Here is a 144,179-nt window from a genome sequence, read left to right on the forward strand (position 1 = left end):
GTTAAATGGACTGACAATCTATTTTTAGGGACTTACTTTCCTTAAACTGTAACGAAACACTCACTCTCAGCAATGTTACTGTGGATATCTTGTAAAGAATATTTTTATTTGAGCAGCCTCTAAAAAAGTAGAGTCCCTCCTCTAGCAACACAACACCGAGAAGTGAGAGCAATGCAGATAGCCCACTTTGCAAATTATGAAAGCAACTCATCATTCTACTTTCACAGGAGTGAGCGCAACTGTGATCAACCATCTACATTTTGACCTTGTCAACCACTTTGGAAAATACAAAGCTGGTACAGTAAGTTAGCATTGCCAGACCTTACACCTGTGTCATGGCTGGCTGGCCCCAGTTGTCGTTATTTTGTTGATAGACTTGCCAAGCCAACTACCGCATTTACTCGCATAATGACTGCACTTCCTTATAAAAAAAAGTGCAGCAAATTCAGGGGTGCAATCATTACGCGGGTTAAATTTCTCGCGAAAATAATTTTTCTGCGGGATTACAACAGGTCAACAAGCAGGCGGCTGCCGCTGTAACAGTGTGGGACACCAAAACAAATATGGTGGCCGGCGGAGCAAGCCGAACGCACCGAATGAGATTTTTGTTCTTCTTGCGAGTCTATTACGTGCATTGAAACAGTTTCTTCTCTATCAGTAATGAATAACATCGTTAATATCTGCAAGTTTGCGACAATAACATAGCCGTGTCCACTTTGAGGGCACAGAAACAGATGGGTGCGCGTAGCCGTCAGTGATATAGAAACACATGGCAGGCATGCTGCGGAAACTTCTACATTTGTCTTCACTATCCTAATACGGCATGTTTCCATTAAGGGTAGGCGAATATCTTACCTATATTACAAGCGTCGGCGTGTGAATAGGGTACACTTCTAATGTATTAGTGTAAACATGGCCTATATAGTTGCCGCTCGAGACTAGTTGCGGTTGCCTGCCCACAAGTGTAAACGAGAAGAATCGAAAGGCGCCTTTTTTGTTGTTGGTAAACCATAATGAAGCCTACAAATAATAAAGCCAAGGCAAGTTTGGTTGTAGCTTTTCTTTTTCATGGAAGTGTGGAAAGGGATGAAAGGAATGATATGGGGCACCTGCTTAAGGATGTTTGGTGTGTGCAGACCGCTTGGTATGTCTTCAAGAGTCGTTTGCATAGCATTTGACAGCATTCGACAGATGGTAAGCACGATCATCATTAGCTAGACAAAACAATCTAATTTTGACGACAAAATTCAGATGTGCGATCATTACGCGAGCGCGATCATTATGCGAGTAAATACGGTAACTCATCGAAAATAAAGGCAGCGCCACTTTTATACTCACGACTAACAAAGGCTTGTCTGCACATTCTAAATGAAAGAAATAACAGAAAAAGTGGACTGCACTTCAGTACTAATAAACATATTATGAACCATGTACACTAATGGAAAGTCACGTGATAGTTCTCCGATTCATGGTAAATAAGGAACAGCGCACTGAAAACGAAGGCAGACATAAACACATCACAAACTGGAAAATTAATTGAACAAATAGGTTAATACACACTTGAATTGGACATGTGCCTGCAAGGCAGTGAACAATTCGTGACGTGCATTCGTGGTTAGCTTACATGATACCAAACAATAATGAATTAACAAAAATCAAAACCAGCGTGCTGCTCTGCTATCAACGATTTGCTTGGTCTAAAAAGAAACTTTTTTTTCTTTTCACCAAAGGAAAAGGAAGAAGGTAGCCATTATGCCACACTTCCACCAGCTTTTGCAAAGGTTGAAAAAGGTGGGATCTTGGCATGGCCTAGATGTGGTCTTTTTTAGCAAAAAAAGAAAGTGGGTAGTGTCTGCGCAGTGGTAAGAAAACATGTGGAAATAGGTGCAACTGCAAAAGACGTCTGCCCTGTTAGGCGAACTGATATGTTTATGCCTTGCACCATTGCAATCATGTACAGCATCCCCCTCAGGTGTGGCCAAGTGTACGTGGGACAATTAGTGCAGTGTGTAAACGTGCCCATGAGGGAGCACCAAAATGGACTGAAAGGCACTGTTTGCTCCTCGCACTTGGCAATGCATTGCCGTGACTATGGGTGCACTGCAGAATTCACCATGACCTAGATTATTTTTCGCCACCCAGACCAATTGACATGTCAGATTTGTGAGGCTTATAGAATACAGAAAGTAGGACCAGAATGCATTAGCCAGCCTTCAATAGCACTCCAACAAAAAGCAAGTTCCGCTGTAGACCACGCAAATTGTTGATAGCCAAGCAGCAAACTGGCTTTTTGTTAATTAATTATTGTTTAGCGTCACCTAATCTAACCACAAATGCATGTCATGAATTGTTCAGTGCCTTGCAGGTGAATATGCAGTTCAAGTGTATATTAACTCGTTCATTCAATAAATATTCCAGTTGAAAGTGAAGTTGTGGTGTGTCTACGTTTCCTTTCATCTTCCGTTTTCAGTGCGCTGTTCCTCATTTATCATAGATGAATACTAACACGACCCGAGTTTTCCATCCTCTTCAGGGCTGTTATGAATATGTTCTTGCTGCATGACGAGTCAAAGGTCATTTTCCAAGACTTTTTGCAAAGGATGAAGAATATAAATACATGTTTAATGAGAAAAAGATGGCTCGTTTCACCCAGTAGGATAGTAAATATTTTCATAAGTGTGGTTTTCTCAATTCATGTTCTGAGCAGTTGTCTATCCTTTTAAGTAAAAGTGCGGGACTCTAAAACCCCAGAATTATACTGGCAAACCCCAGAGCGCGCTAAATAATTTATTACAATAGATTTTCTACAGCCAGGTTTGGCTCAGCTTTCTCCCCCATCACATCATGGCACAGACGGTAGCCACTTACGACATTGGAAGGTTTGACACTTGCTTTGACTTGCTTGTCAAAAGGATTAGACGTTTTGGCTTCTACACAGAAGCCAGAACATCTAACCCCTTCAACAACATTATTTTGGTCAACGTTACATTTACTGCAGGTCTAACATTATCAGGAAGAAGCATGGTGAAAAACAACAGGTGGCAACCAAGGTGAAAAAATATTTAGAACAATGTTGTGACCCCTTTGTGGGAGCCTTGTTCACTATGGTTGGCATTTGTTTTCCCCATGAATGTTCATATGCAATGGTTCGAGCTGTTTGCAAGTTGACTGACTTTCCCACCTAACCTTTGGCATTCAGGCATGGAAAATAAGCCCATAATAAATACTCATATATAATGTAGCATAAAAGCAGATAAAACAAGGTGCTGAAAAATGCAAGTAGCGGAATAAAAACTAACAGTGGCTGCAGTGTATGTGTGTTTACATCCCTAAAGTAATTGCTAGTGTTCTGGAAAATGCTTTGAATCACTGCATGAAACTACATAGTTGAGTTTGTTTCATGGACTTGTAGCAGAAGAAAAAAATGTGATGGTGCTGGTTAGTATGCAAGCAATGGGGCAATTCAACAGCCTGTACAGTAGACTCTGCAAATGCTGTTTTGATTACATATCCAATTGTAATGCAATTTTCAAACAATTTTTTTTTCAGAAAACTGCACATTAAAATGACTTCAATAGAGTTACCGCCCCTCTTTTTCTGTACCGTGTCCCACTTGTTTGTACTGATATTTATCATCACAATGGATCAACTAGTCCAACAAAAATAACTTATTCGCAAGTGTTCTGCAGCATTGCGTCCTTTTACAGAAAGCTGGCACAGTTTGCCCTTTGTGTCAGCAATGCTTTTTATCATCTCAACAACCTATTCTTGAGTCATAAATGTATCTCTACAGAGAGAGCAAGCCACTAAGGTAGCTTAGTGGCTAAGGAGTTGCTGAACTTAAGCTCACACATTTGACCCTGGCAGCCACTGGCACACTGCTATACTAGTATACGCTTACATTTAGATGGATGCTAAAGAATGTAGGCGCAGTCCAGATATGCGATTAGAAGCTATACAGCAGGGAAAAAGAATTATTTCTATAAAATCTTCAGTGTGTGCGACGCTCAATAGGTAGTTAACATAGAACCCACAGCATGGTTCATGAAACAGCACAGAACATCTACATGTTACATAGCCTTACAATTAAAAATAAATGGGCAGTACAAACCAAGGTGGCAGCCACAGCCTCGTCGCCTACCGCTGCCTCGGCTGCCTCCAGTTCCTCCAAGCTGTTGGCCGGCAGCCGAGGGAGACTTGCAGGCACCGTACGCTGGGCAGGTTGAGGCATGGTACGGGTCCTGTCGAGAGACTCAATTTCATGTAGCCTCTCGGACATGTCCCGTACCTCGTGCCTCAGCTGCTGCAGCTCATGATGCAGCTCTCTGTTTTGCTGCCGCACCTATAGCTGCACCCGCAGCACCCGCAGCATCACCGCTGAAACACAAGAAGATTTATTTCATAGCAGAAGGAATGCATTTGTCGCGCATTTGATTGGTTGTTCCAGAGCACTCTGGTAAATGTAAATGTACCAGGATTCGTACAGGTCTCAGCGACAAAAGTTCCCGGGTATTCAAAGACTTTCAAGGCCAAGCCAAAGCCTTTTAAGGTTGCAGAACAGCATCACATGTAACACTTTTTACTATAACACATCCAAAACACTTTAGGTAGCTTTATTGCACCATAAATACAAAAAGTTATATTCAAAATGTCCAGCCTTGATCACTCGCAAGTTCCTTACTTCTAGCTTCTAACGAGGAGTGATAAAAGCACCATAAACATGGGATGGGAGCCAACACCAAGTGCCGGTGTCTTGCTCTTGCCCAGTGTGGGGTTTTCTAGTTCTATGCTAGTCATACGAAACGAAATGCCCGAGCACTCGCGGCGGTTTCAGCTTTTCATGCTATTGTTTTTAACGTGGGAAGTTTGCCGGGCCCACATTGATTCACCATAAAAAGAGTCGCATAATCGATTTTAGATTGTATCACTCATGAAATTCAAAGGCTTGTCAAGGGCCTTGAAAACACATTTCAATTTCAAAGATTTCAAGCACCTGTGCAAATGCTAAACTGTAGGTGTGAATCTGTTTAAAGATGTCATGAAAATAAGTAGGACCAGTAAGGATAAGGCTTTGTTCTTGCTTTTCATGAGAACAGTGAAGTAGTTACTATTTTCCACAAGTTACATTATCAAAGTTCTGTGTGCTTGATCTACATTCAAAAATTCTATTGTTATAAACTGAAGGTATGAAAGAAGAAAATTTAGATATGAAGTAGTAAAGCAACAGAGCAAAGTACTGAGACAGCTGGTGAACTAAAGCACAAGTAAACATACTGACAAGATGCATACGCAAGACTAAGCGTGCAGGCGAAATGCGAAAACACCCGTGTGATTAGATTTAGGTGCACGTTAAAGAACCCCAGGTGGTCGAAATTTCCGGAGTCCTCCACTACGGCGTGCCTCATAATCAGAAAGTGGTTTTGGCACGTAAAACCCCAAATATTATTATTAAGACTAAGCGTGCAGCTGTATGCATCATAGTATGCCGAGTTAAACTGCTACGTGTTTAGATGTGCCAGGTTCTTGTTGCTTTTTTTATGCTAAAATTTCTTGCCTGTTGCATAAAGTAACGACATCTCAAAGGCCCTGAACCACCTTTTATTGTATTTAAAAAATGCGTTTGAAATTAAAACAAACTATTTCAGAAATATTTTCCCGTAAGAAGTACAATGCATTCAGCAGAAGCAATCAAAGATCGCCCTGATCCCCTCCCCGGGGCTCCTGGTCCTTCAATGCCTTTGCACTGCGAAAGCTACGGCAGAGCGGGGCATACCTACAACCCTCCACGTATTAAATGTCACCATGGTAGGCAGTTTAAATTTGAATTTGTGTGCTCGCGAAGATACCACTACTTCCGATTTTGGCACCTACAATGCACCAAAACTCTGAGGCTGTTCCTAAACTTACAGTGGAGTACAGTGTCGCATACCTTTGCTCTCCTAGTCTACCAGATAGCTACATGCAGCTTTGACACACAAAGCAACAAGCCACATTTTTTTTCACACTTATTATGGCAATGGTACAATTTCTGACAAGTGAACGAAACATTGTATTTATGTTCACTCATAAAGAGCTCCGGCCATGATCGTGGCACACCTCAAAGATATGCAACTTTGGAAGCAGACGACCTGTTCCAGTAGGATATTTGCGTTTAGGCAGGAATTTGTGAAATGTGCGGGCATTTGCGCCTTGTATATCTCGCTGCCTAGGCACTAAGGAGAAGTTTCTTTGCTTGTGTTGTATGCATCTGTCCCTGGGCGTGCCTGCATTGTCGAGTAGGGTCAAGTTTACGCCCGGATGCTGGTGCAGTGAAACAGGTGACGCAGTGGGTACCGATGCCCAATTTGAAGATCACTGTGCCGGACAAACTCTCTTGTACTTGCAGTGCTCATGCTGAGTCAGTCGTGCTAGATATCTCCCTCGCGCCAGCCTTCAATATAACATCACCGATTTTCCCAGGGGAGAAGTAGGGACCATGTAGTAGAGGCCGGGCCGCATATAATGTGGCCCGGCCTCATAAGATTTAGAAGGCACAATGCCTAATCCTCACAGCATGACATCAAAGCGTCGCCTGTGGTGTTTCAGGCAATAGCGTTCATCCGCAGTTGCAAAGGTGCCATGTGCTTATTTCACTCAAAGAGGATCAGTCAAAAATGCTGCTGAAATGTTACGGAGAGCAGCATATGAAAAGCCTGCAAGAGCAAAGATAGTGCTCCAGGAGAGCATGCCTAGCCTCTACTACAGCCCCTACTGCTCCCCAAGAAAAATCAGTGGTTTTTTGTTTTTGTTTTTTAGCATAGAGCACCGCAAGACGCCAAAAAGGTATAATCCAGCATGACTGACTTGGCACCAACGCTGAATCCGCGAGAAAAGTCTCTCTGATGTACCTGTAGACAGAGTGATCACCAAATAGGGCGCCCGTTCCCACTGCATACCTGCTTTACAATGCTGGCAGCCAGTGTCGGAGCTTAACCTCAACCCCACTCCACAATGCCGGCACACCTAGGGACAAATGCATACAAGGCGAGCATAGAAACTTCTCTGTAGTACCTAAGCAAAGTCACATATTCAAGGAGCAAAAGTCCCGAGATTTTCTCTCTTGCTCCTGCTCTTACTCGCAACTGCACACAAACGTCAGGTGCCTCAGGAAATGCCACACCCTGCTGTGGTTACCAGCGATTGTAAAGACACTGCCCGGAAACCACTCGGAGCACCTCAGCGAGCCACAATGAGCTCAGTCAGCAGGCTTATCGCAGTGACTGCGGTATCAATGTTCCATAGCAGATACAGCTACATGCAAGTGTATTGCTTTTGCTCTGGCTCACGACAGGACTGGAGTGTGCGCTTATGCTCAATTCTGGCCGTGCTAAGTGGTCTGGATCGGCTTTGAATTGCACCAACTTGTCCTACGGATATAGTAGCCACATCCAAATGCTGCATTTAGAGGCACTGTCAACAGTTTAATAAGTCTATCAATTCATCTATACAGGAGCAGCCAGGAGTGAGAGTGAGCTAGCAAGTGAACATGTGGTCTCACCTTAAGTCGAGTGTGGTTCAAGGCTAGTCAAATGTTCTCGAAATGAATCGAAATTAGCGAGACCTGACGGATACAATACCAATAAGCAGTGTGGCTAGACAATACTTGGGCTTCTTCTAGAAGTAATCACATTTTATAAAAATTCTAAATGCAGATTTTCCTTAACCACACCACAGGCTTAGTGAAAAACGTCTTCTGCAGATAGCACACGTTACTGTACCTCAGCCAAATTTTGCACTTGTGTGCAGCACGTACAGCTCAGAAGTGGAGTGCGGAGTCATCTTTTTCTCAAACCTTCTTTTCAATAGAGGCCTTCTCCTCAACCTCTTGGGGCGGCTGGCAACTACCCCTTGACGTGAGTGTGCACATTCCCAGACAGCGCTGCCATTGGCACATAGCCAACACCAATTAAAAAAATTGTGCACTTCTTCCTGGCTGTTACTGGGTATATTTATAGACAGAGTTTACTAAACAGGCTCAAATAAGTGAAATCTGCACTTCCAAGAGAAGCCAACTATCGTCGGCTGATGCTCAGCTCCACCCACCCACATAGAAATGAAATTTTCGCCACACTGCTTATCAGTGTTGTAGCAGTAGGGCCTAGCTAATTTCTATCAGTTTTGAACACTAAACTAGCCTCGAACCACACATACACAGGCCACACTTCGCATGGAATGGCAGTTAGCATCTACAGTGGACACACACCACTGCACACCTAGGCTGGGCTAACATTGCTTCCAGCCAGTCCTGGCTAGACACCTTGACAGATATCGCTTCGTAATGAACTTTTGCTAAAGCTTTGAAATGCACAGTTTGGATTTGTGTACTATCACTGCAGTGCAAGAGTGAATGTGCAATCCAATCCTGCCATGCATATAGCAAGTGAACTACACTTGCATGTGGTTGTGTCTGTTGCCTAGTGTACAAACTGAGAAAACTCTTCCTGCTAGCTACATGTAGCACCATGCAACTTTTTCTGTTCCCCATATGCAAACTGGCGCTCAGGGGTTTCGGGGACGGGACTACAATTCAAAAGGAAAGGACATTGCTGCTGGAGGGCTTAACTGAAGGACTTCCAAGAGGGCTTTCAGTAATAGGAAGAGAGGTGGAACCAAGGTATTGTGTCTAATGGGGAGTACTTTGAAGGTTAGCGAAATTATTTCTTTCAAACATACGTCATCATTTTTGCTTAAGCATCGAAGGGTTGGAAAACATCTGCCTGTAGAAACTTTGCACCATACCTATGGCACTTATTTAAGATAGCCATTGAACACATTGTGCTCTTTTTAAGATATGATGCAGGAGAGACATTTCTAATAACATCGCCATTTCAAAGCCTAAAGCTTTCTGCTGCAGAAAGATACAGATAACATTTGCTCAATAATATTTGAATTGACCCCCTCCTTCACCCCTCCCTCTCCCCTGATGGATCCACTTTCTGGGGGCAGCAACTTTTTATGGTTATTTTAATAAATGTTTTAACAACAACATTTGTGTCATACCTTTAGGTGCGAACAATGCATTGTCGGATAACAGCAACCTCGAAATTAATCAACTTTAATAGGCCATGTAAAGATGTAAGGAGACTCACACATCATCTCCTCAGGGCCTCCATTCCCAACTGGCTCCAGGGATGTGTCTGCGATGCTCTCATGAGCTGGTGCAGCTAGGGCTGAGGAGCAAAAATCCACAATTAGTGCCAGAATAACAGAGCAACAAACTGCTATTTTTATAGACCATTAAATAAACAAGAAGACCCCAGCCCATGATTCGCTGCAAGAAACCTTGTGGGCACACATTTGCTTGATTTCTATATTGCCTAAATATTGTACAATTACAGACATTCTGCTTAGTTCTGGCATAATGTGTGCATAGCGTAGCAGCCCTTGCATCCCTATTGTAGTAATGATTGTAACCAGCTTGAAATATACCAATAGAAGTGCTATTTCCATCCTTGTCTTGCATAAGCATCGCAGTGACCGAGTGCAGACAGGAAACGCCATGCACACACAGAAAAGAGGGCATACGCAGTGGTGTATTCGTGAAGTTCTTGATTTTATGTGTCCAAATTTTCTACGAAATGGAACATTGAGAACGCCAACTGCTCTTGAAATAGCATTGCACACAATATGGTGCGATATCAAAATAAAGTTGCTTGATAACTTCCGAGTTTCGTATAGCGATCTGGTGGAGTTACAAAAACGGGACTCAAGGTAGGCCATCATCAGCACAATGCACAATAAAGCCGAAAAGGCATACAAAGAAGTTTGTTTTTGGGGACGCTGTTTTTTAAATGCACTATTAAAATCACTTTTCAACCTTTCCTATGACAAAGTATGAGGGCTTAGCATACAATGGGCCATTTTATAGATTGTAGGAACTTCTTAAAATCTCTCTAAACTTCTTGCGAACATTTAAAGGTTGCCTTCCTGGAAGAGCTCTAGGCATTTGTAAGCACATAGCCCGTTTGATAGCTACATATAAAGGGGCCCTGGAGAACATTTTTCGAGATCTGAGAAACAAATTCTGCCGATGAGTGCAGCATCTTTCATGGAATACAACTCAATAATATTTTTAAAAGGCCTCGTATAAGCAAAGGAATTAGGAGCATGATATATACGTTCCTTATTACCCCTCAATTCAATGGTTCTTTCCAGCAGGGGCAGTGCCAGTAATAATGACAGGTCTATCACACCTCACCTTTACTTTTCCAAAGCAAACTTATGGATGGGCCTCAGAAAAAACATTCGAGTGATAAAAGGGTGGCGATGCATTAATAATTGTCGGTTTTGACTTCCTAATAATCTGTAATGAATCTGGCAGAGTGTGAACACAAGTAATTCATCAAAAAGAATTTCCCAATGACCATTCTCTATGGGCTGGTACCATATAATGTCAACTGGAAGCTGGCCACCACTTAAAAAACATGGAGAAGCCTTCTGGAAAGTTAACGGTACGGACTGCTTGTTAGCTCCATCTGCTACATGCAGAATGTTTGCTTGGTAAGATCAACAGGTGGTTCAGTGCTGCTTTAGAGCATTAAAATAGCAAGAGAGTTTCAGTGTCATCTGCTTTTATATTTGTCGCTCAGATAAGCCAAAACAAAGGCCGACTTGTGCATATTGGTCTGCACAGCAACACAGTGACAAGCTTTGCAGCCACAGGCAAAATGAAGGTGCTACTACAGCAGACATCCATTAAGTCAACTCCAGTGTATTAGATCCCAACCAAAGGTTGTGGCTGAAGCCCATACATTTCCATGGGACGAAATTCTTTTGTTATTCAGATCCTAAAATTCAACTTTGTCGGAGAATTCATACTTGGCTGGTCATCGCACATGTGTTAGACCCTAATGGTGACTGCATTGGTTTTAAGAACTCTAATAAAGAGACCAGAGTTGTTCAATGAAAGACATTGCATAGTTATTGTATAAAAAGCTTACAGGGAGGTGCAGGCAGCTCCAGTCGAGGCGATGCAGCTGCATCCTCGTCGTCATCCCCATGGCAAGCATCATTGCCTGAAGATTTATGCATGAACAATTATTTTTGAGGCACTATACAGGGTGTTTCACATAACTTCAGCCAAACTTTGAAAATATGCGGAACGAACCAAGGTAATGTTGCTTGCCATCGCTAGGAGCTGCTCAGATTATTTTACATTCTGCTTAAACACATAATTAGTCTTAATTAACTTTCCAGTATTATAACTAAATGAAAAGTGTCAAGGAGGAAATTGTAGAGCAACATGAGAAACTCCCGATACAGCTTTCTGTTGCTCAATACATGCTACATAAAAGTGTTTTCCCGAGAGTGAAACAAGCCTGCTAATACACGCAAAATTGCCACACGACTGGCTGCTCAAGGCACTTTGCGTGTATTCGCAGGCTTCTTTCATACTTGGAAAAACAATTTTATGTAGCACGTATTGAGCAACAGGAAGCCGTATCGGGAATTTTTCATTTTCTACAATGTTGTCATTGGCACTTTTCATCTATTTTGAGAAGATGATTAGTGAAGTTAGAGAGAATTTTAAAAAATATCTCAGTATCACCAAGCGACAGCAAAAAACTGCTTGGTTTGGTCCAGCTACATGGCATTTGCATATCTTTAGTTTGACTCAAGTTACGTGGAACACTCTGTATACTAAATTAACACTTCAGAACTTTTCAAGGCAAACGTAGTCGTGAAAGAAAAAGTGGGCTGCTTAAATAGGATGAAGCTCAAAAAAAAGGGGGAGAGAGAAAATCCCCCATACAGCTTCCTTGAAGAAAAAAAAAGTACTGCAGTAAAAGAAAGATCATTTTGGTTCATGTACTCAACAATATACCACCATTTTTTGGGACAGTTATAGAGCTACCCAGGAGGCAAGCACATGGCAACACAAGGTTAAATTAATCTGGAAGTTGCTGTACTGTATCCTGCTAACGTTTATTGCATGCACTTCGACTTGCCAGTTCTGCCTGATGCCTACATCTGCTAGCTTCCTGGTCAGCCGTCAGCAAAGCGACTGCTCTGTAAATGTAGCCCTGATCTAAATTTGCCTTCCCTTCTCCCATAAGCACAAACATTAAGAAAACAAAAAAGAAAAAAAAACAGAAGCACTTACCCGACTGCTCTGTTGTGTCAACACCAGACAGAGCTTCTGCTCTTTTCACTCGTCTCGTAGCCTTGTCATAAGTGCCTTTGAACAAAGAACAAATATTTCAATACAGATTATAACAGACACTAGAACAAGCAAGCTGCTAAGCTGTGCAGGCAACATTCTGCAACAGACAAATGTCATGAACAAGAAATTTGTGACCACTGAAAATGCCCACAGCAAACTGCAGACATTGTGCACAAGGTTGCACAGCTATGATGACATCAAAGTATCAGTGGCACAAATTAACATAACACAGGAACTGAAGAATGACACTAAAGGATTAGTTTGCCATTTTTTTTTTATTCTTTGCAAGTTTTCAGTTCCACAGTGCCCACAGCCAAAGTTATGATACATCAGACGGTCATGCCCCTGAGAATATCTTAATAAAGAAAGAGCCAGTTATTACAAGTCCCTTTCACAATGCAAAAATGCAGATTGCATTTGCTATAACTTAGAATGGAAACATCCAAATGGCAAAGAGGTGCAAGCCTCTAGGTGCACTGTTTATAAATTTAGATGTTAAGCAAGCTATTGAAATTTCTAAGCTAGTTTTACACCTGAAAGCTATTGGTCAAAAATGACAAGAGTGAATGGACTGCACAAAAATGCGCTGTTAATATTCAAGCCATTGCTAATTATAAGGCTACAGGCACTGCAAGCTAGACAGGAGAAAATTGTTCATAAGAAGACACCACAAAGGCTTGTTTAATTTTCTGGACATGCAACAACGGCGCTTGCTAACAATAATTACGACTTTATTTTATTTATTATGTATTTATAATTTACACGACTTCATCATACATAAACCTTAAAACAAATTTTAAGGGGGGCACGACAGAACTGTGTTCGTCCCAACCACCGTGGTCTTAAAGGGACACTAAAGAGAAAAATTATTTCGTCTGCATCAGTAAATTACTCATCAGCATACACAAAGAAAAGTAAGTGCATGTTCTTCAGAGTCCAGTTGAACTAAACTAGTATTCATAACGCCCAACATCCAAGTAGCAAAACTAAGTAATGACACAATGTTTTATTTGTTCTAATTGTCAAGATGTCAATTAGGTAAATGCCATCAGAACAGGCTGTTTCCAGCAAGGAACGCATTATGTGCTTATTCTTTCTAGCAATGAGCGCCCCCCCTCCCCCATAATATATGAAAAAGATAATGTGCATTCATTTGCACGGCCATGAAACTGTCTTGAGTAAGCAAGCTGTCAATTTCCTCCCTTCTGTTGCTTCCAAGCTCAGATATTTATTTATAACACAAATATTCTTTCCACAATGCACCAACAGCTCCCGAATATTATTAAATACCAATACAAAAGAAATCCACAACTCTAAGTGGTGAGCCTGCGACGAACAGTTTACTGTTCTGCTGAGACTATTGGATGGCACTGCAACCTTCTGAACCTGGGTGCGCAGACACATGGTATGAACTGGGGAGGAAGAGTTAACTTGTGACACAGGTGTGGATGGTAATGTAAATGATAAAAAAAGCACTGTGTGATATATTTTGCAACGACCAGCAAGAGACGGTAGAGTACAAACAGTATTGTTCGATATCATTTTAATAGTATGCGATGCACTTTCCTGAAATGAATCCCGTATTGATGCAGAACATTCAAGCTTTGATATAATTAATTAGTTATATAAGAGATGCTTCAATGAAGAACGATATGGAAAAACTGCGACGAACATATCCAAGCAAATAGTTTGTCATTTACAATGTATGCTATGTGCACATCCCAAGTTAGGTTAGCGGTGATATGTGCGCCAAGATGTTTATACGAAGATGTATGTTCCTGTAATGTTATTTAGAAGATAAACAGGCATTGTGTTAGTAGATCTAGACACGCACAAATTTGACTTAGTAATGTCTAATTCCAGTGTGTCAAAAATTGAGAACTGTGTCACCTATTACAAGATCATTTCAGTCTTATATTTAATCTCGCGTGTCCAAAGCAATACCAAAAAATACTAAAGCAAGCAAAAGGCACATTATGTTATGAATGTAGTCACTTACTGCACCTCGCCATCACAACGACGGGATAAGTCCCCCAATCTTGCTGTGGCGCAACTTGGTTCTTTACCATGCTCTTTACTTCTGACCCCTTGACACATTGGGGCCAGAAGCAAAGGTCTTCAAATTGTGCTAGCCATGATGTTGGCACAACTGCCAAGCAGTCGTTCTCTTCAGGGAATTTCACCACCCTATATGGTTTTGGCATCCTGCATAGACAAAGCAGTTGAGGAGGTGGCCAGAAGGTTGTACCGATTTCATTCACTCATAAAGCACTGCGCGAGTCAAAATTCAGGCCAAGAATGCTGCTGCAACAACACTCAGGCTAGAACTTTTCAGTAAGAATTCAATATCTAATGAGATGAGGAACTGAGGGGACCAATATTTTGTTACAACTATATGAAACCAGCAGACAATAAAGCAAAGAAATGGAAAGGAAGAAAGCGTAAAAGTAATTGTGAATTTTAATTTAAATGGAGAAATTATAAGGAAAAGGGAAATGAGTGTGGACAAGAAGGCAACTGGACAATGTTGGAAACAAACCCACCAGCTCCCACATACACTGCTGTAACATTTGTGCTGTGGCAATTATCCTCCCATCCACTTATTTTGGCACTTGCTCTTGTGTACAAAATCTGGCAATGGAGTTTTAGCCAGCACCGTTTCAGGTCATGGCAGCAGACGAAGCATATGCTGTTTTAACCACAGGAACCATTCAGTAAAAGAAACTTAGGAGCAGGCACCTGGTAATGCAGATGTGGTTTCGGCTGCCATCAGCAGCAAGTTGCCTTTTCATCAACATTAATTTCTCATAATACTTATTCATCTAAATTAAAACAAGAGCCATTTGTCTGTTGGATTCATTATGTTCTGCGAGGAAACAGACCATGTAGGTATCAGTCATGGGAGCAATATTTGTAAAGGAGGTGCTTCGTAATCCCTCACTGGTGAAATAGTGAATAGGCATATCCATATATCAACCCACGAGTCCCTAGAGAAATCCCCTGTACTGCAGACTCCTTACCCCGAGCGAGTCCTCAAAGCAGACATAACACATTCCCAACTTCATATACATTGAAGTTGATAATAAGTACCATCACAGCAGCAGAAAATTACTGGGCAACTATAGAATGCAAACCAGGCTTGCCTTAGGCTAGAAGATGGTGCAACACCTTATTATTCTGAACACAATAGGCAATTTGAATCGGAAGGCAGCTACACTAAAATGCTGTTCTCAGAACAAAATAAACTTGTTAACTGACCCATCTTTGCATTTCTTTTATGAAAAAAAGACAGAATGCACCATTGTCTGCCTAAGCAGATCGCTCTATTGAAGTGCGACTTTTTCAAGATCTGAAATGCTTTGTTATGCATGTTAACAAGCCATAGTATGACAGATAATCCTTGTCACTCTGACAGACAAGTGCAGCCAAGCTAGGTCTGGAACAGAATCCAATTTCTGAATGAGACTTTGGGAAAAAGTAAATTAAATTCAGAAGTCAGGCTCTAATTGCAGAACAATGGCCAGCACCTCATTTGAACACCCCACACACTTGATGCAGAAATCTATTGTGCTAATGACCTTTTGGTGGCGAGTTTTTGTTGTGCAGGAAAGCGAAGTAGCCAGTTTTGCAAAGTTTTCATGGTGTATTATCCACATTCCGCGAACTGGTCTTTCAAATGGATTTCCACTGTATGTTCCATACTTGTAATGAAATGTAACAGTGAATGCAATGAAAAGACATGTCTGGTTTGTAAAGGACGAAAATCACCTGTGTGGAAGCGCGACTGTCCCGAAGAAGAAATTGGTGTGCAAGTTGGGTACAGAACCACTTCTACTGATGCAAGCCACTTTATAAACTTGCTGCGAAGCGGGTTGACACTACTGCAAATTATCTCGCAATTTCTGCCTAAGGACGCTGGCAAGACATCAGCACCTTGTCTAGCGTGCCAATGTTCGCATACATTTGCCACCAGTATAAGGAGCCATTCTACATCTAGTCTCCGTGTCGAGTACGGGGCACGCTGCAATTTTGATTTTTTTTCTTCTATGCAGTGAATCTGTTTTAGAGGTTTTGCTAAAGGGTTCATTGGATTCCACAAGCCGTCCGCTATTTTGAAGCGCCGTTTGATTAACATAATCGATCCACGGCATAAGGCTGGAGGTTTCTGTGCATGCATGCGAAATCGGCCGTTTTATTAGGCACGTATCCTTTTGCACGACGTACATTCTCGTCTCCCATGAAGAATACAGCTAGCGGAAGCTGGTGAACATGTTTGCTCTAAGTTGTGAACAACACGTGGCTGAAGCGAAATGATACACTCCGACCTCATTTTGTGGCACTAAACCATACCACTCGTACGGGACGAACAAGGATCACTAAAGAAGACTTTTAGATAATTTTTCAGCTGCATGACTGTTCGCATAGAATTCACGTGGCTTTTTTTTTCTTAGCACCACCGCAGGAGCAGCGTCGGAATTCCTCGTGATACGACTCATTTATTCCCTGGCCGGCACGGTTGCGTGTGGACTCTGCTGCCCTAAAAGATGCCAGAGATGACATGTGGCCGGGTGACATTCGCAGATCCCTGACAGACCTCATGCAAGATCTGCTGTAGCTATTTTGCGCAAGTTGTGCATGAATTATACGCTTAGTGTCTTTCTGCGCTTCAAAAGAGCGCTCTACTCAATGCCATTCCGGAGTATAGCACATGTGCGCATGATCATAGCTCATCTCGATATCACATAGTACGCGACCGATCACCTGGCCACACGTGCGCTCGCTGCATTGGGCACGTGCCGTTAACTACGCACATACTCGCACACGACGTTGACCCGTAGATGAGAATGCATATAAGGTACAATCCCGACAAGAAAAACCTCGTACGAAAAAAAAAGAAAAAGAAATGCGTACTCACGTGCACGTTGGGAACAAGGAAGACTGTCTATGGCGATGGCGCGACGATGTATCCCGCAGCTCTGGACGATAGACGATAGCGGAGAGAAAACCGAGGAACCGACGTTCTTTTATAGCCCCGAAATTTCTTGACTTCACTATGCGCCACCTCTCGAATTGCCAGTGCAAAAGTACATTATTACTTCATGAATTACGGCTCGTCATACGCAATGAAAACAAGCGCACCGGGAAGTGTGTTCGAGTCGCGCGGGTCGCACCAGAATCAGAGAACGACAAAAACAAAAAGAAGTGTAATAATCATTGTTTTAATCCGATCCACAATCCAGCTTTCCGTGGCGGCTTCGCTACGGTTCGTATGTGATGTAGTTGAATCGAACGCACCTAAGGTACGTTCGATTCACCTGCACCAGTTCGCAAAGTGCTGCACCTCGCTATTCGTTACAAAAGGGAGCAGGAAAAGCGCAGAGCTGATTCACGATTATATTGCGCCCTCTCTACGCTCTCTATTGTCGGCGCCGGCTTCGTGCAGACCACAGCCTATTCTTACACCGTGGTGCAGACGTACAGGTGGTGGTATACAAACTTTATTTAGCAGACGTACAGGTGCGAAGCAGCGGCGCAGCAGACGACATAGCCCATATGCGCAAGCGCATTTAAAAGCCCGCATACGTGCATCTGCCGTGTCTACACAAGCGCGGGTGTATGAGCGCCTCAGAAGCTGATCATACCAGAAGTTCAGGATCTTTCAAACTTACGCACTCTGTACACATTAGTCGGACAGAACGCCTGCACCGCGTCTGCACCGCGTCTGCACCGCGTCTGCACCTTGTCATTCGTTGCGAGTGTCGCGCTGTGCCTGCACCGCAGAAATGGAGCTCCGAACTTCTCGCGAATCGATGTGAACTGGTTTTTAGTGGTGCGGGCGAATCAAACGAACCTTTAACACGAACAGACGAAGGTCCGTTCGATTCTATTTGGCTCATGTGCTAGCTGCTCGGCTGTTCCTTGCTGTGACTGACTGACTGCCCCACTGCGCTGCTGCTGTGCACGCCTTCGCCTCGCTGTCGTTTTGCGTTTTTTGGCACGGGTTGCAGCGTTGCGGCTTGGGCTTCTGACTCGTCTCTTTCGCACACCATGTCTTCCAAGTGAAGAAAATGTAGAGTCGTAAGAAAGGAATACGACAATATACTGAATGAACTAGGACTCGCGCGGCTTGTTGCTGGGCCTTCATCGGTTTCCCTGTCCAACGACAGAGCTGCAAGCACCACCTTTACGGACAGTGCTCGCGTAGCGCCACTTTCGCCTCCGAAGCTGGGAAGCAGCAGGCAATCGGGAAATTCAATTTCGACGGACGACGGGGGTGAGCCTCCACTCAAACTGTTGAAAGAGCAGTCGGAAGCGAAGCCTTAGTCAACAGCGTCTGCGGACAAGGTGCACATTTTGTTGAAGAATTCCAATCAGAAATTGTGGATATGTCTTCACGTGAGCACAGCGACTCTGATAGTAGCTCAAGTGACAATCAAATCTCAAGCAAATCTTGGGATGAGTCTGATGACTTTGTTGCTTCAGACAGCTGCACGGGGCCAGATGAGGGAACAGCGCTCACTTGTAGCGCAGCGCTGTCTCGTGTATCTCCTGAACAAATGACAGCAAGTGAAGAGTTTGCTGTCATTGCTTCCAAACATAATATGACTCATGCATGCATTAACGATGTCCTCGATTTCTGCCGTCGAAGAGGCTTCTCTGACCTTCCAAAGGATGCTAGGACAGCTTTGAGAACTGAGCGCAAAGCTCAGGTGGAGCAAAATGGGTCTTTTGTGCACTTTGGCCTTGCAGCCGGAATTCGTCAAGTGTTGCCGCCGGGGCAAGTAGTTCCAAGTGAACTGAAGCTACAGGGCAACATCGATGGAGTCCCTCTTTACAGAAGTAGCCAGCTTGCCTTTTGGCCCATTTTGTGCCGCATTACAAACGTGGAGGCATCACCACCATTTGTTGTAAGTGTGTATTGTGGTGCAGGGAAGCCACCATCTCTGCAGGATTATCTAGAGCCATTTGTGCGAGACGTCTCGGAGCTTGCGTCTGCAGGGTTAAGCATAGGAGATGTCCGAGTACAGGTGAGCATTGAAGCCATGGTGTGCGATGCTCCAGCAAGGAGCTACGTGAAATGTATTGTTGGCCACACTGGCTATTATGCGTGTGAGCGATGCAACCAAAAAGGGCGGCACATTGAAAACAGGGTCACATTTCCCAAACTGCACGCACCAACACGAACGAATGCATCATTTCGATCTCAAAAGAACAAGCGCCACCATTCTGGTTTTTCACCATTCCTATCGCTTGATGTTGACATGATTGCATTTTTCCCATCTGAATACATGCACCTCGTTTGCCTGGGAGTCATGCGACGACTCTTAAAGAATTGGGTATGCCAAGGCCACAGTAATAGATTAAGCAGACTGCATCGTTGCCAACTAAATGAAAGCCTGCGAGAGGCATCCAAAGCATTTCCAACATAATTCCAGCGAAAGCCAAGGGGTACAGAAGAACTTGATCGTTGGAAGGCAACAGAGTTTCGAACATTCCTCCTTTATGTGGTGCCTGTTGTCCTAAAGCCTCTTCTGCCTCCATCACACTACAAACATTTTCTAATGTTTCATGTAGCTATCAGAATTTTAGCATCACCTCAGTACTACTGTGAATACAATGATTTTGCCAAAGATGTGCTGAGGTACTTTGTTCAAGAGTTTAGTGAGCTATACGGAAGAAACCAGCTTGTGTACAATGTGCACTCACTAATTCATCTTGCTGACCAGTGCCGGGACCATGGCCCATTGGATCAGTTTAGTGCATTCCCTTTTGAAAGCTACCTTGGACGAATGAAGAAGTTGCTGCGATCCTCCAACAAGCCACTTTCACAGCTAAGTAGGAGAATCTCTGAACTGAGGCACTCGACCAAGAACCAAGTCGAGCAGAAACTGCAACATGTGAAGCCTGGAGACTGCTTCCTGATTGACAGTGCTCCTGTGGTTGTTCTGGAAATAATGGGAGACTACTTCAAGGGAGGGATTTTACCAAATGCCAGGGACTTTTTCAAACTTCCACTCAAGTCATCTCAGTTGAATATTTGGCGCTGCAACACCTTAAGTAATAGAACTAAGGTCTGGCCTCTTGATGACCTCCGGAATACTGCTCAGTGCCTGAGGCTTAACTACAAGCAAGGACATGTTGTTGTTCCTCTTTTGCACTTTCGCTGAAGCTGTCAGTGGTTGGTGGACTTATATTAACCCAAACTGCCATAGTCAGTCACCTGACTGCCATATTGCTATGCCTCCAATGGCCACAATGTCTGTTCTATATGAGGCCGACAGTTGGGCTAGTTGGAATTCAAAGACAAAGACATTTTCAAAGAAAAGTTATCCTTTTGTCTCTGCACCTTTATTCATTTTTCTTATGTGCTGGAACATGTCCTTGTTTGTTCTATTGTCATTGTCGCGAATCACCTATTCAAGCCATGTTCAAGCTTTCTGCATCAAGCATCATGTCATTAATACAGTCATTAGCACTATTGTCCAGAGTGCTTGAATGGCACCCTTTGACCTGCCCAGGTGGCATTTGGTGTTAAAACTGGATTCGAGGTAGCATACAGCTGTGTATGGATTGCTGCACTTATGTTACTTCCCTAATCTTTCTCCTCACAGGCCTTCGTGTCTTCCGCAGCTGCAATTTCCTGAAGGCACTGTATTGCCACTGAGCAAAAGTAGAGATAACACACGGCAAAACTTTCATCAGCACACGCCAGGATGTGTTATCTTGACTTTTATTCCATGGCACCTTCAGACACTACAGTTACCAAAGCCACAGTGGCCAGTAAAGTGAAAAAGATAAAGCCAGCAGTGATCAGTGCAGCAGTGCAAGACCCGGTCCAATGACAGAGCTGCAAGCTCCCCATTTGAGGACTGCACTTGCATTGCACCACTTTTGCCTCAGAAGCCGGGAAGCAGCATACGATCAGAAAGTCCATCATATCAGTGCAGCAGCGCGTTCTCAGATGTAAGGTATCTAGAGCCAGGTGTTATCGATAAATGTCGCCCAAGCAGGCTTAAGCATGCCGTTCAAGCACTTAAGCATGCTGATAACTGTACAACCCGGACAAATTGCATTTCAAGCCTTCAAGGTTCAGCCCCAGCTTTCATTTTTGCTGCTGATGTGTTTTCGCCACATCAGGCTCATACTGCCATGTCTCTTGAGAAGTCACCGCTCTCACTTGGGCACATCACCACCTCCACGACTTGGATTTTGATTGACACAGCAGAGCATCTGAGCCATCCAGTTCTGCAACACAGAATCCAGCTGAGCCTGCACCTAACTTGCTGAAACTGTACTTGTGCTTAGATACCTCCAGTTTCTACGTGTTAAGTGCACTTCACCTGTGACAAGCTGCAGCATGGAACACTAAACGGCCCTTTTCAGGGCCACCCAAACTATATGACTGGTGGAGATGTGGCAGCTCCTACTCTGCTCTCCCTGACCCTCTAGAAAATTAGCATGTAGTTATGTATGTCTGTGTGCGAATAGAATATCATTTGGAATCTTGGGAAGTGCTTCTGGAAAAAATATATATACAGAACAGTCTTTCTTTTCTAGAATAAACAGAAGGAAAGAGCGAGAGAATCAACAAACCATCTCTTTAGTAATCACAGAAAATACTGCTATGGAATGAAAGAAAATAAAAAAACATAACTAGGCATCGTGAAGTGAACACGAAACCAAATATTTCCAGATTTGTGTGATCATGGCAGTAACAGAGCAAAATGACAATGCAATGCCATTTGAGACTTCATCTGCGCAAGTGTTGAGCGTCTCTTAAATGCTGTAGCAGTCAGGTTAAGCTTTCTAGTGCTAGGCACCCTGTTCTTGCAATCTGATACTCTCAAAACCCTGGGATGAACTTCTGCAACCAGCATGTTTTAAATACAGCTGCCTTCTTTTAGAAAACAAACCACCATAAAATTCAGGAAGGTGCAAGCAAAGTAAGTGACAGAACAGAAGCTGGACTTACAAATGTTAGTTTATCTTCACAATGTCCAGCATATAATTTTTGATATGCCGAGTTTGATACCTCAAAATGCCAATTTAAGTGTGGGAAAGTTTATGTGAAATTCACTCTAGTGTCTTTGACACACCGAACCTAAGGTTTCATTGTGGGTAGCTAAGATAACCAATAATAATTAGTAAGTTGTAAATAGGGTGTATCTGCACTCACCTACACAAGATTGAAACATTATTCTAAATGTCTGCATTCTTTCTCAGTGAGTATAACTGATGGAATGCTTGCACATCTAGAGCGGTGTTTCTTAAGTATGTTTCCAAAAGCTCAATTTCAAGAGTTGTGCATGCTTTTCCTATTTGATACACACAATTAAAACTGGAGGTAGAGCCATATTCACAACAAATAAAGAATACAGGTAAGTGGTCACCTGTGTGCCCATGGGCAGCATAGAGTAATGTTCACGCATTCTATCATTGATGTGCTTACCAATCTGGGGGATGTGAACCATGCCACATGTCAAAGGGTCCTGCAAATTATTTTTGTGGCATGTGAATTCTGTGGCATATTTTGACATGCAGACACCCTTGAATTGGTTACCACATGGCTACAGAAGCCATCAAGCATGCTGTGTGCAGAAAACAGCAGATTCACATTATGCCCCTTCTCTACTTATGCGAAAATGCACAAACATGAGATGATTTGCTGTTTAGTCTCCGCTCTATCATGATCACCTTGTTACGTATATATTGCTGCCTATCTCACTTCTTTTACATTCACTGTGACACCACAGCAGTTGCACTACTGATGCTCATCAGCTTCCAGGCAACAAATTTCTTACTGACCGCTCAATTCATTTGAGTGAATGCAGCACTCTTTCCAAGCGTTAATAACAACATGCCAACACTATAAAAATGAACTGCAACAAGGCACAGCTACTGAGTTTACTAAAGCCTGCCTAGATTGCAACATGTGCAGTCCCCATCAGGCTTAGCCCAAGCAATCGAGCAGGTTATTGATTTTCAGCACCTCATCTACCTAATCCTCACACCTTAACTGCAGCAGTTCTAGCTGCTTCCACACATGCAAAAAGATGGCACCAACACAGTATATACATCTGCATCTATGCATGCAGCATCCACATCATCACTGGAGCTGCCTTTTGGTGTGCTGCTAGCATAATGGAAGCAAGACTTTATTCCACACTCAATTTTACGTTATCTTCAGCTGTGCCATGGAAGCTGAGACACTGCACCATTACTGTATCTGTGATTCCCTGTGACGTGTTCTTATATTTGTCATGCACGTGTTGTTTTCGACATGAGGCCAATTACGAATAAAGCTTATAAGTTTAACCACTGCCTCCCACCACATCAAAGGTACACTAAAAAGCAAAAATAAATCATCTTACACTCGTAAAGTATTCTTTCATACTTCTTTCATTCACTTGGCAGGAGCAGATTGACTTTTACTTAAGAATATAAGGGCCAAATGTTTTTTTCTTCTTTCTTTTAATGTCGTACTGGCATATCGATATGTATGAAAGATGTCAGTGTTCTCTCATATTCGGGATCTGCTAAGAGAGGGGAAGTACGAAAAGGTTTCTAAGGTTATTCTTTGGCTCCTCTAGAATGAAGTAATTTTTACCAGGTAAACCAGCATACCCATTTAGATCTTGTCAAAATTCAAAACGTCGCATTGAGCTGGTGCCGGAACTTTGCTGCAGCACCACCACTCATCGTTCACTTGTGTCTGACTTCTAAGCTGCCTCCTAACAGTGGCCGTTTTGCTATTGCAGTGCATAATTTACTAATACAGCATAAATTGGTAACCCTGCTAGCACATCTTTAACGTAAAATGTAACATTGCTGTTACAGTTGTGCCTAACTTGAGGTGACCACGTGGTTATGAAAACAGACACAAGAACCATGAGAATTTTTTTTTGCGGAATGCCATGGGATATAATGACGATTTGGTTTGAGTGAAAGCACTAGCCACTCAGGCTTGCACTATGTAAACATACTCTGCTTCTCAGGTCGCGTTATATAACCTATGGTATACTATATTAGCAGCAGTGCATAAAGACAGGCTTCCTTGTAGGAGCACGTAGAAACAATAAACAACATACAAATTTTGTGCACATGTGTCTTCTTGAAGCTTAGCACCATTTTATTTGCCCTATATAGAGGGACAGATTAGAGACATGCAAGTGTTTGTTTAGTATTCAGGAAACAGCATGCAAACAAAGAAGACTGATATAGAAGCAAGAGGAAGTGCTGATTTGCAACTGAGGTTTTGTAGATGCTTTGTGCAGTGAGATATACAACAAAAATGAAAACATAGCAGACTACAAACTTGAAAATAAAAAGTGCAGCTATCTATGCACTAAAGAACATCTTTATAATTCAGGGAAACGGAAGGATAACTGCTGTGTCTTCCATCGATTCGGGTGTTGTACATTTGTGTTATATTCTGCATGGTCAAGCTGCGTAGTGCTGTGATAGATGATTCTTTAAACAAGTATGTGGCTTCACTGTTGATAACCGACCACAATGTGGTTCTTTGTTGGCTTTTATGCTCCTGCAATGTTACATCAATGCAACTTCATGTTTCTGTTATATAGCCGAGGCCATACAAGAAATTTCACCTCCAGCTCTTCAAATGGCTGGAGCTGTTTCTAGCACCACTGCCCCTTTTTTTAATGAAGCATTACTTGTTTATAGCAGCGTAAAATTTGTAAGCTCATATTTGATTGCGTGACAGGATTATGACTTGGAACTTGCACTGGGCAACCACTTCATCTTGTAATATGGCATGTGCCTATGGGGCTGTAGTAACTCTCCATGTTCATTTCTTCCCCATACATATGCTCCCTGCCAGTTCGAGCTTTCCTGGAAAATCACCTTCTGGAACATGCATTTGCTAAAAGGAAGTTTCTCATCATCAGTGTGTTACCTGGAGAAAGCCTCATTGCATCAATAACTCAAACACGGAAAGAAGGGCCTAAGGACAGCTGGAAATGCTCATTTTTTAAACAATATAAACGTCACATGCCACCCATATGAAATAATTTAAAACAGCATGTTGGTGTAGTTCTCAAAGATGTTCCAAAAATGAAATCTCCTTGCGACAGTGCCAGCAGCACGCAGTTTCTAGAGAACACCTGCAAACTGGAGCATGTAAACAAGTTTTTTAAAAGCAAGAACATTCACTCCGGCATTACACTTTTATGAGGCTATACATAGGCAGGCTAAACTTAATTGCACGTCACTGAAAGGCTCAGGGAAGAACATTGTACATGCAAACAAACTGACAACACACCCAACGAAAGCTGACTATACATTGTGGGATGCGTACCTACACATCAAAGCTCAGTGACGCAACAAGAATGCATTGAAATGATAAATGTAAAAGCGTGCTATTGGCCGCTCTACTGAAGAAATAAGTGTTGCATGTGCCAAAGAGAGAGACTGCACATGTGTATGAATAAAAATGACATCTTCATTGTTTTGACAGAAAAGGAAATGGTATACAAAAATGAACAGATGGTGAGTTTGGAACTCATTTCATCTGTCCCTGTATCTTCTAATTATATGTCTGCATTAATAAGTGCCACTAGCAGCGTGCATTGCCATGAAGTGTTGTCAACTAACCAGGCTTGTGCATTGCTACTCTCGACCTGGTTCCAAAATACTGCAATCAGTTCAAAACTATACATTTAAATGTTTTTGCTTGCAACCACAGAGTGTATGTTACTTGCAAGCACCTAGTGCACTTCTTTCAAGCAAGTGCATCGTAGCAGTATTCTCACACATGATAAGTTGTATGCTTTAAACAGCTTAGAATGTATATATATATAGTAAGGACAGCTGAGGAATTGGTGTAGGAATGCAATGAAGTAGCACTGAAAAAGAACACAAAAGGAGAAACAGATAGTTGCACGTGACTATCAACTAAAGTTTATTAGAAAAGTTAGTGCTATTTCATCATGTTGCCACGCCAACTTTCCAGCTGTAATTAGTTATGCAGACTTTAATCCATTTGCAACGCTAAAGACGAACACAAAAAGCAGAAACAACAAACCTTTCCAATAAACTTAAATTCATATAAATGGACTATTAGAGTGCCTAGGTGCCTATATGGCATGATTTCAGAGAGATAAAAAAACACAGCACGCAAGTAAGGGTAGACATGAGACAAGTGATTTAAGGGTTTAGATATTTGGCTATGTATGTGTCAGATAGTGCAACATTTAACAAAAAGGCCTTCTAAGAGTTGCCATGGAACTGTATACATTGCCTTCCAGTGTGTACAACCCTGAAAGCACTTCTATTCTCTATTCACCAGATGCGGTATTCGCTGGAGAGGCTGAGGGTTTAACTCGATCCTACCAGTTGTGGTCGCAGTACTATGAATGTGGGCAAAATGCAAAATAATGCTTGTGTATAATGTGCTTTGGCTGCATGCTGTGGACTCCCAGGTGGCCAAAATGAACCCGAGTTCATTACATCATCTCCGACAGCTGTATACTTGTCGCTTAGGGACATCAAACCCCATGAATCAAGTTTTTCTACGCACAGTATTTGTTGGTCACTTGTAGGAGCTGTTATTGTGCACAATGTAATGAACGACTGTGGAACTTTTAATGATGAACTCAAGAGTTTGTGATGACACACAATGTCATCAAATGTCACCACAAATAACGAATGCTGTCTGTAGCTTTGACTGCAGTTAATTTTTGGTGAATGCATGGAGAAAAAAAATGAACACAATTAATGTAACGCAAATTGGGAACATATATGGTACACAGCCGCCTTTAATGAAATAATGCTATTGCAATTGTGTCGATCATGCACAACATCAAAAACCTCACTTTCTTAATGCTCCATGAGTTCCACATAACGTTAGTGCTAGTGCTAAATTCCTGTACAAGATAAACTAAAGTACTGTATGGCAAGATAAACTAAAAAAAAGAACGTTAGAATGGAGTGAGTACATTGCTTCAAATTAAGGGCGATCCAAGGCAACTTCACAGGGAGCAGAGGGGGAAGCTATAAAAGATGGGGGTGCCGCGGAAGTCCCCGAGACACGCCGACACGGAAGCGGATTTCGCCCAGTAACCGCAGATTTATCGGTAGGGAAGCGCATGAAATTGCAAACGTCAAGCACGCAATACTAAAGAGCGGATTCGAACACACTGAAGCTGAGATATGAACAAAGGTGCCCGCAACGTATGCACACAACCACGATCGCGTTAACGACGACAGGTGCTTTAAATAAGGTTTTTAATTTCATTCTTTTTTTATCTGGTTTTACAGAATTATTAACGTGTAAATGTCTGTGTAAGGTTTGATCAGATTTGAAGGACAAACTATCGCCATGCCCGTCGAGACCGATGACCGAGTCAAAGGCGTTTTTGCGCCGACGGCGCCGAGAAAGAAGGCAAGCTGTAGATTGCGCCCCAGGTCTTCGGCTGGGGCGCAGACTTCGACTTCGAAGCACGTATGCTAGCATAACCTGATAGCAAACATTACAAGATTGCAGTACTTTGCTTACTTCTGCCCAAGGTGACACGAAATAAATTAGCGAGTGCTAATATAGAAGCTTCAAGCACTGGGCAACCGCCCATAAATGGATCAGTTGACCACTTGTGAACACCATACTACGCAAATCTCTGATATGCTGCCAGAGCCCGTAATGCAAACGTATGTGTTCGCCGTAATTGGTTTTCACAATTCAGTAATTAATACACCATCGGTTATCACGTGCGTGTGGAGCACACTTAAGCGGAAGGCGTTAGAACCCCTACCCTGCTGTGAACAACCCCGTCTGTCGCGGAAGTGAGCCCGCCTCCCGTGGCAGATAAGCATATAAGTGAGCTGTTATTAAACCTCAACAAAAATGGTATTGCTTATATCCCGTGTCAAGCGAATTAACAAGCGTGGTGCCAGCTCTGTGGAAGAGGTCGCAGCTTGCAAACATATTTCTGGTTCCTGCGCAGTGTGCCTGTGATCATGAAGTGCGTTAGTTTTCAAAACATGTTGTTCAATTTCAGCAAGTCGTAGAGCACTAAAAACCGACAAGGCAAAAATTGGCTTATTACGGGCCAATGTCCTCCAATGAAAGCCAACTAGTAACCCATATTGGCAAATCCGTACGAAAGTTGGTCCAATAATTCCCACCTTGTCGAACGGCAGTGCCAATATTGTTTACTGACTGTGTAAAGTGGGCCAACGTTGGATCTCTATCAGAATGGCACAGCCAATATTGTTTACTGGCTGTGTAATGTGGGCCAACATTGGATCTCTATCAGACTGGCACAGCCAATATTGGCGCCACGCTGTTAGCCTTGGCCCGTCATTGGGCCAGGATTCAGAATGGCGCTGCCAATATTGGAACCACGCTGTTAATCTTAGGCCGTCATTGGGCCAGGAAGTGCCAATATGTTTCCAACGTTGGCCCAACCTGACGTGCCGCCTGGGAAACCTTTCAAGACCGCTTCTAGACCAGCTTTTTGATAACGTCCTACAAACGTTTAGAAATTGGTTACGAATAGTTTTGGCAAAGGGATCACTTGCGTCTTTCCCAATCCTATTTCTAGACCAGCTTTTCGAATACGTCTTGCAGACCTGTTCTAGATCGTCTCAAGAAAGTAATTAAGCCAGACATTAGCAGAGATATACGACGTTTTCCCGCCGAAGTTCTCTCATTCGTGTCTTCTTTAACCCGTTTTTATCGTCTTGGATAAACGCTACGAAAACGTTACGTATCTCTTTTGTGCTACCTGGGGCAGGGAAGCTGTTTATGAGCACATTCTCCAGAACAACTATTTTCTTGGTATATTAAAACAACAATTCTGGCATAATTTTATGTCAAATTTCATATACTTGTACACCTTTTCACTTTGAAAAGGTGACCTGCTATTTTGGCTGCAACACCTAGCGGTGCGCTGTGGTCACTTGGGTCATGATGTGATAAATATTTTCCAACTGTGAAGCTTTTCATGTAATAGATGGGTCACATTTTTTGACGCACAAGTACGAGACTTAATAGAATTACTTGACACATAGAGCATTTTTCGGTCTATAAGTCGCATCTTTGCATAAGTGACATTCCCTGCAAAATGACAGTTTTTCGAAAAATAAGATTGTATATGAGTTGCACCGAAAACACGGAACTTATATTTTTAAATTTCCTGGTCGCAAATGCAAGCAGCGAAGAAAGTCTCCCTAGCCTTCACAGCATTGCCTCCTAGATAAACACAGTACATGTCAGTGCCATTACAGCAATTTGTGTTCTGTGCTACCGGATTTTTCAAACATGCTTAAGTCCTTTATGGTACAAGAAATGCTTGGAAGCATAATTTGAAAAAAGGTAGGCGTGCAGACACAGACACAAGAGAAGAGAATGAGGCAACACAAATGCCAAATATCAACTGAAAGCACATTCTGGGGTGGAAAAGAAAGAGACAAAACTCATTTGTGCATGCTCCAGTACGCTAATGCCATCTGTCAATCAGGAACACATGCAGGCCTACACCAGAGATATTTTATGCTCTATTAATCACTGAATAATACAACGACCTGTCTGCCCTACGTAGAAACGGCCGCAGCTGAAAGGAACTTTATATTGGTGTGGTATTCTTGCTGCATTGTTGTGGTATCGGCACCGAGGACATACCGTGGTGCTGTCTACTGTCAGCACCCGATTATGTAGAAAGTAGGATCACGTGCAGAGCATCTGCTACGGTGTCGCCCACTGCTAGCCTTTGCAACACATGGGTGCAGAATAACGGCCTGTTGTGGAAAGTAGTTTAGCCGAGAGTCTGATTCAGTTGATTTGTATGCTGTATAAGCAAATCCTGTGGTTAATTTTCATATTTCTGTGCCTTTATTATACAGATTTGTTGTGAATTGGTGCTGCAAATACATTCTGCTGGTATTGACGATAGAGCTTCTCTAGAAGGCAAACACTCATTAAAAAAATAAGAAAAAAAAGGTGGCTGGCTCTAAAAAACAGTGACAAATTACGGTGTGGGAATAGATTCACACTTCATATCTGCATGAAAACGATGGCAACGCAAAATTATTGAAGGAAGTGAAACGAGCAATCCGTCCGCACCTATTTCAAGCAAAAAAAAACTTTCTTTTTATACCGTGCAGGAAGTAAACACGCCGCTGTCATTGCTACAGGTATACTTGCACGCGGTATCACAACATACTGAGTAACGGCGTTTAGCAAGGCTGACAGTTGGGCAAGTTGGTGAGTAATGATGATAATGTGTATGTGAAGCATCCAACAGTATAGTATAAAACAGAGAAAACAGCGACTGTCTTGCTCCTGATCGACAGGTGGCACTACCATACCCAAGTGTGCGTAGATAAGTTTTGTGTCTTTCTTTTTTGCCTCAGAGAGAACTTTCAGTTGATAATCTGCGTTTGTGCTTCATTCTCTTCCCTTGAGTCTGCTTTCAAATTATGAATCCATACCAACTAACTCAACTTACTGTCATTCTAAGCATGGTAGTATTAACAAAGTAGGTGGGGTGATGACTCACCATTGCTCATTGATTACATCATATGTTATGATTTGTACTATATTAAAACATTGCTACATTGTTGCCTTCTGTCTTTATGTGGGGTAGTGTGGCTTATCGGGGTGTTCAAACGCAGCTTTTATCCAATAATCTTTTGTTATGTATGTACACCAATGTATGTACCAATCAATTGAAAAATAAGTCAAGTAGCCCCTTTCAGACTTATATTGCTCGAAATCCTGTACTCGAAGCATGGACAAGGAAAAAACTATGTATGTGGTGTAGACATTGACTGCTGCTGTTTTACTAAGGTGGGCCTTACCTGCCCACAAAAAGGTTTAAGATTTTAATGCGAGGAAGATACCACCTCAACTGCTGACTCTTCTTTCTATACCCACAACTGAAAAACAGTCTTCTTATAGCTTTTACAAGAGAACGAGAGCCACAATGGCAGCTCAATAAACGTGTCACAGTAGCACATCACAAACATAACCATGCAGGATGAAGTGCAAGCATGAAGACATCTCACAGCAATGACATGCCCATAAAGTAAAAGGAGTGACACAGCAGAGGGATCAAAAAATTTATCACGCTGTCTTTGATCCCAAAGATCCTCCTTGTCATACAGCAGCGAAGAGTGCACCCCCCCTCTGTCCAGAGGAAGGGCCACATAACTGCTGCGCCTGCTCAAGGCAAAAGTGGTAGCAAAGGAAAGGAAGAGAAGGCAAAGGTTATTGACTGGTAAAGATATTGCATGTAACAAAAGATGGCTGCCAGATATTTTCTTCCTTTCTATATGATGTAAAGAGGTGGCATAAGTGATCTTAACCAGGGTGTCGAACCAAACCCGTACCCGAATTGGAAGTTCGGCCAGAACTCATCCTGAACCAATATTCTCAAATGTGCCTGAAGCTGACAGAAACCTCAGCAATATATATATATATATATATATATATATATATATATATATATATATATATATATATATATATATATATATTGGTTATGGGTTCAGAACAAAGCAGCTCGAAGTATAAATAAGAACACTAGTTAGAGTCTTCATGGAGAGAGTAGAGTTTTAGTTTAAAGTACGCAAGCGGCTTGCATGCGCAAAAACTAGGGGCCACGGTACGGCGCATGCGCAGTACCGTCGCCCCTAGTTTTTGCGTATGCAAGCCGCTTGCGTCCTCTAAACTAAAACTCTCCACCGATCCAAATGGAGGCTCATCTAAGTGATTCTGGTACATTGCTGCTGTTGGGTTGACAATGAGATTCCCGAAAAAAATATATACATGTGTGAAGGAGGTCAACTTATCTAAAATAATTACCCACCGTTGCGCCAGTGCTTCTTGCCCTTTATGCAGTGCCTGTCAATTCACTGTTTTGGTTTATACAAAGCAATTTATTGCTTTGCCAACCTTAACGTGTTTGTATTCCTTCAAAATGATGCGCAATACTGTAGCCTACAACTCAACAAGCACTGCACTACCCACTAGCTGAATCCAAGTATAGCTCATTATTAATCATAACTTTCAATGTGATTGTGCACCAGATGATGCCTTGCCCTGTCACATGTAGAATACATGTATGTAAATAAGTTTTGTTACCAAACATACTCTAGAAACTATTTGTTTTATTTGACTTCAATTCATATTTGACGGTTAATTATTTTCCTCTATTCGACCAGGCTCATATTTTGCTCTCTCCAAACACCAGAGTAAATTTCTAGTGTTTTACTCGCTCTCAGTATGATTAGCAATATAAAGAAATGCAGGAAAATGAGCACGGAGAATTGCGAGTAGATGCATCGAATTGGTGCACGTGCTTGCCGCACAATGCAGTCCTCAAAAGATGGACGGATTTATCAGCATGCCCATTGTAGCTATTTCCAATGAATTGCCCTTATATTTATATAACAACACCAATTGCCCTTTCCGGTCTGCCAACGGAACAATTTCTTCCACCTCCTGACAAAACTTCTGGTTGTCCCAACAGCTCGGCACAACATGATTGGAAATGAAAAAGAAATGTAATGAAACTTAAAAATACAAGTCCTGGGGAACTTACAAGTGCAGTCACTTGAGCAGTGTTGTCTGGAGTGTTTAAGGTTAGAATGTTTAAGTCAATAGCATTGTGTAATGTGTAGCAGATAAGTTTATTGTGCTGGACCGGTTCGGTGTTGCCAACTGGTTCACAAACCGTTCTAGACCTTTATCCAAGATGGAGTGAAAGAGAGCACTCTAAACCCGAACTGAACCCATACTTTTCCCGGTTCGACACCCTGACCTTGACATACATTTTGGTGCACAAAATATAAAATGATTATTTTACAGAGTACCTTGCGAGTTCTATGCAAAATGTCTTGGCAGTAATGCTGTTGACTTGATCAGATAATAGAAGTTGAAGGTTGCCTCATTTCAGTGAACACCTAACAAGCATGCTTACTTGTTTGGTGTAGAAACAACAATCAAGAACAACAAAATAGCAAAAACATGCACGAACACTGATGACAGTTGCTGTTGTTCCGATTTAAAAAAACCTGTTTCATCACTGAAGTACACGTTTACTCAATGTAACACTTTTTCAAGCTTGCCTGCTATAGCTTCCAGCATTACTGCACCATACTGCTCACAAATGAAATATATAAACATTAATATAATTACTTTTTGTCACCAACAAAGATATTACGATGCCGCCTACAATTCCTTCACTTGTATGCGAGCGGCAAGTTCAAGCGAAAACCTGGATATAACACATCATCATCATCAGCATGGTTACGCCCACTGCAGGGCAAAGGCCTCTCCTACACTTTTCCAACTACCCCGGCCATGTGCTAATTGTGGCCATGTTGTCCTTGCAAACTTCCTAATCTCATCCGCCCACCTAACTTTCTGCCGCCCCCTGCTACTGCTTCCCTTCCCTTGGAATCCAGTCCATAACCCTTAATGACCATCGGTTATCTTCCCTCCTTATTACATGCCCTGCCCATGCCCATTTCTTTTTCTTGATTTCAACTAAGATGTCAATAACTCGCGTTTGTCTTGCTTGCGCAAAGTGCCCGTTACCGGCGGGTTTAAGTGGTCTTCAAGTTTAGGTGTTTTGGCGCGCTTATCGAGTTGCAGGTTTGACAATTTTTTTCAAGTCAGTGCTCCACTTTTAGGCGACAGTGTATTTAAGTGCAAATTAATTTTATAGTCACATTTATTTTGGTTTTAGCTTCTTTTTAACTTACAGGTCTTGTTGCACGTTCGTATAACTGGCCGTAGAGAAGCGAACGAAATGGTTGGTTCGTATAGTGGTCTTTCAACAGCTTTTGTTCTCGATTGCCGCAAGGCGTTCATGCACCGTCTTGGCCGGCAACTGCATGCAAGAGGCCGAGATGAGGCATACGGTCGGTTTCTGAGGGAGCTCGCACGTCTCTTTTTGCCTATAGGCATTCTAGCAGGAAGCCAACGGCCCTTGTTCTGGTCGGGCTACGTGACCCTTTGAAGAAAAGGCCAACCTATTCGAATGCGCTAGATCGGAGTCATAAACAAGAAAAACTGCAACATGCGCTGCGAACGAGGAGTAGCGAGCGCCGTAGAGTCCCCTGTCCGCACCCATATGGGTGACAACACACAATAAAAAACAAAATAAATAAATACAATGACACGTGCAAACGATTTGTCTACTTCGCATAGAATCTTTGTCGAGACCAAGAGGGAGAGTGTGACACAGTCATAGACATCGCAAATTGGCAGCGCGTGTCGTCTGCTAGGAAAGTGCCGTATGTTAGGAAAACAAGTTGTGGGGCTCGCGCGACGGCCGCATTTGGTACGAAATTGCTGTCCTGTTCAACAGGCTTTGACACTGACATGTCGTGCTCACACACTCTCCTCCCAAGAGGATGCACCGCAACAACGCAATACAGCACCCCGTTTTACAGAAGACGAAAAGAGCCTGCTGACGGCACTCGTGAACGAATACAAGCATATTGTGGAATGCAAGGAAACTGATGTCGCGTCGTTGACCAGGAAGAACGAGACATGGAAAGAAATAGCAAAACAATATAATGCCAACCACGGGATTACGCGGCGCAATCACCTGCAACTGAAAAAATGCTGGAACAATCTGAAGCAAAAGCGGAAAGGAGGAAGCTCCGAAAGAAAAGCGAAAGCGCCACAAAACAGGTAAGCGCACATGTTCTGCCTGACTGGCTCATTTGGGCTACTTTTTATTATGCTCAGTGCATGTTTCGTATTCGGTAGATGAGTGCGTGACAGTTCGGCATGCTGAGCATAAATATGGTCGTGAGCGCTAATAACTAGTGATGGCATGTGCAACCATTAGAGATGGGAAAATACGCTCGCAATCAATCTTTCCACGACTGCGGGAAGCGCACCAGAATCGGGCGCAAGTGCTTCGCAATGAGCAGGGTCATCTTTCCAACTGCGCGGCACACTGTTGACTGAGGAATGCGGACCAGACTCACGGTGACTGTTTGAAACGTGCCAGCACCGTAAAAAATCAGCGTCATCAGCAACTGCAGCATGAGAGGCACACATGCTGTCCTCTGTTCTCCCCTCTTTCCCGAATAGGCAACATAGCGAGAAGTTGTCGCACAGCGTTCTTCGTGAATCTGCAGCGACCAAGGAATTGTTCGTCGTCGTACAGCTCCATCGGATTCCCTCGGTCACGTAGGGCCAGTCGCGGGATTTTCAGCAAGGGCTGCGCCTCTGAAAATGCTGCATCTATGACGTGGCAAGCAAACTCGAAAGCAACTAACCTCCGCGCGACGTCCGTTCGGGAGGCTGCCATGTTGGAACAACGCACGAAGTCAGGTTAAAGCTAGCCCAGGAGCTGACTTGAAACTTGGGGGGACTTCTACCCAGCCAAGTCGTTCGCAAGCTCGAGAACAATTTAAGATGCTCGGCGAAGCTGTCTTGAGACTGCCAGGAGTCAAGTTCGAGCCAAGTTAGATCTCTGCATCCGGGGGTAAGCTCCCAAACAGCAACTTAATGGGCAGCACAGTTACCGTGTCAAGTATGCCACCTAAATTGTACTTGCACAATCCAGGACTTTTTTTCGCATAGGAAGAATTTTTCGTCAACTTGGAAGCTCTCTTTCTAGCAGCTTCACACTACAAATGAACAGGAGACAATTTTCCGTCAGGGTAGTCGGCAAATGCATCAATCTCATGTATACAAAAAGAATAGCTTCGGAAAGTTGCTTTAAGAAATTTGGTAAATTTAAGTAGAAACATCCATAAGATCGTCACATTCGTTTGTAGTTGTACAGTAAAGTTGGATGAACAGTTCACTGACCTTAATTTTCATCACGTGAGAAGCAAATCAAAGTCTAATCAAACTAACGGCTGTTACCACACTGAAAGGTGGGCAGTACCACTAGTATTCCACAGCATGCTGCTGAAGGTGGCCTGTAGTGGTAATGCAGAGTGCAAATAGCTTACTGTATGTTTTAGATATTTCCTCATCATTCTCACCCATCATGCGCCTTTTTCTTCCCTCTTTCTTTCACTCCTCCCAACACAGAATAATGTACCTCAGGCCGAACTCTCTGCATTTCATATCATTAAACATCTCTCTCTCTCTCTCTTTCTCTCTCTCTCTCTCTATATATATATAATAGCACACCCTACTGAGCAATGCATTGATGAGCTGAAGTGAAGAAGTTGTAAGGGTTAGCCAGCTTACATTGTGTAGGTGCAGAGGTCGTGGTACAGCCACTCAACTACTCTGCGTCGATTTGCAAAGTAGCGGCCTGGCTGGTGCTTCTCAATACTTAACCTGATATCTACAGGCACAGACGGCAGGGTGTAAACTCTGCGTGCAGGTGGTTCTTGTGGTGCAGCTGGGAGGACCTCCACATCAATGACATCAACAATTCTGCAATGAATTTAGAATAATGATTCATACTGCACAATTTGCTCACAGAAACCTTATTAAGTTAGGTGCATGTCAAAAAATTTCATCATTTGACAAAATCAGCTGGGCATGCTGTTTATTTTTTCACCCCTAAAGGACTTTCTCTTGAAATCGACAATTGCTAAATACTGCACAAAACTTGCCGATACTGGCTCCCTTCTTTTATTTCCAACTTCGACTTGTCCTCAATGATAAAGTCATCGGTCACATCGACATGCAATCCAAAGTCGGCATCAAAAACCTGTCAAAAATGTTTGTGGCAAATGAGCAAACACTTCTACACAGCCTTGACCTCAGTTTAAGCGTTCGAAAAAAAAATGACAATTTATGAGGAAGCCATAGCTCGGGGCCCACTACAGTGGTCAGACACGTAAAATCTAGAAAAGGTTTTGAAATAACCCAAGGACCACTTTAAATGATATGTGCTCCATTTGGGAGAGAAAGCTGTAATCTAGTAACTGTAGGCAGTATAATTTTGTGCAAGGGTCTGGCGTTTCATAAAAAGAAACAAAAATTGGTAAAGGGAAGCAGCATGAGGTTTATAAATTTAACTCTGCATCAAATGGTTATCAAAGTTCTGCAGCCTGTGTTCACAGAGCATCCATAGCGGTCAAATTTTATGTATGAAGACACAGCATGGTGTGAATGTCAGAATGTTAACAAGGCTTTCGAAAAAAAGTCTCACTCGCTACTTAGGTTTATTTATGAGGAGTGCATATATTTTGCACGCCTTAAAATCATTATGTGCAGTTATTAACAGTATTGTACGACTGTTTACCATTGTCTGTTTAGGCCAGTAAACTTTATTAAGAACTAGTATGCAAACAAAGACACGTGGTGCATGCCAGGTAAGCAGGGCACATGAGGACATAGTAGAAACATGCCATATGCACTAAGGTCGTGCCTTTTGCATTCATGAAACATTTATTGCCCTTCATTACAACGAAGTTGAATTCATGGGCAGCATGTTGTCTTGATGTGCCTTGCCTATCTGGCATACAACACGTGTCATTCTTGTATATGTATGTAAATTCTTGTCAATGCGATAAAGCGTTCAGTTGAGCCAGTGCTCCTGTTGTCTGAATCCCTGTCAGTTACTTTCCTACCATATCAATACTTGTTGCTGGGCCAGTTGGTTCATCTTATTACGCAAAGTTAAGTCTAGACCACGGGAGGAAAAAGTTCAGGACAATAAACAGCGTCTACAACACTCTTTCCGCTGTAACCTATCTAACTCTTCTTTCTGCCGTCGGTTGAACCTTAGCTTTGCCTGACACTGCGTAATACATCAGTAATCACAACCGCACAGAATGTTTTTACTTTGAGCTTGCCGTAGGTAACTGAATGCAACCCTCACAATCTCCCGAGTTGAAGGCAAACAAGGGAACGTGACTGGAGACACCGCAAATATATATTGAAATTACACTTACCGTCAGTGTTGCGCTGCCGAAGTCTATACCGGCGAATACCCGCTCACGCCTCAGGTATTCGAGTAGCTGTGCGCGCTTCCAAGGGCCAACAAAAGGCACGACGACGTTCTTGTCGCCATACGTTACCAAACATTTGCAAGCCATGGCCTGACAAGCAAAGCACCTTCACAGCAAGAAGCAGATAAGATAGCCCGATAAGTGTTCTAAAGAATGCCAGCGTCGCTATCGAATAAGTTATTACTGTAGCGGGTCAAGCAAGGCTCGCGATATAGGTGTTGACAGACAGGAGATGGTCGAGCACGTGAAAACAGACCTATATGGCATCGGTAGCCAGTGAAGCGAAGATATTTCTCGCCGAGGTAGAGTAGTTGACAACACCTGTTGGGGCCGGCCCGTGTTGTATGAAGCATTATTTCCATTTTATTAATAGCAAATTATTACGCAAAATTTATCACCAGACTGCTAAATATTTTTCGGCGACCTTGCAATAACTGAAAGGAAATACGTAAATGCGGAACTACGTCTAGGCAGTGGTCGGAGAAAACACGTGAGGCAAAGTTAAAAAACCTGCTGTGTGCCTTTCTGTAAAGACAACGATGAATGTAAAGTATTGCCCTAAGTGCCCGTACTTCTCTTGTCAGCTGACAAAAGTAGTGAACCACATAGGCATAACCCACAGCGCCGAACCGAATTTTAGTGTGTTTTGTGGCATCAACGGCTGTGCGAGTACGTACACGAACTTTTCTTCTTACCGATCGCACTTGTATCGTCGTCACAGGAGGGTGCTCGAAGAAAACGGGAGTAACTTCCAACGTGTATTCCAAGTGCAGGAAAATGACGCAGCAGAATCTCAGCACGGGGAATCGCCTCCAAATCGGCAAGCTTCAGAGAGTGACTTTTGCCACATTGATGACGACGCGCCGTCAAGTGATTCATCAGACAAGCAAAAGCCACAAGTTCGGGGGTTTCATCAGTTTCTCCAGCAGGCGAAGTCAACTATCTGGAACTTTTTTTTAAAGTAACTGAGCAGCACAGTTTGCCTCATACTGCTGTGGAGATGCTGTTTACCGAGTTGGAGTTCATCTTTGAGCTGGTGCTCAAAGCTTATTCTGAAGAAATCACTCATGCTATGAAAGCACCACAGACAGCAGCTGACCTTGAGTGTCTGCTCCAGTGCTCCTTTGTGTCACAACTATTCAATTGTATTAAGAGCAGACGACAAAGGGAGAGGTATGCCAAAGAGAATTTCCCCTTCGTTGAGCCAGAGCAGCAACTGGTTGGCCAGAATGTCGTGTATCACTATGTGCTGCTACCAAGGCTGCTGAACGCTTCGTGCAAAGCGTCAGACATTGTGTCTCATTTGAGCACACCTGAGTTCATGGCTTCAGAACCTACTGTGTACAAAGACTTCAATGATGGCCTTATATACAGAGAACATTTCAAAAACATAATGCGAGAAGGGAGTGAATGCACCATACTGCTACTCCTCCACACAGATGAGGTTGAAGTTGCAAACCCTTTGGGACCAAAGCGAGGCATGCATAAGCTACTGGCTGTATACTGCAGCTTGCTAAACCTTCATGTGAAGTACAGATCACAGCTGCAGAACATTTATTTATTATTGCTGGTGCGCTACACCTATGTCAAGACTTATGGCCTGACAGCCATCTTGCAGCCTTTGCTAGATGACTTGAATAAATTGTATGAGCATGGCCTCAGCTTCGAGTACACAGGATCAAAAAAATGTGCTCAAGTGCTAGGTTTTGGCATCTGTGGCGACATATTGTATTTGAATCGCCTTGGCGGCTTCTCCTTCTGTTTCAGCCGTGGCCGAGTGTGCAGATTCTGTATGGTGTTTAAGAACCAGCTGGCAGATAAAACATCGGAAGACGTGCAAACTGCGCACTGCAGAAAGGCACAAGATGCATCTTTCAGCCATTGCTGTTAACGGCACTACCAACAAACGCCTCTATGCGGTAAATGATGTATCTCCACTTTTAGCACTTCCATACTTTGACGTAACCTGTCAGCTACCTAATGCATGACATCTTAGAAGTAGGAGCAGAGTGTGTGCTGCGTCATGTTCTGAGAGGACTTCTTTCTTCTGGCTTGCTCTCCAAGCAAGACTCGTCTGATCTGTCTGCATTTGAATATGGTCCTAATGACTTGAAAAACAAACCTGTGCCGTTCAACATGACTTTCATCACTGGCAGTGCTGGTTTAACAGGAACAGCTTCAAATAAGTGGTGCCTGCTCAGGTTCATTACATTGATCCTGGGAGGAAAGATACCAGAGAGCAATGAGGACTGGGAGCTGCTGTTGCAGTTCAGAGAAATCCTTGACGTTGTGTTTTAACCAGAAATCCCAGCTGAAAGCCTCGCATACTTGAGTGTGCTGGTGCAGGCATTCCTCACTGAATTTGTGAAGCGCTATGGCCGAGATTCAGTGATACCAAAGTTGCATTTTCTTGTGCACTACCCAAGATTTTTGCGTGAGGTGGGACCTCTTAAACATATGTCGTCGATGAGGTTTGAGGCAAAGCATCCACAGTTCAAGAAGCTGGCCGCAGCCGTAAAAAATTTTGGGAACGTTACTTTTACACTTGCTATGCGGCACCAGCTGAAGCAAAGCTACCAACTGCACAGCTATCAGTTGTATGAGGGTCTTTCGACAGTACAGAGCAAGCAAGTTGTGTGGGATGCCCTTCCAGAGTGTGCAAAAAAGGTTTTGCCAACAACTGCTCATCAAGTGCATCGTGCAACCCTTGATCATTGCCATTATAGATGTGGAAGCGTCCTTGTGAAACAAAATACAGGCCCAGAGTTTTACAGAATTGAGTTTCTCTTTGTTTCAAGAGGCAAGCTTTATGTACTAACAAGAATTATGGAAATTGAACATTTTGATCTCCATACATACTGCTTTTGCGTTAAATGTTCAGGGCAGTTGCAAATGATGGAAGCTGCAGGCCAGTTTCAGCCTTACCTGCTGGACTTGTGCCATGGCAGAAACATTGTCCCAAAATGGGAAATATGGTAACTTTATATGCATTTGAAGTCTGGAGAGAGAACAAGCTTTTGTGTGTAGTGTTTGTATTATCAAGTTTTTTCGTGATGTGTATGCTGCTGCGTTACTTTGCACATCTGTGACTGTAGGAACTTGCCAATTTGAAGTCGTGGGGGTTGTTTCTCATTGAGCAGGGCCAATTTACAGGTTTCATTCACATATTTAATTGATGGTATAACATCACTTGTCATTAGAAATAATTCGTTCAGTGAAGGGCATTGATTACCGTTTTCCTGCTGACGAAATGAAGTCTCAAGAGGCTCAGGTTCACACATTTCTACACATAATGCGACGACCAGCATGCAGCTACTTCAAGCTTATCAACTTGTTCAAATAGAACTCGAATTATTATGTTGTTAACAAGTCTGTGATGTTTGCATTATGACTACTTGCGACCTTTTTGATGAAACGAGTGAATGGTTTTTGACCGATTAGTGATGGGCCTGTTGGAAATTGTGGCACGCCTGAAAGAAGATGAAGGAAAGGGCCAAGCACATGGGCTTGAGCTAGCGAAGCTTAGACTGTAATGCATGGCATATCTGAACAGTGTCACGCTTGGCACCAATAAAGCCCGCAGACGGACCTTTTGCCACATGGTGTTTTAGTGCCTGTGGCGGCACTAGTAGCAAAGCCTTGCGATGCCTGCCGAGGAGGAAAAAGATCGGTCAGGCACGAGCTAGAGAATGCTTCAGACAACCAGGCTGAATGACACCATGCTGCTCTGCTGGCCAGCCGGTGCTGTTTATTCCTTCTACAAATAAATTCTGTGGTACACTGCCTCCACCAACCAGCCTCGTACAATTGGTGACTTCGAACATTGGAAAAAGCAACAGGCTCTGCAGTGCTGCCGCCGAACACTGCATACAGACGTGAACCAGTCAGCTGATGAATAATAGTGCTCAACGACGCTTTACAACTCTTGGCTTCTGCAGCTGCCGCCCTCACAGCCCTCTCCTGTGGTTCTTACAAGTCTAGGCCCAGCTATTCGTGAATATTCTGTATTCTCAGTTGTGACGGTACCGGCTTTGCAAGTAGGAGATTCCAGCAGATGTTATCGCGCCTTTCCATCTCCTGCTCCTTGATGGGAGCATATTCGATGGCCTAAAGGGCACCTTCTTCATACATTTCAGCTTACTGCTGCACAATAGAGACGATTAAGTCTCCTGCGGCATCGGCTGCCAGCTTTTTAACATCAGGTGCTGTCTTCAGTGAGGCTGCCACCAGGAGAGGGCGACTGAGGACAACGCACCTACTTTGCCTGCATATGCCACATTGGCCAGCAGACAGACAACCAGCATGTCGCCCTGCACTCATGGTTTTTTGCACCAGCTACCCAAAGCCATTCCACAACCACAGGCGTGCCGTCTTAACTTCCTGCAGAGTGCATGCCTCCTGTAACCCAAAACATACTTCTTCATAAGCCCTTGATGTGCAACACCAACTACTGGGTGAGCAATCATATGCAGGCACACCGGTCACAACGGCATCAATACCTGAGCTCGATCCCGTACCACCGCATCTACAAACGACAGCAAGAGGGCAGCAGTGACTGCCCGTCCTATGCCGCCTCCGTCCACACCCACGAGATATATCTATCTTGACGACCTTCGTTACGGCGACAACGCGCGCACCATAAGAAGGAAGTACTCGGCCACAGCAGTGACCGCGCTGTACCAAGACCAAACATTTGTTGGTCAGCAGGATCCACTGCAGTGCTTAACCACGCTGGCACTAGGCCCCAAAACACCGTATGCAGTCAGGTCAACTTGCTTCCTGCCACCACTGAGCATCGTGCAATGACGGTGCACTTAACATCTACCTGAGACAATGCTTCCAGTGCACAATTTTATCCTGGTAGGGTATGGCAGCCGCATTACTTCGCCCACGGCTGCGTCCCCAGTCTGGCACGTGGTCCCCGGACACGCCAGGACACCATGACCTATGGGATTGCGACATGCTTGCGTGCTTTCTTTGGTTACACACCACTTCTGCAACATCTGCCTCCTGCCCACACTTTATACGTCGATTCCCCACGCTGCTTCTGCACTGTGGAATTCTGAGCCTCGACCACTTGAGTACTCATTCCCCTCTTTTACATTAACACGGACTCTGCCTGGACTTCCCAACAAACATTATATAAACTGCCCCTCATGTAATGGTTTCTCTTTTAGCTCTCTGCACCTGTTTTACATATATGCTTTCATTATGCTGAGCGCTGGGGGGGAGCTTTTGTTGGGACACACGTAGCAAAGGCTTGTCACAGCCGCTGGTGGGGAATAAGATCAGCCAGATATGAGTTAGAGAATGCTTGAGACTACCAGGCCGAATGGCACCATGTTGCTCTGCTGGCCAGCCTCCGTGCCGAAACGCGGGAGGCAAAGTGTATAATACAAAGTTATGCGAAGCTCTTCAGATGGATGCGATGCTGCCACTGAAAAGCACAAAGCACTGGCTCAAGAAAGTAGAGTAGTGACAGCAGGAGCAACTTTATTGTGGTGTTCAGCGCGAAGCACACAAAATGCCAAGTGACACTGAAGTATTTGCTGTTCAGCTGTGCTGATTGGGAGACACCCTGACAATTTGCATTATTGGTAGGGTACCACAATGTATAGCTTGTCGTAGGGACGTTTTTCAAAGTGATGTGCACTTTTTTTATAGGACACTTCACAGCTGCCTGCTCACAGAACAGGCAAAGCTCTTGGCAAAACAGGTCAAGTGGAATCAGAAAATGAGAGTTAGTTAATTGGGTTTTAGTGGCACAAAAGTGACTAAGGTTATGCTGCGTGAGCCGCAAGGTGTTAGATAATGAATAGTAAAAGCTGCATTGTTCTAAGATTTATTTAAGACATCAGTTTCCTGTAAAATGTTTAGCACAATAGGCGTGTACAAGTGGGTCATCTCTTAGAATCAGAGTGGGGTGTAGAGGTATGTGCAGCTTGTATGATTTGTGCAGAGGTTCTTGTCTTTGTTTTGATACAAGGACACTTCATTAGAACATATATTACTGTTTACCTTTCCTAGCATTTGTCACATGTCGGTTCTTTCTTTCTAAGGGTTTGTGTGAGACGTGCCTGCCCTATTTAAAGTCGGCATAATAAAACCTCAATAAACCATTCTTGGTGATGGCGCATCTCCCATTCACCAAGTGCGGGTTCAATTAGATGAAACTTGTTACCTTTGCAGGAATCTAAATGGTGCTGCCATTTTGATGGCACCACCATACAAATTGTTCGGAGACTCATTCAGTGGTTTTATCATTTTAACTCCTCGGTATGCTGCTAAGCAGGCGCATTTATCTGCCTTTCTGTTGCCTGGTATCCCAAACTGGCTTGGGACTCGGCATAATTGGATGGATCTATACCTTGTTTGTTTAAAACAAGCTTGTTTAAAGTACCACCAAGTAGAAGTTCATACTCCGATTTTAGGTATACAACCTTTAATGCACTTAGTTAGTGTATTAGTGCAGGTGATTGCTTTTCTGTGTTGATTAGTGACGAATTTTGGTACAGCTTCCCATATGGCATAGACTTCAGCATTCAAAATGGAAAAAGACAGGCACTCTGACACTCATTATGCACTCTTTTGTCGCGAACCCGATGCCCACATGGTTTCTTGTTTTCGAGCCATCATGGTAAAATTCTGTATAGTTGTTACATTTCTCATGGAGAGGCTGGAATTCTTGTATTATGTTGCATTCATTATTTAGACAGAATTAGTGAAAGATCACAAGACTGTGTCATATAAGATCGTGGCGGCAGTCTTGGTGGTGTCTTTGTGACATTGGGTGTCTCGTCAGGCATATCGTATACACGACAGTATTTAAATCGTAAAAGAAGTGGTTTGATTGTGTGTGGTTTGCTTGAATAAATAATGAGCATGAGTTACACTGTAAATGTTGTAGCATATGTGTTAAGGTGATGACTTAATTCTTAAAACATATATGACACGGTTAACAGTACTCTTCAGTGACATAGAGGAGGTTCGCTGCAGTCATTGTGTAAAATCTGCGTCGGCAATGTTATCAAGTGCCATTTGACAGTCACAGTCCGAGATTGGGCACAGGATGAAGATGCCAAATGGGTAAGACTGCCATCCTGAACCATAAATGATACAACCATAGTCTAAAATGCAGCGTACCACACAACAGTAAATGAGCAGCGAACATAGGTGATAGGAAGCCCAGTGCTTATTTGATAATACTTTGAGAATGTTTTGCACTCTATCTGCCACGAGAGCTGGAAATTTTTGCTTTTTCTTGAACGTTACTCCAAGAAACTTGTGTTCTTGTTTTACCGGCATTGTGATTTCACTTAATTTCAGAGAAGGGCCCAAGCGTATTCCCCTTTTTGCATAACATACATAGCAGAAACCGTTTTATTTTTCGGGTGGAGAAGTGGGAACTTTTTGTCTGGCCATTGTGTAAATTTATTTATTGTGATTTGAAGCTGCCTCGCTCAGGTGGCTAAGTTTATGGCATTCTATGCTTTTTAAAAGACGAATAGCAAGAATGTGTGAAATGCTAAGCATTCAGCAACATTTAGCATGATTAGACGAGGCAAGGTTTTCGATCATTGTGATGCTGTCGGTTGTTGAAAGGCTGCTCAGAGAGGCACAGACAGGAAGGGCTGTATCCTCCATGGCAGCCAGCACAGAGTCCGCAAGGAAGACAAATATTGCTGTCATCTCGTATGTCCACCGCCTTTCATATAAACTAAAGAAAATAGGGCGGCGTGGAAAGTTGAAAGTAGTGTTTTCTGCTCTGAATGGTTAGCTTATGTGTAATTAGAAACACATATGGAAACAAGCACCAGAATAAGTATACTAAAGCAACACCTGTGTCACTTATTGAGTTCTGTTATTCTGTGGAATAAATTACATCTAACAAACCAGCAGTTGCATTAATAAGAGTGTCAGGGAACGCTCCAATTAAGTGAGCAAATTCTTGGTGGATGGTTTCCTTGCACTTAATTGTCACGACGTAGGATTGCATTCCCTGCTTTAAAGAAATAGACATCATTGTAAACAACCAGTCTGATCATTTAAAGCACTCAGATTGAGGTATTTGGCGATACATGAGTAAAGAAATCGTCTTTGTCATTCTCCATGAAAGAAATGGAATTCCTGAACATGTTTGAGGCGTTTATGAATGCCTGGTTTTGTTTGCAATATTTTATTGTCGGGGTACTTTTCGTTAGCATGGTTTGTAGACATGTGCTCATGATAATAATAGCCACGTATAAAGTGTTAATCAAGGGAAAATGAGGCATCCACCCGTGTTAGTTTGGTTTTTCATCAACTCCGAACTTTTCTTTCGAGGACCGCGTATGGGTTTCCTTTGTAGCACTTAGCTTGTTTGGGTGGATGTCTCATTTTCCCTTGATTAATTACTTCTCTCCACCTTGCGGGTTTTCCACAGAACTGTTGCATCATAAGTGTTGTTCTGTCCCAGAAATAAATATTGCTGTTGGAACTTAATGCTTCGTGTGTGTCCTGTTCCTTTCTTTTTGCTCCCTTGTATTGGGTGCACTAGAACGAAAAAAAAACCTGCAAATTTTCTCTCAGGCTAATGAGATCTTATGTTGAGAAGGCGTGCAATGGAGCTGAATGAAAAAAATAGGTAACTTAGTTTTCTTTACCATATTATTTCAATTTTTCCTTTCATGCCTTCTTGGAATACGTAACGTCTGCTCCGATATTCACAGCCAGATTTTTTAAATGTCCAACTATTACACACAAAGCAGTTATGAGGATGATGGGGCATGAAACAATGTACAGTTGTAGAACAGGGATTGTTACTGTGTAGCCAATATTCCAACAAGTGCACATGTCAAGACATTGCCTTTCAGCAAGTAGATTCTATCAAGTAGACTTCATAGAAATTTTCATGAATTGCGCAGTAGCTGTGCCTGGGACAGTCTTACCAAGGTATATGTATACAGTGGCATTTCCATTCCAAGTTTTACACAGTATAATGATACATGCGCTACAAATTTTAAATAGCTTAACAGACCTTATTTTGGTTGGCTGGTCATGAAAAGTTCTCTGCTGAATTTTTTTAGCAGATTCTAGGGAATTCGGGGAACAGGCAATTCATATGTCATCACATACCATGAAAAGCAAGAAAAAGTAATGCATGACATTTCACAAGGACGAACACAGGGCTTTCGTCCCCCACGCCCACCTTGGTGTGGGGGGAGTGCCCCATGCCTTTATATGCTCAGTTTCAAAGAAGTGCGACAAGATGCGTGGGGGGGGGGGGGGGAAGTAGTCAAGATATTAAATTATTAAGAAGTAGTGAAAAATCTAGAATGACCGCCCCTCCCTCTTCTCGCTGCGACATCACGACGAGACGGGTGCGAGAAATAAAATTTTATTTTGCAAACATCCAAAAGAAAAATCGGTGCAGCCAGTGAACCCACCGCTTGTGTGTGATGCTCAGTTACTATCACTGCCACTCGAGTTCGTCGCACCGCTTGAACCGGCGCTGTCGGTTTCCCACAGCAGGCCGTCTTCCGTTCCGTCGAAGTGGTTTGTGATCGAGCAAATGATTTGATCACAACGTCCACTTGGACCCGCTTCCAAGTATCCGAAATCCACTTTGCGATGGTTGATGGGGACGCTTTCTGCAGCTTTCGCCGCACAGCCGTACAGTCCGTTTGTACGGCGTACTCGCGCCGCGGACGACGTGCCACTTCGGGACTCGGACTATCCGACGGCTCCGGCTCGATGACAGAGTGAGCAAGCGCGCTTGGCAGCCTTGGCTACGCGCTCCTCATAAAAAATAGGGGTATGCTTAGATTCGCATGCAAACTTCTTTCCGAATTTTTTCGCGAAAATAGAGTGGGGTGCTTAGAATCGCGAAAATACGGTATATTAGGAGGGTGGGCTCTCCCCATCCCCACCGGCCACTCTACAATGGAACATTATTATGAATTCAAGCACACACGCAACAAACGAGGACGCAAGACAACAGAGGACACATACGTCGTAGTTTGCTGTGTGCGTGCTGCAATTTCACATTGAAATCCTGCTAACTCACTCAGCTTTCAGTACTTTTACAAGGGGCGCCGCAGTGGAGACCACCATAATAATTTTGACCACCCGGGGCTCTTTAACGTGACCCAATGCACACGGTGCGCAACCGTAAATACATCTCGTTGAATTAAACCTCCACATGGAATGTGCTGCAGCATCCGCGACCGGGAATCGAAGCCGCGACCTCGTGTTTAACAGCTGAAGGCTACAACCATTGAGCCAACAGTGGGTAATAATAACAAGCATATGCCAAAGCTCAAATAATATAATCGACAGCAGTGAAGCTGCCGCCTAAAGTGAGGGACTAACAGCAAGGCACAAAGAGACTAAACGTTTCCGTTCATCCCCCCATTAGTACTTCTGAAAGTGAGGACTAAACATTTGGTCCCTGAAATATGCACACGGCACCTATCACTGACAGTTACTCTCCTAAGAGACTAACCGCTCATCATGAGGACTAACTGCCGCAGTTGCTCCCGTTTTCGTCCTTTGCGGCTTAAAGTGTAAACCTTGAAGAAAAAATTCATGCTGCAATGGATATGCTACTTATGGTTGCACTAAAGGGTGACTTCAGCAATTATTTTTTTGCAAACTAGCAATATTTGCCCTTCATATTACTAATACATCAGCAAATTTTAAGATAAGTTACAAATTCCTTGCCTATGCTACCTTTGCTTCCTTTATTTATGTGGGGCCTGAGAGGGGGCAGGGGCCTGGCTGCCAGCATGCCGCAGTGCAGCCAGCAGCAGCTGAAGCAGGCACTCGTTGGTCTCGCTCGACCGACGCGCCACTTCGAGGCGCTGCGGCTGCACTTCACGCATTCCCGCCACCTCCTCCCCAAGGTGCCGCAGGCTCTCCATGTGGGCCTCGTGGTGCTGCCGCAGGCTCTGCAAGTGGGTCTCGTGGGGTTGTTAGCACAGATGTGTAATTAGTTTAATTACAGAACCTCAGTAACAAGGTCTTCGTGTGTTGCATTCATCCGCATTTGCATGCTATGGTCTTGTCATTGTATATTCAAGCACTGGAAATATCTTTCTGGCCCATCAAACTTGTGCCGTCGCATTCCATTAAGATGTGTTACATTGCTATAACTGCTTCCTTGAACTTAACGCCACTTTTTTTCTTTTTGCCACATAATTGCGTAGATATTTACACATGTTATATCACGCGAATGTGTACAAGATATCACAACAGGACTACACGTATACGTTATGCTTGTTCACTGATTAATCTATTTTTTAGAGAGGTCATATGCTCATCAATTTCATACGTAGAAAAATATACATCTGTGGCCTTACACACCTGCCGGTTTTGCTCCAGCAGTTGTTGGCGGAAGCGGGCGTCCTCTTGAGCTCTGGCTTCCGCCAACTGGCTCTGGCGAACGTATTCGGCAGTAGCCGTCACCACGGCACCATCGAGTTCCTGCTGTCTGGGCTGTCTACGGGGTGCCCGTGGCTCTCGAGGGGTAGGCTGCGGCACCTGGGGGTTAGGCTGCGGCACCTGCGGGGTAGGCTGCGGCACCTGCGGGGTTGGCTGTGGCACCTGGGTGGTAGGCTGAGGTACCTGGGGGGCAGGCTGCAGCACCTGGGGGTAGCCGGCAGCTCTTCACGCAAGGCAAAAGCAAAGACTGCTCATTCACTGTTATCCGACCTACACAGATTGATTGTCCTAACCAGTCACTTTGAAATGTCATTATAGCTGCATAGCTACAAAATGATACACAAAACAGGTAGTTAGAGCAAAAGATGCCACAGAAAGTTGCTGGTAGCAGTAACCTATAAGAAGCACAAGGAATCTCTATTACAACATCATGTCATTTGTAGTCTTGCATTTCTCCTCCATGAATAAAAGCTGGATGCTGGACACAAAGGTAATAACAGCACAGTGACGTACTTCATAGCAAGATCATACAGCAACTGCAAACAACAATACTACTACAAAAGCTAGGCCACTGCCTTACGTGTAAGGCCACTTGGCCCAGCAACAGCTGCAGGGCCCGACACCACGAAGGCAGTTGTCGTTGGTGGATGTCTGCGGGAACCGCTGGGCCCTGCAGCTTCCTCTAAACTTGTGTCCTGCAGTCAGAGTAGTGTTCAGACATTGCGAGCAGTGTGTGCAATGCGCATCATGTACACAAGTTGCTGCTCAGAGTACATAACCTATATTGTCACTTGCACAAAAAAAAGGGCTTAAAACATTTTGCAATACTGTGTTACAATGTAATGCTGAAAATTTGTGAGGCGACAGCAGGTCACACAAACAACACTTTTTTTTAAATCCAATGTACGCAACTCGCTATCGGCGAAGAACTGAGGGGGGGGGGGGAAACAAGGACCCCTCCTGTCCTCATAAGGACGTCGAGGACGGGGCCGTCGACGCCACCCACTTTGCCACCTCCAATAGCCCTGCAAACACGGCAACAACAACGACAACGTGAAACGACGTTACTGTCAGCATGATTAGAAGCTCACCTCTTCTCGCTCGCGGCCCTGGCCGCTTCTTTTTTCGCTTTATGGGCCATCTTGGCCCAATGGTTGCGCCAACGGCTGGTGGTCTTTACGGCTGGCCCCTGTGCGTGAAAGACCGCCGCCACCTCCTCCCGCAGTTCGTTTTTTCGAGCAGCAGTCATGCGTGGCGAGAACTCTGTAGAAGCTCTAGCAAGGTATGGGTGCTGCTCGGTGAACTGCACGAGAATAGCCGCCTGCTCTTTCGGGACCCGCGGCCCTTTTGCTGCCATTTTCTCTTTGTCAACTTGGGAATTTCAGCCGGCCCGCAGCACAGTAAGAAATTTAGAGGCAAACATTCTGTCTAAGCTAAGCGCCTGCATAAAGTGCTCACTACGACTTATTTCTGCCTTTTTATACCACTAATGTAAAAAAAGGTGAAGTCACTACTCACATTTAACGTTGTAGCAGCTTCTTTCTCGGAGCGTATCAGTGCAGGAAGTATTACCGATGCAACGATAACTTTGACGAAGCTATCGTTCTGTCATGGCGGTGCCCTATGGAAAATGCCTTGACAGTTCTCGATCCACTATGTTGCAAAGTTTGACCTCGGGGGCTACGGATAATTCTTCTTGGCCCTTCCTAAAGTAGAAATTATAAAACGTAAGACATGCAGCGAAAACCACACGACAATTCTAGCACTGCACGAGCAATAGTTACTCACCTCAATAATGTATCTGAAGGGGGGGGGGCGCAATTACGGACACGCAAGGGGCTGTCAGCTGTTCAGTAAACAGAGGCTGCCATTTTGCGTGCGCTCAACGGCATGGATTGGATGCACATCCGTCTACTATGTGGCTACGGCTTAAAAAATAGAGCACTTGCGTTTGCATTTCTTTGGACTGCGGCAGCTTTTGCCTTGTAAGGTAACAAAATGAATTTGCTTTACGCAGCATAGAAGTCCGCTTTTATTAAGTGACGTTTTACAAAACAAATTTGCTATACAGCCCCGTAAAAAGAGAAGAGAACACGAAAGAAACATCCAGCCAATGAAGGGAGCTTCTGATTGGGCGATCCAAGAAAAGTCGTGCCTACGTAACCACAATTTCCAAAATCGATGACGTCACGCGAAAACACATTGGCATGAAAAAAGGCATTTCTACAAAATCGCACCCCTGCTGTATAAAAGCCGACGCGCTTGACCCGCTGATCAGATTTTCGACGATCGCCGACCGTGTTCGCCGCTATCGTTGTGCTGTAAGTATAGCCTGTTTTTGTGGGCACAGGTTCGCCCAATAAAACTTAGTTTTGTCTTTCACAGTATTGCTACTGTGTTCTTCAACGTCACCACCACGTGACAATATATAGTCGGATACAACTTAAGTCTATAGTGAAGCCTCTCCCATGCCCTCATACTCATGAGCTACACCTTAATGCATTACTCTTTTGCGGGTTTACGCGTGTTTATGGTGAATGGTGGACGTTATTCATATTTGTACTAGTAAAGGTACCTCCCCTCCCATTTGCATAGAGAACTTACCTTAGGTTGCCCCCCCCCTTCCCCGAAAGAAAATATCCTCGGTACGTGCCTGTACAGGAGATAAAAGGGATACCATCAAGGAGCTACGATGTGGTATATAAAACTATAGCTTCTGATATGACGTTCACAAAAGGACCAAGAGGAGGTGTACACAAGTGACATCTTGATCGTTATTTAAGTTTTCCTGAAGCATGACGAGGCATGCTACCACGGGCCAGCTGGTCATGAAAACCACGACCCAGTTCTTGAGCTAATTAATTTGAAACCTCTCCGCGGAAATATTGAACCACACTTCGGGGCTTTCTCTTAAGCCTGTTTCCTATTTACGGCGAAATCAATCGCGTTTGAGTAATCGCGCCAATAGAAAGAGGGCCACACAAATAGAGGGAAATCGGCGAGCCATTAAAGCGCACAGAGGCGCGTCATACAGCTTACGTGCCCGTATCACGGATCGAGTGCCCTCCGAACATTTGTGTTCTACAGGAGGAGGTGCAGAATCGTCGTTAAGAGGGCGCGCAACCTTCTCTTTCTTTCTTTTTTTGCTCGCGTCTTTGTACGCGTGTAGGCGTTTTTAAACGAACCCGGTAGAGTGGATGGAAAAGCGAGCTTGCGAGACTGCGGGACCAGCCCACGGGTCGGCTTCGAGCGGGCCGGCCAAGTGCACCTGGCAGGGTAGGCAGGGCGTGACACGCCACCGCGAGATGCTTCCCAGCGCGCCGCCGCCGACGTCAGTGGCGCGCGGTCGGGGAGGGCGGTGCCTCGGCTGAAGAAGGCGGTCCGCTGCCGGGGAACGGCCCCGGTTTCGCGCGTCTACCGCGGGCCGCCGCCGCAGAAGCGGCGTAGGCCAGACGGCGTGGTGGTGGCCCCTGCAGTGCGAGCGAGCGAGTGAGCGAGGCCTCGCCAGTTTGGCAGTTTTGAGCCCAGCGTAAACCGGCGTCGTTGGCCATGCGAGGAATGGAGCCGTTGCCGTTGAGCCGCGCGCCCCCGCCGCCGCCCCCGAAGCACCACCGCGGGCTCGGCTTCTCGATCGAGGCGCTGATGAGTTCGCCCGCCGTGCCGGCGACGCCGGCGAGCCTGCTTTGCATGTGGCCCGCCGAGTGGATGATGCGCGCCGCCCTGCAACCGCCGCACGGATTCTTTCCCGCGGCCGCGCCCCGGTGCGAGCCCAGGAGCGAGCCGGCAACAGGTAAGGCGTTCGACTGTGCGTGGCGAACGAGTCGTGCGCTGCATAGAGCGTCGCCCGTAATGGACTGGCGCAAGCCGTGTGCGGAAAACGCGTGTTTTCGCGAGTGTCGTCCGCGATTGACCCTTGCCGGTGTGAACGCCTCTTTCTGACCGCTGCGTCATTATCGTTAGTGGCGGGACGCCCGAGCCCACTGCCAGTAAGGAAACGCTCTAACGCGTTCCTAGAAGCTTTTCGAATCCGGCTCCAGGTGCTTAAGGTGAAGAACTTATTTGTACATATGTTTTAAACCTGGTATGCTTGTTGATACCTGCTACGCTTGTTGGCAAGAGAGATGTATTTCAGGAGAAAAAAAAAGAAAACACGGATTTGCGCACCCTTCGATAGAGAAATGCAATCTCTTGTGCACTGTACGAAAAAAAAACAAGAGCGAGAGAGAGAGAGAGAGAGATAATGGATACTAAAAAGCGCCATCATAAGAAAGGATTTCACATTTACGTGTTTATCCAGTCTTCGCGAGGATCGGCTTGTATGCAACTCTTTATCTATTGCAGTTTCGAAATAACAAGACATATGAGAAATTTTCAATGTAAGCTGTTCTCCGCAGACTTCAGGTTTCGCCTAATTTAGTGCTTCCTTGCTGTCACACATGCAACCGAAACCACCTGGATAAAGGGCCACCTCTCCCATACGAACAATTCGCCGCAAGGCATATAAGAAATACAAGCGCGCCAATGTGCAAAGTGCAAGAATCACAGTATATTGTCTCTGACAGCTCGTCTCTCACCCTATAGCGGTAGTTCTTTGGTACATACGGTTTCATGAACTGACGTTTGTTCGGTATGTTCAATAGGTTACATGGTTCGACAAGTAAGCGAGATGATATCATGCAAGAACCATTCAAAAGTGACTTTAAAGCCGAATACCTTTGATACCGGTGCTCATTATTCGCATTATTATTATTATTATTATTATTATTATTATTATTATTATTATTATTATTGATGCCAGCTATTGCTGGAGTATCTGGATGGATTTTATATTTTTGGCATTGCTTGTGACATGCCAAAACATCGCATTCATGAGTCAGTTTGCACGGAATCACAGTTTGCTCACGAGAGCGAGGAGAAGCTGGTAAAGAAGAAAGGAAAGACAGGGAGAGTCAACGAAACGCACGTCCGGATTGCTGTCTTGTATACGGATGGGAGGGGGAAATAAGGGATGGAACAACATACAAAGGAGAAGGGGAGGGAGGTAGGTATAGTAGCAATGCGAACACGTGTGGTTCTTCATCACGCCTACGATTTGTCGCCGAATCCAGTCGATTTTATAAACCGTAGCCCGTGTCGCTTTCGTATATAAGCGTGCGAAGCATGGGGCCACAGTCCCTATGAGAATCTTTGTGGCTGAAAGCGGCGTATTATCTAGTCTTTTTAACTTAATAAATCACATCGCGCTCCATGTCATCACAATCATAAAAAACACAACGCGTGTTCGATTGTCTCTTTACAGTTACATGAGCAGTTTGGTCTGGAAAGGACTTCAATAACCAACAGTTTGGTCAAATATGTCGCTGTCCATTCGTGAAGGCAATGTACAGGCCCTCACATACAGTTCTTACGAGAAAGAATAAGAAAGTGCACTTATATCGCGCATGTGGAATTATATATTAAGCGAAACTTCAGAGACGCTTAAATTAAATGTCATACAACTACAATATTGTCCATTTTAGTCCTGTACAACGTGTGATCTCATGCTATGTTTATGCACAGCAGTTCGCATCAAAGGTTTAGCAAGTTTAGCCCCATACTTAAAGGAAACAGCGCGATATTTTCGGCATGTACTTCAATCTATATACATCGGTTACGCAGGGATGGAAAAGTGACGTTTTGAAAGGACTGATCGAGAGACCTCGTTTAGAGGAAATATTAAGCCTCGTAACGCATGATATGCGTACCGTCGTCCTTTCATTTCTTGATAATTTTCACAGTGGTGAGGCCTCTTTTAAGCCTTTAAGTTAATCTCGCTGGTGGACTCGCATGACATATACTGCCACCAAGTCGAATTCTCGGGCTCCAAGCTTTAAGCTGTCAGCTCCTATACATTTGAGGGTTGCTGCTCAGAGGCGTCTGAAGCGTGCCTGGTCGTGTGTGACGATGGTGGGGGTTGGGATGGGTCATTTCCACTGGATGCCGCAGCTACCATGTCCGACCGCTCGGGGGTGGGCTACCGCCCGCTCCAGCCATATCCGTAAATGTAATTCCTTCACCTGTGATTCGTGCTCATTCGGCGCGGCAGTTGCCACCCATAAAAAAGCAGTTCTTTCCTATTTGGACTGTGATGTGCAACACAAAAACACTTATTTACTTTATACGCATAAAGTTCTGCTACAGACACCTAACGCTATAATGGGTTTGGTTGTATCGTTCGAACTCTAGGAACAAAACCTCGTTGCTCCATTTATGATCCAGTGTAGTGAAATATAAAAAAAAATTATTTATTCCTCATGGTCATTTCGTCTCGCGTTACAAACCCCGTCGTGCATGTCTAGCCGGCTTCACAGTCACTTAACCTGTAATCCCCCATACTGGGTCGTACGCTGTCTTTCAATTCATCTGCATGCGCTTCCTCGTGTTATCCGCCTTCGGCACAACCCTCCCGGCGAAATGGCTTCACTTCCCGATCTAGTGGCTTTTCGGCTAGTGCAGCGGCAGCATATATCTCCCAAATATGTATAATAATTGCCGCTGATTTCTACTTCTGTTGTAGACGCGTCAGTTGTGTCATTTTTTTATCTATCTAATGTAATGATGGCTGCCTATTTCTTGTTTTTCAGTGTATTCATCGCTGATCTATGTTCTATAATTAGCAGACGTATATTTTAATGTGTTTATAAGTTGCTGTATTGCTTTCCTGCTTTAAAATCGCTCTGTGTAACCCCCTCCCCCCCCCCCTTACTCAGTGCTCCCTCCGCGGGGCCTCTAAGGTACTGTGAACAAACAAACAAATACATTGCATGGTATTATAAGCGAACATGCGGGCTCTCTTACAATATTCCAAACGAAGATAAGATTATCTCTGTGCAGTATGCAAGGTATATGGAACTCGCCGCGGTTCCTTAGTGGCTATGGTGCTGGGCTGCTAAGCACGAGATCCCGGGATCGAATCCCAGCCACGGCGACCGCATTTCCATGAGAGCGAAAATACCTGTGCACTTAGATTTAGCTGCACGTTAGAGAACCGCAGGTGGTCCAGATTTCCCCAGTCCCTCCCTACGGTGTGTCTCATAATCAGATGTGGTTCTGGCACGTAAAAACCCTTAATTTATCTTAATTTAATTTTTAGGGTGTGTGAATTATTTAGTAATAGGTAAGCTTAATTCTTTCGGGCTGTATATCAGGCTACATGCACACATATTGAATGAAATCTGTATTGAGGTTAAACTGAATAGTAGATTTAGATTAGCAACAGCGCAAGCTAGCTCACCCGTTACTGGCGTGCGACACGCAATTTCATTCAGTTTTGCGGCCAGAACATTTCAAGCACAGCCACCGCCGACACATTTCCGAACTGGCCTGTCGACATCATCCTCGATGCAAAACACTTCTAAGCTTTACAACGAAAGTGATAGATTATTTAACCCGGCGCATTCGCCAACGTGCTTAATTTATGGCTTTACTAACTACATATTTCAAAGAGATAAAAATTCAATAGTTTTTTTTCGTGCGTGACAAACAAGCAAACAATCCTGTGTTTTTTAACGAAGTATAACTTGCAAGCACTTGCACAGATGTAGTGGATTTGACGAGATAGAAGGCCCAATATACACGTGAGTATTATTTCTTAGTTCTTCATAAGAGACCGAACAATTATCAAGAGGTTAAGTATAACTTGCAGATGATATCTACGCTCCGTGGATGCGCTGACCAAGTGGTACACTTAAAGTACAATATGAAAGAAACAGTATAAAACAGAAAGAACCCTGTGTAAACGGCCACTCAAAGAGAGGTTCGCGTCAAAGCATGGCTAGTCTTCGTGCATCAGAGGCGTATAAGGACAAGAGATTGGCACGAAAGCATGCAAAAGTTATTCAATGTAACACACTCCTTCAGAAATGCTACTGCTAGTTTTTAGGCGCACACGAATACTCTGCAGGGGTATGCGAGTACTTTAATATATTAATACGAATCGAATAACCTTTGTTTCTTTAATAATTGCTTCTTTAATAGCGCGTTTCATTCGTTTTCTTTACTTTTCTTCTATATTTCTGTATAATAAAGTGAAGCTTTCGTTGCGAACTGTCTTGGAATTACCTGACTGTGCAAGGCTGCTGGCTGGGTGCTGCTGTACTACAGAAAAGCTCATATCTTGGGTCACTATGAGTAATGCGTATCCGAAAGTTTAGACCGTCGGGCTGCTGTGCTTAAAGGACAGGGTTCAGAAGTAACAGTGGGAACAACGTGCGTCACTGGGTGTAAGTAAAAGGAAGAAAATGAATTACGTGCCTGAGGCGAGGCTTGAATCTCGGTCCCCCAGCACACCAGTCCGATGGTCTAACCATGAGGCCGCAATCCCCCCCCCCTCCTTTTTTTCTCTCTCTCTATTACATAGAGGACCACAGATGAGAATAACAGAAGCATAAATTGAAAAACATTGCGTCGAACACAAAATATCTAAAAAAAAATCACGTGAGCATACGTGTGCGCTCAGCATCGCCATTCAATTTTGCGGTTGCTACTGAGCAGCATAGACATTACGTAAGGCTGCAGACACCCGGAAAAAAGGTTCCAGCAGATTTTGGGCTTTCAGCATGCATATACTACATCCTGCTTCGCCAGAGGCCACGCAAACCGATGGGGCGCAATCCTATCGTATGGGAGGCCGGCGAAATTTCTAAATGGCCAGCTGCAGATAACGAACTGTATAACCAATCACACGGATACACACGTCTGCCGTGCCCAACGCCAACTCGCTCTTTGAGATAATCGCAGCGCGTTGATGATTGCGATGATTATAATTTCCATACTATAGCACGTACCCCCAACGGAGGATTGGTCAAGAAGTGGGGGGTACATGTCGTGACAAATGCCAACTTGCCCTTCGCGACGATCGCCACGTCTTCTTGATGATGGCGATTTCGGAACTATATGGCACGGGCGCGCAACGAATGGTTGGCCAACAGGTGGGTGGTACATTTAAAATAAAGACGAAGAAATGAATAAATACGAGGCATTATAAGAGCTGACACATTGCGTAGCGTGGCTGCGCGAGAGCACATGTTCCCGCGCGAGATTACGCCAAAGGCGCAGGAATGAAATGGACCAGTTTGTAGCATTTCATTAACCACTTCACATAAGCTTCGCTTCAAATAGATTCCAAAATGTGCGTTGGATCTGCATATTCTTTTTTTCCTGTCGGTGACTTAACAGCATAGGTGGTAAGAATAATTCTAGTGCTTACGGCATTAAACATTAAAAGAGAAAGAAAAGAAAGATAGAAACAATGAAATTGGAGAGCAGAAGAACGCCCTCAAATTGACATTTATAATCCGTCTTTTGTTTTTGTTTTCTGAGCCAGTAGCGATGACCAGAAGTTTCAGACATGATGGGAGAAAAACCACTTTATGTTTGAGGCTCCTGAAACGGTATTTTGCAGTTGTTTACCACATCGTTCATGTTTTTTTTTTCCTGAAGCTCTGTGTAGATTTTAAGATCATGCGAATCAAGGGAAATATTCCGTACTGAACATCAGTATGGGGGGGGGGGGGGGTGCGTTATTAAAACAAAATCATCGCTACTCAATAAAATATTTGGAGCCAAAATGCTCCAAACAACCCCAGTCGATGGGGTCCGAAAACTTCATTATTTGATCCTCCTAATATTTACGTATTGAATGGTTTTCTGATCGGGAAAAGAAAGCTCTGTTGTGTAAGTTTCAGATGCGCTTATTTCGTCAAGCTTTTCAAGCGTGTTACAATGCCGCCGAAAAACTTGTTGACAGCGGAGTAATAAATGACACCTATATGAAGCGTGTAAGTCAGTGTAGCTATCACCACTGTTAAACTGCCTTCTTCGATCAAAGCACGAGAGGCAGCTCACGGGAGATACAGAAAAAAAATATACAGAGGCCAGCGCTTCCTGCTGCTATAAACTCATTTACTGCGACAGCAGTTACTAATAGGATACATTAACCGCGTGAGTGCCGGACGAGAACACCGAAAACGACAGGAACATCGCAGCTTATATTTTTTCTTTTTGCTTCTTGTTACCTTATACTCTTTTCCAGATCCACCTGAAGTGTAGCATAAAGACATATCAAATACAAGAATAAACGTAATCAAACACAACGGAACCATAAAATAAGCGCGACATGTTGACTTGATCGTTCCATGAAGGTGTAGCCCGTATATTATAGTCTATTTCCACAGGTTTCTGGGGAACTGTGCAACAGTTGAACAACATAAGTGATAAACACTGCCGAACAAGGAATGTCGCTGAAGCCGACGTTTCGACAGAGGGACTTTTCTTCGTCGAGGCAGCAACTGCCCTGACGGAGACATTTCCCCTTGTGGTAACGCTGGCTTCGGCGACATTGCTTGTTTTAGGGCGAACCACTTCAAGCCTCCATCTTTCTGTGGACCGCGCTTTCTTTAATGAGTGAACATGAGCAGTCTCAAAGTGGAAATAAGGGTATGCGTGTGAAATGTGGAAATACGGCCACGTGGTATATATATATATATATATATATATATATATATATATATATATATATATATATATATATATATATATATATATATATATATATGCACACACACACACACACACGTTGACTTTCTTATCTTTTTCGGGTGAGCGATTTTCGCTGACAGCTTTCACATGCGTTTGCGGCAGCGCGATATCCGTCGCAGCGATGCGCAAGGTTGCCTCCTGCTCACGAAGTATCCATGCCTGCATTGTTAAATAAAAACAACGTGGAAACAAGTCAAATATTCGAATTTTCATATTTTTATTCGGTAATAGAATAGGTACGCCATTTTTAACGTTTAAAAGCGTTGAGGCTTTACGATAGCTTGCAGATACGGTGAGTGAGGCGCTGCACAACACCGCAAGTATGAGCGTGCGGCATGGCGTGCGGTGTCGGTGGGGTGGTTCCACGGAGGAAGGAAACTCAGGAGAGGCCCTGACGTCACTCTTTGTGAAGCTCAAGTGAAGCCGGAAGTTGGCGTTGCTCATGGCATTGCTCCGCCTATTGGGCCAGCTCTCCTCTCTTGTTTACATTTCTCGCGAAACCACGCCGCGCTGCGCGCAACCGGGCTGCTCGGACGCGCGCGCTCCGCAGCAATACTAAACAACCGTTAGCACGTTAGCATGATTCCGCGAAAGAGGGCAAAATTTCCCGCGGATATTCCTTCGTCCGTTGCCATTGCCGTGGCTCGGTACATTGCGTACACCGTTGCATGCGCGTTAATTTCATGAACTTTAGTTCCTCCTGTCCCATCTGGCCACAGCAACATCCGCTAGAGCACGGTCCAGATAACGCAGCGCAACAAAACACGGAGACCAACACAAACCTGCCCGCACAGCGCCTTTGCCACGGTACGAAACCTGCGGAGCAACACGTGTGAGCGCACAGGCACAGAACAATAACAAAGCCGCCATTGTGGCCCGAAAGGCGTGGCCGCTACAGCAAAGAAATGAAAAAAAAAAACAGCAGAAAAAATGAGAACCTTCTACGTCATTTCCTCCACACTTTTCTCCTAGCGCGCGGAGGGGGTAGGGCCTCTCCTCAGTTTCCTTCCTCCATGGGTGGTTCCGTTTAGTACACTCTAGTTTCGCTGTTGCCATGGGAGCCGCAACTTTTTTCCCTGGATGAGTATTTGCTTTTGCAGAAGAACAAACTACTGTTGAGTGTGCATGTATATAAGCAGCTGGCGCAATTTGTAGCGAGGAAGAGGATGACGACGGCGGCGATGAAGTGAGTACGTGCCTTATATATGTTGAAGCGGCGTCCTTCTCCCGACCTTGATAGCGTGCAGCTTCTCCTTTCAAACGAATTGTGTAAGCGGAAGAAAAGAAAAATATTCATGCAGCTCCCAAGCCGCAAACGCTTGTGGGTACGCCCAAACATAGCTAGAACTGATGCGCGACATTGCTCCACAGCGCTACCAACCCGCGGTAAAACGCACATTGCCCCTCCCACATCGCGCCGATCGCTGCGACTGAGCGACGGCGCGACCAACTTGTTGGAATCCAGTCGCGGAGAGCCCACGATGTCGCGGCGGTCGCTGAGCGACGGAATTTGCGGTGTCGCTGACTGAAAATCGCTCCATGTGAAACAGCCTTAACAAGTGTTATCGCTCAGCGCGGGACGCGCCCGAATGTATCGGAAGTTTCTCGAATGTTATCGATGGTTCTGCTGTCACCATAGTTTGTGTAATCTCATTGCACGTGCGACGCGAATTCTGTAGAGGTATCTGGAAGACACGCGGGCAACACCGATTACTCTGGAAGCTTCGATGACTCGTGTATAAAAGCTGACTCGCTTGACCGGCAGATCAGATCTTCGACGATCGCCGACTGCGTACGCCGCTGTCGTTGTTCCTTAAGTGTAGCCTATTTTTGAGGGCGCAGGTTCGTCCAATAAAATAAAGGAGAGTTCCTTCGGAGACATGCCGTCAGCGGTGGCGACCATAGGTTGACGGGTGATACGTAGCAACTAGTCGTTAATTCACAAAATTGCTCCGATTACCTTTTAAGAGCTTAGTTTACGGGGGGGCTCACCGTAATTGGGAAATTGAAGCGAGCTCTCTGTACAAGCCAAATATAAACTTTTGAATATGGAGAAACATTGATTACCCGCAGAACAGTGGCACCACGAAATTTAGCTACATCGGAGCGCGGAAAACGGAAACGGGGGAGCTGCGACGAGCGCAATTACCGCGCGCTCCTCAAGGCAACGTTCTCGTGACGTCACCGATCCGATGGACAGCCAGCGCACTGCGACAGCGAAGGAGCACGGACGCGCATCGCATCGATAGGCTGGCATCGTTTCACTATAACAGCTCATAAAGTTTCGCGACCAGCAGCAAACACGCTTGCAACACGGTGGTGCACCGATGTGCACAAGCTCGCAGGTTCTCGTAATTCCACGTTTTTATGTAAAAAGAATTTTAACAATGAGATTTTCCGCAAAATGAGCAATTTATACGTGAGCCATGGCGCACGTTGCTCTTATTCGAAAATGTAAGAAGAGACGGCCGGCATACTGAATGCGCCTGACATTTATTGGAGCTAAGCGTTCTTTGCGAACTCTCCCGATGACCGTGACGGCTGGGTGCATCTCTCTTATAGCTGATTCTTCTTTAGCAATGCTGATTTCATTGTTATAATATAGACATTCCTGAGCCATGTTCGAACCCTAGCATCATTATTAATAAATGAGCACAATATTGATGCAGAACATATTTAATCGAACTACTTTAAGCGTACTAAAACGTGTACCAGAGGCTTGAGTAACTCTATTTATCTTTGTGCAGTGGCGGTTTTGTTGTCTTTCATTTTTTAATTTCAGCTACTTTTGACTTGTTTTCCATTGAACAGGCTGTACTCGTGATATGACCAAAATAATAAATAATTCTTTACTGATAACATTTGTTGTAGTTTTCTTTGAGCGGTTTTTTCGTTTCCGCGCCCATGTTTCTCTCATAAGTGTCGAAAACTGCCTTCTAAATGAAAAACGAAAGGAATGTGTTGTCTTTGGGACCATATCCTAGCAGAGCTAAGCTTACAGAGCTGCCCCGTGGCTTTTATCTCATTGATGTAATCAATGGGGCACTTGTCATGCAAGCAAGGCACTTGTCATTCCCGCCTATTGACCGAATATATGTGTCCAGCAACGTCGAAGACGGAAAGGCAGCATACAACGTCATCCCTGTTGCTTTTTCATATCATGGTTTTGTGAGAACCAAAATTTTGTGTACAAAGCAGCCAAATGTCCCATCACGTACCAGTAAGAAGTGGAAACTCGACGACAGCCTGCTACACGATGAAGGCATTATTCTGCCAAAATTTAGGCTAAAATCTAAGATGTCGCAAAGAACGAAACAGTCCCGGCTGTGAAATGGGAAAATGGATAGAAAATGGAAAAAATTGAAGTTACTGGTTTTACGCCATGGAAAAATGGAAGTTCCCCTTTGTCATCTGTTCCTTTCTCTACAGTGCACTTTATATTACACGCTACATTATGATATTTCCATACATGGCTTTTAAGTGATATCATTTGATCCGTGTTAAATATAAGTAAGCCATGTATATAGCAAGACGATTGTCGTCCTTTCACAACAGGAGTGACCTAATGATGTCATTGTAATGGAAGTGCTGCTTGTAAACAATACAAGCTCCGCAAACATAATTGGCAAGCAAAAACCACTTACTACCTCTGCTATATATAGTCGTATATGAATGAACCAGCGCCTTTGGCTAGTAAACGCGACTGCCTGTGCCGTTACTACCTGCGGTTACAAGGATCTTAGCAAACTTCGTGACAAGACGTCACTACACCTTCTAACTAATAAATTGGAAGACCTTGTTTTCAAAAACCGTGTTTACTGAAATTATGAAGGGAACAGAAATTTGCAGTTTACTTTAAATCATTTATTGAGTGCTCGGCCAGTAATTTCGCCTGTCGCATTCGCTAGCGCTGGTTTGAAGCCACCAGTGCATTGAAGTGCAGAGACTGTATTTTTCGCTGTGTAACTGTGCGCCTCTTTGTCCTGTTTCGGGTAACTCCCGAAGGAATTTAGTGCAGCAGGGTACTAACAGAAACCCACCCGTCAGTGCGCCAATGTGAGTCACCCCGCATTTAATTCAGCATTTAGTTTGCTTAAATTCAAGAGCATTCCATTTTTTCTATGCCCCGTTCCTAACTCCGCATTTAAAAAGCCTTATTGCGGGGTAAAATATCCAGAGTGTTTCATTCACATTTTCTGAAGATGATGCAGAATACAATTAAGCCGGAAATACGTAGCGGCTTCCTGTATTATTGATCAACATCATCGAGACCTTCCCAGCGATTCCCATTTACCACTGCATTTTCCTGTTACCCACACACCTGCAAGTTAACTAACTAATCAAGCTACCACCCAGATGTCCGGCGTCCACGACGTCATGCTTTCACTTCCCCTTGGCACCCGTTCTGTTGTATATCTATAGTACCCCACCGGTTGCCTCATCTATACAGTATCACCTGGATAAGTATACGCTCCTTCTTCTACTTAGCATATGTGTATATGCACTAGGCACTTGTTGTCTTCGTTATCATCTAATACACCAGCGCTGGTAGCGTTCGCCAACTGTGTCATTTTCTTTTCAAGGTTGAACGCAAGCTGCGCCGTTCAAGACTCTATAGAACGCTCCCGTTCGCAATTCTGTATTAATATATCCCCCGTCTAACATAGTGAGCAAGGCTTGAATTAGTGCAGAAGCGGCGCGTATACAGCCCCTGCAACGGCCTGTGTGGGGCGCACTCACTGTCCCACACCCTTCATTTCATTCTCGCGCACTTTGAGATAATTACTGTCCTTGTGCTCTTAGTGTTAGCCGCAGTTCAACAGAATGGCGAAGTGCGTCTGTCTATATGCTACCTTTTTCAACGGTCGATCGTCAAAGTCATCAGCCTCGAGAACAGCTTTGAAAGTATTGTGATCATTGAGTGCTATCAGTACTTCGCATACAACAGCCCGCTCAGTTGCGCAATATAACAGCTTGGGCGCAGCATCACGCCCAGCTGAAAGCGGGTCTCCAGCATGCAGACACAACAGGTCCGTGTAGCCCGAAGTAAATAAGCACGTATGCAAAGCAACGACACACCAGTGCCGTATATCATTGGAACAGACAGGAAAACTAGCATCACGAGAGTGCATGCCATGCCGGATATATATGCGCATCCAAACCGCGCCGATGGACAACACAGAAGTTGAGCGCGCCCTTCTCTCCGGACTGGTTGTTTCCACGGGGAGGACGGGGGGCTCCTGAAAAAAGCATCCCGGCGTTCACGTTTGAGCAGGATCGGGTTATTGTCTTCGGTTCGGCCGTCTGATCGCGCCGAGGCAATAATTGCGGATAATTGACGCGAAACCGCGGCGGTGGCAGCGCGCGTGGACAAGCTTCCGCTTCACGCGCGCGCGCGCGCTTGTGCATACACGTTTCAGTAAGTCGTGATTTCGCGGTCGTGCTCGCGGCCACGCCGCCTTTAATTGGGCGGAATAACTCTTGCCCCGGGGCCGACAAAACGCCGCTCTTTACGCAGCCTTTGTCGCGGTTGCTCACCGCACGCTTCCTGTAAGCACGGACGGTGTTACTTGGGGAGAGAGAGAGAGAGATAAGCCTGTAATGAGAGTTGCCGATATCAGTCATGCCAGGAACTTCGCTTGCTACTTCAAATATAGGAATGCCTAAGCACGGCGTTTATCGACGCACAAAGGGGGCTGACGGGATTTCCTCTCGTTGGTAAGCAGCCTTGCAGGGTGTTTCGATGCTTGCGCGACAAAGCGCCGGCAAATTGTGGAAACGTGGACGAACGTTTGATGTAGAACGAGGTTGAGTCGCGAGATTTGGCCGTTGCCATCGCAGCGGGGAGCCGAGAATATGGAATGAATACCGCGGCTGACGATCTTCTGTGGGACTACCGCTTGAATGAGCAATTCCAAAACGATAAGCAATGTAGGTTGATTCGAGTTCGCACCGGACCACAAGCGCATAACGCGTTCGCAGGCTCTGACCAGGCGGCACAGATCATTGCAAAACGATGATGTGACTCCATTCGACCGGCGGCCGCATCGTTAAGAAGCTTAATTGATTTCTTCTCCAAGTGTTATCATTCTTTTTAATCAAAATATGGTAATTACAACTAATATTAATTTTTTTGTGCTTTTGCTTTTCTCTTGCGCTTCTCGTTTATCTATGGTAGTTTCCATTTGCCTTAGTTTCTCACTACTGTTATTACTGTGCCAATTATTAACGATAGAAATCTGGTTCTCGGTTGTATTCGTTTCGTATTTGTTTCTTTGGAAAACGGCTGCCGTTCTCGTAATTATTGCATTCGTATTATGGTATTTCTTTTTGGTTATTTCTCGTCCCCCCCCCCTGCCCCTAATTCAATCCTTTTAAGGGGCCCTTAAAGGTAAAATAAATTATCATGATGATGGTGACGTTGTGCAATGGCAGCGAAGAGCAGGAAATTGAAGCGTGTGTTATCTTCTCTCCTGTTAACCGCTTCAAGTCTAGAACAATTTAAAAAGTTGCTGACGGCACAAATAGCCGTTACGTGAATGTAAACAGTATAGGCTGTCCCTTTTTTAAAGCACACAGACTAAAAATATCGCCTGTGGCAGATGGCGTAATTGTAGTACTAGACCTGGTTTACTCGAAGCGGCGGACGTTACTGAGGTAATAACAAAATTTCACTTATTATTTTTCTCTTTTAATTACCTTTTGGCTCATATTGCAATTTACGAATTGTAGCTGCTGAACTTACAAGGCGTATCCACTTGATTTGAATTTTAAGGATAGCTATGATTTGGATATACGCGGCGTGAAACACGCGGTAAAAGCTCACCACCGTTCCACTTACTTATTTAACAAACCACGGTTTTATGCTTTGAAGCACAAAAGTAACCAAAACGCCCATGCATTACATCGCGAACTTTAGAAATGAATATCTCGAATCTGGTGTCATCCTGAAAATTTCTTCCGAGTGATTACGCCTTGCGAACTCACCAGCCACAATTAGTTCGTTGCAATAGGTGCCCTAAATTCATTCATCAAAGAGGTAAGTAACGAGTTTTTTACTTAGTCAGTTATGCAATATGCATTTGGATTCCTCGTGCGGTTCCGCCTGATTGAGTAATCCAGCTCAATGACTAAAATTATGCCATCTGCCGCAGGCAATTTTTAAAAAAATTCGATATGGCCAAAAGAAATACACACTCGGTATAATAATTTCATTAGATAAATACTCTCGCGAAGTTAGCAAAACGAAATCAAAAGCAAGAATGGAGAAAAAGGAAACATAAATGAAACCTCCAACTCGTCCAACACGAGCTAACAAACGGCTTTGCTCATTGCAGATATAGAATGCATTGATCGCTCGCGAGGAGTGCCCCGCGCGTCACTGAGAGTTTCTGCTTGTTTGAGGCAAACTTTATCGAGAGTACATGCGACCATATATAGCTTCCTTGCCTAAGCACCCAGCGTATCTTTATGGTTATCATTCTTTACCCATTATAACTCGCAAACACGATACAAGCTTGCACAAGTGCACTTAGTGCCAGCAGCATGTGAATACAACGTTTCACGACACATTCGGCTCTTTATTCGAAAGCAACGGGCCGGTAGGTAACCTTATACTGGAGACAACGTAATGGCAACCTAAATACAGCATAACCTTATGCTGGAATAATATTTTATCTGCCATATCTTTACCATTGCTTAGAAATGTTGTGGATATGTATTCACCGCAACAAAACTGCATATGGTATGGTAGAAGACATTTGTAAATCCTGTTGTAAAAGTGGTTGACTGAAGTTTCAAGAACACGCGGTTGCGAACAGGGATGCATATAAGCTGCACGAGGACATTCACATGCATGCGCGGATTGAATTAAATTGAGTGCGCAATCGGTAAGTTCCATTTCCTGTGCATGACCAACTCCGATGGCGGCTTTCGTCCTTTAAATTAATTTGGTTGGGCATGGCATTGCGCGGCCTGTGAGTGAGGCTTCGATCTCGGGGCATTGGTCAAACAAATGCGTTTTGTGCTTTAAATAATTCAGAACAGGATGTGTACGTTCTACAACCTTTACTGCGATTATCCATGCTTGTTAGCACACTGAGATCTTAATGCCTACTGCCTTGGAAAACCCAATATAACACTCTTGTGCCGGTTGTCTTCCATTTCCAGCGGGAGCTAACTTTTCACTATGTATTTGTGCCAATAAGAAGAACTCTAAAAATAAAAACTACACGCATTTGATATGGCACGACAATCAACACCCTGTTCATTTTCTTGTACAAAAAGATATAGTGCCCTTAATGTCTTATTTGGCACCAGTTTGTATTATTGTGTCTGGTGCTTGGTTGCAAGTCATTTAAGATAAAATGTGGCCATACATCACACATCAACAGTGTCTGATTACTGCGAAAATTTGACAATAGATCAGTGAATAAATAACAAATATTATAGTATATGGAGGCTTCTCGTCTCCATATACTTGAGTGTTCGCGAAAGAGAAAGTGGACGGGTGGGGGAGGGGGAAGGGGGTGCAAGGTAGTTGACACCCTCACGAAAAAACATGTGCGCACCTATGCAGCCAATAGGTGTAAAGCCAGAGTGTCAGGATTATTTTAAAATTCATTTTCTTTTTCGCACATGGTCACCGGTTGGAACAACAGATCTCGTGCGTTATTACCGGGATCGGCTGATCCAGCGCGATGGATGTAAATCAATCGTTTAACACCTCTGCATTTTGCCGCCTCAAAAGTTCGTTCGAAAACATTCGATCATTTGATGTTCTTGTATACGGAGGAAGTTGTGCGCAGTGTTCCCACTATTCTTCCATAGTTCGCATCGGTTTCTGACGCGGACAAAGTGCTTGCACTTGAGGTGAAGGCGAGAAACACAGTTGCATCGACTGTGCTCTTACGGCAATGGTCTCCTCTCTCCCCCGTATACCGAGCGCGTAACATGCAAAATACTGTCTAATGTTCTCACTGAGGCTTTGTGCGATGATGGCGATGATGTCGAGGCATAGTCTAAAGCAGCCTGCAGGCCACTTCAGGGCCTCAATGACACTGCGTCTGCAGCACAATAGAAAGCTGAAGGCGTGGGGCACAATGACTCGTAATAAGGCCCGCTTCCCCGCAATGAAAGCTTCCCTTCAGACGCTGCAATGGCAATGAGCTGACGAGCACAGCAGGTGCCAATGACTCACTTTAAGCGCGCCTTACTTCACTCCAAGAACAAAAACAAGCTATCCAATAACCACAGGCAAGTAACAGCTAGCGGGCCACTCCATGTGCCAACCCAATCGTTTCACGCTCGATGGCCAAGACCGGAACCGTCAAAAAAGCCTCCTGACACGAAATCGTGTGCTGCACGATATATATAAATGAAGCCGTCACCGCTGGCATAAATAAGCAAAAGTCTTCCGACAATATTTAGAAGTTGACCGAAGTGTCGTAGGATATACCCGTCTGCGCGCGTGAGTTAGTTGCCCGTGTAGAGTGTAAACGCATGCATTCGTACGAAATGATGACATCCGAACGCGGCGAATGCCAACCTCGCTTATCGGCGAGACGAATGCGAAGATAGTGATGGACGCATGTAACGCAACGCGCTGCTTACTCACGCCTCCTTGCGTGACACGGCTCATTAGGCGCCGTTGCATCGAGTACACACGCCACTAATGGCGCTGTCGCGGAGAGCCGCTTTTGTGCTGGGGCAAAATGTCCGCTCGCGTATGTGGCCCGGCTACTTAAAATCTCTGGAAACCCATATGCTCCAGTATAGGTGTGCCTTCGCCCGAATGTGGAACTTTTGTCTCCGTGCTTACTTAATTAGGCTGTACACAGTAAACATATTAGTTATTATAATGGTGCACATTTTCCCGTTCTATTATGTAACCGGCCAGTCTTCATGCATATTCTGTACTTAGCGAGAAGCATTGGTAGCTCGATTTGCGCCCTGGATACTGGCGCAATCGCCGCTATACTGGCTGGCAGGCTAACACTGCCTGTATAGAAGTCGCCACAACCTACAACACAACCAGCACCAACAATTGACTCAACCACCATCAAAGTGTTTTGCGCTGATGACGACAGTGTGTGTTGGTGTGACGTCGTGCGCACTTGAATGTCTACCGATGTCACATATCTAGACTATAGTCCGGCCTCCAAATTATAATTTAAGGATATTATATCACGATGATCTGTACATCTAACACACCTGGAGCCCTCGCCGGACCGTGTGCGCAAGCGCAGATACAACGTGCCCGCGCTGAAAGCGTATCACGCTGTTCGACAGCATTTGTCGGCTATTGGCTTGTTGACAACTATACGCCGGGAGGTTGGCGAGAAGATTAAATGACCTAGATACAGCATACCACCAGCGTTAGTAAAGATAGCTCGTATCTCCTCGACTACGCGGCGAGTGTGCTCACAAGGTTGCCAGCTCTTGCCGGTATACCGCGACGTCTCTACTCGTGCTCTGACTGACCTATGCTTTAAGCGACGAAACCATATCCCCGTTCATGTAAATCAATACGTTTCTGCAATTTCCGACCACAATTTCGACAACATGCATAATTACGCTACCTCTTAAAATCGTAAATTTCTTTTGCCATAATATGGGAGAATCACGTGTATAAATAATTAAATAGGTAAATAAATTTATTTATTTATTTATTTATTTATTTATTTATTTATTTATTTATTTATTTATTTATTTATTTATTAGTATTACCCTCAGGGCAAGAGGCATTACAGAGGGGAGTGGAACATACGGAAAAAGACACTATGCAGGTTTTTCTTCTGCTAATACAATGTTAGCTAAAACGGTGAGATAATTGCGTGAAGCAACAAAAATTCAAGCAATTGACCGATAACAAATATGATTACATAGTTGGTTAGTTACATTGCAATACACTTGTGTTTAAAACATTACGAAACTGGGAATATTGAACAGTGGACGTGACTGCTCCAGGAACGTGGTACCAGTCCTGTGAGGTGCGGGGTACAAATGATTGATAACATGTTTGCGTTAAGCACGACATTATTCGCACCTTTTGTGCATGATCGAAACGAGGGGAAATGTATGATGGAGGAAAAATAAGGTCCTTGTGTAGGGCGGGACTGTAGTATATCTTGTGGAAGAGACATTGGCGGGAAAACTTGCGGCGGCAGGCGAGTGACGCAAGCTGTGGGGACTCGTTCGTTAAAGTGATACTGGCAGTACGACTGTAGTTTCCTAGAATGAAGCGGACAGAGTTATTTTGGACAAGCTTGAGGGCAGAGGTTAATATAGCAGTGCTGGGGTCCCAGATTGAAGAGGCATATTCGAGTTTACTTCGGACTAAAGATTTGTAAAGGAGGAGTTTTAAAGAAACAGGAGCGGATGAAAAATTACGCCGGAGGTAACCTAACGAGCGGTTTGCATTGCTAATTATTTTGCTAATATGAAGACACCAAGAAAGAGAGGAAGTTATGTGCACACGCAAGTAGCAATAGGATGTTACGGATTCGAGAGCGGAATTCTCGAGCAAGTAGGAAATGGGGCAAGAAGTTGTACGGGAGATGCGTAATACCTTACATTTTGTAGTGTTGAGTTCCATCAGCCAGACTTTACGCCAGTTAGATATACAGTTGATATCGTTTTGAAGGATCGTAACATCATTTTGGTCAATAATTTCTCGGAAGACTACGCAATCGTCGGCGAATAAGTGAATGTTAGAGGTCACGCATTGCGGCAAGTCATTAATATAAATGAGAAACAGGAGAGGGCCGAGCACTGAACCTTGGGGCACTCCAGAATGAACTGGCTTCAACAGGGAATTATAAGTGTTAGCAGACACGAATTGTGAGCGTCCGGTTAGAAAATATTCGATCCAGGAGATTAGTTTCCTATCAATGTTCAATTTGCTTAATTTAAAGAGAAGTAAACTGTGGCAAACTTTTTCAAAGGCTTTTGAGAAATCTAGGAAGACACAGTCAGCTATAGAACGACGATCAAGAATTGTATGTAGCTTGTGTGTAAAGGAAGCCAGCTGTGTTTCGCAGGAAAGAGATCGGCGGAAACCATGTTGAGCTTTCGAAAAGAACGAGTTGGCATCAAGGAAATTAACAATGTTTGTGTAAGGAACATGTTCGAGGATTTTGCACGGGGTACTAGTTAGTGAAATCGGGCGATAGTTTAGGGGTGAATTTTTACTTCCAGATTAATGGACTGGAACCACCTTGCCGACTTTCCAGTCGGATGGCAGTGTGGATTCATCAATTGATTGTTGGAATATTTTGGATAGCATAATACTAGAATATATTTTGGTACTTTTTTAAGAATTTCGCATTGATAAGGTCAATTCCTGGGCTTGAGGACACTTTCAATGATGCGATAATTTTTTCGATGCCAAGGGGTTGTATAATTACTGGATCCATTGTTAGAGAATCAAAACACTGCCCGTTGGGAAGTGTTATAGACGAGCCTATAACAAAATTACGGCCAAATTCATCATTTAATAAATATACATACAATGCGCCAATATTGGGCTACCATTTTCTCTGTTCCTAATTGCAAACTTTATCCATAGTAGCACAAATGAAGTGACAGAAAGAAACTTCTACAGCACACATCGAGCGATATCCTCGGCATGCCAACCTTGACCCCTATACCATAGAGTTTCCTATAAGAATTACTAGAGGGAACTCAGGCGCTGGTGTCTACGGGAGTTGCAATGGGAGCGGTTGTTCCAGCATGGGAATTATGGGAAGTACATGGATTTGCCTAAACTTCGTCCTTTTGGCTTCAAACGGCTTTATAACTTTATAAACTCGTCATTTTCAACAGTATATTGCGCAATAAACAACTAAATAAACATTAAAATTGACCCACCGCAGGATTCGAACACAGGGACTCTAGCACAGAAGCCTGATATCGAAACCATTAAGCCACGGACGCATGTACCGACAAGCGAATGAAACGCCCTTATGAATTTATCGCAGGCATGTCAGTGCCTTGAGACGCTTGGCGCGTTTCGATTTGGCCACCTGGACAAGCTCAATCGTTGCAATTATTAGCAATTGTACGCGTTCCTGGCGTCTTCTGCACTTCGAATATTATAGATTGCGCAGAAATATAGGATAATAAGATTTATATAGCTTACTATACGAAGCCACAAGGACGTTTGAATCCACAAGCACGAAGATCAGACAAATCCATGTACTTCTCATCATTCCCATGGTAGGACAACGACTGCAGCGCCAGAGTTCCCTCTAGTAATTTCTGTAGGAAACTCTACGCCCTATACAACCTCACCAGGCCCTCAACCGGGACCTTATCAGCGCCACCTTTGTCAAATGCCGATGTGGAAGAGCGCAGTGTCACCTTATCTTCCCCTAGGAGCCCGTGGTGATGAAAGTGCCAAGTTCAGTAGTATTTCGGGAAAGGTATTGCCGAATGAAAATGGCGGAAATGCATATGGCACACATCTCGAGCCACGTGCGGAAACTGATGGTCTTTTATACAGTATACCTGAATGCCTGGCAAGGCAAGGCAACTGCCGTCGAGCAACAACAGAGAACTCAATCGTCAGCTGAGAGCGGAAAATTTTCGCGTGCACGCTAAACTGGTTGAACGATGCGTGATTCAGTTAAAAGTAGATCGCTGGGAGACAGATTCATTTCACAATGTGGAAAAGTGAGATCATGATAAAGATTACGATGATGGGTGACAGAGCCAATCTATACCCACGCACTCACTGCACACACACAAACAAAGGACAAACCAGGGGAGAACCAATGAAACTACCAGAAAAACAAACGTCTGAACACCAGCTTCGTTTATTTCAGAACAGCAACAGTAACAAGAACATTTGCAACATTTCCAACAACTATAACATATGAACTATGACACAAGCAAAATGCACTATATCTTTGCGGCGTAACACCAAAGTTTAAGGGGTGGACGCTAGTGTGTATAACCCCAGATTAGCGCCGGAATATCAGCGCGAATTAGTAGCCGTGGCGCTGGACACATCGAGATGCAGAAGGGGCACGTGTCTAAGATGGAGCAGTTTCAGCGGGCAGATATATAGTTCCGTATGTGGGCCCTGTGATATTTTTTTTTCTTTAAGAGTACTTTCCTGCACTTATACCGTTGTTCTCGGCTTCATGCACTCTCGGCCGAGAGCAGAAAGCTCTCCGATTTCCGGGAATCAGATAACTCCATTCTTGGCGGCATATATACTCTCAAGAAAAATTACACCCTTTGGGTCGTATTTTGCCACATAACGATAATCGTCATCTGTCTTGCTTGCGTTTCCTTTCTTGAACACCCTGCGCTCGCTACTTTCCTGTTGAGAAGGCTCTGCCGTGCTGATAACGCGCATGGCGTTCGTGATTTGGAAGTACCGGGCTCGCAGCGTCAAAGAAAGGATATGGGGACAAGACAGATGACGATTATCGCTGTGTGGCAAATATACACCCCAAGAGGTGCAACTGTTCAGGACAATGTGTTGGCAGGCTAGTGGTGCGGATCCATAAATACTTCGTTTAGTGCAAAACAACGGACACAAGAAAAGGCGACAGGACAAGGCGCTACTCTCAACTGCAAGATACGATCGAAAGGCTGTAATTGTGCTTACGAGTGTATAGGTGAACCTCGTATGCAGCGCCGGCCAAAGAAAGTCGCTGGGTAGCCACGGGCATGCCAAATATCCGCCCGACGTCAAAAATAAAGTATCGCACGCTGATCTACATATCGCATTAAAAAAAAAAAAAGCTGACATCTGGCGAAAGTCTGTCTTTCATCATCACACGCGAGTGACGACGTTCCCACGACATGGGAACCGAGCGCTCTCAGTCGGGCCAGCTCCTCGCGATATCGGGAGGACCAATCGCCGAGTCAACTACTTACCTGCATTATCGCGGCGGCGACATCTTCATTACTACCCGCCGGACATGCGCTTGCGTCGTTGTTTTTTTTTTTTTTTTTCGCGCCATGCGACGTTAGGGAGCACCGCTCTGGTCGGGGCGGCGCGCTGGGCGCGTGACGCGAGGCGACCCATTGGCTGTCGCCGAGCTCGAGCCCACGCCCTCCGACGGCGACACAACGGACGCCGCCGCAGCGCTCGGCGACTCGTTCCGGCGTTGCGTGTCGCTTCGAGGCGGCCACAAGCACGCTCGGCTGCGCCGCGCGACCGTGGGACACGCCAGCCTAAGTTCCCTGTGCTCGCTAATGGACCCGGCCGCGCCAAGTGAAGCCGTGCTGGCTTGCTTCTTTTCCTTTTTTCTGTGCGGGAGGAGCGCCGTGCGTGCGCTCCTGCCTCCCTTCGAAGGCGCGCTGTAAAGTCGACAATCGCACGCCAGCCTTGAAGTGTGGGGGGCAGCTCACTCCGGAGCCGGGCGCGGGGCTGGAGGCCTGCCGGCCATTAGGGATGCTCTCAGCCGTGCGCCGCTGAGCTGAGGGCCGATGTTTTCGGGCTCGTTATACAGGGGTTGCCTCCTCTCTTTTTTTTTTATTACGCGCCCCGTGAAATGCTTCTCGTAAAGTAAATTATATCTAAGGGAAGGGTTTTTTCGCCCCTTCCTCCCATCCTCCTCTCGCCGCGCCTTTCCGCTTCTCCGTGTGCGGTGAACCAACGGGGCCTGGGTGACTGGCCACAAGAGTGGCGCGGCGCTTATCTCGCGCCGTGGCAGTGACCACGGCGCGAGGGTGGTCACGTGCTGCCGTACGGTAGCCAGCTCGTTCGTGCGCACGTACGCGATTCTTGGCGAGCAGCGGAAGTCCTGAATGCGCACGCCCGAGAAGGCCGGCATAAGTTGCCATTGAAGAGACCTTGCCCTTTTCGTCTCGGAATCTTCACCCCTACGAAGAGACTGAAATCACGCTTCCTGGCAACGCAGCTTCCGGTAGCCGGCTCCCTCGTTGTTGTTACACAAGGCGCGCGCGTAATGTGATAATGCAAATGGCACTGCGCCAAGGTTAACCAACTAACCAATGGACGTGGCGTAGGTAGGCAGGGTTAATTGGGGTCTAACTGGAGAGCCTAAATATAGAGATAAGAGACGTTGGTTTACGGCTACTCTACTTCACTTCTATATAAAAAATATAATAAATAATCTCTGTTAATAAATAAATATGAAAGTTGATCAGAAAAATGGCAATTCGCCACACGCTAGCACCAACACATGCAAAAAGTAAAAACAAAGCGTCCATCGACAACGAAGGCCAGTCACTGCGTAAAACTGTTCCTCATATTTCGAGCACATGGCCGTACTTATAAAACGAGCATTTCCCTTCAGTGAAACTTGTTCATTCAACTCCACTAAGTGGGCATACTCCAAGCATTCTCCAAACATGCGCGACAGGTTCAGCAATACGGTAGTACTTGTCATCTGAACACATAGATGCAAGTTACGTTGTACGATTATTTAGTATGTATACGTACGGCTAACGCGGTTCGTGACGGGCGTCATCGCCTGCGCATGCGCACATGCTCGGAGTGCGTGTATGTGGCAACATTCGCCTTCATTCGCGGGACAACATGGAGGTTTACATGCTTAATCCAGAAAGCTCCCCACTGGACAATGCATCGCAACTGAACGGTGTCGATGACGACGATAATGACCAATGCATGAGCAACCCAATTGAGACAGGTTAAAGGTACACGCCTTCAAGCCTCGAAAGCCAGTGAAATAAATAATACTTTCGGGAGGGTCAGTATATATATATATATATATATATATATATATATATATATATATATATATATATATAAACATTCAGCTTCGACAAAGTGGATTGTGATCGTGAAAGCGATGCATGTCGTATACCGGCCATGCACGTAGTCGAGGCTCATTACGCGAACCACTTCGCGCAGGCGAGACGTCTCCGGTGTCCAGCTGCCCGCCATCACCTCTGGCCTGGTGTCACACCGCGGGCGACTCGGCCGCAGCCTCGGACAGCGACGGCGACTGCGGCCCTCCGCACGAAGGCAGCCCGCGACCGCCGAGCCTCGTCGGCGGGGACGAAGCCCGCCTGCTCGGACGTCCCTTGTGCGCGGACAAGCGCAGTGGCCACGCGGCGCACCACCAGGCGCAACACGGCCAAAGCCAGTCCGCATCCCAGCACCACCACCAACACCAGCAGCAGCAACAACACCACCAGCAGCAGCAGTGCCGGCGTCGGCGCACGGCGTTCACGAGCGAGCAGCTGCTGGAGCTGGAGAAGGAGTTCCACTCCAAGAAGTACCTGTCCCTGACGGAGCGGTCGCAGATAGCGCACGCGCTGCAGCTCACCGAGGTGCAGGTGAAGATATGGTTCCAGAACCGCCGCGCCAAGTGGAAGCGCGTGAAGGCGGGCCTCACCGCCGGCCGCGGGCCTCAGCAGCACTCCGACGCACCGCGCATCGTGGTCCCCATTCCAGTGCACGTGAACAGGGTGGCGCTGCGAAACCAGCAACAGCAGCAACAGGCCGAGCCAAAGGGACCGGGGTGAGTGTGAGCGGTGTAGCGTTTATTCTACTACCTTGGAAGTGTGGCCATTGTGGCATTTATTCTACTCCGTTGTAAGTGTGAGCGTTGTAGCGTTATTCTGCTACTTTGGCAGTGTGAGCGCGGTGGCATTTATTCTACTCTCTTGGTAGTGTGAGCGGTGTAGCGTTTATTCTACTCCCCTGGCAGTATGAGCGGCGCAGCGCTTATTCTACTCCCTTGGCATGGTGCGCGACCGAGTTTATTTGCGTATTTCTCCATGCCGCGAGTTATACTCCTTGATTGTCAATAAGGTTTGTTTCGGTATCGACAGATGTACTATACATTGAGTGCGCCGAGAACAAGCGTGTCTTGCAAACCTATCTATATATTTGTCGTGTCGCCAAATTTCCGATTCTTATATCTTCAGACAACGATGAGGACAACGTTTATTGTCCAGCGTTGGAGAAAGCAATGCCTTGGAGAAAGGATAACAAGATTACGTCGCTAGTTGTATCCGATTGCTTTTAAAAAGGAAGGAATGTTACAATCGTATAGCGGTGCCAGTTGGGCTGGAAATTTTCTAAGCAAGTAAGTGTCTATTTGAAGATGTTTCGGCGACATGGAGAGTTCCTATGTGCAACACCTATGTTTTGCCAACGAGAGAAACAGAAACAAAGACAAGCCCGAGAGCTTCAACAGGAAAAGTCTTATTTGTTACCCTGTATAGGCAAAAAGAGAAAAGGGATTTAAAGAGACGGCGAGAATGATGGATAGCAAGGGTGACGTTATAGCACAAAATTCTGAGGTGGCACACGTCAGCCTATTACAGTTTATCAGTCCCGTGCACCACAGGAAGCAAACTGCCGCTAGTGGAGAGGGGGATGTTGTAATTGTAGCTTACCATGCACTTTGAAAGCACTATACCACCTATACATACATACGTCCGTTTTGACGGCTGTCTATATCTTATATCTTGAGCAGACAGTGTCCGGCTTGTCAGTGTCTCTAACGCTGTACACAGCACCTGACTCTACGAAATACAACTTGGGCAAATAACGCGTGTCGGCCCACCCAATTCAACACGTAAATGACTTGGTAAATGCAGCATCTCTCCATAGCCGGTACAACAGGTTTTAATCACATTTTGGTAGCCCTGGTGGTAGGCAGATCAAGTCAGAAGTAGGTGATTGTATACGCAATGGTTCGTGGGACTCGTTGAGTTTCACGAAGCCAACCGAAGTGCGCAGCTGCTGCGTCTGTTTTTGCGAGATACTGAAACAAATCTGCCGATTTTGTGCACAGAATGGCCGGGTTCATCAGCGCGATCGTGTCTATTACTGACAAGACATTGTGCCGGCTGCAACTGATAAACGGTTTAGTGTCCCTTTTCTGTTACTAGGTGGTGTAGCCATTTTATTAGTGACACAAGTTGGTCATAAGATCAGCAGCGCGTTGAACTTTGGATGCTTTGGAAGGCTTCATTCGAGCCACAAAAAAAAGAGAGAGAGAGAGAGAGAAAAAGATCCATCGATAAAACGGCTTTGGAAGAGCAAGTTTGAAAGTCACTTGAAGAGCGGAAAGCTCCGATACGTAGCAATTATCATACAGGATGTCTTGATCTGGATTTCAACAGACTTCGTGGCAATGACAACATGGTACCTTGCAGCGTCTGCCGAACAAGTAGATCTAACAGAACCGTCAGCGTAAACGTTGAGGCAGATGCTGTGCACCTCGCATAGAAGTGGTAGCGTTGCTTGTTTAAGCAATGCTCATGGCACTGGAACTGTCCTTTTGACGCCAGGAATAGGGCAGGTGTATACCTCACTATTCCGATTTGCAACTGTTGCACTATCTTGCCACTACTGAATCGTTACGGCTATGCAGGCAAAAAATGTCATTTTACCAGTGATATATAGGGAAGGCAACCTGATCGCAGAAGAGCATGACCGAAAAGAAATGTGTATAGATATGTGCGTATATAACTGTAAAAAAAAAGCGCACATTTGTATAAAAGACAATATGTAAACGTATGAAGTAGAAAATCGACTGTCCAAACTTGCGTCTTGAAGAAAAATAAACGAAAGTAATGGATAACCTTCTAATAAGTTCGATAATTTAATTCATATACAACTGAAAAGAGACCTAACATCGGCATACAGGTCAGCCAATTCGCTTGAAGAATGCTTCCATTTAAAATTGCAGCCACGAAGGAAATTGAAACACATGGAAAAGTAAAGGCCTGTATCAAGATAATGATTGCAGCGAAATACGTTACCATCATTTTTTTTTTTGCTCCGTGTTTTGCTATGATATAAACAGCATAAAGTATCGTCAGTGACACAGACAAAAACATGAAAGCGTGCCTGACAATGCCACAAATTGCTGCTCTGCACATTTAGCCTCTGTTTAGCCAACAGGTGGTTCAAGCCGAATCAAGGAGCGACGCAGTCGCACCTCCAGAACTGTACCGGTCTCTGCGATGGTTGCATCGTCTCCAGCACTAAGCCGTACACGACGTATACTTATAGGAGACTAAACGACGTCTTTGCGCCAATTTTACATAATCTCGCAGACGCTCGGAAATATTTCACGCCACGAAATTAGCGTTACGGATCACCTTGTTACGAAGACAAATGTGCGCAATAGAGGAACAAAAATATACAGAAATGCAGCAATCAATGCCTTGTGAACAGTGCAATTTGGCGTCCTTGGAAGCGCTTCCCTCGGCCCTCATTTACACGTCCAAGATCGCGTCCGAGGCGTCGACGTAATCGTTTGCTTATTAGCGGACGGGGCGAGGAAGCCAGCGGAAGTGGCGAGCACTAGGTGCGGAGTTCACCCACAGCAGTGTACGCTGTACCACGGCCCGACTGCCCAAAAGCGCGCGCCTAGTCCAGTCCGGCCGTGGCAGCTACGCTAGACAGCTCGCATTATATACACGCTACAGTAGAATCCGCCTCACCACGCGCATACAGGCGCTGCTTGTCCAACAGGTATACGCCACGCACCTAAGCACCTCTAGCAGCACGGATTCTTATTCCAGCACCGGACGTGTTCGCCCGCCGCGCCGATTAGCGAATATATGACCGCGGCATCGGGCGGCGTGTCGTCCTGTTCGGGGCCGTCCCCGAAACCGGCCGATGTACACCGGACCCGCTCTCGGGGCGGCATGCGAACGGCCCAAAGCGGTCTGGGTGGGTGAAGTGGGAAGGGGGGGTCGCAGTAAGGGGTGGGCGCCTTGTAATTTGGCCGCGCGGCCGAGAGGCATTTAACACTCGGCCCGACAGCGGCCGTTTCTCTTTCCGGACCGGCAGCGAGGCTGTCGGCGCCTGTTTGCTTTCGGGCCAACAACACGCCCGAACCATTACCGGCGCTCGTCGCCCCAGGCGCTGCTGTCGAAGGAAACGAGCTGGCTGAGAAGTGGCGGGCCACGCCGAGCGGCACCTCGTTGCCGGGCCATCACCCGGGACGTGATCCGAGCGGCCTTCTTCGTCGTCTCGCCTCCCCCCTCGTCTCGTTGCCTTCGCCTTCTCGCTTTGGCATCTATGCGGGCGCGCTCGCTCGCTTCGAAGGCACTTCGTCGAGGTGACTGAATATACTGGAGCGCCAGTCTGCGGTAATGGGCCCTCTCTTCACGCCTCCCTTCCGCGTGCGCTTTTTGGCTTTACGCTGTTTGTGCCTCGTCGTTACATTCCGGTGCATACCCGGGGAAAAAATGTTTACTCAGTATGTACATGCAGTGGTCTGTATTGTTAAACGAGCGGGCGAACGAAAGGAATTTCATTCGGTGCAGCTTCGCTTGCCCGCTGCGGCATGGAGTAAAAGAAGAGTGAAAGAAATGTTCAGTGCACCGTTTAGTGTGAGGTGGTGCGCAGGCATGGTACCGTTATGAAACTACGTAGGAACTAAGAGCGATTAATCTCTCTCTCTCACTTTTTTCTTTCGAGACGTGTCATGAGCATGGCGAACAATGTCACGGCGTGGAGCGACCGGGGACAGCTGTTACCCCGCTTAATTTTTGCACGGTCACGTCTTTGTCGGCTATCTTCGCCATACGTTAACATCAGTCTACACTTCTTCCCCTGGTGTTTTCTGCATTCAGCCGCGAGTCTCATGTCGATCTCACGTTGCACTCACAGCGAAGCGCACGACTGGACAACTAATGAGCTATCTAGCACGGGTGCTGGAGAACGGCAGCCTTCGTGGAAAGCGCACTGAGTGCAGCAGGAGTGAATGACCTGTTTTGTCAAAGCCAGTGGGCGATATCCATCTGGGTACAGTGCTACGTTCACTCCCACGCAAGGACATCCACCCACGATGCACCACCCACGATGCAGTGTGTTGAAGTGATGAAGCTAGCACCCGGCTTTAAATCCCTTCCACTGCTCCTACCACGCCCTCTATAGACGGAAATGAAAATCGTGCCACCGACATCAGCGCGTCCTGATCGCGATGACGCTAAACCACCACAGCCAGCGGCAACCTGTCAAGGGCACCATTAAATATAAGTGCATGGACCAATCTTGGAGGCCGCAGAAGCTTGATGTGGGGAAGATGGTGTAACATTCTTGAAGAGAAAACAGCGCTAAAGATATGCAGACTAAAAGAAGAACATGTACAACGGACAGGAGCGAACTTATAAAAAAAAAATTAAGTGAAGTTTAGTTGGAAGTTAGCGCCTATCTGTCCGTTGTACATGTTCTTATCTTAGTCCGCGTCTTTTTAGAACTGTTTTCTCTTCAAGCTGGAGACAGCGTAATATGCGACCGACCGGCGGCAACTTTCATTGCCTAAAGACGATGCTTAACAACATTCTGTAGCGATGTTATAGTCTATAAATCGGTAATCTTTCGTGTTTACGAATTCTTCCTATGGGTATCTGTTACGGAAACAGCCTGTTGTGTCTGCAGCGTTTCTTCGCGTTACGTGGAGACTCACGCTACGATACTGCGATGAATGTCTTCTATATTGGCTCTCACACTATCGTGGCAAGGAATTCGGCAAAGCGCCAAAACGAGATGAATCAGGCTAGGCCGAAAACGCGTATGAGAAATAAACATGCCGGCCGCGAAGAAGCCAATTTCACCCACTTTTGTCCCGTGACTCGTCGCCGCATGCATGGAACACAGCGCGGGATGCCCGCACAGCGCAAGCCACGACCGCGCGCGAGCGAGCGAGCGAGCTCGAAAAGACACGTGTAAGGCCATTGCGCTAACAACGCCCGCTCGACATTCTACACGAACGTTCCCAACACCGCGTCCGAGCGGCGCAACCGCGGCCGAGCTATTTATTTATTTACGCATTTTTTTTTCACAGGCATGCTGCGCGCGGGGCAAGCTACTCGTGCGGCGGCGGCGGCTACAGCCACCGCCGAGCCGACAGCGGCTAGGCCTAATCGGGCGGTCACGCGTGGACGCCTCCGGCTCGTTGCGAACACGCACAGCGGGTCATTTAGAAGCCGACAACGAGGTAGCGGGCCACCGCCTATCCGAAGGCGCGCGCGAAACGTTTTACTTTGCCGGCTGGGTGTGAGCGCGACGCGATTTCGCGCTCCGGCATTGCTCGCTCGCCGCGTACCCCGCTGGACGCGGCCTACGCGAGCGGCCCGCTGATGGCCCATTGTGTGCACGTCAGCAGCAGGCCGCAAAAAAGGCGGCGACGACGACACCTCGCTCGGAGCTTATATGCACCGTTCACGAGCGCCGCTTTCCCATGAACTCGGCTGCTCGCTGCTTGCACCTTGCGTATATAAACTGGCGACTTGCCGCTGCAGATGTTCGTCTCTCGCTGCCATTTCAGACCTGTGAGAACGAGGTGGTGGCGATGGCGTATTGATTTCGGCCGGCAACGCCAATGGCCACTTGTAAAAGCCTTTTGCCGAAGAGGCGCCGATCGGCGTAGCCGTTGACGCTGATGATGACTCATTCGCGGTGGGGCATAACGGAAGCAACGGCGCTGGTCGGCCGCCTTTATCGAGATCACACCGTTCCCACCGGTGCTTCTTTTATGGTTGACGAAGCCGGTGACCCCTAGGATGTGATGGATTTCGGGGCGGGCGTACGTAACTGCCGAAGCGGTTAAATGGCATTCGGCAGTTCGTCCAAGCATGTATAGGGGGGCGAATCCCACGACATGGCGAAGGGGCCTTATATGGAGTAAACAAGGAAGTATCACCGAACTTGCCACGACTATTTAGGCATGCGACTAAATACTGATGATTCCAGCTGCTTGTTCTTCGACGCAACTAAAGTCACATTGCTAACGGGTTATACAACTAGGAGTGCGTTTTCCTTGTTGCTGGCGGCCTACAGCCGCTATGGAATTCCAGAGCGACATACGTGCTCAGGATTTCTGCGTGCCTACATTCCTGTTATCACTGATTTAATGCAGAGCGGAACGCCTTCATGAAACCCAGAACGATTGTTTCTCCATGCATGGGTCCCGTTGTATTGGCCGCGAGATCTAGTGGAGTCGCCGCCTGGCGGACACCGGCTGAAGCGTGATAGTGTAGATGGCGCGTCGCGTCGTCTGCAAGCCGCTATTTATTTGCATGTGCGTGGGCGACGCACACTTCCGTTACATTCTGTTTCTTGTGTGGTTGTAGCGCCGTCGTAAATGGTCGTATGTGTTTTAATGCGACAACGTTAAGGGCCCCGTGCCGCAGAAAACACGGCTTAGGCGTCCCGCGTCACCGTCGTTTTGGCAAAAAGATTTTCGAACCACCCACACCCAGGCCCTCCGTGGGGTGCAAGGAAGGTACTGAATTAATTGAATTTATCGAACCAAAGTACGTAGAAAAATCGTAAAGTACGACTTATATACGCTACCTACAGACATGATAGCGTCGGGTTATATTTACGAGAAACGTAATTCTGTTACGCGAAAACTCAAAGAAACCCCCTTTTCCGGCGTTTGTACCATTCATAGACGGGCCACGGAGTCCGCAATTTCGCGCGAGTACTTTGGAGGCCACAGAGCGGCGAGCCCCGTTCCTTGTACTACCCCCAGCTGGCGCTCGCCTCCGCCGCATCGCCGCCCACGCAAGAGACCACGTTTCTATCGGAAAGCCCGCCTTTGTGCATAGCGTTCGTGGCTAGCGTTTCCCGGTAAACATTACGGTATCGCAAGAGGATCATGTGTAACAATGCAGTCGTTAGACACAAGACGTCGTAAAGCTTGGTGTTATTAGCTTGACAGGAGGGTGAAGCCATTATTCTCACAAAAAAGAAAAAGAAAACTCAATATGGTTGGCTCCTAAAATAATATAAAATTATTCGCGCCATTCTTATGAATGCGAGGGTACGTGAATAGTGCCGTCGCACAATTCTCATCCTTCGATGTAATCTTGCAAGATACCCTCGTGATAAAATGCTGTTCTTCCTGCTACCACGAAAAAGAAAAACGCTTGTAAAACCACACGGCGATCCTGCCACTGCGTCGTCACTCATAGTGCCGTGCCTTGTTTTACTGAAATTATTAACTATCTTTATTTGACAGACAATCCAAAAAGAAGTAAAAGGCACTTACGTATGCATTCAAGCGGTGAAGTAAGGTCACTAGCCGCTTTAACTTCACTGTACAGGAGTACGCGCACTTTTATAAGCAGCGCGAGAATAGTAGAAACTTGAGTTCCCCAACAGCGGCGCCAACAGAATAGGATGAACGGAAGCTCAATTGAATTGTGGGGTGTTACGTACCAAAAGCACGATCTGAATATGAGGCACGCCGTAGTGGGGGACTCCGGAAATTTGGACCACCTGGGGTTCTTTAACGTGCACCTAAATGTAAGTACACGGGTGTTTTCGCATTTTGCCCCCATCAAAATGCGGCCACCGTGGCCGATGAACGGAAGCTGAGCAGCAACGAAAAGCACGATGCATGTACCGGGACTGAAACTGCATTGTGCGCTCCTTTGGTATGTAGTAGGAATGTTCCGTAACAGTTCACTGCAGCCATCGCGCTTCATTACCAAACAAGTGGCCGTAATCGCTCTCAGCGAGGCGTCACCATGTGCGTTTCAATGCCTGTCGCCGACCACCCATCCACGCTAACGACCGTGCTGCCACCTATAGCCCGATCTCGCGGCGAATACGCGGCACCCGACGGCAGGCGGCGTTGCGAAAGCGCAGCGCTGATTCGCTGATATGTCTCGCTCAGTCGAGTGTCTGGCACTCCTCCCTCAAGGCATGCAACGCCGCGTGCAGATCATCTGGGCCCCTGGTCACTCGGGTCTGGCTGGAAACGAAGCCGCCCACGATGCCGCCCGAGCTCTCGCACACCGGGCGCATCATCCTTCTCCTGCGTCTTCCGATCCCGACCAGCCCTCTGTTCTGCATCGCGGTCACGCGCGGGACCGAATGGTCACGTTGAGAGAAATTCTCCTGCACTACCGCAGGGAGCGGTTACGCTACCCCCCAGCACACAAAACACTGAATAAGTCTCAATCTACCACTTGGCGACTCCTTCAGACACGAACCTTTCCGAACCCCGTGCTTTACAACCGCATATACCCCGATGCATACTCTCCACTCTGCAAAGCGTGCGAGGCCCGCGCTGACCTCGATCATATTATCTGGCAATGCCCCAAAGCCTCACCCACCAACACCTCCCACACTAACACACGTATAACTACGGCCGAGCAGTGGGAGACATTGCTGCTCAGCTTGGACCCAGAGGAGCAGCTCTGGGCCGTCCGGATGGCCGAAGACGCCGCCAGAAAGCAAGGACTGGCCGCCGTCTGAGGAAGGGGGGATTGGGGGTTAGTCTCCCGACCCCCGCCACCCCTGAACCCCATCAAGGACATAACAAAGTTTTATCTCTCTCTCTCTCTCTCTCGCACCATATGCGGCGCCAGCCATTACTAAGCACGAGCGTTTGGTTTCTTTACCATTCCATTAATGGACTGGGGCGTCGTTGTTTGCATCAATAAGTGGTGTTAATCACTGATTTTCACTTAATGCAACCAGCGCAGCCCTGGTAACAAGAGCCGCTGTAGCTTTTCTCCAAGCCACTGGGCTGGACGCACGCCTTTAGAGATACCACAACTCTGTGAATTTGTATATACGCATTTCTTCCTTATACCATCATCATTCATCAGCCCTTTCCCTCCCCGTCCCTTTTCCCCAGAGTAGAGTAGCAGGCCAGAGCAAGTTATAGCTCAGGCCGACCTCTCTGCCTTCCTGTAAATAAATTTCTCTCTCTCTCTCTCTCTTCACCTAAAATGATTGAACCTAATAGTAAGAATAGAAAAATAAAATAATGCAAATTTATAAACATATAGCTGGAGGTGACAAGCACTTGACACAATGCAGTCAAACGGTTTCATAACGACGCCCTCGGGGCCCCAAATAGCGTCGTTGTACAGGTCACTTCGTCTGCGCGCCGTACCGCTGCATGCCATTGTGTGCAGGCTGAGCCCGTCCAGCGAAATAAAACATTCATTGAACATTAATTTGAGAGACACGTAGTGAAAGAAGTCGACAATCTTCTTTTGCACAATTCACCCGACAGAAAGTGTGAGTTCGGCCATTATTATGGCATCAATGGATTAAGGTTGATTGTAGACACACCGAAAGAATGGTACCAGATCACAACCCTAGCGTAAACATAAAAATTAATAGCGGAAAACAACGACGTCACTTTGAGAGAAAGATTTGCCTTACCGGTGGGTCATCATCGATTCTCCCATGAAAAAAGAAAAGAACAGATGTGTGAACATTTGATGATGGTCCTAAAGGCTGCTTACGTTACGTGGTATGGTTTTCATTCCGCTATAGACAGGGATTTTCGTAGCTCGGCGACGGTCACAGCTGAGCGACTAGGTAGCGCCAAGTTGGTCGCGCCGTCACGTACAGTCGCATGCGAACGGCATGATTTTCGGTGGGGTGTCAACAAATGCCAGTGTATACACTGGTGGAATTTTCTACCGATGTTAACTTTTATGCGTTGTGTCGGCGTCTCCGTAGATGCACTCAAGGGGCAACTCTCTTACAAAGCCCAAAACATGCTACTTATTTTTTTTAATATAGCAAAAATGCCGATATTCCGCAAGTTTGCGTGCTGGTTAATTGTTTGTTAGGCTTGGGTCACACGCAGCAAACTTCACGCGGCAGATGGAGACGCGGCGGCACGATGACAATGTTCGCTTGCTGTTCGCTGCACAGGAAGCGAACAAAAGATCCAATTAAGATGGAAAATTGTGCCAATTAGTGAAGCTCCATGGTAGCTACCGCGCGACAGACGCGGACAAGAGGAAAAGAAGGGGATACAGTACGGCACTGTTGTGTCCGTATTGTGGCCCCTTCTTTTCCTCTTGTCCGCGTCTGTCACGCTAGCTGTATACCTATCCCTAAAGCGGCGGACTTCGACGGATGTTGGTCGCGTTGCTGCGAGCGTATATACAATGAACGAACTACCAAGTAGCCTGTTGCGGTATTATTTCATTTTGATAATAGACTGATAACATGTGTAACTTATATCTAACATGTATGAGCAAAACGAGAACAAGGCGAAAGCAGGAGCCAACGTTTCGACAAGTGGACTTGTCTTTTTCAAACATGTATATACGTTAATGATTTTTTCTATGTTACGCTCGGAAGATTTTTTCGTATCCGTAGGCGGTACAAACAGGCGCTGCCACAGCTATATGCTATAAAGGTTCGAGTTACTTGTGAGTGTTATGAAATTAGTATGTTTTCTGTACCCTAGAATAAAAAAATAGATCTGAAAAAAATTATGCAGATCCCACGCAGTGTGGGAATTGATGTAAGCGAAGCTTTCTGTGCTGGATGCTTTGACTGACGATAATTAGCGGTGATGTTGACGGCTTAGTTTCTTCAACGTTTAGGCTAATGCGAGAGTGGTGAGTTGATGTTAGACGTTACGTTGCGTACACCACTGCTGTTCGTCCCCGTAGTACACAGAACGTTTGCTTGAGGCGTTGTTGGGCCCCATATTTTATAACCTCTGAGAGAGTATAACCTCTCACATGGTACATCTCACTGTGGCAGGAGTATTAAACATGAATTGGAGTATGGGGCTGTACGTGCCAAAACCACACTCCGATTAGGGTGGTTGCTTGAGCTAGTTGGGGGGGGGGGGGGTAATCCATGATCAAATTCATGCGTGCCCCTCTTTGAAGATACTGAAGTTTTAGCGAGACACAGCTCACAGCTCACCCGGGAAATTGTGGACGCTGCTTTCTTCAGGAAACTTGGTAGTATTTGCGTTAGTGCTCCCTCTATCGCGCTGACCCCTGGTCAAGTCGCGTATCTCAACAGATAGAAATCGCAATGTTTTTTTTATTTTTAAAATTTTTCTGGTGACCATCCTCTTAGTTCAGTGACTTACTGTTAGAACACCCCATGTGACTGCCTTTCATTTTCTGCGCCTGCCTTTGTATATATACACACAACGTGGCAACGCAATTAAATATTGTTGGAAGTCAGCGCTGTGTATGTCGTCTTCGCAGTCCTTGTCCTTCGCGCTGTACGTTATTTATGATCACACTCGAATTATGAGGCACGCCGTTGTGGCGGACTCCGGATCAATTTGGCACCGTGATGTCCTTTAACATGTCCACAAAGCTAAGTGCACGTGCGTTTTCTATTCGCCCCCGTCTAAACACGGCTGCCGCGATTGGTATCAAATACACGACCTCTAGCAATGCCATAGCCGCAAAGCTGTCGCGGCGGGCACAGAAGTGTTAATTTGACGGTCGACCGCTCCCGTGGTGTCTCCTGGACCCTGCGGTGCGCTTTAATTAATGCGGCTCTGCTTCTGCGCGCCCTGCATAAGTGGCCCGCTTAAGATGTTTGCGTGGTGTTTATTTTTCAGAAATAGCAGCAACGTACTTACCGTACCTTGAACTTAAGCTTATCCTACGTCCCCGCAACCGCTGTCGTATTACCGCAGTCGTATTACTAGTAGTGGGCTTTCCTTAACTTCTCACGTCACCTCCCCCCTCTTTTGTATGAGAACTGCATCTTCTCCTCCCTCTCCTTATTCTCCCCTTCTCTTCTCCACAGTTCTAACTGCGTCCCCTCTGGCCTCGCACGTTGCTAGAAAGCGATGCGCTGCAATTTCTGCAATGCTTCTGAGAGGAGTAACGTATAATAACAGCTGTTAAGCGGCTAATGTGGCGACGGCCAGGGAGCTCCAGAGTGTATTGTGCACATTCGACGTGGTGGGTGAAAACGAGTTTCTCCCGTGGCCTTTCCTCTCTTACTCGCGCCTGTCATCTATAGACCGCTTTTTTATGGGCGCCACCATATTGCCACGCAGTGGCGCTATCTAGGGGCAGTCGGCATGCTGGCTTGGGCGTCTAACTCAAGACGGCGGCTTTCTGACGGAAGTTTTGACTCGTAAGGCACGTTCAATTGCATGCGCAATGCTTTTCTTGGGGATCTCTGTTTGCTACGATATTTCTCCGCTACCATTCTTGGCAAATCCTGCACAAGAACTTGGCTCTCTGATGAACGTTGAACCTGCGGCTGCCCCCTGTGACCACCTTCCTTTGAAAAAAAAAAAAAAACTGCGGGTGATCTCTGTGCTGGCCAAAGGCGTTGGCGTAGTAGACGCGTGATGTCACTGCACTTTACTTTCTGAATGCACCTACATTGTAGTACGAGCGTAATGCATACAGCGCTGGCACCAATCGTGGTCCTGTCGCCAGAGAAGACATCGCTGCACCTATTTTCATTGAGGATCCCGCCACCCCTGTCGGTTGCGTGGTCAACAGCTGTAGCAGACGATCGGCATTCTCAGGCTAAAGATGGGCCATTGGTTTGAAAAAAGAAAAAGAAACAAAAACTTTACGTTTATTGCATTTCCGTTTTTATTTATAAGGTTAGGAAGTTTATTAAGCGTACGTATGGTATTAAAAAATGGGTTTGTTAAAGCGACATTTCTCCAGCAGTCCCGATGACGTTGCGTGTGTAGCCAATCGGATCGCTCGCCCAACTGACATCACTTAACCACGCTATGTAGCTGGGGAAGGGCCCCATATCTCCCCCAATTTATCTCGCTTAATGTTTCTCCCTCTCCCTTACCCGTACAGGGCTGTGGAGGTGCCCTCGCACGGGGAGCAGTAACGGCGCTGCACATTTCTCCTTTTCCACTAAAATAACTAAGCACAATAACCAATAACACAACCAAATAAAACGGTTATCGTCCTCCTTCTCGAAAAAGAAAGAGAAAACGCGTTAACGCCGCAGTACGACCTCGCATAGTCACTCCGCACGTTTATAGATCTATAAACGTTGACGCCGCATGCATGGACCATGCGCTATATAGAACAAAGGTATCTGTAACTGAGCACCTACCAGTGCTTAGGATGCTTGGGCGGTTCGTAAACGGTCGCTTTGCTGGACAAGTATAGCTCACACTGTAAGGTATGTTGTTATTACTAACCAAAACTATTTTATTCGCGGGTGGAAACCTCATCTACCGAACCAAGTAGTCACGCAATGTAATCTGCAGCTAGCAGTTTGAACGTTTGTCAAATTATAACAGCACAGCTCCTATCGTACCATAACGGTACCCACGCGGTTACGATCATCGCGTATGTTTCATTGCTCCTTACATGCAGCTTAGAAATAGAGAATAATACTGCAATAAGGTCAAATTAGTGAATGGTACTTTCAGAGAGAAGAGAAGAGGAAAGAAGAGGAGAGCTACTTTCAGAAATTGATTGCAGGCTCAAACATGCGCGCATACATCGCACTGCGTGATCCGTCCGCCTCAATGCCAGCATAAAATCCGGCCATACCGAGTTAAACCACTTCAGTGCGTCTCACAGAACCGTTTTCCACGTAGAAAACGCCACGTCGTACTAAACAGACCGCACGAGCCCGAAAACAAACGCCAGAAACTACCGCCGACCGTATACCTGCCATGCGAAACGGAGCGCTTGCCCAAGCCAGCATGTCGACTGCCCATAGATGGCGCCACTGCGTAGCAATATGGTGGCGCCCGTGAAGAAACGGTCTCTATGCCCGGAACACTCTCTGAGCAGCACGAAGCCGCGTCTTCTCGCGTATCTCTCATTTATTACTTTCCCGCGCACTATAAACGTTCCTCCGCTTTTCACACATCGTACCTATGACAGACAGACAGACAGACAGACAGACAGACAGACAGACAGACAGACAGACAGATAGATAGATAGATAGATAGATAGATAGATAGATAGATAGATAGATAGATAGATAGATAGATAGATAGATAGATAGATAGATACCCCATTGTATAGAGATACGACGTTTTGTTGGTCGAAGGGTGTGTGTTTGACGGGTTCGGGGGGCAGGGGAGAGGAGAGCTGAGAGCGGATGCGAATTGCAAAAAAATAAAATTTGTGTCGTGCAGAATATCTTCGTGCACTAAGAGATTTGTTTGAAAGCCCCTCTCCACAAGTACGAACGGCTGGCCTGCCTCGCTGGGCGAGGCAGGCCAGCTTCTCTTGATTAACCACAACTTTTACGTACTATTCTCCTCGTGGCGGCTAACTCACAATGTCTCTGAAATATATGTGCTTTCTTTGTGCAGTTGCGGCTTAATTAAGGGCATCACACATTACTAATCCGCGTTCAATCATTTCTTTTTTAATTTGGGCAAAGCAGCGGCAAATGTGATTTGTCAAACTGTTACACTACTAGCGCGAACACGAGAGCCCGTGGCAGCGCTTCGCAAAGCGCTACCACAGGCGCCCCGTGAAGTCTTGGTAGACCACTCACCTTAGCAGACGACTTGCTGGGCTTCTCGTCAATAGCTTTGATTAAGCCTGCACCGCAAGTCTTCTTAAGGCGCCGGCGATGGGGCACTCTGCGGAGCCGTGCCTTCTGCTTCGTGTTCCCACTAGCAGTGGCCGCGCCTGTACTTCAAAAAAAGCTCAGGGCAGCGCCATTCCATGGCTGAAGTGGTTACAATGGTTGAACGGCACACTGCAGTAAATCTTGAACGAAAATTTTGTAACCAATTCACTGTCAGCGTCCATATGAAACGAAATTACGGAGGAGCACTGCTTAAGTGCAAATACTTCTTTAGACTATAAGGGTGGCGCGCTGCTCCACTTGATTTGCGCATGATTTATTTAGTGGATGAACAGTTAGAACGGAGTCGATGAACGTAGTCGACGAGCGAGCGCACGCGTTCTTGATCGCGCGATAGCATCACTAGACGGGTATGTAAAACGTCAAGGTAGTTGCGCAGTGCTTTTTTTTTGTACTGCTGAAGCTTAGCTTCGATGTACACTGAACACGATCTTGGATTGTAGCACCAAGGGACACGGACACAGACTAGAAGCAGATAGGACGAGCGTGTCCTGTGTCTGTGTCCCTTCGCGCTACAATCCAAGATCATGTTACCGTACCAACTCGCCCAACTTTCTATCCTTTTGCACTGAACACCTTTATAGTGCGTCTGGGAATATGTGCAGGGAGTCAAATAACCAAGCTGTTTACGGTGTCATGATTGAATAAACTCGAGTGGCAGGCCAAAAACAACGACAACCACACACACAAAAAAGAAGAAAGCTGCACAGACTGTCAAAAATACCTATTGTCCCGAGAGGACTTCCCATCTGTTTTCGTTCTACGGTCCCGCTGCATACAAATAACGATAATTCGCATCAGGCAGGCCAAAAGTATGGTGCATTTGACTTACAATTAATTGTATCTTACATTACTCTACAAATGACACAGGGATGACCGGCGAATTTCGCGACGGCGTCGCCGTTCCACCCTATTGCGTGCATGAAAAGGAGCGACGAAAAGTCGCAATCGCGGTGGTTTATTGGAACGCCCAAATTTATAGGGACAGGAAGAGCGTTCGCGCACGGAGCATCATTCGCTGGCGCACGAATTTCGCGAGCTGCTGTGCCTTCGAACACGCGCGGCGCACCTCAGAGGTGTTGCCCATCATCTCGGCTTTCGCGTAGGTGTGCGCGACGACCGACAGCCTCGCGTGCCTCGCATATAATGCGGGGCAAACAGCGCCCGATGCATGTATACGAGCGAGGCAGGCAGAACGCCAGCGGCGCACGCACGTCGGCGTCTTTCTCTCTCTCTCGCCCGCCGCACTTCTTCGCCCTTGCGTCTCCCCCCCCCCTGCCTCCTTTCCCAGGTGCGCGCCCACTCTTCGCCCCTTCCCAGCCCGGGGCGGCATGGGGGCCAACCCCAACGGTTGTCATTACAAAAAAATCTCTCCGGATCTGCACTTTGCGAGCGCCGAGCTCCCCGCGTGCATGCTGGCGGTCATTCAGCGTCGTGCGCCGGCGTGCGTGGCGCGATCGGCCCGCCTGATAAGACGGGGCAAAGCGGCGGCCGATCGTTTTTTCCATAGCGAGCGGCCAGGCGCTTTCCGCGGCGCGAGAGCGTGAACGTGCTCCTAAGTGTAGCGCCTCGTCGGGGCGGCGTGTCTCTCTTCAAAGGCCGCCTTTTGCACAACTTCCATCACCGCTCGGCCCCTATAGCTGATCGCCCTTCTCCTCCTTCCACTGCTGGTCCTCCTCGCTGCTGCCATGTAGACGTCTTTTGGCTGTTGCGAAGCTCGAAGACTCGCAGCTGCGGGATCGTCGGCGCCTTTCCGGTCGCCCCGCGCACCGCAAGGCAGCGCGATTACCGCAGAAAACATAAAGGCTGTTTCAATTTTCCATCCGCGTGCACAACGTGCCTTGCAAACGGGGCGAGGTATGCGTCTATGCGAAAAAGAAAATACTAGAGATGAGGTGGTATTCTGTATGTCTCACTTTCGGAGCTACCAAATTTTCAATGCGGCTTGATTAGCTCACATCCGGCGAAAAGGACGTGACGAAGGGAGTGGCCCGCCTGGACGCCCTAAGCGTCCAATTCGCAGCGCCGGCTTCTCGAATGCACTGAATGGGTTCACGCATAGTTCCACTGTGGTGTCACGCTGGTTGCTAAACGTCATGCAAAAGTGAACGTACCCGCGAAAAAAATTGGTGCAGCTTCGCACTAGTGGCGTGAGGACTGGGCAAACAGCGAAGCTGGCAGCCCCACCTAGGTATATTCTTGGTTCGCCTAAGTTTATGCGTGGTAGTGCTTGGAGGCTCGGCCAAGTTTTTTGCGTGGTGTCGCCATTAGCCTCCAAAGAGCAATGAACACTCGGTCATTAAAGTATGTGCAATGTGTTTTGTTTACATGTATCAGTCATTTCGTTCGTCGTAGTCGTCCGATGGCACAACTATATACGCCTCGTGCACCGCCTATAGAGGCGCCACTGATAGCCACTTAGCGGGTGCTTCCAACAGTTCGCGGGGGAGAAGTAGCAGACGACAACCCTTTGCAGCAAGGATGGTTGAAGTTCGCGGCTGCGATTTCTCCTTTGTTCGGGCGCCAGGCTGCTGCTTCTGCGGTGACAGCTGTAGGGAAGACGCTGACCTCTGTGGGAGTGGGTATGAACACGATGTTACCGGTGTTTGGGACAACATGGTCCACATACGTGCCAGGTGCGTCCCGCAGACAATCGCCATGAATCCCATTTACATGAATATGAACTGGCCGATAAATTTTGTTGACTAATGTGATGTCTCGACCGTGTTATTTTTAGTTCTATCCTTGCCGTAATGCTGCTTCTGTACCTCAATAATAAGCACCCGTCGTTAGCGCAGACTTTATCAAACAAATCCGCACGGTGCGATGTCTGCATATTCCGTTGTGATTTTTCTGCCGATGAATACATGTGACGTCGTCGAAAAAGTGCAGTTAAAGTGGCCTCAAGAAGAGTCATTGCGAATTTATTGATGGAAACGCGTACACTAGTCAACGAAGTCACGAAACGCACGGGTTAATAAGAACGCGTGTTAGCGCTGTACCACCGATGAAGTGCCCTTCCCGCTGCAGTTGTTGCAATTTTAAATTCCCCAAGGGAGCTGCTTGGAGACTTACAAAGCTAAATAAAGTCTGACTAACTTTTCAGTACTTTTTTAAAATGTTACTTGAAAGAGGTGCCACATGATATATTTAAACGCAGAGCAGCGCCAGTCAAAGTAGATGAGCGCTGGCGGCAAGGCCGGGTTTAGTCCTCTGCGGCGTAAGCATACTAAGAATTAACTCAATTAAGTACAAAATTCACATGCAAGAAGCGACTACGTTGTGAAACAAACAACATCGAGGTGTGATGACTTCCCAAACGTGACGCGAACTCTTCAGCAAAAAATGTGACAAAAATACCATATGCAGCAACTATTAGCAATTCTCGCCCTGGGCTACCTATTCTCTAAACACATTTTTAAAAAAAAAGCACAATATCTTAGATGCCCTCGGGCGAAAAGAATAAAGCTGTTAAAGAAGCACTTGCTTGTTATCATTCCGATAAGACACAGCGTGATTTATACCCTTTACAAACGAGGTAGGGTGAGAGCCTCGCAGCTCAAAAGAATCAACAAGAGTTATGCATGAAGCAACTAGCAACCGTTGAACATGTGTGAAGCCACGCATAAAATAGATGTAAAAACATGAAGTGCGCGACAGCTGGTGCGAGGATTTACCGCGCCACATGAAACCAACAATTTCAGTTCTTGCAAACTTCTGTAGCTTTAAGATACAACACAATGCGCTCGTGCAGTCGTGCTGCCTAGCTAGCCCAACGCGGTAAAGAAGCGGAAAGCAATATAAGCGGCAAACGGCATTCCGAATTTTAGCGAAATGCTTTTAAACCGCATGCTGCACAGCAGACGAACTTCGTCGCTTACGCGTCTGACTACGATCGAGTGAAAAAAAAAAAAACACCGAAGCGACAAAGGAAAGCATGAGAACAAATTTGCCGCCGAAGCGACGATCCATGGCTACCGTTGCTCTCGCTGATGAGGCTTTGCGGGGAATGATTAGAACTGCATCGCCGGCACATTTTCGCCGGTATTTGAGCCCCACACCGTGCAACAATTCTTCTTCGACATTCCTTGAAGCTTTGACCACCCCACGCATGCGAACGGTCTTGCCTATTTTGCACTGAAAACGTGAATACGACAGAGAAGCACTATCGACGACACAACAAACTACGGCGCGCGGCTGACTCCTCTCCCGTGTGTTCTGCGCAAGGCCGCCACCAGTGGCGCGTCAATCGGCGCGCACTACGCGAATAGGGCAAATCTTCGTCCAGCGCGTCTTCACCCCGGTAAACCTCGACCTCTTCTTCATCTGTTCCAGGTGAAACCTGTGCATTGCCATGGAGTACCTCGGTTGACTTGTGCTCCACTCTGTCTACAAACGTATCACACGAGTCTATCGCAAGCTCGCTTTCGTTTCGCAGCCGCTTCATCGGCGCGATATTCGGGATTGGACCGAAGTCGTCGCATCCGTTATCGAGTAGCGGCGCGGCGGGCTTTCGCGTCGCGCTTCTTATTCTTCTATCGCTCTCTCCGTCGGAGACCCGGCTGTTGGCGCGGCGGCGGAGCGGAGCTGCTTTTATACCCCCGTGCTGACGTCACGGCTTACGTCCTCATCTGCGCATGCGCGGCCACCGTACGGCGAAGCAAAGCTACAGTGAAACGATGCTTGCGCGCGCGTTGACGTCACCGCTCGGCGAGGTTTTCTGCGCACGTTCGCCGGCCCGACCACCAGCTTAAACAGCATTGCTGTTAAAAGATCGATTGAGAATATGGGCTCATTTCTTTTCTAGGATATTCAATTTCAGAGACCCACGCTGTTGACAGCGCAGTTGGTATAGACTGCGTGCTTTGAAACTGCAGTGGAGGTAACGCGGCAGGGGTGCAGTATAGACCTTTTCATCGGGCGAGGAGGATAGCGCGCGCGGAGAGCCTTTCCTGCTGTCTGGCTTGGGCGATCCGGCGCGGCGCTGCTTGAAAGTATTGCTATCGCATGCTGCGGAACGATTTCGAGATGTTTTAGATGGTACTTGGTGAAATTTACGCCATGTCCCTTCATATAAGACCGTCAGGGAAGCCTTTGGGTGCATTGGTAACTACAGTAGGCGGAAATATGTCTGTCTTGGGGGCGCAAAAATGTGACGCGCTTTATCAGCCGCGGTGTACGCACATTATCAGTCACGGTGTGCATGTGTTGTGAACTATTTTGCTTATATCGGTTCTAATTCAACAAAGAAACCCGGTGTATCTTTATTACCAGCATTAAATGATAAATCAGCTCACTGTCTGATCGCTTGGCGTAGGGAGTAAAACAAGAGCGCATGCTCGTGCACGGCCAAGCGGCAGGCGCTATCAAACATTTGTGATCACCGGCATCGTTGTGGCGCATTTCAAGTCTAGTAGGCTTGAAATTACTATATGTATGCGCTAGCCTTCCTGCATGAGGCCGATGGCGCTGCTCAACACAGCGATCACTGCGGTTGGTGAACCAGCACGATGCAAATGTAAGCTGTGCGCTTCGGCATTGCCTTTTTGGCCTGTATACTGCCATAATATATGAGAAGGATCGCATAAAAAGAATGCGATGGCTATTTTTGAGGACAAAATTTCCGTAATACGTGTGAGTGTGTCGTAGACAACGAAACGAACACAACCGAAAAAAAAATCGGTTATCATCCTCTTTCTCGAAAAAGCAAGAGAAAACGGCCTAACGCCGCAATACGACTTCGCATAGTCACGCCGCACAGCGTTTATAGATATATAACCGCTGATGCCGTATTCTTAGACTATGCGGTATATAGAACAAAGATATCTGTAATCCAGCACATATATACCACTGCTTAGCATGCTCACGCAGTTCGTAAACAGTTCCTTTGCTGGCGAAGCTTAATTCAAACTGTAAGGTATGCTGCTATTACTTGCCAAAACTATTTTATTAAGGGGTGGAAACCTTATCCATCGAACCAAGTAGTCATGCAATGTAACCTGCAGCGAACAGTTCGAACGTTTGTCAAAGTATAACATCACAGCTCCTATCGTAGCAGAACGGTACCCACGCCGCTACGATCGTCGCGTATGTTTCATGGCTCCTTAAACGCAGCTTAGAAATAGAGGATAATACTGCAATAATTGCACATTATATAGTGAATGGAACATTCAAAAATACACAATTGGTCTCCGAGGCTGATCGTAGGCTCAAATATGCGCGCGCACATCGCGCTGCGTGTTCCGTCCACTTCAACGCCAGCAGAAACTCCGGCCATGACACCTTAACCACTTCAGCACGTCTCACAGAACCGTTTACCACGTAGAAGACGCACGTCGTACTAAACAGACCGCACGACCGCGAAAACAAACGCCAGAACCTACCGCCGAGCGTATACGTGCCATGCAAAAGACTGCTTTCACCCAAGCCAGTATGGCGCTGCTCATAGGCGGCGCCACTGCGCTCACAATATGGCGGCGCCTACGAAAAAACGGTCTATACATTGGCATGAAGATTTTGTCAGTCTTCTTGCACTTGGTGGGATGAAAGTGTATCTGAGAGCCTCGTTGCAGCGAGTATACAGTAAGATTTCTGGGTCACTCATTAAACATAAAATTATTCGCACGTGTTGGGACAAATGTGACACATGTGTCACCGACTCGAGTGCTGGGCCTTTAAGTTACTGCACGTAGGTTGAATCTCCTACATCGGTGATCGACAGCTTAGCTATAGAGTTGCAAGCAGATGCCTGTCTACCTGTAAACTTCAAAACTCGTAAAAATTCCATGATCACGGTATACGGGGGCAATAGTACGCACTATATATATTTTTTAAAGTTCGCGCTGCGCGCAGGTGTCTCGTGGCAGGCATGCGCAACGTATTAACAACGTATTAACAACGCTTGGTACACAAGCAGCAGCAAGCTTTACGTAGCACGAACTGAGAAGACACTGCGTCTTTTTTTAGCTCTGTTGCTGTTGCCGATTTCCCCTCCTTCAGGAACGTGTGCGAATAATGTTACTCGAAGGAAGCACCTCGCGCTGGTGTCCTTTCACCGCCAAGAGATTAATAGCGGCATATATGGTTGGACACCGACGAGGGAAACTTTTTTGGGAGCACAATTTATTTGTCGTAAAACTTGAAACAGTCGAATAATCGCAGAACGAGGTTCAACTTGGAAACCTTACGGAAAATTCGGGAGAGTTGGTAGGCACACAAATAGAGCCTGTGATCTCTTTAAAACAGCAGCACTAGACACGCACAGGGCGAAGAAACAAGAAGTACATTTATGAGGCACTGTGTCCGTGTACTTTCTCTCTATAGCGCTGCCGTTTTCAAGGTGCAGTCTCAACAAGCCTGCCAATGAACTTTGCTCAAGCGTCCATAACACGTGTAGTGGGATTTTCCGTCAAGCACTCGGTTTCAAAGCTAAAGCGTTTTGCCGTACCGTTTCACGACACACGCGCACACACACACACACACACACACACACACACACACACACACACACACACACACACACACACACACACACACACACACACACACACACACACACACACACACACACACACACACACACACACACACACACACACACACGCACACACGCACACACACGCACGCACGCACGCACGCACACACACACACACACACACACGCACACACACACGCACGCACGCACGCGCACGCACACACACACGCTCGCACACACGCACACACACACACACATCTTTCATCCACACGAAAGCGCTAGTGCACACGCACGAACACTTCTAATACGTATACTTTATAAAAACAGTATTGCAATTAGCAAAAAATTGTCATTTATTTTTTTTTCAGTTTCGACCGTCTCCGATATACCATTTATTATGCTTAATTATGTAAGGAAAATGTGAAGTTCTTCGTACGTATACTTCGCGTGATATCCAGGCTTTTATTGTGAAAAATTACCTGACTCAGCTATGCTAAAGGGCGCAAGAACCCAGTCAAGTTTCTCTACATCGGCTGTTTTTCCACGCCTCAGTAAGGGAGGGGGCACGCATGGAACGTCCCCCCCTCACGGCTTTCTCTCCCTCCTCCTCCTTGATCGACGACTGCCCCATCCCCGGTCAACGCACTTGTCTTAGAAGACGCTCCTGATGGCTAAAGCAGCTGCCAAAGCTTGATCCGACCACCAGGAGAAATCAATGGAAACTTCAAAACGCAGTCTCGCAAGCTCACATCCAGCCGATATTACGCCCCCCCCCCCCCCCACCCACCGTCATCTTCAGATATCGCCAGCTAGCGCAGTCCTTAGTACGTGGTATCGCGCGTTCTAGAGAAGTGTGTTGGCCTCTGTACGTGCATGCACTTGCATATATAGTGCATGTGCGCATATTACGTGCACATAGCACGTGCACATACTACGTGCATGTACTGCAGCAAGAAATGCGGATACTTTCTCTCGCGCATGCACCGGTTGGCTGAGTGAACGGCATAAACACGTCGCCGCACGCCGCGAGAAATTGATTCATCCTCCGCACCGGCAGGGCTTTCTCTCGGGCTCGCTAGTTGTCTGCGAACGCGCGGACTCTTGATGGAACACCCACCCCCAGGAACGAGGAACAAACTCCGTGAAAGCACAGCCTTCCACCACAAACGTGATTCTCTTCATCAGTGCTGCTCACGAACGCGCGAGTTGCCATTGTGTGCGACAAGCCTTTGATCCTTTTGTGCTGTTCTGTGGACGAGTGCTCCTATTTGGTCCCATCCGAGACAATAGATCCTAAACGAGAAAGGAAGAGAGAGAGCTACCAGGCGAAGCAACGACGGAGAATCCTTTTCCGGGCCTGCATTACGGCCCGGGGATCGTAATTTGCGAAAGTGCTAAGTGGGCTGGTGCACGAGGCATAGAAATGCGGCGGCGAGGAACTGCGGCCCCCAGTCGCTGTAATACATAAATTTCATGCCCGCGGAGGCGCAGCACGAAGTTGCGTTTTTTTTTTTTTTTTTTTTTTTTCAGGCCTAGCTGCCACTCGGCTACGGCCGTGAAAACACCGCTCTGGTTATTACGCTTCGCGGCAAATGCCTCCGCTCCGGTGGTCTCGGAAGATGCGTCAGCCAGACGTGGCGGCGAAACCTTGGTCTCTCCCTTGTATGTATACATAAAATGCTGCGCGCGGCAGCGAGGGGGGGGGGGGGGGTGCGTTGGGCGGGGCTGCCACTGGGCCTTGAGTAATGAACGTTTGCGTCGGCTGCGATGCGTGCTTTCGTGATGAGAGACCCTAACGAGGCGGCGAAAGTGACACCCAGAAGGCATGAGATTCGCCCGCCAGTGATGAACGTAAATAATTTGATGAGACAATGTACTTATATATGTATTCGAAGTAGCCGAGAAGATGCCCGCCCCCCTGCCCCTCTCCCTAACGAAGGCATCGAATAAAGGAGAGGAGTTTTCATTACAACAATCTTGCTTGCATGTTGAATGCACGCACGGTCATGAATTACGTAAGATTGCGTACGATATAGTTGAAAACAGTCACACAAAACAACCCAAAGCACAGAAACGTGCCACAATTATTCATATATACGTGAGAAACAAAACACAGTAAACCGTCATAAAGTGTACACGTGTTGTTTACTATATATTTAACAACAGAAAAATATTGAAATTGCGGCTTCTCTCTCAAAAGAATAAACAAGGAAGCTTGACTTCATGCCTCGATGACTGACCCATAACTAAAAGCTTAGTAGTCTCGTCCAAGCAGTCGTTGATGATATCTTCTTGTGGCTTGGGGTGTTCCTTTGGTTAAAAATAAAAAAGGGCTTGAACTCAACCTGTAGTAAATGCTTTGCATGTACTACGTGTACTAATACTTGCACGTACTACGTGCAGGCTCAGTAACAAAGCGATGAGAGGAGCCCACAATTAGTGCACTTCCTGCAGGCTATGTGGAACGCGCGTTTCTATAGTTGGTTGTCTATCTGGCTCTATCAAGTTGATGGATCGTACCGTAGCACTCGTTTGATTATTGGGCATGCTTAGGAATGGTTCGCTTTCTTTCTTCTGTAATTGACGCATGCTTGCTCCTTCCATGCCACCTCCCTCCTCCAATTTTCAACAACGATAATTTTACCGTCCCCTTTATGTTCGTTATACGCAAAAAGGTAGAAAATTAACGGAGTCCTTACCGAGCGCTTAATCACAGCATCTATAGACATTCAGCCTGCCCCAACGTTCTCGCGCGAGAGCTTTTCGGAGCATGTGCTTTTCGCGGAGCTTCGTAACCGTCGGGGTTTGGCCAGTATGACGGACCGAGTAACTCGGCTGTTCGAAAGCACGTGCTTTGCGCATCCGGCGCTGTTGTATCGGCGGTGAGAGGCCGACCACTACAAGAACGGGCGAAGGAGCCAAAGAGAGTTAGTTATTCGCTTTAAGAGAAATGCTGCGGGGGAGAGCAATGTACTTTGTCGCGTCATGTAGCTATAGCGCCTGGTCTCAACACCGCGGTCGGTAAAGAGCACGGGCCCATGACACTTGCGACCTCGCCGCGATAGCTCGGCCACCCCGCGTAGGAAATGATGGGACTGAAAGAGTTTGAACTATATAGCATATTCACGAAAAACCCACACCAATGTGCCGCGTGGCCATATGGCACATCCTCGCCTAATGACTACTGATTGAGGGCAGCAGGGACACTTAGGAGGCCTTTCGGTCGGTTTTGCGTAGGGCTATGCCGCAGAAAATTTACTTCGAAGTGGTCTTTAAAATGACAGCCCTAATTTCTATTGATTTAGTAAGGTCACAACAGCGCAAATTAGGGCCAGAATGTCCAGCTGTCTGCGTTTCTGGGTAATGCTGGAATAATAATTATGCGTGCGGAAATCTCCTTCTTGGGTGGCGTTGACCGTCGTGCTATTTTGTGGGATTGAAAATCAATTGGTGAAAAAATATAAAGCGATTTTCGTGCGCATAGCCAGCGTCATGTGTTGGCGCGATGCAGATCAATAACTGCCACATAAATCCGATTGCATCGAACGTTAACCTGTTTGAATTAGCGGAAGTGCAACGAAAAAAATGTATGTCGTCATGCGTTTTTCTCGCTAGCTGAACGACAGTAGCCACACGTCCGCCATGTGATTTTTCATGGTATAGTTAGTAAATGAAAAAAAAAAATGAAATTATGAGGTCTTACGTGCCAAAACCACTTTATGATTATGAGGCACGCCGTAGTGGAGGACTCTGGAAATTTCGACCACCTGGGGTTCTTTAACGTGCACCTAAATCTAAGTACACGGGTGTCTTCGCATTTAGTTCCCATCGAGCCAGTAAATGCGCTCAGGAATAAATTTAAACGTGCTCGCAGACATCTGGGGAATCTTAATGGCGATGTATGTTGTGGGCTCACTGCCCCAGTCGTTCTGATACCCGCCGCTGGCGTCTGTCGTAGGAAGCCCAAAGGGCTAGCAAGTTTGGAGAGAAAAAAAAAGTTTGCAGTGTTCTGAGCGGATATGAACTCCGCTCCCTACCGAGCAGCAGTTTCGTATTACGACAGAACGATACACAGATGTAATTGCGGCGGTCGATCGCATATCTGTGAAAGTGGGGTCTCGTGTACTAACACCAACCGTGGTGCGCTGCGTCGTGCAATTATTCATATTTTTCGCGGTATGCTACTCCAGTAATGAACAAATAAATGGCACGCAGAAGAAAAGAACACGTCAAGTTGCGTCACAATTTGAGAAAGCACGCGCATTTCTGCTGTATATCCTACCGTCTCAGTGCGATGCAATATTATCGGGACTTCGTGCGACCCACCCTTATAGCGCTGTTAAAAAAAAAAACAAAGCTGGAAAGAAACATTATCCGCTCTTATATGACAAGCGACTGCGAACAACGATTTTCACTGCATGTCAGGTTCAGGTGATGTAGGCCTCAGTGCTTTTAATAATTTTCACATTCGTTCGAACGCTCTTCATACCTCGACTGATATGACTTTGATTTACTCTACAACGGAAGCCGTATGTAATGTAAACGCTAATCTTGAACAAGGATGCTGCGAATAAGCAGTATTTTTGTCTCGAATTCACGAACTGACTAGCATGTTAAGTAGCCGCTCGTGTCTACCGGGGGCTTCATGCAAGGCGCAGACAACTGAACACTCCATTGAGTAGCAAGCAAAGATCTGGGGCATGGATGCTCTAGCAGCGGCGATGTGTGAATGCTGATTTTCATTGCTTTTCTAGCCGATAAAATGAAGTATTTCTGTTTGACGCTAGCCAACTGTACTAAAACCAGAAAGCAGCCTACGGAGATTAAAAAAAAAAAAAGGTTTGAGAGCATGTGAATACGTATTTGGTAATAGCCACTGCACAATACCACTTTTGGCTTGAACTGTGTCATTTTGACATAGTGTATACGATGGAAAGAGGGAGGTGTAAACGAATATGTCCGAATCCGCGGTATACTAAAAAAAAAGCAGTGGTGCAGGCTGTGTGCACTGTGACGTCTGACACTCGGCTGTCATGGCAGCGCGTATACACGGTCAAAATTGTTGTTGAGTGCTTTGCGCGATTACCCGGGCACGCTAAAGTTACATCAGAGCGCGGTTGAAAAATTGAAAAACACGCGAATCTCGTTGCAATTCTTCAGGAACTTCGCGAGCTTTCCGATATTAAACAGTGCCTCTAACCATTTTCTCGCATCACTGTTTCTCTCTCCATATGTGTATACCTGCGCCGTCAGGTCGTATACTCGCGTCGTATGGAGCCGTCGCTGCGGTAGCACTGGCGCTGCACCGAGAAAAAGAAAATAGCGCTGTTTTCCAGACTGCGGAGGATACAGTCCGCCTAAGCAACGCGACCCCCATGCGCCCGTTAGAGCCTCCGTTGAACCGCTGGCAGGGCGCGCCTTTGTCGCCCCTGTGATATGCTCCCGACGTCGGGGGGCGACGACAACAGTGCGGCCTTTGTAGAGTTTCGCGTAGAGCTGAACTTTATCCCTGTGGGGATATTTACGGCGCCATAGCAGAGGTTGCAGTCAGGCGAGGGTCGACGGGTTTGTCAGCACGTTTGTTTTGAGGAGAAGATAGTGCTCTAGATGATTCCGCGGTCGCAAGCAACCTCGCTCCACCACGTGTGCCGTGCCTCGCGGGAAGAAAAAAATTTAACCGCCGACGAATTAGGGTAGTGCAAGCGACGGCGAGCCGAAGCCGCTCGCCGCTGCTATATACGGCGAAGACAATGGACCGCTGAGCTGATGCAAATGAGGGGGACGCAAGCGCCAGCTCCGTCCAGTGGAAACGGACCATCCACTGTGCCTTGAGGTTGAATACGTCACACATTTACGTCTCTCTCTCGTTAGTTCCCCCGTCATAAGAATCCCACATCGCGTATCGCTGCAGCAGGCCAGACGACTTTTTGTCATCGCCCCGTTTCGAATGGCATGCCGATGAACAACGACATGCATCGAAGTGCGCGGGAGAAGGGCCTTCTGCATACGCACATCATATGCATCGCACGTGTCGGCGTTGGCAGTACGGCGTGCCGATGCATTGCTTCGAGTGCATGTCGCATTAACGTCGACAGTCATTCTGAGATTAGTTCTGTCCAGTATCTTTTTTTAAAGAATATATTACTGTCTTTGTATAGTAAAAGCAGCGGATGAATTCTATACTGGCCTGTACATTACCCAGAGGACTCAGGATAACTCCATTTGAAAGAATAATGAACAGGATACAGAAACTCCTCCTATAACTAGCGAGGATGTCAGAAGGGCCTTGCAAGACATGAAACTGCGAAGAGCGGCAGGAGAAGATGAAATAACAGTCGATTTAATCAAAGATGGACGGGACATAGTGCTTAGAAAACTGGCGACTCTATATACGAAGTGTCTATCGACTGCAAGGGTCCTAGAAAACTGGAAGAATGCAAACATTATACTAATCCACAAAAAGGGACACGTTAAAGAATTCAAAAATTATATGTCCATTAGCTTACTCCAATTATTATATATAATATTCACCAAGATAATCTCCAATAGAATAAGGACAACACTGGACTTTAGTCAAGCAAGGGAACAGGTTGCTTTCAGGAAGGGATACTCTACAATGGATCACATCCATGTCATCAATCAGGTAATCGAGAAATGCACAGAGTACAATCAGTCACCATATATGGTTTTCATTGCTTACGAAAAGGCATTTGACTCAGTAGAGATACGCGCAGTCATAGAAGCATTACGTAATCAAGGAGTACAGACCGCTTGCGTAAATATCCTGGAAAATACCTACAGAGATTTAACGGCTACCATAATTCTCCACACGGAAAGTAGGAAGATGCCTATAAGGAAATGGGTCAGACAAGGAGACAAAATCTCTCCAATGCTATTCACTGCGTGCTTGAAAGAAATATTCAAGCTATTAAACTGGGAAGGCTTAGGAGTAAGGATCGACGGCGAATACGTCAGCAGCCTTCGGTTTACCGATGACACTGTTCTATTCAGGAACACTGCAGACGAGTTACAACAAATGATCGAGGACCTCAACAGTAAGAGTGTAAGAGTGGGGTTGAAGATTAATATGCAAAAGACAAAGATAATGATGAAAACCGGGCAAAGGAACAAGAGTTCAGGATCGTCAGTCAGCCTCTAGAGTCTGCGAAGGAGTGCGTTTACCTAGGTCAATTAATCACAGGGAACCCTGATCATGAGAAGGAAATTCATAGAAGAATAAAAATGGGTTCGATCGCATGGGGCAGACATTGTCAGCTTCTGACTGGAAGCTTACTATTATCATAGAAAAAAAAGTGTATAATCAATGCATTTTACCGGTGCAGACATATGGGGCAGGGACTTGGAGACTGACAAAGAAGCTTGAGAACAAGTTCTGAGAACAAGAGCGATGGAACGAAGAGTGCTAGGCATAACCTTGAGAGACAGAAAGACAGCGATTTGGATTAGAGAGCAAACGGCTATAGCCGATATTCTAATTGACATTAAGAGAAAAAGAATGGCGCTGTGCAGGTCATATAATGCGTAGGTTAGATAACCGTTGGACCCTTAGGGTTACAGAATGTGTAAAAAGAGAAGGGAAGCGCAGTAGAGGAAGGCAGACGAGTAGGTGGTGCGATGAAGTGAGAAAATTCGCGGGTGCAAGTTGGAATCGGTTGACGCAGGACAGGGGTAATTGGAGATTGAAGGGAGAGGCCTTCGTCCTGCAGTGGATATAAAATAGGATTATGATGATGATGATAATGATGATGTGCCCTACTGTATGTATGATATAAGCCGATCAGACATGACACCGTTGTCTCTTGTGAATTGGAGCAAGCGGTTTGCAATTCACCTTGCAGCCAGGCGTGAAGCAATGCATTCTAAGTGGCGGCTTGACTGTTATAGTTTGTCATCGAGCAGTCGTGACCGCGACACTTTAGAGAGGGAGTTTAATGTCCATCGTGCTTAGGCGATCGTTCTTCCCGGTGTTTTGACGCTACGAAGTCTTTGCACAATTTGCTTGGAATTAATAGTTACTTTTACTGAAGCATGAGCTGCAGTGCTAATTACGTTCCACCGGCAGCATAGCAATTCACGAATACGCATTTTATTACGACCATTCGGAAACAATAATTTGCTGCGCGTTTTCTGGCGGTACATCCTTTTCGTAATAACAGTGCAAGGAAGACTCCCGCCGCATATTTGACTAAAACTGTGCGCAAACACTGCCACAGGAGAACTTCCTACTTGCTCGGGGCATCATTTTAGTTGCTTCCGTTATTGCTTTGCTCGTTGGCTTGCTCGAGCACATCACGGTCATCGTGTCGCCCTAAATTACTCGGGCGTAATTACGTCAGCGCAGTGTCAACGCTGTCAGTCACAAAAAAAGAAAGAAGAAAAGAAAAATGCGACGGCTAACGACAGGATGCAACTGCGCGGCCATCCACTGCGCCTCTTTCGCGGAATACGGGAGCCCGCCACCCGTAATGCCCTGTTTGTCGCCCCCTATAGTCGGAGGTTGCGCCGACTCGCGAGACAAAAGAAAGCAAAGCCCAGCGCGCGTTCTTCAGGCAGCATTTCCCCGACATTCGTTCTGAAGGACAGGTGCACATCGTGAGAGACGGGGCGACCCTGGGAGGTGGGGGGCATCCCATTCTTCCGTAGTGCCGTAAAATGCAGACCTACTTTTCTGTTGTTCGCTCAATAAACGGGATGACAACAAAGAAGACGAGATGTAGAGTAGGAACAAGCGGGAGCGGTCACGGGGATGTGCGGACTACTATAGAGGGCAAAGCAGGAAACGAAGTGTTGGCATATGTAACTGCTGGTTACTCCGAACTCCGCACCTCCTCCTCGAACCTCTGCAATGCTTCGCGGCGTAATGGCGACGTATGCGCGCTCCTTGTTGTTCGAAGCAGCCGGCAGCCGATGCCGCCGCTAATCAGCTGGCGTGCCGGACAAATCGGACCCACCGCGCCCGCCCCGAGGGAAGAGGCAGTGCCCGGCACTCGGCACCTTGTTATCTCTCCTCTAATGTGCGTCGCTAGTCGCCGCGCGGAGAGAGTCAAGTTACACCTCTGCCCCGGCGAGGTGAAGTGGGAACGGAAGCCGCGGAAGCAGCGCCCCCCCTCCTCGGCGCGGCTACCGGGCGCAGCGCCGCGGAGGGATTCCTCGACGCGTTCTGGCGGCGGCGGCGGCGGGCTGGACGAGTCGGCCGGCGCGTCGATTCCGCCCCGAAGCACCGAAAAGTGGACTCCCCCCTCCTCTTTGCGAGCCGTGGGGGTGACCATCTGTCGGCAGGTCGTTATACGGTGTCTGTAATTGCTGGGTTGAACGGCCAACGGGGCGCCGCGGGCGACAACTCAAGGACCCCTGGCTACCGCCGCCAGCAGCGGTCCATCTTACGCCTTGGTCAAAGGAAGGGGAGGAGGGTGGCCTGGAGCAGGCCCGTAATCGCGCCCTGAGCGCCGTCCAATTGAGCCTCTCGCTCGCTAATAAAGCTTTTGCCACCTCGGGCGAGAAGTAGACGACTTGGTTGGAAAGAAGACAAACCGAAAAGATGGGGGGGCGGAGGGGGGGAGGCAACAAGAGGTGGCGCCGCGGTTGCTACTAGGACAAGCTTACAAGGTGGCAGCAGGCGTGAGTTTGGCTTCTAGCACCTGCTGCGAACTCGACTGTGAACGCAAGCCACTCAGATATGGGCATAGTATACGTGGAGCTGCATGCTGCATACCAAGGGCGTTGTTGGAAGGACCGTGGTTGGAAAGGTGTCAGAGTGTGTCTGCCATGAGGATGACTGAGGCTCCTGGGAGATGAGGAAGATCCGTCCGAAAGTGAGGAAAACTGATGGCCTTTTGTCTTCAACTTAAAAGAAGGTGTTGGCCAGGAAAGTGCTCCTGGACGCCTTATAAAGAATCAAAGTGGGCGGAAAATTACCTTGCACGACTACACGGTCTAGAAAAAGGGCCTTGGCTGGAAGTGCGGGCCTTTTAGGGTGCGTAGTGAAGCCGTCAAAAAAATTGTGCATCCTAGCCACCACTTGCAACAGCACCACCAGTGTAATAAATGGCCATACAGCTGGGCTGGCTGACGGATCTTGGCCCTCAATGCCACTCTATTGTTCATTTAGCTCCAGTCAAATCTTGCATCATGTGTCTAAACGTAAATTGCTGTTGAACCTGTCGCATATTGAAACCTTTCCTCCAGCTACTTTTAACGTTCATAACCTCAAGTTCTTTGGTGTAAGGTGTCGAGATATTGCAGCAATGTGAAGCAGACCAGTTCGCGTGTACTGAGAGTGAGGGACTTGCTAATCGTGGCTATTGCATGCATAACAATTGTGGAACAAGAGATTGTTCTCTTTGGCTAAAGCCCATCCATGCTCTGAATAAGAATCAAAGTTTTGAGTACAAGTATCTGCAGATTTTGATGCGAGAAAGCTCTTTTAGTACAGTGTCCTCCCTTGTACAGTTACTCGCATTCTTACTATACCAAGCTGGAAATATAATTTCGCCACTTTTGGGTGGGGATTATTCTGCAAAGTACTTGGAATAGCTGTTTGGCTGATTCGTATTAATAAAAAAGTTACGAAAAAGAATTCTTTACTACACGCATCATGCCATCGGAGGGACGAGCTTCTGCACAGACACTGAACGGTGTTGCTGTTTCTTGGTAACAGAGACGGACGAGCAAGGTGCGCAACATATCAGGCGTTTTAGTGAACAATATGTGCTTAAAGAGGCAAAATGTGCAGTGAAATTTGAATGACAAGCAAGCAGTGATTTGCGCCAACTGCTAAAGCTATTGAAGCAAATATGCATGTCATAGCATTAGTAGTCTGTAGCCTATCAAGCACACTTCGCGGTGCAACATTGTGTTCCGTCAGAAGGGAGAAATACTCTCGCGGGGCACCCAACTCTTCTCTCTTCAGGGTGACAAGACAAGCCGCATCTCTTATTGCGGGTCGCCTACTCAGCGAGGAAGAGCTCCGAAGGGGAACACGCGCGTGTGAGCTCAGTGGGCGGTGTCGGGATCGAGCTCGTCTCGCGTATCCAGCGCCGGCTTGGGGAAGCGTCGGGGACGTCGTCCAGGCGCGACGCGTAGCGCGAGAGACACGCGGGCGTCATCCGGCGCCGAAGGCTCAATTACGGCGCCGATCCGAAATGGGAGGACTCAAGGGGTGCGCCGGCGCATGCAAATGGTGAGAGCGCGCGTGCGTCTGACCAGACACCACGTGCAGGCGCCGCTGCCGGCCCGTCAGGAAAACGAAAAACAAGATCGGTAGAGAAGAAGAGAAGGGGTATTTTTTCTTCTTCTTATACAAGCTATAGTATAAGCGTCTGACACTGGCTTGCGCAGATCGTGCCCGGCATTGCGTTCGCCGAAGCGCTGCTGGATTTCAATTGGAGCAGTGGTAGAAGAGTTGGTGCGAACGGACCTGCCCCTGCCGAAGTTCGCATCCGTCGAGCACGCATGCATACTAGCGCTGAGCTTCGGCCCCTGTTTCGGTTCCTTCGTTCCCGTTGACTGATTCAGGAGACTACGATCGGAAACCGCTGTATGCGTTCTTTTTTTTTTTTTTTTTTTTGCGGGAGAGCCGTGACTTCAACACGTCAGCAACGAAATTTACATGTCCCTAGAAAACAGATTGTGTGCGCGCCTGGTGGAAAGCAGATTACGCACGAAGGGTACGGCTTTCTTTTTGCGGCTGGAGACCTGCTCTTGATTGCTTTCGAATTTCGAAGCTCGAGGGGCTGAAGGACACTTGCGAAGGTCAGAGGTATTCAATACACAGCAATGAAACAGCAGCTAAAGCGTGTCGTGACGTTTACTGGTGCAGACTATAGTCTGATAAATAATTCAGTCAAGGCGAGTACTATGCCAATGTTTCTGGTTTCTGTGGGTCGTGTTGGTGGTGCCGGAGCTCTGGAAGTTTATCTTGCGCAAGGAGTTCCCGTGTGCACAATTTTGTCACGTCCTGCATACTTGCAAATGGTCGCTAAACAAGACCAACGTTTCTCATAAACACCGGAGAGAGACTAGCTCAGTCAGCGTAATGTTACACATGGAGGAACAATGCTAAGGAAACTATCACACACAAGTGTTATCGTTTCCTCTTTTTGTGGGTCGTGTGTAACGTTATGCTGGTCGAACCATGCAGTCGATATGAACTGGCACAGAAAAATACTGTGTAACAGGAAGCTTCGCATAAATATATTCCCAAAGTAGGTGGTATGCACAAAATTTTGCTCACAGTTTCTATGTTCTGTTAGCCGATTGGGTTACATGCTTGCCTACTTCTGGGGGAAATTTCAAAAACTTCTGCGAAAGGTACGGTCGCGTGAAACACCGATCAACTTGAATAGGAGACGTGGCAGAGGTCACTGTCGCGACCGTCCTTCGCTTGCCAGTGGGATAGTTATGCCATCAGGGTTCCAAGGGGCACGATTTTAGTTCATCCATAATAAACCAGCTGATAATGAACCGAGCGAAATCATAAGGACATCGGCTGAACTTTTCTCTTTTGAATTAACTGCCGATGATGGAAAACTTGCTGTACATTTCCTATTCTCAATAAAGATACAATTGTATTTTCTTTTGCACTTTTCTTGAAATGTATTTTGTTGCGCTCTCAAACTTTCAACTAAGGCCCACTGATTTGCAAGCATCGTACTCAGATAATAAAAAGAATTAGTGCTGCGTGCATTTCATTTGCAATAATTGGTTGTTGTGGTTTCTTGAAAACCTTTCGCTACTGACTGCACACGTGCATACGGCGTCACATACGCAATATTGTACAATAATTGCATTTCTTAATGAGAGAAATCGCCTATTATGAACATCTTGCATTCTTGCATTGTGCCGATGCCTTGCGCACGGCATTTCCCGTTTACGGATGATTTACGTCAAATTTATTAACGGTGTCTGTTATTTTTTTTCTTCCACATGCAGGGCGCTGGCTGCCCCCGTCGCTGGACTCGCGGCCGGCTTGACACCGACGAGGTTACCTGGGCGTCTCGCACCGTCTCAAGGCACAGCGTTCAGTGCTCCAGAACCAGTATGAACAGTATGAACAGCGTGTGCTGGAAGTAAAGAGAATCATCGTCCCTGCCTGAAACCCCATCGACAAGCGGCTTCAATATTCCAGTGAGGGCGGCGCAAAGCATGCTGCGGCAACTCACGCAACGGCGTCGAAACTTCTTTTCAGTGGTTGTCCCAGAGGTGCACACTTATACGTACGCGCGCGTCTAGCAGTGTGTGCCAGCAAAGTTGAACTGGCCTCTCACCCAAGCACCCTTGCAAGTGAACACCGCTTTACAAGTGCTACATCAGCACACGAAAGCTTTTATCAAGAAGAGCAGTGCTGTATGGGAGGATCAGTGATACTGGAATACAGGCACGGCTAAACGCTGTTGGATTTGAGACTCCTGTGCAACCGGACTTTCATGTCCACCGCGTCACTGTTGCCGCGGAAAAACAGTGCAGTTGAACACCGATGGATAAAGAAGCCACCGTGGAGACAGGCCCTGGAAACGCTACCTACGATGCAAGGAAAACATGATGCGTGAACTGGAGAATCTGTGACGTGTGGACGGATACGCGTGGAATGAATGACGGCGTCAGTGAAGTGATAACTTGTGTGGAACTTTCCTGAACTTGTGATCTTTGAGTAGTGTGCTGTGTACGTAACTGTGTGCGCACACAGGCGCTTGAGTCGATGCGACTGTGCAGCAACCGGACTGATTGTGGCAGAGCATCCTATACGAACCGCTTAATGTAAGCAACTGTGCTGCGCTTGCGTTCTGTGTACACTATACGAGAGAGAATATATTAAAGAAACTATCACCAAATGCACTTGAAACTTGCAGTGTCTTAGAACGATATTTTTGACAACACATACGGATGTCTGAAATGTATCCAGAACTGCCAAGCCCTATAGCACTGTATTATTTATGTTGAACGCTTTGGCTGCCACTTCAATCAATTACGTATACTGCCTTTACTGAGTACTTCTATTAGACGACTATATTCAACGAAAATTTCTTATTGAGACGCATACACTGGTTAGTGCGCGTGAATAAGCACACTGGCGTTGTGTCCATAATTGAAAGCCTCAAGTAGTTATTATGAACTGGAAGGAGATTTTATTTCGGGCTTTTAGGCAAGTAAAAATGCAAATATACAATTGCTTGAACTTAGTTGTCTTAGATGTCTCGAACTCATTTGTCATACATTGTATAAAGAATAACGTCGAGAAAAAAAGAATTCTGTGAATGGGCTTACCAAGAACGAATTTTGGCAAGCTATGGCGTCGTAAAAAAAACGTTCAGGTTAATCGCAGAATTTCATTTCATTGTCTTCCGGTTCCTGTTTCACATGCCAACCTAAAGGCGCCATGCAGAACAAGAAATATTTGTAGTAAAACACTATCAAAATCATATGAAAAGTGCACCAGTATCACGTCGATATAGTGCGAAATTCATGTAGGAGGGAAAATTTGAAGATCGTGTAAGTAGTTCCGTGGCAATGCAGCGAATGACTGAGTGAGTGAGGTAAGGAGAAATGGAGTGTATGGGTCAGTGAGCATTAACTCGCTATCATTCTTGGATTTCTTCCATTTCAATTTTCTTCGTTTTGTGTTTTACCGGGTGACTAACCGACGAGGGTGAATCGGAAAGACTTTGCCTCTATTTTTCTTAGCAAAATTACAGCTGTACATGCGAAGTCAACATATTCATTCCCAGTGGTAGGCCTTTCTCGGACCGTCCCGTTGAAGATGGCGGTTGTGCTTCACACGTCCATGGCGTGCGGGCAACGAAGTGCGATTCGTTTTCTATGGGACGAACGCCCATCGCAAGGGACGAACCCCCATCGAAATTCACAGGGTAATGCAGCCCATGTAGGGAGATAGGTGTCTCGCTTTGAGAAGTGTGAGATGGTGGTGTTGTGAGTTCACAAAAGGGTGTGAAAACTTGCATGACAATTAGCGTTCGGGGAGGCCGCGTGCTGCTCTGACTGACGACACCAGCTTCTCAAATTTAGTGCTACGATGGGACAAATGTGTGAACCGGTGTGGGGAACTATGTGAAAAAAAAAGTCTAAGGTACGTAAAATAGTACGTTATGTATGTAGTTACCTGTATGTACCTTACTTTCGCTCATAAAACGTAGGCGCAAAATATTTACGATTCGCCCTCGCAATGGGAAGCAAAATGAAACTATATATATATATCACCAGTGTCGAACTTTACTTGTATGGCGTGACAAAACAGTGCACGTCATTCATCTCGCAGTTGGTTTGAAATAAGTGTTCTGTGATAGAGCAATGCGCTAGATTTTGTTGAATTAAGGATTGACGGACGCGATGATGCCAATACAGTTAGCAAGCAGTGCCATGAAAGTAAAGATCACCCTCTGCAGTGTTTGAATTTCGTATTACAATGAAAATAAGAAAAGTCTTGGTCACCACAGAGTGGTGACGGCTACTCCTTGACCTTCGCGGACACTCACAAAAGAAAAGGAAGCTGAATACAAGAAAAGTCCAGCAAGATCAAAATTTCATTTTGGGGTCTTACGCCCAAAACGACCTGATTATGTAGCACGCTGCAGCGGAGCATGTCGGACTAATGTTAAGAACCTGGGGTGATTTAACGTGCACCCAGCCGCGGTGCACGTCTGTTTTTGAATACCACGCCTATCGAAACACAGCCGTGGGGGCTGGAATCACACGCGGGAGTTTAAAATAAGAAGAAATAAAACCTCACACAGATGGGCGTAACGTGCACAAGATAAATGGCAGGAACTGCTTTCATTCATCACGACGTAAAAACATCACGCACGAGGTCATTTTCACGCGATACAGCTCGATGATATCAGCAGAGGATGTGGACTGAAATGTGCATGTCCACAGAGCTTAAAATGGCACAATGAGTTCTTTAAAGACAATACAAAATGAATTTGTTGCAACCAGTTTAGAACATTCGCGTTAAATTGTCGCACTCGTAAAAGAAGACTAACCAGTAGACGACCCGGTATTTTCTTAACGGATGCTGCCATTTTCGCCTGTCATTCGCCTAGCATGATGTGGATGTTTAGACGGCAATAGGATAAAGAAAACTCGGACCGATGACGTGGCGCAGCACCATGTGTTCCATCATCTTCTTCTTTTTCTTTGCCTACACTTGTCTTGCTTGTGTCCCAGACAGTGGCACATACCCACTATGGGGGATTGGCCAAGAAGCAAGTGGTTTTTCCTATGCTTAGACTGGCTGGCGACGTTTATTTACCTTCGTCTTTTTTTACATTTCGCCTCGCCAAAGGATCAGTTGGTATCTCGAGGTGATGCAGAAATTGAACGGGCCCTTTAGGCACTTTGCCGGCTTGCATTTATATGCAGAAAGCCGCCACCAATCCATCGTGGCGGAGACCTACTTGCATAATTCGAGCTATTTGCCAAATACTTGGGTTATTTCCGAGGACTTGGAGTGAGTGAGTGAGTGAAAAAACTTTGTTGTGAATGCCTGCAGAATGGTTAGCCTTCCCCTGTTAGGGAGGCGTTACCGTGACGCGGCCATGACGTCTTCGCGGCGTGTGGCGCCTCTACTTCGGCCGCGGCCGCACTATTCCCTTTGGTCGACCGCGCCTGCCCCTCTTTTGGGGTGGCAGCCTCCCTCCGGTTTCGCTCGGTCGTTGCCTTTCGAGGGCCGCCGAGATCTGCTGGACGGCCTGGGTTTGGACATCTTGGTCATAGCACCTCGTTGCGGACTCGAACCGCGGCGGGATCGTTGTCATCCTTGCAGCTTCGTGCGGATTCTTAGCACAGTCCCAAAGGATGTGAGCTGCAGTGGCTCTTTCCTTTCGGCAGACACAACACAGATCACTTTCATAAACACTTGGACACACGTGCCTCATCAGCACCGGGGTGAATAACGACCCCGTTTGAAGTTGTCGATATAAAACCGCCTCCTTACGGGTCAAGCCCGGATGAGGTGGCGGTATAGTCCTTCGCTCTAGTCGGTACCATTTCACAATTTCGTTGTAGGAAGTCATGTTGTCCTTGGTTTCCCACCACCACGACGGGTCGGCCGTAGTAGCCGCGGCGCGGTTGGTTAGTTCTCGCGCCGCCGCGTTCGCCGTCTCGTTGTGGTTTGCGTTGCCGCGATCCGACACATCGCTGCCCATGTGGGCCGGAAACCACTTTATCACGACACACCGACTTTCACCCGCGAGATCGACAACACGCAACACATGCGCGGCTTCACCACACACCCTTGCTCTGGCGTATGGCAATGCGCTCATACGCAAGGCGTACAAGGCTGCATTCGGACTTCTCGACTGCACAAGTACCGACAAGTTCCTGACCCTGGAGGAAATCGCTGAGGCGCGGAGGACCGCTCAGCACGCGCGGCTATCGGAAACAAGAACGGGCAGACAAGTGCTGCGTGACCTAGGCCTGGGGCCAAAGGAAAGGGGACCCGAAAATACAGAAGTGCCTGTACCGGACGCAATTAGTAGACGGCTACGGGTATGTCCGGTGCCAAGAAACATGAACCCTGAGTTCCACAAAGAGCGGCGGGCGGCGAGGGCCAAGGCGCTCATCGATGTCCATGCCAAAGACAGGGGTGCCGTGTTTGTGGACGCGGCAGAGTATCCACATGACAGAAAGGTATTCGCCGCTGCAGTCGTCGGGGCATCGACCGGTGCAACGAGAACAGCAGCGAGTGTGCGGACTCGAGGGGCGCATCAAGCCGAGGAGGTGGCCATTGCCCTGGCCATCGCCGACCCCGAGTGCACGACTGTGCTCTGTGATTCTAGGACGGCAGTGAAAAATTACGCCAGGGCAAGGCCTTGGAGTAAAACAATGTCCTGCAGTTTCATACATTGGTCAGACTTTCGTGTGTAGTGACGCCGGAATCTCAATTCCCGAACATGTTCCCTTTTTCGTTGTTCCCATTGTTATCGCAGACGATTATTCAACCTCTGATGGCGCTCAAATTTCTGAATAAGAAATCTGGCGAGCATGGAATCCGAACCAGAAAGCAGGACGGCCGTTTTTATGGGTGTGTTTTCTGCTTGTGTATATGTATTGCTGAAAGCAAGGGATATGATCACAGCCTTCACACGAGAGTCCGCGACTCTTCACCTGTCTTTTCCTATCCTTTGAATGCTGATGCATCATGAGACCTTGGTCCCTCTGAGCTGAGCGACTTCAGTGCACAACTCTGTCAAGGTGATTTTAATTTCCTTCGGTCTTGCAGCAACCTACGAAATTCCCGGAGACAATACCCTGTGGAATGACAGATCGGCAATTAAAGTGAACGGTGAGCGAATACCAAGGTGGTGGTTTATACTGGAATCTGTTCTTCATATTGTACGCTTAGTCTCCGTTCTGACCGAAGCTAGAAATTTCATGATTAACTTTGAAGAACATTACAAGTAGTCGTGTTTGGTATTGCACTCCAGGCCTAATAGGATGGCTGATGCACTGCTGTCAAATATTTCTGACGTTCCTCGTTTTCTTCAAAAGCTTTCTGTAGTTTGCCTTTGTGTATCCTGCCCTTCCGAAGGTTCAGTCCAGCGTCAAGCATAATCAACCTTGTCCTGTACTATACATCCAATCTTTCATCAAAACGTTCGGCTTCTATAAGCAAGACGGCCACAAACAGACTCCTCTGTAAAATTTCCGGCAAGCGGAAATGCTTAAGAGTTTATATATTGTGGATATTATGTCCATGACAGTAAAAGGGCTTGATCTGGATTCAAATGGAACGTGTCTCATTCGCCATTGCGCCCTGTTGTTGATTTCCCCGCAGGGGAATCAACAACAGGGCGCTGCTGTCTGCTGCCTTGTCTGCTGTCCTCTTTCAACCACGGACCAAATGTGCAATTAGACGCAGACATCCGACTACTACACCATTACGCAATCGACAAGGGACACAACATCATCTACAAGTGGATACCGGGTCACTACGGAATTTCGGGAAATGACAGTGCGAATGACACTGTCCGGTCGGCCCATGATGGTGCCCAGATTATACCCATACCGCTGTCAAGAACAGATGCAGCCACAAGTCTTCGCTCCCTCGCACGCAAGCTTACGCTAACTCTGTGGAATACAAGTGAATTCACGAGCACACGTCTTCACAGATTCTATCCAAGTTTGCAACACCGTCTTCCACCAGGGTTGCCACGAGCGGAAGCAACACTTCTGAGCCGCCTATGGCTCGGCGTGGCATTCACGAACTCCTATTCCTTCCGCATCGGAATGGCCGACAGCCTTGCTTGCGACACCTGCGGCTGCGAAGAGACGATCGCGCACCTCCTCTGTGACTGTCCACGTTACTATGTGGAAAGAAAAGTGCTTGTAACCACACTCGAAAAACTGGACAATCGCCCCTTCGCAGAAGAGAAGGTTCTAGGACACTGGTCCAGACGGGTTTCGGCACTCAAGGCCTTGAGGGATTTGCTCAAGTTCTTAAGGACATGTGAATTGTGCAACCGTTTGACTATTGCTGCGCGTAACATCGCGTTACTGTGTGCATTTTTCTTGTTTTTTCTCTCTTCCTTCTCCTTTTATTCCCTTTACCCCTTTCCCCAGCACAGGGTAGCGAGCTGGCATTTACACTGGCTAACCTCCCTGCCTTTCCTTCCCTTTTGTCTCTCCCTCCCCACAGGGTACATTCTCCAACCACAAAACCAGAATAGATCGCGACATGGTTCGTGTGGACTTCTATCGACAAGAACGCTTTCTCGACGTCTGCATTCATGGGATTGAATACCATCAAAAATGGATAAAAACTTCGAAGTAGATCTGGATACAGGTTCGTTCCTTTTTCCAAACAGTTGTTGAGGGAGAAATATCTTTTCGCATGCGATAACACGTCGAACACAACTCACAGCTTCATTGTCTGAGAGGCCTCTCGTGTATAAAACTTCGCGATGCGACATGTAATATACCCGTTTATGTCACTTTGGCCACAATTTCAACATGTTCCAACTACATTTAGCACCCTATCGTGATGTCCTATTTCTCAAGCAGACCATCCTACTGCGAAATTCACTCAGCAGTCATCTGGCGACAATTGCAAACACAAACATTCCCCAGTCCGGTGCGATTGCAGCACGTTTTCCCCGCGCAATACCAGACTGCTCTTTGCAAATTATGTCAGGAAACTAGAGCGACGCTGTCACACATGTTGTGGGAGTGTCGGGTTACATCAGCTACAATGGCAGTAGCTCCGGAGGCTCTTGCGTCGAAGTGGGCCGCCGCTCTGCGCAGCTCCAACCTCAAGACACAAGAATGGGCTGTCCAGCAAGCCCGAGAGGCGGCGACGAGGCAAGGCCTCGAAGTCCCCTCATGGGAGACCTGAGCCCGGGTCATCAAATTTGCCGGATTCAGAATAAAGTTGTTTCCATCCAACTATTTAAAGGTGGTTGACCGCTGTATTACGGTTTTCGCCTATATAAGATGCTTGCAGTCATCTTTTCACGGCAGTACACCAGCGTACGTTCCGCCACGCTCTTCGACCGTTTCCTTGAACTGTATAAAGTACTTATCCGAGAATAGTTATCGAGTCCGATACCCATGTGACTCTACTGTGCAGATAGAGCGGAGAATTTTGGCTGTGTCCCTTCTCTTTAGGAACCGCTTTTCTTTAGCAACCTTTTTTTTCATACACCTCAAAATCTTCAAAAGTAACGTGATTCTTCGCTTGCAACTGTGCTTCAATTGCCAATGTCTGTTGTCCTCCACCAGCATAGCTATGTCGTGGCAGATATCAGACATGGCGATAATTTCTATGCTGAAAACAGCTTTGCTTTATCGATCCCGAAGTTGTACTTCTACTATAATGTACTTTTCTGCTACTGAATTACAAGTGCAAAGCTAATTAGTGCTTGTAGCGTCTCTCCAACGATATTCAGGTTGAGCACCGGGGCCACGTATTCTTAGAGAGACGTCATCTGCTTACCTCTATCGCAACACCGTGAACGTTACTTGCTTTTGGTGCTGCTAAAGATCGGTGTGCAGAATTTCTTGATATACAGCGCCTGGTCCTCGTTCCGTTGGTTCATGGACGATGCATTTCCGCAGGAAGAAAGCGCGCTAGAAGAAACGCATACCCTGGTGCTTCCTGGCGGCCTTGTCATCGTAGCTCAATGTAGGCGGAGTCACACATATTTAACGCATGTCTTCCACGGCAAAATGAGCTTGACCTTGTAGTCTTTCGTTCGATGGCCTCTTGACGTGCAGCGGGAGCATCGGTTGTCTTTTGCCGGCTGCGCTTTCTTGCGTTGAAGCTACGCGGGCCATGTTGATTGCGACAGAAAAAAAAGATAGATTCCGACCTCACGGCAGATGTGGTGTGCAAAACGGGTGATGTGAAGGTATCCCTACTTCGTCTGTCCATACGTTTACCTATAGGGAGGGTCGTTGAGCTGGTGTTACGCATTGCTTTCTGCTTTCCAGTTCCACAATAAACTGTAGGAGATCATTTAATTCGGCGTCTAACGAACGCGCTGATGACACTGACTGAGACGCTTGTGCAGAAGGCCGGTCAGAATACCATGTCCTCAATGTGCTGCTTCCTTTCTTTCCACGTGAAAATAATGACACGTGGCACACGTGGTACACGTGTACACGCGTGGTACACGTGGTTTTACCACGTGGTAAAGTAGAGGCTGATGAAAGATATCGATGTGCATAGCTAACAACGTTAAAGTTGGCACATTCGGTCCACTCAGACAGCGGATGTTGAGCTGCGCGGCGTGGTACAATCGTTGCAAATCAGGTATCTGGTTGACCAACTTCACGTTTGCAAGAAGTCGCAATGTCATGAATAGAGGCTGAATAATCGTTGTTTGATCGCCGAATGTTTCATTCATCAGCGTGATGGCGTATACATAGCACGGTTCAGATACTGAAATATTAGCGATTGCTGCTGCCTCATGACCAGTCGTAAAGATCTTGAGCTGGTGAAATTTGGTAGAAGGCATCACATCATTGTTGAGGTGACTGGTATGTTCAGATTATTCCTACAAGCGCGTCTACGGATCCAGGCCTCCCTTGAACGTTGACTTACGTAGTTGTGCCAATGTGGGTCCTGCAAATCATGCTGGAGTCTCATTTCAGGTGGGCGATATGGCTATGCCCTCAGCGCTTGACGTTTGCGGTCGAATGTTGTGTGCTTTTCTTAGTTAGGCGATTCTGCAACGAAGCTTGCAAACAAGCTAGTTGCTTGATCCCTATATGCCCCTGCTGCTGTATACTCGTCTTCGAAGGAAGGAAGGAAAAAGTGGAGAAGGAAGGCAGGGAGGTTAACCAGTGTAGCGTAACCGGTTTGCTACCCTACACATGGGAGCGGGATGGGGGGATGAAAGATGGGAGGAGGAGAGAGAGAGAGCACATAACACAGCAAACACATCGTCAGCTACAGTCCGTCACTCGTCTTCGAGCCGTTCCATCGGAATATACCCCTCAAACTAGATGTTAATCTACGAAAGCTTATCCCTGCTAGCGGAGAAACGATCTTGTACACCTAACAGTTTCGCGATGTTGACATTAGGAGAATCAAGCAATGATCAGGATTCCTGAATGATCTCAGTGTTTCGCGCCCGCTCACGTAGATTGCTTGCCTTTACCAGGTTAGCAGTCGAAGCTGGCTAATGTTCGTTCTTGCACCCGCGCCGATCTTCAGATCCGCGATCAGTTGATTCCTCGCCACCAGCGACATGAAGTGAGGGTAGAGTCTGGTAATGCGTGCGTGAAAGAAGGACAGGTTCGCAAGCGGGTTTTCTGCACCAAAATATATATGCTTAGACGGTAGCGGCTAAATGAAAAAATGAACTTAGAAGTCATGGAGTAGTATTGGCTGCGATTGCTTTGCCCCTGCTTAGGGTGCATAACTACTGTAGGGGATTGACCAAGGTTCGGATGGAATTAGAAGACGGCGATTTGTAAGCCAAGAACACAGCTAAAATAACTAGGTAAGAAAGAAAGCAATAGAAAATAACTTAACCAATTGGAAATTTACCTTAAATTTTCTTTTAGACAGTGACCTCTTCATCGATTGAGCACGCATCATTGTGACATTGCCCAAGGGAGCAGGCTCCGAGACAAAGAATTTCAGGAAGCTGGTCTGCTCCAATTTCTCTCAATGTTGTTCCGAAAAGTGTTTTCTTGCATTTATGATCGGCTGCACAATTAAAAATGGTTAGTTGTCCCATCTTCTCTACAATATGAGTATAGCAGGGAGGACGCCAGACTAGACCAGTGTTCATAAATGCTTACGGGCCTGTAGTTACATCGACTTCTTCTATTTCATTGCCTACACCGGCTGCACACATTTATTAACTACATATTGTTGTGATAAATGAAATAGGTACATATTGCACACCCGCATACAATATACACATGCAAACCAGAGAAAAAAGCGTGGTAGCTGGCCGAGGTCAGTACACCAGAGCATCCCAGAAGCTCCGTAATGGGAGCACAAGTACTGGAATGGCGCGCTGTATACCGAGGTTGTCGCCTTCGTTGTGCGTCAAGTACTACCGCCACTTAACTTCTCCAAAGCAGAGCTATGATCCATTCGGAAGGGCGCTCGACTCGGCTGCGGAAGGTGCCTGGTTCAATCGCCTACGCCACAAACCTACAGGTTTATAAGACGGAGACACGCAGCCCCTCGGCCAGACGAAGCGTCCGCATTTAAAGGGATACGTGGCTTGAGAGAGACATTACTGCAGAACGCTCTCCTTGTTGTGCAAGAAAGGCTGTTTATCTGTCCCATACCGGAAAATTCTCATAAAGTGGACGTGCTTCTCGTATTGCTGAGCACCAGGCTGGTAGCGCGCTAGTACCTATATTTACTGATAGGCACATGTTAAACTCCTGCGGTGGCGAAGAGGTAGAATATCCGCCTCGCGTGCAAGAGGAGCGTGGTTCGAATCCCGGTGCCGCGCAATCTTTCACCGGAAAAAAATCTGCTGGTTGGTAAAATTGCACAAACAGGCTTGGAGCGCGGCCTGATCCCGATGACGAGAACCGGTAGCGCACTCTCTCACCAGAGCAGGATTGGCCACTCTCGTGCAGTACTTGACCACCACCTCCTATATGAATACAACAATCAAACCCCGACCCTCAGTCCCCAGCAGCCGCGAAGCAACTGACCACGGCGGCGGTCAGACCTGTGACGCAGCAGAGGGTGCTAAGAATCCTTGGTTCCGAACCGGCCGCCATTGGAATCTGAACCTGGAAACGTTTAACGTTAGGACGTTACCTAGTGAGGCGAGTCTAGCAGTGTTATTGGAGGAATTAGAGGGTAGTAAATGATACATAATAGGGCTCAGTGAGGTTAGGAGGACAAAAGAAGCATATACAGTGCTAAAAAGCGGGCATGTCCTGTGCTACCGGGGCTTAGCGGAGAGGCGAGAACTAGGAGTCGGATTCCTGATTAATAAGAATATAGCTGGTAATATACAGGAACTATATAGCATTAAGGAGATGGTGGCTGGTCTTGTTGTGAAACTTAGTAAGAGGTACAATTTGAAGGTCGTACAGGTCTACGCCCCTACATCCAGTCATGATGACCAAGGAGTCGGAAGCTTCTATGCAGACGTGGAATCGGCGATGGGTAAAGTCAAAACAAAATACACTATACTGATGGGCGACTTCGATGCCAGGATAGGCAAGAAGCAGGCTGGAGAGAAGTCAGTGGGGGAATATGGCATAGGCTCTAGAAATAGCAGGGGAGAGTTATTGGTAGAGTTTGCTGAACAGAATAATATGCGGATCATGAATACCTTCTTCCGCAAGCGGGATAGCCGAAAGTGGACGTGGAGGAGCGCGAATGGCGAGACTTGAAATGAAATAGACTTCATACTCTGCGCTAACACTGGCATCATACAAGATGCGGACGTGCTCGGCAAGGTGCGCTGCAGTGACCACAGGATGGTAAGAACTCGAATTAGCCTCTACTTGAAGATGGAACGGAAGAATCTGGTACATAAGAAGCCAATCAATTAGTTAGTGGTAAGAGGGAAATTAGTGGAATTCCGGCTCAATCTACAGAACAGGTATTCGGCTCTAGCTCAGGAAGTGGACCTTAGTGTTTAAGCAATGAACGGCAATCTTATGGGCATCGTTAAAGAGTGTGCAATAGAAGTCGGTGGTAACTCCATTAGACAGGATACCAGTAAACTATCGCAGGAGACGAAAGATCTGATCAAGAAACGCCAATGTATTAAAGCCTCTAACCCTACAGCTAGAATAGAACTGGCAGAACTTTCGAAGTTAATCAACAAGCATAAGACAGCTCACATAAGGAACTATAATATGGATAGAATTGAACTTGCTCTCAGGAACGGAGGAAGCCTAAAAGCAGTGATGAAGAAACTAGGAATAGGCAAGAATAAGATGTATGCGTTAAGAGACAAAGCCGGCAATATCATTACTAATATGGATGAGATCGTTCAAGTGGCTGAGGAGGTCTATAGAGATTTATACACTACCAGTGGCACCTACGACGATAATGGCAGAGAGAATAGTCTAGAGGAATTTGAAATCCCACAAGTAACGTCGGAAGAAGTAAAGAAAGCCTCGGGAGCTATGCAAAGAAAGAAGGTAGCTGGGAAGGATCAGGTAACAGCAGATTTGTTGAAGGATGGTGGGCAGATTGTTGTAAAAAAACTGGCCACCCTCTATACGCAATGCCTCAAGACTTCGAGCGTACCGCAATCTCGGAAAAACGCTAACATAATCCTAATCCATAAGAAAGGGGTGTATCCATATGTGTATCCATATTCAGATACACATCAAGCATCATATCCCACCAAAACATTTACAGTAGGGAAGACGAAGATTTTTTTTTTTTGCTTTTTCAGACAATCTAATAATTATTTCCTGTTGCAAAAGTATGAGCTAAAAAAAAGAAAGACATTTAGGGCCCTGAAGGATGAATCCTTGCATTTTAGAAGGTTACTCTGGTTGAAACCCCTTGACAGAAGCGGTCAGTGTGCTTCAGTGGCACTGCAGCTATTTTTAAGTGAATAGTTTTTAACTGACTGATCACAGCACCTGCTCGAATGCTGTGGAGTGAAGGTATGTTTCCCAAGCAACCCCTTTTTGTAGGAATTGTCGAGGAGTGTCACTAAAGCGATATGCTGTCTTTAGTCAAAGGGAAGCACTGTGGTCCACAATGCAGAATCGAGGAAAAGCTTAAAGTCGGGGCCTCTTCATATTTATTAGCCTGGATTTACACACGGAATAATGTCGGAACGAAATTTTATATAAGCATGAAAGCCCATTTCATGCAGATAATGCAAGAGTGACTAATAAAATGCATTGTTCATAAGCCGTCATTCATGGTTTTCAGGTTTGTCAGTTCCCAACATCGCACTCCTAAAAACACTTTCACGGACTGTTTTTGTGCCAGCGCGCTTCCAGAGCAGATGGCAGGTGTCCGTTGTTTTTTAATATGCGAGTATGGCCACCTCTCTGCAGCCACACGCCTAAGTGCAATACTTATGCATGTGCCCCAGCAGTGCAGAAATTAAATGTCTATGAGCAGAAAGTGAGCAAACAGAAAATGTCAAAAGCATTACATGGTTTACACCTCCACTCCCTACCGTGCACCAAAAGATAAAAACAGTAGCGCCTCGTTCATACATTTCGTTCTGATGACAACGCGCACGCAGCACTCAGCGGCTATCACAGAGTATCTGGTGGTTATCACTTTGCCCTCCCCGTGCTCCCTTCTCCTTACCCTGTGATCTGGGGGCGTAAAAACAATGCCCTAAGACAATAAAGCTGGCTTTTTCTTTGTTGGCATCAGGAGTGTTGAAGTCTGGTCCCTTCACATTTTAGAAAAACACGCAAGAAAAAAAATGCAACTGGGAAAACGTACGATCCGAAGTGACTCAACTGTAGTTGACATCTACACAAGGCAAAGCATTACGGAAATCGTTGCAGCATGAGACTCCAACACACACCGAGCTAGTGGAGCTCAAGCAGCTGAAGGCGCACGTTGTCGTTTTTGCAGATTCAACAAGCTTACATTTGCACTTCTCAAACATAGCCTGGGTCAGCAGCTTCTTCAGATGGAGTATTTTGGTAGGAGGTTTTGACATGCCCAGTTGTTGAGAATCATTGGGTCATAAGACGCCACTGCTCATCAAGCTAGGAGGGCCTGAGTGCCCAGAGATACATAGTGTCATTTTAAGACAGCGAAAAGAAACCGAAATAAAATCAAGCTGGTAAGCAACGCAGAAATATGATGCCACAGTGCCGCTAGACCTAAACACGGCGCTCACTTAGCGCTGCTTTCAGTGAGAACGGCGACACATTTATTGTACAGTGCACTTCCCATGCCACACGTGCTGTGAAATCGATAGGTGAAGATGCCTATTACAATAGGGTTGGCAGCGTGCGAGTACCCGCAAGAAAATCTGCTGATACCGGAACAGGAATGGGAGTGCGTGGTGGCAGTTTTCACGTCATACGGGCGGTTGGGCGAGAACTGTGGGGAAGCAATGATGGCAGGTGCCCACTGCACTCGATTGCGAATGCCTCATGCCTTTTCTTCTTCACATGGGATCTAGTGGCCGGAAAATATATCACACCATTACGTTGTCATGACGGTTGTCATGACGCCAAAGACTTGAAAAATTATAGACCAATCAGCTTACTGTCCGTTGCCTACAAAGTATTTACTAAGGTAATTGCAAATCGAATCAGGAACACCTTAGACTTCCGTCAACCGAAGGACCAGGCAGGATTCCGTAAAGGCTACTCAACAATAGACCATATTCACACTATCAATCAGGTGAGAGAGAAATGGGCGGAATATAACCAACCCTCATATATAGCTTTCATTGATTACGAAAAAGCGTTTGATTCAGTCGAAACCTCAGCAGTCATGCAGGCATTACGGAATCAGGGTGTAGACGAGCCATGTGTAAAGATACTGGAAGATATCTATGACGGCTCCACAGCCACCGTAGTCCGCCATAAAAAAGCAACAAAATCCCAATAAAGAAAGGCGTCAGGCAGGGAGATACCATCTCTCCAATGCTATTCACAGCGTGTTTACAGGAGGTATTCAGAGACCTGGAGTGGGAAGAATTGGGGTTAAGAGTTAATGGAGAATACCTTAGTAACTTGCGATTGGCTGATGATATTGCCTTGCTTAGTACCTAATGGGACCAACTGCAATGCGTGCTCACTGACCTGGAGAGGCAAAGTAGAAGGGTTGATCTAAAAATTAATCTGCAGAAAACTAAAGTAATACTTAACAGTCTCGGGAAGAGAGCAGCAGTTTACGGTAGGTAGCGAGGCAGTGGAAGTGGTAAAGGAATACATCTACTTGGGGCAGGGAGTGACTGCGGATCCCGATCATGAGACTGAAATAATCAGAAGAATAAGAATGGGCTGGGGTGCGTTTGGCAGGCATTCTCAGATTATGAACAGCAGGTTGCCATTATCCCTCAAGAGAAAAGTATATAACAGCTGCGTCTTACCAGTACTCACGTACGGGGCAGAAACCTGGAGGCTTACGAAAGGGGTTCTGCTTCAAGTGAGGACGACGCAACGAGCTATGGAAAGAAGAATGATGGGTGTAACGTTAAGGGATAAGAAAAGAGCAGATTGGGTGAGGCAACAAACGCGGGTAAACGACATCTTAGTTGAAATCAAGAAAAAGAAATGGGCATGGGCCGGACATGTAATGAGGAGGGAAGATAACCGATAGTCATTAAGGGTTACGGACTGGATTCCAAGGGAAGGGAAGCGTAGCAGGGGGCGGCAGAAAGTTGGGTGGGCGGAGGAGATTAAGAAGTTTGCAGGGACTACATGGCCACAATTAGTATATGACCGGGGTAGTTGGAGAAGTATGGGAGAGGCCTATGCCCTGCAGTGGGCGTAACCAGGCTGATGATGATAATGAAATGTTAAAAGAATGCCTGCCGGTTCTATGCCAGCGATTTTCCGAAAGGTGGGTGTCCTTCCCAAGCGTTTAAATCCCCGTGAAATGGCTAAATATCAACCCAAGGAGCGCGCTTGCAGCTACTTAGCGTTAGGTACATACGACGCCTGTGCTAAGGAACGTCTACCATGCCACAGCGGATATCCTACCCAAGGCACATGGTTGGACATAGTGAAGCCACAGCATCTGAGCTCCAACGTATGTTTGTAATCAGAGGTACAGACACGCACACAGATTTCAGATGCGATTTCTTCTTTTGATAGTAGATCGCTAGGTAGGAGGACATAACTACACATTAGTGATAGGTGACGGCCTAAATGTACCCGACCGTAAGCCACGGTAGGGCCTCAATCCATGGTCATCTGTGATATACAGGATGGTGAGGCTCCGAGCAAATTTGCCTCGAGCGCTCAGGTCCTTCAAAGGCGGGCATCTTGCCAGGAGCATGATCGTACCTGTTTTGCCGCTAGGTACACGGCAGCCTTGTGTGACATTTACGCTGCCAGCCAGTTAAAGCCGTTTTTTGTCCGACAGGAATCAAGAGCCCACAGACCTAGAAGCAAACGTGCGGAAGGTCCACCAGAGCAACTATATGCTCCATTCGGGTTGAGAACCCCCCTCTTACAGCCGAGCACTAGTCCAAGGGACAGCTCTACCCATTAGAAGAGCGGGTGGCTTTCTGGTTGCACCGGGTTTTGAACGGAGTACCTGACGCACGCGAGCTACATGCTGTATGAAGAGGCCACCGCTGTGTTTCCACAGAGTCTTTATATATGTACTGGAGAAGAACGAGCAGCAGGCACTGCTTCGAGAAAGACGACGACAACGAGTAGTTGCGAGCCTTGTGCCTGTTTTGCCGAAGCTCGGTGTCCTCTATCGGCGGTGCTCTGCTATCTGAGCGTTTCATCAATTGAACTATAACGCCTCTTGAAATTTGGTGGACGTGCTGGGCCCTTCCCAAACCTGGAACTCCGCAGCCGGACGCTCCCTACCGTTTCTGCCGTGCCTCAGAACGCCGCGTAGCCGATTCCTCCCCTGGCATCGTCTGTCGTCTGCTCCTGTGCCCTACGCCAAAGAGATCCTCCGGTCTTCAGCGGCAACGACGACCATGACGTGGAGGATTGGCTCTCGTCATACCATCGCGTGAGTGCGCATAACAAATGGGATGACAAAGCTAAACTGACTAACGTCATCTTCTATCTTTCTTGAGGCGCTAATCTCTGGTTCCAGAATCATGAATCCAACCTTTCCACCTGGACAGCACTTCCCCATTGTTTCAAAGAAGTCTTCGGTCGCCCCGCTGTGAGCAAGCTTCGCGTAGAACAACGCTTACGTGGTCGCGCTCCGCAAAAGGGTGAAAACTTCACCAGCTACATTGAGGACGTAGTTGACCTTTGCCGGCGCATTAATCCCGCCATGCCCGACTCTAAAAAGATCAAGAATGTCATGAAGGGCATAGAGGATAAACTGCCTATCAAGTGTTTCGAATGAAGCGAAAAATAATATGCATTAAAATACTTCGCACCATGGACGCAATTGAGAGTGTCATCATTGTGTGGCAAGAGCAGAAGTTCTTCGTCGTTGGTGGTCTCATGCAGATGCAAATCATCCACGCAGTAGAGCTGGCGTTGCTCCTTGCAATTATGTCCGCAGGGGACCCCAGGCTGGGATATGGTTAAATGACTCAGTGAGAAAGTGCCTAATCCACTGCTGTTTAGAAAGGTTTTTCACTAATTTGAGGACACACGCTATAGTCGCCTGCACTGTCGTCAAAAAGTTCTAGCCTACGGGTCGATATTTCAAGCAAAAACGCCACTGGCAGGGGGGGGGGGGGGAGGACAATTTGAGCACGATGTATAACTAGTCAACGTGGTGAGCAAGAATATAGGGAGTGACCACGCATGCTCGCGAAGGCGGCAAAGGCAGAGGCTGAGGAAGGTGAAGAGCCCAAAGAACGACTATGTATTGTTACTAGTCAAAGTCCATTAGTAGCACTGCTGAGAACAGGACCACGAGCCTAAGGCATGCCTTTCGATACATCATTCGTAATTTTAGGAGGTAAACGCAGGTAAGTTGGTTGCGACAGTGAGGACATTGACGAAGAGCAATATAATCGGTCAGGATGACGTACGTTAGAAGAGAGATTAAACGATTGCCATTATACACAAGTGGAGAAAACGAAAGAAAACACATGTATTCTGCCCAATCTGCCCGGTACATTTTTTGGAGACGAAGCACTACTAGGTAAATCAAGCTGAACAAGACCGCTAAAACAGTTCATAAGAGCTGAGTGGACTGGCAAAAATCAAGACCCACAATGTTGAGGAAGAGAGCAAAGAACAGGTACTGAAGTCAGCGATACTGATACAGGCAACCCGCAGTTATAATTCGCCTGATTTCCATCAGGGACCCGACACAACACAGGGCCTAACCAGGATGAAGATGTTTCGTAAGCGATCATCAAAAATGTTCGCTCATAGCAGAGGTATGCGCACAATTATCAATTAGAGTAACCTTAGGAACAGCATCCATGCTCACGTAAATTCCCATCTGTGGTAAGCAAAGTAGAGGAATCGCAATGCGTTTTTTTTGTGCAGCATCCCCCTTCGCATCTGCACCCGTCAATTTTCAGTGTAGCGCCAAATGGGGGCTGGAGAGCAAATGATATTGCCAGTGAGACAAAGGACGGGATAGCGAAGGCTAAATACTTCGCATCTTAATATGGCAAGGCCTCTGTACAATTGTAGCGGCGTTCCGGTGGCGGGCGAGTATATCGGGTGTGTAACGACAGAGTGGGAATGCGGATCGAAAGTAGGGTGGGGGGGGGGCGAGGAGGGGCGTGCTGCTGCTGACCATCACGCCGTCAGTTGAAACAAATCGGCTCGTCCAGTGAGTGTTCGCCATACAGTTGGGTGGCAAAGGAGCCGAAAGCACTGCCATCTCCGCGGATGAGAAATCCAATTAAATCCGCGAATGTCAGATAGCTTGACGGAGAAATTGGAGTGAATATCAAGGTTGCCATGCTATTCGCGGAAGATGCACCGAATGAGACAAAACATCAATTGACCATCGTCAGAAGGATATCCTCTGGGTGCCAATCAGCATAGCGGCTTCGATATCTTAGCGAAACGCGCGCGAGACTCTCAGGCGGTGGTGGCTGATGCACGGAATGAAGGTCCTCGCATGACAGTGTGCAGCGACGCATTTGGCATACATGCGGGCTTTAGTCATCAAAACTAAAGTTCATCATGCGATGGCCTTTTGTTTCCGGGAGGAGCCGGAATTTCTTACTGATACTGAAACTTCTGATACAAGAAAAGGTTTAAGGCATCGTGCGCTACGGACGGAATTCCCAATATCCTTCTTGCATTTGCTAGTCCAGATTGCGGCAAAAGGTGAGAACGCCACCCTGATATTCTGATTAGATAGACGTATATACTGTACACAAGGCCCATATTTTTTCCACATAGCTTATTCACGGTGAAGAGGCTTTCTGAGTAGCTAGCGCAGCTTTTGTTTAGATTGCTTACAGCTTATGAGCTCTTTCCTGGTATCAAACCAGGCTGGTAATGTGCTATTGAAGCAGAAAATTACGTTGGCTAACATGAGAATTGGAGCTCACCTGCTATCCGTGTTCAATCGCTTATACCTCTGGAGACAACTGTCGCATCAAAGTCGTCAGACCGAAAACGCTCAAGGGTCGCGGGGCTGATGGAAGATGATTGTAAGGATTCTGGTGACTAAAATTTAGCACTGGGCTTCCATATCGGATAGCCCTCTACTTCAGCACCTTCGTTTTCTTAATTTAGCCTAAAGGTTCAGCCACCCTATTTCGGGCTCAATGGGATTACAACGTCTTGCGGCTATACGTTTGTTGCTGTAAATTTTGTAGCGCGTTATGCCGCCGCGTTTGGAGCCACTTCTTATAAGAGTGATAGATCCATCTCTAAAGCTGCAACTGCCTTAACGAATTTCCTGTTCCAATGCAATATTTTTACGCCACCTCAGGATCGCGGTGGCATTCGCGAAAGCTTACTCGTTCCGCATTGGAATGGCTGACTCACCTACATGCGACACCTGCGGGACCGAAGAACCTATACTGAACACGTTCTGTGGTTTTCCTTCTCCTTATGATGACCAGTGCTAAAGCATCTTGACTCAAGGCTGCTTTCAGAAGCCAAGATCCTTGGACCACTGCCGTGCGAGTCTCTGGCGCAAGAAGCAACGAGGGCGCCGCTACAGTACTTCAAGTCGAGAGGTCTCTGCGACCGTTTATGAACTTAGTGTGCACCTTCTAGTGTGCGCGCAGATTGGGGCTGTCTCTGTCAATTCGCTTCTTTCTCACTTTTCACACCTTCATCTCTTTCCCCCTGTGTAGCCTAACAAACCAGACGCGCATCTGGTTAAGCTCACTGGCCCTTCTGGCTTCTCCCTCTCCCCCTTTTTCAACAAGATACGGGCAGTACATATACTGGCAGAAAGTTCAGACTCTCAGAATTTAAATACTTCTCCCCTATTTATCAATGGAGGGTAATTTCCTCTATGACATCTTGCAAAGTATTTCCTCTGAAGCGTTTATACTGGTGGCGTGTGAGAATTCAGGTCGCTTTTGCATATTGGACAATCTATTTCGCCGTTATTCCACTTGCAAATTCTGGGCCTCGTCTCGCACGGACTGCCTATATTATATCGCGTACATGCCGTGTAGAACTTGGCGTTTCACAATGAGCGTACTTCATACCATGTTAAAGAGTTCAATAGACAACACGCAAGAACGTACTGCAACTATTTCACCGTGTTTATTGTACTTCAGTGAACACGGTGAACTCGCCTCTTACTCCAACCCTGTAGCTCAAGTTGTCTACCTCCTTGGGACGTCAGGTAGTTGCTCCTGGTCGAGATTCCGTCGTGGTAGTTCCATTGCTGTCCTTCCAACCTGGTGAACTTATTCTTAATGCCGTTATCGGGATGCCATCCACCCTGACCCAACCACCCAAGCTTTCTAATAGCTTCGGCCGGTAGGTATCGGCGTTTGGTCGTGAGGCAGTCGTGGTAGTTGCATCGCCGTCATTCCAGCTTCGTTATCTGACTATCCTCATGCTGGTCGTCCTCACGCGTTCTGCTCCGCCCCAGTGGTACAAATAACTTGTGTCACTAGGCATGTGTTCGGGCTTGGGATGCCGTCATTGTCACAGCATCGTCGTCATACCAGCTTTGTCTTCCGACTCTCGTGAGGCCGTCGTCATCGCGCCATCATCGTCACGCAATCGTTGGCATGTCGTCATCGTCACGCTGTCAATCACTTCACTAGCATCATTCCATCGACGTCGTGCCGTCGTCGTCATACCACTTTCGCCGTTCCATGTACGCCAATTTTTCTTCGTCATTGTATTGCAATCATACTGTAGTCATTCAATCGTAATTAAGGCGCCCATGTGATGTCCTCATCGTCAGTCGTGATTGTGCGTCCATTGCCAAACCGTCGTCGTGATGCCGTCTTCGTTATACTATCATCGTCATTCCAGCTACGTCATCTTACTTTCGTATTTGCGTCGTCGTCAAGCCATCATCGTCAGACAGTTTTTGTGATACAGTCACCGTTACGCCATTCCCTCTATTCACTTGTCATCCCGTTGACATCATGCCGTTGACCTGCCATCGTCGTCACGGAGTCGTCGTCACACAGCCGCCGTCATGTAGTTGTATTCCTGTCACCATGTTCACGCTGTGGTTTCACATTCGGCATCACGTACGCATCGTCGTCGCATGCCGTCATGCCGTCGTCGTCATGGCACCCTTGTTGATCCATCGATGGCAATTCTTTGTTCTTCTTTCTATCGTAATCACGCTGTCATCACTCAGTCGTGATTATGATGCCACTTTCATGCCATCGTCGTCATTGCGTCGTCGTCACACAGGCTCTGTAATGCATCCGTTGTAATATATGCTGTCGTCTCCATGCTGTCGTGGTCATGCGATCGCTGTCATTCTCGCTCCTTAATAGGATTGTCGTTATACCGTCGTGGTCATACCATTGTCATTTCATTGTCCTCATGTCGGCGTGGTCATTATACCATCGCCATAATTTAAGAATCGACATGTCATTGTCATCATGCCGTCGTCGTTATACGCCTTTGTCGTTCCATCGCTGACATTCCATTTTCCTCATTCCATCGCCACTGCGACAGCGTCATGCATTCGACGTCACGTCTTCATAGTCATGCATGGGCCACCTAGAAAGCGAGTGCCATAACAAGTGGGGCGCTTTCGGAGTAGATGTGTGGCATTTACGCTAATCAACGAAGGACTCACAATTTCCACTACCTGCATTAAACAGTCACTTTAGCGAAATACTGCACGCTGGCGAGACATTCATTAAATTACTTGACATTCTCATTCGAACGGGATGTTACTTGGTATTACTTGATTTCTCCCACCAATGATCATGGGTAGCGGCGTAAGGAGTGTCTTCATTTAACTCCATCTTAGTTAAGTGTGCCTCAATGAACTTTGCCTTATTAAACACCAACGGTCATGGGTCCAAGTGTCTTAATTAACTTTGCCTTAATTCACTCCAAAGTCTGAGGGTTCGCCTTTCACCAAAGGTCGTTGGTTCAAGTGCCCTAATTAACTTTGCCTTAAGTAACCCCAAAGGTCGAGAGTTGGAGCCCCACCAATGGTCATGGGTTGGTGGCATTGAATTTTGGTGACATAAATCCGGACGGTCAATTTTTCGATAGCGCAGGACAATGGATTTTGCGACCCATGATCCCCTTAAGGTTTTAGCCTTAATAAAACGCTGGACTTCAGGTATACGCTCTGTCGCTACATTGCTCGATTGCTATTCGCATTACCGTCACCAGTCATAGCGAGATGAATTTTGCTACAACATTTACTCACGAATGCTCGATGCAAGGACAATTTTCATCCCAGTACGGATTTAGTTCTGAGTGGTTCGGTATACAACTCTGTGGGCTTAGCGCGGAAATCTCGAGAGGCTGGAGTAACATCCCACAGGTGACCGTGTCAGCTCGTTCATTCCCCGGCAGTCCTCCGCAACCAGCTTAGGTGATCTCTACCACATGTTGTGCAGAGGCGTTGTTGAGAGAAGCGCTAGTGCCAGTCAGCATCAGTGCTGTTGCCCCTCTTTGCCCCGATTAATTTACTCTTTTTTTGAAGCATAATGAATTATACTTCCAACAATGTATTGTGGTCGACGATCGCGGAGTCTGCAGACTTCGTTTGATAACGTGTACGTTTTCGGTTTATATCTGTAGTACTCACAGGCTTAGCTATTCAATGACGCGATCAGAACGACAAGGTGACACAATCTGCGAAGCTTGTTCAGAGACTGTTCCGGCTGTCCGGCGGGGCCAGCGCCGTTCTTTCAGCTGCTTCCGGAAAGGAAGGAGGCGTGTCCGCAACGCCCCCCTTCAATCAGACTTCTCGTCGCAGGCAGTTCCGCGCCAGCCCCCAAGCGTCGTTCCGCGCTCTTGCGCCATGAGATCAATGAAAGCGACGCTTCACAGAGGCAACTCTGGTCGGACGTGTTGCTCTCTCTCAGCAGCGCCAGGAAACTCTGATGCACTTGCACGCGTTGTACGGCGCAAGTGCTACGTGTTTATGGCGTTGGTCTTCACGAAAACTTTTATGGGTGATCTACAGACATTTAAAAATATTTTTTTAATGCGGAGTTTAACATCCGGAATCTGCACAGTGGCTTATGAGGGACCCGGCACTATAACCATCGAGAATACTTTTGACCGCTTCCATGGGATCAAAAGTCGCCGAGTCAGTTCGCAGCTGGGATGAAGACGGCGTGTCTTCAACAGGGCGATTTCGTAATTGAAGTCACCTAATCGTCGCAATACCCGGTAGGGGCCAGGTATAGCCTTACAGCAGTTTTTCGCACAGGCCGACGTGGCGACAAGGAATCCACAGAAGAACGAGATTACTGGGAGAGATCTGAATGTTCCGGTAGAGACTTGTAACGCCTGAGTTGCTGTAACTCGATCACAGGCAATCTGACGAGCCATACGAGCCCAACAAACCGCGTCATGGGCGTATTCCGCGGTATGTAGCGACACCGAATGCGGCAATGTGTCAAAAGGTAGAGGGAGATGGCGGCCAGACAAGAGGTAGAAAAGCAAGAAACTTGTGGTATCATGCCCTGACAAATTCTACGAAAATCCCACGTAGGGCAAAGTGCTGTCCCAATCGCGATAGCCTGCTGAATTGTACATAGACAACATCTCTGTGAGGGTGCGATTTAGTAGGTCAGTTAGTACGTTCGTTTGTGGGTGATATGCGGTGGCGGGCTTGAGTTCGATGGAGCAGGAACGAATTATGTCTTCGACAAATTGGACAGGAAGTAGCGGCCGCGATCTGTCAGGAGCTGCCTTGGCGCGCCATGGTGAAGAATCACGTCTCGAGGTAAAAAGTCTGCTATCTCTGTAGCACTGCTAGTAGGCAAGGCACGTGTAATAACATAGCGCGTAGCATAGTCTGTCGCAACGGCTATCGATTTGTTCCCTTTTATGGATGTAGGGAAGGAGCCAAGAACGGCCACGCGGACAAGGAAGAAAGGCTCTGTGGGAACATCCACTGTATGAAGGTGGACAGCAGGTTGCCAACATGGCCTCTTTCGACGCTGGCAGAGGTCGCAAGCTGCCAGCGTCAAAAACCAAGCCACCAGCGTCCCCTTTAAGAGCGCAACGCGATAGCATTCAAAGACCCCTGATGGCTTGTGCACTCTATGTAACCGTAACGTTTACCGGGAAACGCTGGCGGCGAACGCTAAGCACGAAGGTAATCTTTCTGGTAGAAACGCGGGCGTGGTACGCCTATGCAGGAGGACGAAGAGGAAAAACTTTATTGATTATTCATAGGGAAGAGGGGAATAAGGAAAAAGGTATGGTGGGAGGGATGCGGCTGGATGGGTCCCTACTCCAGGACACTAGTGGTCCTGGCTACTCTCACTAGTGGTCCTGGCTAGGTCCCTTTGGGCCCCCAGCCCCGGCTGGGTGAAGAGGATCTCCCACGGCTCCCTATTGTCGGTAAGCATCTCAGGCGAGTTTGTTTCTTGTGGTCTTTTTGTGCGTTTGCACGTCACATGTGGTAGTGGCGGCTATGCACCGCACCATGGTGCCGGATTTTCCACGACACGGGGTCCTGCCCTTCACGCTATCGCTTTAATACACCGTCAACTTCTTCATCGATTATACTGCGTCTTGTCGGTAGGGTGATAGGATTTGGCAGAGACGTCGACAATGCAGCGTCATCTCCGGAAGCGGCATCTTTTAAGTTCTCCGAAGGTATGTTCCCAGGTCGAAATGACGGCGACAGGACTGTGGTGACCCGGACGATGGGCGGGGAACTTGCAGCGAACGGTACTGGTGACTGCTTGGCGAGGGTGAGCGACGGCGCCACGCGTTCTTGCCGTTGGTGGCGTGCAGGTTCGGCTCGGCATGCGACTAGACATAGCGAAAACCGCCGCCTGGACGTGGGCTGTTCGAGAACGGCATCGCGGTAGTATCGGGCGACGTGACCAAAGCGGCGACAACTAAAGCATTAGATCGGTCATCCGGTGTTCACCACTCTGACATGTTGCGAGAACCTCGACATATCCATTGACCTTGAGTGCACGAGCGAATGACGTTTGGTTGGCCGGGAACTGACCATGGTGCGAACTGACTGAACACCGATATTGGTGACTTCTTGGCGCAGGATAGCATGAAAAAATGGGAACTATAGGAGCGCATGTATTGTTAGAAGGAGGGCATAGGACGGCGGTGCACATGGCTTTAAGCTCACGGCGCACAATTTTCGTCAGCTGCTCTGAAGGCTGTTGCTGCCGCGAAGAAGAGTCCTGCCGCTCTTCACAAGACGACGCTGCAGCCGTGTTGGGAAGCCGTGCAAATGACCGCTAGATACCACGGCTTATTTTCACCTGCTCGAAACGCTTGTACTCCGTGATAGAATCTTTAACCGAATTACAGTTCTAACAAATGGGTCCATTTGTTAGAACTCCATCTGTTAGAACGTCATCGGCGGTAACGTTTAAGACATGCCCGACTTTGTCAGACTCCGGCATTTCAGCGTGGGCCTTGCGGCAGAGAGCCAGCACGTCTTGGGCGAAGTAGCTTTCGGTGGACGTATGAACACGTGATGCCAACTCTTTCCTGGCGACGGCCTTCCTAGCCAGTAGTTTTCCGAAAAGATCTCACAGCTTCTGCTTACAGGTCTCTCAGTCATGGAGTTCTTCTTCGTGGTTTTGAAACCACACTCGCTCCGTTCCCGCCAACTAAAAAATATGTTCGTCATCATCACTGTGGGATCCCATTTGTTGCGGCTGCTCACGCGCTCACACATCCCCAGCCAGTCGTCGACATCGGCGCCATAGTTGCTGCAGAAAGTTGCTGGATCATGCGGGTGCGTGAGTACGGCAGTCGACGCAAGCGTTACCGAACTAGGCACCGTCTCCTGCGACGTCAGTGAGGAACCAAAGTGGCGGCCACTGCGAAGCTCCGTCCCGAGTTGTTACCGCGCACTTCCACCAAATGTTACGAAGAGGAAACCAGTGCATAAATGTATGCAGAACTACTGACACGGGGAAAAGTTACTGGTAAATTCGCAGGCTGGTACAAAGGTCACAGCTCGAGTAGGCAGTCCACTAACACTTTCTCTTCGTCTATCCCTTGAGTGCAAGGTCCTGTCCTAATGCACCGTAACAGTATTTTTGGTTCCTGATATCACGGCATTAACCATAGGACGTATGTAAATGTCAATGTCATTGAGAAGTACACCCAACTTTTCTCCAACTGCTTTGACTGCAGATGTCTCACACCAAAAAATCGGATATCCTTTGATTCCTAAATTATTTCATCTTTGATAATGTTCAAGCTCATCCACACGTTCATACAGCCCTTGACTTCCCTTATTCAGCACCTGGTTATGTTCCATCGCTAACTTTAGGTCGTGCCTCCGTTCATTTAATTCCATTTGGACCTCTGCAACTTAGTCACATGTATCAGAACAAAATTTCCCACTTTGTTTCAACTTGCGCGCATGAGCACGCATTTACATGCCGAAGTATTTGAGCTGCTTCGTCAATTCTTTTGCATTGTCACCCATTTAAAGAAGCAATAATCAACATAGAAATATAGAATGAGTGCGTGGCGGTGTTCGGCAACAGTGTACAAAGCAATAACGTTCGTAATAAACAACGCTTACGTGCTATTTACAAGAATGTGGTTTAGCTGTGTTCTCTCCGTTGTTGCGTTTCGCCTGCGACACGTGGTTTTGCCGGCGCGACTGCGGCGGGGCGGCAGACATTTTGGCCCGATCGTCGTCGCCGCAACACTCATCGCCAGGTGTTTCCAGGCGCGTCTGCGGCGATGCGACCGCCTAGGGATCCTCCTCGCATTCCAGTCATTGTGCCCGAAACAGGCGATGCCAAAGCAGGGATCTCATTCCAGTTATTGGGCCCGAAACAGGCGATGCCAAAGCAGGGATCTCGTTCCAGTCATTGTGCCCGAAACAGGCGATGCCAAAGCAGGGATCTCATTCCAGTTATTGGGCCCGAAACAGGCGATGCCAAAGCAGGGATCTCGTTCCAGTCATTATGCCCGAAACAGGCGATGCCAAAGCAGGGACCATCTTCTCGTTACAGTCATTGTGTCCGACCGGCAGCGCCACGACAGGGTGCTACGAGATCGTGCGCAGCGCCACGACATGGTGCTACGGCATCGCTACGACAGTGTGCGTCACCATTAGCCCATTGTACATTCACGTGCTCGTCTTTTGAGGGGTTCCTTCTTGCCCTCAACTGCGAGAGTATAAAAACAGCTGCCCCCGGACGCCAGAGGAGGGCTCCGATTTCTTCCGTTGAGTGAAGTGCTCTCCCGTCTCTCTACTTCGGTCAAACCTGACCGCCAACTCTTTGCGATGTTAAAATAAACAAGTTGTTTCGTTGTTACCTGTCGACTCATGCTTTGCCGGGACCTTCGGATGCTTGCAGTTGTACCCCAGGCCGCCAGGCCAACGCTACCCTTGGGGCTTGCGACCCAGGTACAACCACGGGCGTCAGCGCCGAGTTCCCAACAGATCGTACCAGCAGTCGGATCCAAACATCTGGTTGCCAGCGGTGAGATCGCCTCCGACTTCAAACAACTGTCTGCCAGCGGTGAGATCGCGACAACGGAGGCCAGCAGCGAAGAGATGCAGTTGACGGTATGCTGAGCAGCTCAACGACGATCCGGGAGCAGTGCAACGAGCCCTGTGTGACGACTGGTTGCCTGCAGCGGAACGACTGCGCGGAATTCCTGCCTGCGAGGTTTGGTGAGTGCGGGACTTTCTTCTTCTGAGCTTTGCCAGGCTTTTTGTTAGTGTCAGAAACAGAGCTGGTAATTGTGGTTGTCGTTGCTGCCGGGTTAGTTTGCGGCAAGACAATAGTAAGCAGTAGAGAAAGCAGCATTCAGAGCAGCCATGGATTTGAAGTCGTTGCGCAAACCGAAATTGTTGGAGCTTGCAAGAGAGTTGGGTCTGGATGTCTCAGACAAACTAAGAAAACCAGAACTGCTAAAGGCTATTCTTGAGTTAGAGGCTGAGGACGACGAGCTGTCGGAATGCCTTGAGACTATTGACGAGAGGTCAAAAAAACAGGAGCGCGAACTTAAAGAACAGAAAGAGAAAGAAGAGCGTCAACACGCTTTGGAAATGAAGCGTCTCGAGGTAGAGATGGAACGCGCTCGTAATGGAAGTCAGGCACACGGTGCAGGAGAACGCGTATTGTTCAAAATGACTGACCTGATGCGGCCGTTTAAGCTTGGAGAGGACATTGGTTTGTTCCTGGTTAACTTTGAGCGAACGTGCGAGAAGCAGGGGTTCTCTCGGGAAACGTGGCCACAGCGCTTGCTCACTTTGTTACCCGGCGAGGCGGCCGACGTAGTCGCTCGCTTGGATAGAGAGGAAGCAGAGGATTTCGACAAAGTAAAATCGAGTCTGCTAAAAAAGTACCGGCTGTCTGCGGAAGCGTTCCGTCGGAAGTTTCGGGAAAATGAGAAAGGCAAAAGTGAGTCATATACAGAGTTTGCGTATAGGCTTATGTCGAACATGCAGGAGTGGCTCAAAGAAGAGAAAGCGTTTGGTGACCACGATAAAGTTCTGCAGTGTTTCGGGCTAGAACAGTTTTATAGTCGGTTACCGGAGAACGTGCGATACTGGGTCTTGGATAGGCCAGACGTGAGTACGGTGGCTAGAGCCGCTGAGCTAGCCGAGGAGTTTGTGACGCGTCGAGCTCGCGGAGCTAAGGACGGTCAAAAGGGTGAATTTGGCTCCAAGTCTGAGAGGCCAAGGTTCACGCCCATGAGATTTAAGGGGGACACGCGTAGTGAGGATGCGAGTGAAAGCAATCCGACCAAACGTAAAGAGACGGCAGCCGAAGCCGAACGCAGAAAGCGGTTCGAGATGAGGCGAGCGGGCGTTTGTTATACGTGCCAGAAGCCGGGTCACTTTTCGGCGCAGTGTCCGGAAACAACACCAAAAGTTGTGTTTTTTTCAATAGGCAGCACTGACGAGAACATGAAGCTTCTTGAGCCTTACATGCGAGACCTCCTCGTAAACGGGAAAGAGTGCCGAGTGCTTCGCGATTCCGCAGCTACGATGGATGTAGTTCACCCGTCTTACGTAGAACCCCATATGTTCACGGGCGAGTGCGCGTGGATCAAGCAAGCCGTGGAAGCTCATAGCGTGTGTCTGCCGGTAGCAAAAGTGCTTATTGAAGGACCTTTCGGAGCGCTTGAGACGGAGGCGGCAGTGTCATCTATGCTGCCACCCCAGTACCCGTACCTATTTTCAAACAGGTCCGATCACCTCCTGCGCGAGAAGGGGCTTTTGTTTGGTGAAGCTAGTGTTCAGGCCTTAACCAGATCGAAGGTTCGGGAGCTCGCTGCAACGGCGGTAGTTGCGGGGCCGACGTTATCAAACAACGAAAAAGGGTCAGAGGCGCAGCAAGCTGATATTCAGAGCACGCCCGAACAGAATAAAATTGAGTCTGTAGCGTTGAAGGCGCCAGATACTGGAGAGGAAAATCCCGACGCGGGAAAGTTAGAAGAGCTATCTACTGATTTGCTCATCGCGCCTACGTCAGACGGACTTGATAGGTTGCTAAAAGTCAGCCGGTCGGCTTTGATAGCCGAGCAAAAAAAGGATGGCAGCCTGGAAAACGTGCGCTGCAATGTCAAAGAAGGTATCGCCAGGAAAACTGCGCGTTTTGTGGAAAGAGGTGGAGTCCTGTACCGGAAGTATCTAGACCGAAGAGGAGTGGAGTTCGATCAGCTGATCGTGCCTCAATGCTATCGTCAGGATCTGTTGCGCTTGTCACATGGGGGTTCGTGGTCCGGACACCTAGGAGTTAAGAAAACTAAGGACCGTCTCTTGCAAGAGTACTATTGGCCAGGGTGTTTTCGGGACGCAGACCATTTCGTGAGGACATGTGACACTTGTCAGCGGGTGGGCAAACCAGGGGACAAATCGAGGGCGCCGTTGAAATTGGTACCTATCATTACGGAGCCTTTTAGACGGCTCGTTATTGATACAGTGGGACCTCTGCCGGTAACAGCCACGGGGTACAGACACATTTTGACTGTGATCTGCCCAGCGACAAAGTTCCCTGAAGCAGTGCCGCTTAAAGAACTCAGCTCAGTTGAGATAGTTAATGCACTACTGTCCATATTTGCGCGAGTTGGTTTTCCTGCAGAAATTCAATCAGATCAGGGCACAGTGTTTACTAGCGCTTTGACGACAACTTTTCTCGAAAGGTGTGGGGTAAAGCTGCTACACAGCTCAGTGTACCACCCACAGTCGAATTCCGTTGAGAAGCTCCACTCCGTCATGAAGCGCGTGTTGAGAGCCTTGTGTTTTGAACATCAAACTGACTGGGAGCTGTGTCTGCCTGGGGTGATGTTTGCTTTAAGGACCGCGCCGCATGCGGCTACGGGGTTTTCGCCAGCTGAACTGGTGTACGGTCGCTCGCTTCGATCTCCGCTTCGCATGCTTCGAGAATCATGGGAAGGTAGGGGCGACGACCCAGTCGTGGTGGAGTACGTACTTAAGCTCCTCGAACGCTTAAGAAGGGCACAGGAGTTGTCAGGTGAAGCAATGACAAAGGCCCAGCAGAGGGCCAAGGTTTATTATGATCGGACAGCCAGGGCCCGTCGTTTTGAGGTTGGCGATGAGGTCATGATATTGCGCACATCGCTAAACAACAAACTAGACGTGCAGTGGGAGGGCCCAGCGCGAATTGTTCAGAAACTGTCGGACGTTAACTACGTGGTAAGTC

General features: G+C 46.6%; 1 protein-coding gene across 1 annotated transcript; it reads left to right on the plus strand.

Moving 5' to 3' along the window:
* Window positions 1-52,898: 52,898 nt before the first annotated feature.
* LOC142583302 (uncharacterized) lies at window positions 52,899-113,709 on the plus strand. The gene is made up of 3 exons (XM_075693718.1): window positions 52,899-53,321; window positions 76,968-77,580; window positions 112,816-113,709. Exons 1-3 carry the CDS (start codon window positions 53,081-53,083, stop codon window positions 112,925-112,927), a joined length of 966 nt encoding a protein of 321 aa, XP_075549833.1. The 5' UTR covers window positions 52,899-53,080; the 3' UTR covers window positions 112,928-113,709.
* The last annotated feature ends 30,470 nt before the right edge of the window (window positions 113,710-144,179 follow it).

The sequence above is a fragment of the Dermacentor variabilis genome, chromosome 5 (genome assembly GCF_050947875.1).
Source record: "Dermacentor variabilis isolate Ectoservices chromosome 5, ASM5094787v1, whole genome shotgun sequence".
Classification (NCBI taxonomy): domain Eukaryota; kingdom Metazoa; phylum Arthropoda; class Arachnida; order Ixodida; family Ixodidae; genus Dermacentor; species Dermacentor variabilis.

What these genes read in the sequence shown, in the direction of transcription:
- LOC142583302 (XM_075693718.1), top strand. Translation starts at nt 53,081, where the DNA reads ATGCGAGGAATGGAGCCGTTGCCGTTGAGCCGCGCGCCCCCGCCGCCG. An exon ending in CAGGAGCGAGCCGGCAACAG is followed by an intron (nt 53,322 to 76,967) that starts GTAAGGCGTTCG and finishes CACTTCGCGCAG; the next exon opens with GCGAGACGTCTCCGGTGTCC. An exon ending in GCCGAGCCAAAGGGACCGGG is followed by an intron (nt 77,581 to 112,815) that starts GTGAGTGTGAGC and finishes TTCCACATGCAG; the next exon opens with GGCGCTGGCTGCCCCCGTCG.